Source organism: Notamacropus eugenii, chromosome 4 (assembly GCF_028372415.1).
Source record: "Notamacropus eugenii isolate mMacEug1 chromosome 4, mMacEug1.pri_v2, whole genome shotgun sequence".
Taxonomy (NCBI): domain Eukaryota; kingdom Metazoa; phylum Chordata; class Mammalia; order Diprotodontia; family Macropodidae; genus Notamacropus; species Notamacropus eugenii.
Window position 1 is genome coordinate 86,894,728 of NC_092875.1, and position 144,179 is coordinate 87,038,906.

General features: G+C 41.4%; 4 protein-coding genes, 2 long non-coding RNA genes and 1 pseudogene across 10 annotated transcripts; 3 read left to right on the forward strand and 4 right to left on the reverse strand.

Moving 5' to 3' along the window:
• Nucleotides 1–5,766: 5,766 nt before the first annotated feature.
• Nucleotides 5,767–52,320, reverse strand: ZFTRAF1 (zinc finger TRAF-type containing 1). Of its 5 annotated transcripts, XM_072602737.1 has the most exons (5): nt 51,675–52,319; nt 19,147–19,385; nt 15,445–15,656; nt 14,891–14,973; nt 13,175–14,228 (listed from the first exon to the last, which is right to left on the reverse strand). In XM_072602737.1, exons 1-5 carry the CDS (start codon nt 52,044–52,046, stop codon nt 14,190–14,192), a joined length of 945 nt encoding a protein of 314 aa, XP_072458838.1. In that variant the 5' UTR covers nt 52,047–52,319; the 3' UTR covers nt 13,175–14,189. The 5 variants fall into 5 exon arrangements, with proteins under 5 accessions (XP_072458836.1, XP_072458841.1, XP_072458838.1 ...); XM_072602735.1 differs by lacking the exons at nt 13,175–14,228; nt 14,891–14,973 and adding an exon at nt 5,767–12,517 and having other exon boundaries at nt 51,675–52,320; XM_072602740.1 differs by lacking the exons at nt 13,175–14,228; nt 14,891–14,973; nt 51,675–52,319 and adding exons at nt 5,767–12,517; nt 28,395–34,192.
• LOC140500294 (nucleoporin Nup37 pseudogene) lies at nt 35,138–36,133 on the forward strand (annotated as a pseudogene).
• Nucleotides 52,321–52,373: 53 nt separating the features above from the next.
• LOC140500296 (uncharacterized) lies at nt 52,374–53,736 on the forward strand. The gene is made up of 2 exons (XR_011965687.1): nt 52,374–52,777; nt 53,469–53,736. It is a non-coding gene; the product is annotated as an uncharacterized lncRNA (long non-coding RNA).
• A 1,822-nt stretch (nt 53,737–55,558) lies between these two features.
• Nucleotides 55,559–60,901, reverse strand: TMEM276 (transmembrane protein 276). The gene is made up of 3 exons (XM_072602742.1): nt 57,720–60,901; nt 57,223–57,356; nt 55,559–56,821 (listed from the first exon to the last, which is right to left on the reverse strand). The coding sequence occupies exons 2-3, from the start codon at nt 57,310–57,312 to the stop codon at nt 56,333–56,335; spliced, it is 579 nt and encodes a 192-aa protein (XP_072458843.1). The 5' UTR covers nt 57,313–57,356; nt 57,720–60,901; the 3' UTR covers nt 55,559–56,332.
• A 4,660-nt stretch (nt 60,902–65,561) lies between these two features.
• Nucleotides 65,562–67,701, reverse strand: LOC140500297 (uncharacterized). The gene is made up of 2 exons (XR_011965688.1): nt 67,583–67,701; nt 65,562–66,371 (listed from the first exon to the last, which is right to left on the reverse strand). It is a non-coding gene; the product is annotated as an uncharacterized lncRNA (long non-coding RNA).
• A 12,867-nt stretch (nt 67,702–80,568) lies between these two features.
• On the forward strand, nt 80,569–91,581 carry KIFC2 (kinesin family member C2). The gene is made up of 18 exons (XM_072602734.1): nt 80,569–80,754; nt 81,346–81,442; nt 81,620–81,798; nt 82,449–82,647; nt 82,920–83,020; nt 83,623–83,688; nt 83,913–84,050; nt 85,086–85,163; nt 85,470–85,599; nt 85,726–85,835; nt 87,408–87,516; nt 87,791–87,948; nt 88,755–88,859; nt 89,042–89,172; nt 89,297–89,420; nt 89,639–89,768; nt 89,901–90,157; nt 90,375–91,581. Exons 1-18 carry the CDS (start codon nt 80,653–80,655, stop codon nt 90,609–90,611), a joined length of 2,451 nt encoding a protein of 816 aa, XP_072458835.1. The 5' UTR covers nt 80,569–80,652; the 3' UTR covers nt 90,612–91,581.
• Nucleotides 91,579–95,443, reverse strand: FOXH1 (forkhead box H1). The gene is made up of 3 exons (XM_072602741.1): nt 95,228–95,443; nt 92,916–93,020; nt 91,579–92,747 (listed from the first exon to the last, which is right to left on the reverse strand). The coding sequence occupies exons 1-3, from the start codon at nt 95,441–95,443 to the stop codon at nt 91,845–91,847; spliced, it is 1,224 nt and encodes a 407-aa protein (XP_072458842.1). The 3' UTR covers nt 91,579–91,844.
• Nucleotides 95,444–144,179: the final 48,736 nt, after the last annotated feature.

Below are 144,179 nucleotides of genomic sequence, written 5' to 3' on the forward strand. Positions count from 1 at the left end.
TCAGACTGGAATACAGGGGGATAAGTCTTCCTGACTCCAGGCCTGGCACTCTATGAACTGTGCCACCTCGCTATCCTCTGGCACATAGGAAGTGCAAAATAAATGTTAGCTATTATTGTTAAGGCGACTGACTCATCCTAGACTTGGAATCAGGACATGAGTTTAAATCGTATCTCAGACACTATCTGTATGACCTTGGGCAAGTCACTGAACCCCTTTCAGCTTCAGTTTCTCCAACCATAAAATTGAGATAACAGCACTTATTTCAACAGGAGGGTTGTAAGGATCAAATGAGAAAAGTAACAGCTATAAAACACTTTGCAAGCCTTAAAACACTATATAAATGCTGGCTAGCTATTGAAGCTGCCCTCCCGCTCTGAAAAAAAAGAACTAAGCTCCCTATTCCTCTCCTGTTTTTTGTTGAAAGATAAAGGGAGATGAAGGGATACTCTTTCCATTGGGAGAGCAAGGAGTAGGCAGGGGTTGGAAGCAGCTTACTTCTCAGGGAGCCTGCTTTGCTTCTTAAGCTTCTAAAACTCTACTCTGAAGAATCCTTTCCATCAGACTCAGAGCTTCCGTTAGGGCCACAAATGGGAAGTTACTCTGCAAATATTCAGGTCTTCTTTGGACCTGTTATGTAACGGAGTCCCCTAAAAGTAGAAACTAGCCATCTACACTATTTGATTGATTGATTCCCTCTTTAGACTTCCCTTACAGCTAATGGATATACTAACTGGATTACCTTGGGCAAGCCTTTGGGCTTTTCTCACCTCATTTTCCTCAGTAAAATGGAAATTTAAAAAAGGCTTTTTTGACTTAAAGGTCTGAAATGGGATAGAAGTAGGATAAGAGTACAGGTACTGACCCCCTTTCTTTACTTTCCAGAGCAGAGTTGGTAGCTTGGAAGAGTAAGGGACCCTTATAATTCTCTTTGTCCTCTCCTCCGGCCTCCAACTTTTCACCAATTAGAAATTAACTTGAGTTAACCAGCTTTTCTTTCAAAATACTAATGAGAGGAATGAATCCATTAGTTATTTCGCTTTGCTACTACCTAGATTCAACTGATGCCAAAATTGAGACTGCAAAATTTACAACTGAAGTCACTAAAACTCAAGTCCCTTTCAAAGCCTGCTTACACTTTCTTTATATGCAGTTCTAACTGATTTGGTATTTTAGAAGTGAAGTCAAGTGCTGTTAGAGCCAAGATGCTCTTCACAGATAGCACACAGAAAAGCAGGTGGACAGAAAAGAGAAAAAAACTAAATACACAAACAAAAAAAATTTACAAAGCCCAAACTTTCAGGACCAATTATCGTCCAAGCTTCAAAGACCTCAATCTCTGTGAGCACTTGATAATATCCAGCCCAGAAAAAAACCCCCAAAAAACTCAGCGATAACCTTTGATCAAATGAGAGTTAAATTATATTTGGTGTGTTCTGAGGCAGGAAGGGGAGGAAACTATAAAGGGAGGGATGAAGGCTGGGAGAAGTGGGGCACTAATAGTACTGAGTTCAAATTCCACCTTAGACACTAACTGGAGGCGAATATAGTGAAGAGAATTTTGGGTTTGGAGTAAGAGGTCCTGTGTTCAAATCACAGTTCTCCTGTATATTACCTATGTGACCTCAGCTAAGTCATTTCCTTTATCTAGAGGGGCCTCAGTTTTCTCATATGCAAAATGAAGGAGTAGGAGACTAGATGACCTTACCAGAGCCAAAATCATGTAATCCCCTATCAGTGTTTAAAAACCTACTACATGCTAAGCCCTGGATATATATAATGACAAAAATTAAAGTAGCTATCCTCAAACAGCTTACATTCTGTCGATCAACTAACGTTTATAATCCCTTACCATGTGCCAAGCACAGTGTTAACTGTTGGGGAGACAAAAAACAGGGGAAATAGAGCATGTCTTTGATGAGTATATTCTACTGGGGAAGACAACATATTTTTACTTATATGTGTCCAGACAGAAGGTAAGCTCTTTGGGGCAGGAAGGTACTTAATAAATGCTTGACTATTCTACACATACCAGTAATGTGTAGTATAGTGTATTCGTCCTTTGTTGCTGAAGAAGACCATGCTATCAGAGAAATGATGACATGACTTGCACTTGACTTGGTTTTGAGTGATGGAGGGCTGTGCAGGTCACCAGCCTCACTTCTCCTCCACAGCCATTTGAATCCAGTGACCAGATATTCATCAGGATGACTGGAGATGACCCAGGATGAGGCAATTGGGGTTAATTGACTTGCCCAAGGTCACACAGCTAGAGTGTCAAGTGTCTGAGGTGAGATTTGAATCAGGTCCTCCTGACTCCTGCACTGGTGCTCTATCCACTGCACCACCTGCTGTACTTACATGTGTATACACACACATGCACATATATGTATGTACAGAAAATAAAGCCAAGGGAATTTCTTGGAAGAAGTATTAGCAGCTGTTCAATTAGGAAACCTCTCCTGCAGGAAGGCACTTATCATTCTGGATTGATGGAAACTCACAGTTGTACCTTCTTAGCCACTGTAATACTGAACGTAACCTTTTCTTTAATGATTCTCACTGTTTCAAACAGGGAGTGATGCTATGACATAGTGAGGTTTTTTTGTCTCTACTGAAATTAATTGGCTAGGCTTCATGAGTTTCTGGTCTGATTTGTAAGGTTCTTCTCTCTCCTTAATACTCCTTGGAGGTAGGAACCCGCCAAATAAGTTTATTAAACAGGCCAAGATAAAATGTTAAAATTCTCAAACATTCTTCAAGGGACAATTTAGGATCATTTAGAAAGGGAGGACATGATTGCTACGAGCCAGCAAAGGCTCATCATAGCATTACAGACTTAGAAATGACCTTACAAGTCACCTAAGTCAACTTGGTGATTAATCAAGAAAAAGTTAGCATAGTCCAAAGAACAGTGGCTCTGGAACTGGAGGCTGAGTTCCAATACTGCCCCTGAAACCTGTATAACCTTGGGAACACCACCTATCCTTGAGTTTTCTCATCTGTAAAATAAAGAGGCTGGACTAGATAGCTTCTATGATCCTATGGCTAGGTCAAGCTAGAAAAACTTGATTTTTTTTAAAAAATGTATTTATTATTAGATCACAAGAATGTTGTAGATATTCCTGAATGTTAGGAAGCCATTTGACTCCCAGTATGCATTTGGACAAGAGAAGTGGGCTAGACAAAGGATGCTAATGGCAAGTTGGTTGCATTTAATTAGCATTCTTATGTCTATAAAACTAGACCATGAGATAGATGGTGATAAAATATTGTCAGGTTAGATACAGAACTGGTTGGCCAACAGGATTCAAAGAATGTTTGTTGATGGGTTGATATGAAGACATAAGCTGGCATGAGTGCTTTATGGTACTTTACATTTATCTAAATTGAGGCTTCCTCTGTTGGAGTTTCAGCATTCCATTCTTGTCTCTGTTCTACATGTAAATTTAAGAAGACAGGCTGTAAGGAGGGTCTCCGAAATGGAGGAAAGGGCATAGGCTCCATTTCATAACTGTTGCTACAAGTGCCACTCTCAAGTTTACAATTCACAGCTATTCTCTGAGGGTAATTGCCAGAAGTCTGATATTTGTATAAAGGTGTCACTAACTCATACGTATAAGGGGTTAGAACAATAGGAGTGGATATAGATACAAAGTGTAACACGGCACAGTCTCCTATGGAGCAGAGACTTACTTTTGGTCTCTAGGGCTTGATATGGATTACTATTTCCTTTGGATTTGGGAAAGAAAAGGGATGTCTCTCACCCATAAATTTTCCATCCTTTATGATTTTTCAGTCAACTGTGGTCATGGTTAGGGACAACTATCTTGGATGATACACTGTATAGACTTCTTAGTTAGGGTTCAATCATAGTGAGGTAGTTATTTATAATAACTAGACTATTCAAAATGAATACCACTATTTGCTTTTATATGCCTGTAGCTGTAGACCCACTGAGCTCCATGTCTACACTGTTCACTGAGAGCTACATTATTTCTGTTACTGAGCAAAACTGTACTGGAGAGCGATGAGCCAACGTAGAGAAAAATGGATAAGCCTTTTACCTAAGTTAGGTCTCTAACGGAAGGTCCAGGGTTCAGTTCTCATTTTTTCTCTTGTTCAGTATTTTTTTTTTATCACTGACTTAAGTCACTGAAATGCTTTAATCAAAATTATGGATGACCTGAAGCTGAGAAATGTGATGATCTAGAACTGGCACAGGTTTTCATGCGTATTTCAAATTCATACACATTTACAAATGGGCCTACTTCCCTAGCTCTCTAGTTCCCATTATATATATATATACATATGTACGTATGAAGTATGTGTATGTAAGTATAGGCTGTTCCACAGGCTTAGAATATCTCTCAAAAGCTTTAGCTCTGGTACCAACTTGTATAGGAAGCCCTCTTTGACCACCCTATTTCTTAGTGTTCTCTTCCTCTTCAAATTATATTTTACCTATCTGTTTAGAGAGCCAGCCCTGGTGTAGTGGATAGAGATTTGAGTCACACTGAACTTGGTACAAAAGCCACTTACCCTTTTCATGCTCCCTAGCAACTGATGGCTGTTAAGTTACAGAAGAAATGCATATTTGTATCAGTGGGGCTTTCTTCAGCAGGGAGTTCTTCACATTAATAAAATCACAGGTCCTTCCCAGCCCCTTCTTCCCCCGAAATTCCCCCAGCACTTCGGAATGTAGGCTGATGTCCAGGACTTTTTTTTGTCTTTATATCCCCAGTCCCTAGCATATAGTAGGTACATAATGTTACTGAATGTAATTGAGTAATATGTTGGACAGTAAAACTGGAATCTGAAAAAGGTCTTTAACTGGCTAAGTAGAATCGAAAGTATGAGGATTTCACTTTGGTTAAGAAATAAAATGATCAAATACAAGATTGGGAAGGTTTTAAGGAGTTGGAAGTTCAATATGAGCAAATTGTGTTAAGGTGGCTGATAATATGATAGGAAGCTGAAATTGCTAGAAGCCCAATGGGAAGTAAGGAAGTTAATATATTATGCTCTGCCCTGTTTAAACCAATCACCTCTAAGGATTTTAGTGTTTAAATTCTAGGATCCAGAATTTAGAAAGATCACTGGCAAGGTGGAGCATATACATCAAGGCATCTATGATGGAGCAGAGACTCATTTAAGAAACATTTAAGGAAAGTGGAACTTTTTAATCTGGAGGGGAAAGAAAAGAGAAGCAAACTGATAAGTTTCATCTAAGTTACTCCAGAAGACAAAATGGTCAGTTCAATATAAGAATTTCCTGACTGGTGTATCCAAAAAACAGAATCAGGTGGTTGAGAAGATTCTCCCATTATCAGGTACTCAAACAGTGTAGAAGACTACTGTGAGGGATATTGTAGATGTGGTTCCTTTAGGGAGTGGGTGATTAAAGGTCCCTTTTTAAGGTCTTTTCCAACTGAGATTTTAAAATTTTGATTTGGGTTCTAGTCCTAACTCCATTAACCTGAATTAATCTGACTACAGCCAATTTACTTAACCTTTGTAGGCTTGTTTTCTTATTTGCAAAATATATATTATATCTGTCCTATCTCAAAATTGGTACATTCTCAGCTTCTGTGGGATCCCAACCAAAATGAGAGTATCAAATTGATACACACATAGGCAAATGGAACAATTCCCCAGTGAAGTGAAGATACTGTCAAGAACAAGCAGAGACCCAGTTCCAGGAGGGCAATCTCTTCCCAACCCCATTCCCACCCTCACCCCCTTTAAGGAAACACAGACAAAGCATAGTTTGGCAATTTTTTTTTAAACTACAGTTACATACAGAAAATATCCAAACAGAACGCAGACCACAAAAGTAACATAATGAATCATTCCCAATAGCGTTAAAAACACTTTTCTCTTGCTTTTGTTTAAAAATTATTTTTGTAAATTTCTCATTTTAAGTGAATCAAAGGATGTAGTGCTTGTGGAAGGGGAAGACGGGAGAAGGGGGGAAGAAAGGAGAGAGGAGGGGAAGGGAGAGAGATGGATGGCTGAGCCCCTAATAAAACCTCAGCCCCAGCCTCCTCCCCCACCTCTGGAGTCACTGGAGTCCAGTACTAAGTACTTGCCTCCTAAAGATCCACCCTGCCCTTCCATCTGGATTTAAGGCCTCCAGAGTTTGCTCAGTCAGTTCTTATTCCCCTGCATCCACTCTGCCAACACTATCCCTGATCCCCGCCCCCCCCCCCCCCCATACCAATGGCTCTCTACTAGGCCCTCAGAAGAGAGCCACAAAAGACGACAAATGAAAAATCAGGTTAGGATACAAGGAGGACACATGATCCCGCAGACAAAGCATTAGTTTCTCTTCGTTTTAATTACTTTAATCTACATTCACTAGTTAAATAAATTACCCACAGTGAATACTGCAAGGAGGTTTGTGATCTGCCCGTCTCCCAACGGGGCACGAGACACTTGCTACAATCTTTCAAGATGCCCAGTTCAGAACCAGGCAGTAAGGCTCAGCTGCTGTGTATGAACATTATAGGGGCCATGGGGGCCTAGGGAAAGCAGAGGAAATAATGGGGAGTGAAAAAGGGGAGGGGTGGGAGCAGGGACTGTTTGGTGACTATGGGAGAAAGGCTATGTAAAAACATCATGATTTATTTACAATTCTCTTTTGGACCATCATCAACGGACAGGTGCGCGCACACACACACACACACACACACACACACACACACACACTCACACACATACCTTCCAATAGAAGGGGTCTTGGCTGTCTGGAGAGTAGAAAAATACTTCCTGTCACCAGTACCAGTTTGGCAAAGCATTTAAAAAACAAAACCAACAAGACAAATCTCCTGGAAATCACCAACTTTCCTACTAAGGTGACATCTTCCTGACTTTCTCACCCTGAGCTCACTCCCAACCTCAGTCCTCATCCTTTCCCCTCCTCCAGTTCAACCAAATCTAGGATCCTGCCAGCATCCTCAGGATGGTTCTAGGCAACATACTCAGAGTTCTCTGTGGAAAGGAAGGTTGTTCATGCGGGGGTGGGGGGGATGGAGGAGGGGGTGCAGCAAAGAACAAGGAACACTGGTCCCCCTCTTTATCACACACAGCAGGGCCTTCTGGAAGCTAAAACGCAGACACACACATACATACACAGAGATATTACACAAGGATACACACACACATACACACAGACCTATAGCTGTTCCCATGACAGGATATTACCAGACACCACAAAGCCCACCCTATTGAAGGTGGCAGGAGATAGTGATGCCCTTCATTATGCTATTGGGGATACCACCCTGTCCAGTCTAACTGGCCATCTCCCTTGCCCACTTGCTAGAATTCTGGTGGACTGTCAAGGCACATGGTAAGAAATACCTACAATGTAGAAGGTCAGGGATGGGGGCACCATTTATCACTTGGTTCATGTGATAAGATTCATTGGAACAGAATGGTAGTATAACATTTCTTAGTTCAATGAAGGGACCAAGTGAAGAGAACAACTTCACTCTCCCTCCATGAGAGCCACCCACATGACCCCTCTGACCACCTTCCCTTGACCCACTTTATCAGCTCCTGGTGCTGACAATGAAGATGTTGGGGTCCCCAGTTGGTTTCACCATCATTGTCCCACCTGTTACTCCCATGCACACACACATTAACAATACCGACAACAGCACTGAAGATCTGTCTAGTTATTACAAGAAAATCTGTTGTGTGTCCCCATTTTTTCTGAGACAGAGCTTCTTAATCCTCAAAAAACAGAGGACATAACAGCTCTCAAGAGAATCTGCCAAAATACCAAGAGAACAGATCTTTCTCCCATCAGGTATTTTGAAATACATTTAACAGTCAGAAAATATATGCCATTATGAGAGGCCAGTGCCTCATTCCTAGAGAGATACTATAGTGAGGCTATTCCTTTCCCTAGTCCCATCCATTACTAGTTCCCTACCCATTCACTACTCTCTTTCTGCCCCTCAGAAGATTTAGCCAAAAAGATGACCTAGTATAAAGTCTGACAAGAGTCAACCGTGAAAAGTCAACAAGAATTCACTAACATCCAGTGATGTGTATCTGTACTACACAGGAACTGAGTCAGTTATACCTGAAGAAGTCAGGGTAAAAGGAGGGGTAGAGACAACAATGAAGAACAGTGAAAGGACTATATGGCTGCTCCTCAACAAAGGATGGCTGCTCTCCATCTGGAAACCTGAACCAAGGATTGCCCTCCCCACTCTCTTTTAAGGTAAAACAGGTGGTCAATAGTCAACGGATAGCACTTCTCAGGATGTCAGCTTGTGAGAATGGCCTCCCCATCATTGACAACACACACACACACCCTCATCACGTATCCAAACACACCCACATACCCACCTTTATGCCACCTGAAATTAGCCCATTCGAATTAGCAGCTGGGTTAACACTGGATTTTACCTGAGTATCTGATGGTATAGGAGGACAATGCTAAAGGTTTAGGGAATTCCTTCTTTGTAGAAGGAAGGGAGGAGTGTGGTGGGGTGGGGGAGAGAGAGAGGTGTTATTGGCAAAATGAGAAACTTGCCTAAACAGAATTTTATACTTTAAAAGCTAAAAGCCCAGGCTTTCATGTACCCAGTGCATGTACCCTGGCCTTTAAGGAAGTGTTTTTAAAAATTCACTTGCAAATCTCTTCCCCTCAGCCTCAATTCCTCTGATATTTCTTAAGGGTAAGAAGTTGAGGTAGGGAGCACAGCCCCAGAAAAATTGTCTTCTCTCTGCCTTTCCTCAGCCCCATAGGATAAGCTCTGTCTAACCGACCTCTTCTGATTTTGTCCTGTATTTACAGTGGAAAGTCTATCACTTAGATGTCAATCATTCTTTCACAGCTAGTAGAAGCTCCTTTCACCTACCTATGCTTCCTCCTGGAGATGCTTGGAACTCAATGAAACCTTAATATTCATTATTACAAGTCCTATGGGGGACTGAGGATGCAGAAACAAGAGATCAAATTTCTTTCTTAATAGCAAAAGGGGGATGGGGAGAAGAGTAGGGAGAAGGGGCAGTTCAGGCGATTCTGGGGTGCTCAGGGTAGATTATTTTCCTTAGACAGGGCCCTAGAAAAGCCCTAACCCAGTTGGCAGCAAATACTGATCAATTTCATCATAGATGACCCAGGCACATTGCAGTAATTAAAGACGAATCTGAGCTAAAACATAATTAAGCCTGACAGTATTTGGAGTGTTTCACACAAGATTTCCATTAGCAAGAAGGGGGAAGGAAATTATATCTATGTTTGGGGGAAGGAGAGAAGGACCTTGGTGCTTAGTATAGCCTGACCATCATTCTTTGAGAAAGTCTGGGCTCTTGCTATGCAGCCTCCTAGCTTCATCATCTTCAAATCTAAGAAAGACCTGCTGCTTTTCCTCCATAGCCTCTGAACAGAATAAATGATCCTCAAGGTCAGCAGTTCTCAAGTGGCACCCCATAAGTTGGTGAAGTCCTATATCTAACTCTGTCTAATCCTTGGAAGGACTCAGACCAAAAGCAGAAAGCTGACTACAAGACCCCAATCTACAAAGATAGTACCACATCGCTCCAAAGGATCCATGCTCTGGTTAATTTGGTACCACCTTGGTCACTCCTCCTTACCAAATGGGTAAGTGGGATGGAATCTGGCTTACTTCTAAAAAGTACATGATGATGAAAGAGTAGGACTAGTTTAAAGTAGGATTTGAGAAGAGAGGAAAGAAGAAGAGGACTGAAGGAAATGTGGTTCTTTGGTATTTGATTAACAAAAAAGCTATAATGGGTAACATTCTTTCAGAGCAAGGGGTAGGGGGCAGGGGGAAGGAGAAAAAGTTGTTGGTATGCAGTCTCCAGGCAGCTTTCAGGGGGCACTGAGAGCAGGGACTGGGATCAGGAGAGTAGAAAGCAAAAAGAGGCTCTCCCCATACTTGCCCTTTCAACCTTCCACTTTACCATAGACCACAAAAAAGCTTTGTCAGGAAAATAATGTACCTCTCTCCTTTTATACCACCCCCTCCCCATACACCCATACACACACACACACACACACACACACACACACACACACACATACTCACTCACTCACTCACACCCATCTCTAGTAATAGCTAAAACCCACCTATGGGTCAACAAGACAATTTTTGGAAACCACTTATAAATCACCCTAGGGCTCACTCTAAAAGACTATGTTGCCTTTACCTCCTGAGGGTCACTGAGTCACTGACACACAAGCTTCACCAGTTTACCACTAGTCACAACGGGAGAAAATGTAACCATGCCAGACTGGGAAGAGATGACCTATATCCAGGAAAAACCCAAAGCAGAGAAGCCACAAGTATCGCAGTCTCATAGTGGATTTTACATGATGTATAATTGCATTGATCCAGTTATTCCATAGACACAGTACAGAACTATGTCCCAAAGTGGCCAATGTGATAGGGGTAAGCTGACCTTAGACACCCATCTACTAGTCACAATTCCATAGGACAGTTTCCCTCCACAACTAAGTCACATACTTCACTTTGCTAAACAGTGTTGAGCAAATATCCCTGTAGAACTCTTCACAGTTTGGTGAACGGCTATCCTGGGCCTGTCCACAAACATGCCAGAGACGTAATATATAAAATATATATATTCTTTCTCACACTGGAAAACTGTATAATTGCTAGAAGAGCCTGTAAAGAAGTTAATTTCTTTATTTTCTGGGAAGAGACAGAATTTCACCCTGCATTCCGAAAATGTCTGTTGAGCCCCAAAGGCATTGTCCTGTTTCAGTGAGAACTGCAGCCTGGGCTATATTTGGCAAGTGGGTAGGGACCAGAGTGGGAAGCAGGGTACGGAACATGAAAATACATTGTGGCCCATGGTATTCCTTTTTTTCATGATTTAACATAATAATACAAAAACGAATGAGAACTTCACTATTTTGAGTGTAGGTTTCTGGGGACCCTGAAAGAGCCGGAGTGAGGCTGGGAGAGGAGAGAAAGAGAGAAGCAAACAGCTTATTCCCATGTGCCATAAATATTAACCTGAAGATAATGCCCTGGGAACCCAGTCATCAAAAGCATGAGGATTCTGTGCTAGAAATTAGCAAAAACTCACCCCAGGGATCTAGGTTTAGAAGTCACATCATACTCCCATCAATCCTCAGTCTGAAATTAGCTCCCTTGACCCTTAAGCTGGTCTCTCCCAAAGGCCTCAGGATACCTTGGAGGGGGTGGGGGTAAGGGGAAGGGGAGAAGATGAGGAGGGCCCAGCTTCACACATCAGACAGCTTAAAACAGCCCTTCCATCTCTGTCTACTTCCCAGATACCTGAGAGGTGGATGGCATGGGATGGTGTATTCCTTACAGGAGGATTTTTCTCATTCCCCATCATCCAGCCCCTATCCCCAGAAACTTAGGGCTTCACCTTGTTAGGTTTTTCAAAGATACTGTAACATTCCCATTGGTCTTTCCTGTGGATAAGTAGATTAAAAAAAGGGAAAGGAAATTGGATAGCTTTCTTCCTTTTCCAATTCCCCATTTGACTGCATAAAATCAAAGAATATAGTATTCTCAAATGTTAAACCAGAGCTAGACTTCTCCACCCAAACAAAAGAAAAAAATAGGAAACAATGTTGCCTTTTTAATTTCAATCAAATATGCTGTCTAAAGTCAGCCAGGATCCCCTGAGCCCCCATGCATCAGGAAATTGTGCACTCAACCATGAACAAGCCAATGCTGCTCTGCCACAATGTAACAGAGTAACAGAGGATGACTCGCTGTTTTCCCACATGCTCCCTGGCAGATGAGGGTGATGCTGCAGAGGTCTCCACTGCTGTCTAGCTCCCCACTGACCTGGCCTTCGGGGGCAGCAGGGCAGGCTGTTGTTTGGGGAAGGCCCCAGCCCAGGGTATCTAGGAGAGGGGAAGAGAGAAGGCAGGCTGTGGCTGCTTACACTGTTGCATACGCATGCAGACTTTGTTCCAATTGGTTTGGGTTTTTTTTTTGTTTTTGTTTCCTCCCTCCTTTTTCTAAAATGATCCGATTATATTGTGAAATCACAACTGGTGCAGGCTGCCCAGACGAGGTAAGTACGGTTCAGTGGTGCTTTCTTTCTCCTTGAGCTTGCCAGCATGACCCCAGCCCTGCCTATTTCTGTATCTGGAATATAAAGAGCCGTAGGTTGATGTTCTTGGCGGCCAGCAGTTTGTTACACTCCACAGAGTCTATAATAGGGAGTGGCACATAGTCGGTCTCGTTGTTCTCATTGGTAAAGACAAAGTGATAGATGACAGGGTTGATTTTCACATCGTCATAGGGCCCCTTGAGGAGGAGGAAGGAGCACTCCATGGGGGAACTGATCTTGCTCTTCAGGATGAGCTGAAAGGAGAGGGTGCGCTTACAGGACAAGTTTGGGTTCCTCTCAGAGTCGTTCACCCGTGCCTTCAGGACCCAAGTCTGGCTCAGCACGATGAACCTTGGTGTCTCGTAGTAGAGGCGTGTGATGAAGTCATCAGTACGATATGGGCGGAACTGAACTTCTGCAATGGCACAGAGAGGGATGGGGAAGAAAGACCAGAAAGTTATTGAGGGCCATCAGCAGGGTGGACAACCAGCTCACATTACCTGGGGCTACCGTGTGGAGCCTTCCTCAGAACGGATGAAGACCGAAGGGGTCCAACCGCTCGAAGCTGGGTTAGTCTCAGGAAGAATGTGACTTACCGAGAAGAAACTCAATGCACTTTAATTTTTAAATGACAAGTTAACTACAGGAAGATTTTCAGATGCATAAGCTTTGGGGGGGAAATAAGATAAAATACAAACATGGTTAATTAAAATCAACTGAAGAGAGACAATAGGTTGCAAGAGGTAAACAGCAAACCACTCTGTGATATATACCAGGAGCTAAACAATGACATATCACATACCCCAAATAGTCATTTCTTAGCAGGTCCAATATATCCTATTAATTTTTATACTTTACTTGGGCTGCCATCTAGAAGTGTCCTGCAATTATAAAGTTTTGAGCAAAAATTCTTCTGATCTACAGGGCCCTGATAGACACTGGGTAGGTGGGTGGGGAGCTCCTAGAATTGGCAACTGGCACCAAATTATAACTTTGGGAGACTACCTCATGGTGTGTGTGCCCACACTGGAGTAGGGGCGGAGAACAAGCAGAACACACAGACAGGATACAGTTCTGAGAACAATGTGCATTTTATTTGGATTTGGATACACAGCCGTCAACAAGGTAAGGCACAGACTTGGCATCGCCGCAGAGCAAACCAGAGGGCAGGGCAAGGGAAATACAGACTGTCCGTTTTGAGGAGGGTACAGAGAATGCCAGATGAGATACATGTATAGGTTATGTATAAAGAAAACAATACATTGGGCTGAGCTGCTCTGGGCTCAGATTTGCAAAGAGGCTAGTAAATCAAATACAACTAACCAAACCTTTCCAGACATAGTCCTCTTGGCTCAGTCCAGGAAACCCTTGGCCGGCCAGGTCCACCAGAGGGCATAGCCAATGTTCTCAAGCTATCACTCTGGATCAAGCAGATAGTTTCCATGTGTTGTCTTTACTTTACAAACCAAGAAATCTCAAAGCACAGCTACATATACAGCCTTATTGTGCAATTCATACAGAGATACATATTTTCCAACATTTTCTATGAGAGAATTGAGCAAGCACAACATATCTGTGTAGTAAGGTTGACCAGTTATTTCAAGCTACACACAATTTATGGTATTAGCCTAGGACCAACATCATCATTTTCCTGGAATCAATCATAACCCAAATGCTTCTCTGGCATCTGTCTCGTCACAAAGTGTATACCGCCAAAGGGGGCAGGAGAGCGGTCCTAATCTGGCCTCCAGTCCCACAGACTGCATAGGATATGGTCAACAGTCCTGGCTCATTTCCACCCCTCAATTCCCAAAAGATGGCTAGTGATGGAGAACATGGTCCTTAACTGGAGATTCCACCACAGAGCACAGCCCAAGTCAGCCCCCAGCATCTTGGGAAACAAGTCTCTTCTCTCAAGTGCATCCCTGCACTTGGTGCCAAGACAAGGACTCCTGTGTGAGGCCAGAGCTCTTGGGATTCCCACAATGACCCCAGCATGTTCAAACCCCGTGTAGTATGTGGCATTGTTGCCTGTTAAAAGTCCCACACTTAAGCCAAAGATCCAACGAGATCCAGCCAGCTAGCATTTAACAGCTCTGTCTGTTACCGTTCTGTCTCAGCAGCACCTAGGACAGATGAACTGTGTTTTCACAGCTAAGTTTGGTGTTTGAATCTTCTAAAAGGGAGACATTCTTTGACAGCTTTATACAATGCATTGCTGATTAATTGCCCGAGAACAAGGATGCCCTGCTGTTCTTCTCCGGAGGGCAAGAGACTTCAGGGGCCCCAAGGAACTTCTCATCTCAGCCCCAAGGGTCAGTCATTTCTGAGTAACAAAAAATTAGGTGCCCTATCCCATCTCAACTCAGACCCACCCACACATTTTTTAGTTCAGATCCACATTATCTAACCTAATACACTGACCAGAGAGATCTACAGGAGTTGTTAAAGATTATCAATGAGACAGGCAACAGCCAACTTACCTGGGTCAACAACATATCCTTGTCTGTCCAGGATAAGGCATGTGGGATAATGATTTCTGCCAATTCCTTTTAATCACTCTTCCCCAATCCTCCCATCACCCCACACCCCAAGGCTTTTGCCCCTTAATTCTCTTCCCTTGGGGTTAATCAAAACTTAAGCCAGAGTTCCTAGGTACCTAAGGAAGGAGAAAAAAGGCCTGTGGTTGGGCTACCTGAAGATGAACCTTGCTATGGTTCCTCCCTAACTTTTCAACATCAGGGAGAAAACTCACATGAGATGAATTTAGAAGAGACCTATCACATACTTCCCCCTCCCCGGGCCAGGCTGCAGCAAGGAGAGGACTTGTACACCCACTTATGTCAGGGGATTCTCTTGAAGCACAGGATCCTAGCCAGGAAGGCAGACAAGGAGTGTCTGTCAGTAAGCACACTGTCAGATGTCACTTTGACTCTCAAGAAGACCACAGCACACCACAGGTAAGCCCAGCCCAGCACACATAAATCCTGCTCTCCGAGGAACCTGAGCAGTTCTAGCATTTCTCTGTCACCCTGGAATACACATGTCTCTATTCACCCCTCCTCCCCTACATGCCATTCTATCCAATGCTTCTAGACTATCCCTCTATATACACTTTAAGTTCCCATTCTTCATTGAGAAGAGAGGAAATACATACAGCTGAACTACATTCCTGTGTCAGAATGGACTACACATGTACACATAGTACAATGACTGGAGAGTCATTGTGCAGCTTTTTATGAAAAGAAGGGCCATGGGTTAAATATATGACAAAATATACTTAAGGAAATGTTCGGAGGAAAAGGAGTTCCCAGGGCCCTTCACAGCCTCTCAGATGATTACCTGTGTAGCCGATCTTCTCAAAGCTGAGCAGGCTGAAGATGCTGTTATATAGCTGCATCTCTTTCTTGTGGGTTTGGTCCATCTCATCCAAAATCTCCATTAGCTCATTGCCAGTCTTGGTGGGATGTGTGCACTCTGCTTCATGCACAGTCAGCTCGTGGAAGGGGCCCTGCCACGGGCAACCGATGCGTTTGTATTTGCACTGCGTGACCCTGCCAGAAAGATGACACACATGCACATGTGCATCACTGGAGACTCTGGACATAAAAACATGCACATAGAGGGCATAACCAAAGACCTTGCAGGCCCTAGGTCAGAGCGCAGGACCCTGCCCTACCTCAGCAGTGCCACCTGGGACCCATGGGCATGTACCATGAAGAATCCTGAATTTGTGTTGCCCTAGGCAAGTCAGCACCAGCCTCACACCCTGTAGTCTTGGTACTACAGTTTAGTCAAGGTAGAACCCTAGATTCATAACACACACAAATGATGCCCTGTTTTTCCTATATCTTTCTATCTTCATGTACTACTACAGCATCACACAAACATACTATGCCAGTATTACTTCACTTTTGTACTCCAGATGGTAATGAAGGTTCTTCTGATTTAGACAAACTATCTACCACTATCTGAAACCTCAAATTCTATTCAATTCAACAAGTGATTTAAGTCATAATACGTGCACAGCCCTATGCCTCCCAATCACTGTTCCCAGTAAAACAGTCCTTGAAGGCAATGAGGAATTTTGCTGCTAATGAACTAGGCCAAGAGGTGCCAGAAGCCTTGTAACTCGGGGAATAAGTGTCCCATCTAGGAAACTCCTGGTATAATACAAGCCCAAGCCCTAAATGATCTCTAACCCTGGCTAGGACTGGGCCCTCTTTTCTACAGGAAAATTGACAGACCACACCATACTAACAGGTTTAAAACTAAGGGCCTGGAACTGTTAAATTAGATCAGGGAAGGGGGAAGAAGGAAACATGAGGAGAAGTCAAACCAGATCATCAGGACCATGAACCCAATACAATGAAATTGGGCTTCTCTCCAAGGTGCTTTAGGCTGAGAAAGACCCTGGCCTGGATGTACTGGTCAGAACTGCCCCAGGAAAGACCCACATCCCTAAGATCAAACAGGAATCAAACTGGTTTGGAGAAGGGATAAGGATGAGTAGGGTAGCAAAAGAGGAGCATTTTCATTCAGCCAGTAGGGCACTCATGATTTCCCAAATTCTATTTGTCAGTTATATTGTTGAAAAGAGACCAAGCGAGGCCATCAAAAAGGGCATATGAGTTGGCCTTGAAAACAGGCTTTTTTTTACATGTGACTTGCAAGAACACTTCAGCTAAAGCCCATAAGTGTTTTCTTAACTTCTGATCAACAAAAGGTAATAACAGATTTTGTGACAAGCTAGCTAACTGTCTAATCAGTGTACAGTCAGTCACAATTTGACTTCTGCTTTGCAGAAGGGGATCAGCAACAGCCACCCCAGAATCATAATCTCATATAATCAGAGAAGCCTCGATTTCTTGCCAGTTTCAGGATGCCCTAGATCCTGGGAAACTCTCCTTTCCTAGCCCACCACAAGGCTAGGTTTGATTCACAAGTGGAGCCTTTGGGCCACTTCTCTATTGGGAGTCTTCTTCCTCCAAGGGAAAGATAAGACAGGAGACTCGAGCAGGAAGTATCAAGAATACAAAAGGACACCCAGAGGATAATTCAATAACTGAAAACTAAAGCTTAGTCTAATGATCAAGGGCTTGCTTAGCAGAGGTCAGACATAGCAGGATAAAGAAAATGGGGAGATGAAATAAAACTTATTTCAGCTACGACACAAGAAAGGGCTGGGACAAGTATAGCTATAAGACTGTTCTACCAATTTCTGATTTGGGTTACTTTCAAAACCTTCACTTTGAAGGTAGGATTTACGATTTCCAGGCAGCCACCCTCAGAAGGTTCACTGAATCATTAAGCTTCTTCTGGAGTTCCTAAATTTCTCTGGGAAGCTCAAACTGCAACAATTTTTATTCTGCTTCTAGGACTTAAATTTTGATTAAAGAATTAAGATTTAGCTACAGATCCCAGGCCTATCTCGTCCCCAGAGCAGGATCCAAAGATGCTGGCTCCTATCTGTTTCCTCAAAAACCTTGCTCCTTTCAGAAATGTCATTCTGAGACCATTAAGTCAAAAGGCCATGGGGAGAGCAAGGAATTAAAATCATTCACATTTTTCATCAACTGGAAGATAACCAAGCTTTCCCTACCTTTCTCTTTTTACCTAATGCTAACCATGGCACAATGGCTCCAGGGAGGCCAGGCTGATTTCCAGCGGAGAAGATCTATGTTGAGACCAAAACCCAGACAAGGGGACCTGATCAGGTTCTGTCCATTCATATAACCCTCTCAGGAGACCTCAAATTCCTCCCTCACCTGGGGAAAAAAAACCATACACACAAAAAATACCAATGTAATCAAGTAACTGGGGGAACTGAAGCCAAATATCTCAAAGCAGTCAGAACTCAAGAAGGATGAATGTCAGCAGGAATCCAGCAAGATTTGTGTCATGCCATTTGGGTGAAGTGCAGTAGCCTCTTCTCCAGTCTGAGACTGGCTCGGCTAATAATGGATGAGCAGCACATGATCTTAAATCTCTCTTTCTACTCAATCTCTAGCATCATATCTTAAGGAGCACTACAGGAAATTAAGCCAGCCCTGGATACTAAGCCAATGGCACTTAATCCAAGATACATGGACTCCATTTTTTCCTGACAAGACAAGAATTTGGTGCCATTACACAAAGGTTCCCCAACTAGCACCCACTCAGAAAAAGTGCCCTCATGAGTGCAAGAATGAATGTAGGAAGATCAGGGTTCATGTTTCCCAAAGGACTATATCAATCACTGGGAAGAATTTTGGGCAGATCTAGGCCTTTTGGGAATGCTTTGCTTGGTTAAATCAGGTCTGGTCTATTACTCCAGGAAGACAATGCTAATGAGGGGTCTTATGTGAAGAAGTCTCTCTTCAATTCCAGGTAGAAAAGGCAATTCTCATTATCTCAAACTCACTGCCAACCCTCCCACCTGGGAAGGCAAGTTGACCAATGGCTGGACTCCTAAAGTGACTTAATTAATGGACTCTTGGCTTTCAGGGCCCAGGACTCTAGTTCCCTCACCACTGCTATAAGACCAACTACCAGACTTCAGAGCCACGCTTGTCCAAATAGCATCACCTATCTTAAATAAAAACCAAGAAAACCTAGCAACATTAAGCAGAGATCAAGTTAGACTCCCTAGGAGAACAACAGGGCCTAAGCCCAAGGGTGAGAAGCCTGCCCTATGAGGCTCTTTCCTGGAGATATGGAGGAAAAGAAATAAAGGCCTGCATCCTAGCTTTCACAGGGTGCTCAGTCAACATTGCCAGAGTTCACCACTGCAGAGGAACAACAAAAATAATTCTAACACCTTAAGGTTACAAAGTCTTTCTTAGAATAGCTCTAGGAAGTGGAGAGTGTGAGTTCATCTCCATTTTATAGGTAAAAAGACTGATGATCTGAAGTAGAGTGACTTTCCCAAGGTCAGACAGCTAATAAGTGGCAAAGTCAGGGAACTAAGTGAGAGAGCCCCTCTCCAACAGGGCTGTAACTTCCTGAGAAGGGGAAGGAAGGTAGGTAGGTAGGGGCGGAGAGCAGCCACTGGGGGCGCTTTACCTGTCCTGGCACTCCTCTTTCTGATGCCTCTCCAGGAGGGAGCGGGGGAACTGGCGCATGCAGAAGCCGCACTCTGACGGCAGCTCACTCACTGCTTTTTCCACAGCCAGGTTTCGGCAGCAGAGGCTCTTACTGATCTCACAACGACAATTGGGGCATGTGGCCTGTTCCTCCTTCAGCCGGGCATCTGCTAGTAGGTGGATAAAACAGCCAGCGCACATCAAGTGACCATTAGTACACTGTGAAGAAGGAAAGGGAAATGGAGCTTCATAGACCTGGTGGGTATCCATACACAAATGCATGCGCGCACGCGCTTCCTCCAACTCCTCCCGCGAAGCCCCAATGTGTGCACAAGAACCAACACAGTACAAAACCAGCATCATGGCCTGCTTCAGGCTGGTGTGGGCTCAGGGGGCACTATTGTGAATAGGGCAGTCTTCAAAGACAGGTACAAAATGATTGTCTTCACTCAGTAAAGGAACTCCAGAGGATGTTTACTTCCTCTTAGGCTATCGGCCAGCAATTAAGGAAGCAGCCATCAGGGAAGAGGCCTTGGTTCCCAGGAATAAATGGGCAGGCTTCAGGAGATTGACATGGCTTCTTTATTAACTTTCTCCAAAACAAAAATAGTATTATTCTTTAGTAAAGCAGAGATTCCTTTTAACCATTAGGTACGTCTCAACTTGATTCCCTTGTTAGAATGTAAACTCCTTGATAGGGATTGTTTCAGTCTTACTATTTGTATTTGTGTCTGCTGTATGTCAGGCAGCTAGCACAGTTCCTGACATAGAGTAGGCACTTACGTACTGGCTAAGCTTTACACAAAAGGCAGACCATCTCCCCACAAGAAGCCCCTTTCTTTAGCCATTTGATCCCTCAAAAGAGGTTCTAACCATACCATTCTCAAGGAAGATTCCCTCAACAAGGTCAACAAACTCTGCTAACCCACCTTGGGTCAAATGACACAATTTGAGATGCAGAAAAGACTTAGTCTAACTCATAACTGAAAAAATATCCTCTTTACAATATAACCAACAAATAGTCATCATCCAGTCTTTGCTTTAGGGTAAGGAGGAACCTATCATCCCCTGAACTAGCCTCTTCTACTTCGAGAAAGTTCTAAACATTAGGAAGCTTTTCCCTATGTCAAAAGCCAAAGTCTGCTTCTTTGTAATTTCTATCTATTGCTACTGCTTTTGTCCTCTGGAGTTCTGTAATAGAAATATAACCCTTCTTCCCCACAAGAGGCCTTTGAAGACTTAAAGACAATTACCATGTCACCTGAGTCTATTCTTCTTCAAATTAAGCATCTCCAGTTTCTTCAACTGATCCTCATATAATACTCACTAGCTGTTAGGCCATAGGCAAGTAACTTAGTCTCTCAGTGTCTCAATTTCCTTATCTATAAAATGGAGATAATCATGCCCACACAACACCCAGCTTATAAGGCTGTTGTGAGGAAAATTCTTTGGAAACTTAAGAATTACTAAATTAATGTGAGTTACTATTATTAAACAACAGAGTATAATATCCCTGAAGATAAACAGCTTCAGAAGGAAACTGATTAGCAGTGTTAAGTACTTCAGTGGTAAGTCTTAAGAACTCTTAAAAAAAAAGTCTCATATTTGGTGGTCATGGCCTTAGTGATTTCTAAGAAAGTAATTCCAAAAGAGCAACTGGGATAGAAATATGTTGCTAAGTTGTGGAGTATATGATATTCTATTCCTGAGCTAGATTATTCTAAAAGTACTGTATAGGGCTTTTTACTACTCAAAGGGCATTTTGTGATAGTTTTATAAAAAGACAACTCATAACACATGAAAGGCATTTCACTAGACCTCAGTCTAATGTACACATGAGCTAAACAACGAAGACTAAAAAGTAAACCACAAGTTGGCTACCAAGCCTGCATTTTTAGGTGCAATTCACATAGAAGAAATTTAGTTTTTTTCTCCAACAATGTTTCCACCCCCACTCCTCCTTTCCTTTTGTTTCCCCAATAACAGGCATCATATGGAAGGAAGGATCTCCACAACATCCCTTCAACTCAACAGAACAGCTTGGCTCACTGGGATCTGTAACTAATCTAAAGGTTCCAGTTTCCTCAGCAGGAAAAGCTGACTGGTTGATAACTTCTCTCCTGAGCAACTTTCTACTGTCTTACTATTAGCCAGAAAACTTGTTAGGCAGCTGAGGAAACCTGAAATGGTTCAGTGACAGCCAACAGATGGGAAATAGCAAAAGCCAGCTAAGGTGCAGTTACAGTCCAAATTAACCTGACTTTTAAAGCCCAAATGACTATAGAGGTTTTATTTTGTTTTCACTTATGTAGTATAATGCTCCCTTTAAGTGTGATAGGTTCACTCACATCCCCCCCCCCCCCAAAACCCCCAAACAAATAAAAACCAAAAAACCAGTCCTACTTTGTGAACAACCAAAAACAAATTCCTTCTAATATCTGGTTCCTTCTAGAGCAGGCCTGCATAGAGAAGTATTACTGGGCCAGAGAATGTCAGTAAAAGAACTCCCCATCCATTTCCAAAGGACTCATGATGCAAAATGTCATCTACATCCAGAAAAAGAACTACAGAGTCAGAATGCAGAATGAAACAAACTATTTTCGCTTTTGTTAAGTTTTGGTTTTTTTCCTCATGGTTTCTCCCATTCATTTTAATTCTTCTATGTAACATAGTTATGAAAATGTGTTTAATTAAGAATGTATGCATAGAACCCATATGAGATTGCCCTCTTGGGGAAGAAGGGGGACAAAATTTAAAACTTATGAGAATGACTGTTGAAAAGGGAAAACAAATTAATTATTAAAAAAAAAGAACTCCCCATCAAGAGTTACATAGTCCTAATAAAACACACAACTAAACACCTTAGAAAGTGAGAGGTCCCTGGCTGGAGAACAGAAAGGTACCTGAGATCTGGCCCAGGTAAAGTAGGCTATCAATTCTTTCACTTTTCTTTTTGCACTTGGACACTTGGACACTGACACTTGGACAGACCCACCTAAACTATACAGGTTTCCACTTCTCTTGCAGAAAACTCCTCCTAGGTCCTAGGACATTCTTTTTGCTTCCATCTTGAATTATGGGGATATATACCATCCCATTCCTTCCATGTCCTCATTTCTTAAAAGAGCCTTTTGCTAGCTCACAATACACACTAGGAAACACATCTGTCAGTGGAAAATGCTTCGGTTACCTTATATTATTTAACTGTGCAACAGAGGTATAGTGTTAGTGGTAGATGAGAAGAAATGTAGAGGGGTAGGGGTCCCCACACAAGATTCAGAGACCATGTAGTTAAGGCCAAAAAGGGCTGAGAGGTGCCTAAAAGTTACAAGTCAAGGTAGATGGCATAGTGTGTCCTCTGGTGTAAATCTCCACCCACTAAATTGGAGGACAATGGTATTATTCCCTTATGCACTACTAGCTGTAAGAATGATAGAACAGGAACCCATTATGGGAAAGGAGGTAGTAAAAACATTAGTACATAGGTAAAGGACTTCCATTCCAAGATTTTTGCTTGACTTGAAAATCTTTCTTATCAACTTGAGCTGATTTGAAAATACTATCACAAAATATCTCCAAAGTATTTTTGAATTCCAGGAAGAATCACTACCTTTGGACCTTCCAATGGGATAGTAGTATATATTTGCTTTCCATGAAGATTTGCTACTAATATTAACCACACAACAAAAATTACTGGCTGCTAGTTTTTATATAGAAGGGTATGAAAACAAATGAAATTACAGGACACACAGGGAGTAGTAAAGCTCATGCAAATGTGCAAACATTCTTCATACCTGCCAAACTGATATTCCTAAAGCACAGTTTGGGCCAAACCACTGCTGCTCAAGAAGCTGCAGTGACTCCCAAGTGCTTTTAGAATAAAATACAAACCCCTCTATTTGAAATTTAAAGCCCTTCACTATCTGGTTTCAGTCCATCTTTCTAAACTGATTATTATGTTAACACCCTTAGTTATGCTAAGTTCCAGAAAAAATGGCCCACTTGTTCCCTATAACTAACATTCCATCTTTCATGTGAGATATTCTCTGTTCTTATCTCCACCAACTGAAGAGCCACTTCCTTCAAAAGACCTTTACTGATTCCATTTATTAGTTTCCCTCCCTCCTACACCGAGTCACAAGTTAATTCTTGTATAAAAATCTACATTTACTTATTTATGCTGCAACAGCCTTATAGAAAGTAAGCTCCTTGAGGACAGGATCTGTATTTTTACACACAATGCTTTTCACACCGTAGACAATGAATGCATGTTATTATAGATGTCATCAAAGACTCTTACTTTTCATAAAGGAAGGGTGTTTAATTACTAGACCTGATTCTCCTTGAATGTTTGAGGTTCATATCTATAAGTACTTAAAAGGATGGGGCACTACCTTTCATGGATTTGGACAGTCTGTGCTTTCTGGAGTCTGAATTCCACTCCCAAACTTGGTAACAATATCTGCACTTCCTCAGACTGGCTCATCTTTGATCTGTAAAGGAGCTTGGTGAAGAAATGAATTGCTCTGGCCCCTTTTAATAAGTTTTCTTGATTTTCATTTGTGTAGCTCTCATCACCTCCCAGCTCTGCCGAAAGCTGGGCCATTCTTGGATCTGTTGCTCTCTGGCACTCTGACCAGCTACAGGCCAAGAAGCTCCTGAAATCTTAGCTGGAAAAGAACTTACAATTCATCTAGATTCTTATTCCTCAACTGGCAATTGTGGCTTCAATTCAAATACTACCTACCAGGTACTGTACTGGACAGCAGGGAAAAAAAAACAAAAATGAAACCAACCCTGACCACAAGAAAGTTTTCGAGACTGTTTGGACTACATGTGACCCTGGGCTAGTCAGTCACTTATATTCTCAGTGAGGGCTCAGGACAGCTGCACATCTGTACTGGCAGATGGAGTACCTCACCAGCAACTCTCCCCAAGATTATATCACAGGTCAGCTTTTCCATGCCTTGCTTCAACCCCATATATAAGGCGAGGGCAAAGTGATCCTTATGCTGAACAAGCTTACTTTTTATTGGAGAAGTGACTAAATGTGGTGGGGAGGGGTGCTGGAAAGAAGAGCTGATATTGACTCCAAGGTTCTGAATCTAGGGAACTGGAAAAATGGTGGTGCCCTCGACAGAAATAGAGAAGTTGGGGAGAAGGTAAGAAGTTGCTTTGGACATTTTGAATTTGAGATGCCTATGGGACAATCCAAATAGAGATCAATCAATCAATCAATAAACATTTATTAAGCAGAATAGCTATCCAGGAAGCCATTGGAGTTATAGTACAGGAGCTTAGGATAAAGTTAAGGGCTGGGATTTGGGAGTCATTAGTATAGAGATGATAGCAAAATTCATAAAAACTGATGACCAAGTGATAGCTGAATCTAGAGGAGTTGATGAGATCACCCAGCGGGTTTCAAATACAGCCATAGAGTACATCACACATGGGAGCAGGACAAGGTTGATGAGCCCAAAAAGGAGATGCTGAAGTTCTGACAAGTAGGAAGAGAAACAAGGATGAAAACAAGCATTTATTAGGCACCTATTATGTATCAGGCATTGAACTAGAGCTTTGCAAATATCTCATTTGACCCTCACAGCCATCCTGGAAGGCAGATTCTGTTATGATCCCTATTTTACAGTTGACTTGCCCAGGGTAACATGGCTAGTGTCTATTGCCATACTGAAACTCAGATCTACCTTACTCTAGTCACTAGCTGCTTAAGTGAGAACCACAGCGGAACAGTGTAAAAAAACAAAAACAAAAACAAACCTGGGGAAGAGAGAGTCTCCAGAAAGTGGGTATGGTCAACAATGCTAAAAGCTTCAGAGAAGTCAAGAGGTATGAGAGCTGAGAAAGTGGTGGATTTAACAATAATAAAGAGCTCATTAGTAACCTGGAAGAGAGTGGTTAAGTGGTGGTGATCATAAGTCAAATTACAAGTAGGTAAGAAATTGAAGGCAAATGAATACTGACAGCTTTTTCTAGAAACTTGGCTGTGAAAGGAGGAGAGATACAGGAAGGACAGTAAGGTCAAATAAAAGTTGATTTATTTTAAGGATAGGGAAGATTTGAAAATATCTATAGGTAGCAAGTAATGTAGTACAAAAGAAGAGAATGGAAATTAGGAAGAAAGAAGCAAGTAGGGGATAGCAACAAAATGGCAAGTACAGGACACTGCCAGGAAATTAGGACACCTTATCTTCTGAGTCTGGAGCAAAGGAAAACACTGGGGATGTTGCTAAGATTGTTTCAAGTATGAAATTGTGGAAGAAAAAAAGCTCTTGGCAGAAGGTCTTGATTTTTTCCTGTAAAGTATGAGATAAGGTGCTCTGTTTGGGATGGGGTGGGGGTGAGGGAAACATGGAGGCTTAAAAGAAGGTTTGGAACAGCCCCAGAAATACAGTCCATTAGGGTGTAACTATGAAGATCCAGTTAAGATTGGATAACAAATCTGTAGCAGATCTAGTCAGTACAGTTGTGTGATTTCTCCCAGAAGTAGAAAAGGTAAAAAAATGGTAGCAGTAATCTAAGGTTAGAGTCTAGAAAAGGATGAAATGGTCCATGAGGCAAAAATGCAAGGATTGGGCAATGTGAAGTTGAACTGGTTAAGTAAAGGGTTGAGATTTTAAAGGGAAGTGATGCCAAAGTAAGGGTGGTAGCCTGGGAATGCAGGAGGGGAAGACTGACAGGAAATTGCCACAGAATGAGCACAGATAGTCTGAAGAACAAGGGGTTTGGGGTCTGATAATAAGCATTTTAGAGCTGTGGACTGTGGAGGATGAATGCCTGCCTGTAAGTGATAGGATCAAGGATATGGTCATACCTTGGGTTGGCAAGAGTGAAAATACAAATCACCAGAAACTGAGGAGGGATAAACTGGTTTAAGGAAGCAAGAACATTTGAGGGGACCACAACATGGAAGTTAAAGTCACCAAGCATAAAGGTGGGGTTTGAGGTATAAGAGAAAATCCTGACATAAATACCAAACTCTGAGAAAGAAGGGGAAGAGAGAAGAAAACAAGAATTTAAGTGCTTACCATGTGCCAGGCATTATGCCAAGCACTTTACAAGTAGCTCATTTGGGAAAGATGGGACAATGATATGGGAACCAACAGATAAGAACCACTAGGATCTGGAGAGGTAACATTTAGATCAAATGGACCTCAAAGGAGAGGTAGATGAATAAAAGTGGTAGGGAGAGATCCTAAAGGGCTTAGAAGTGTGTAAAAAGCAAAAAACATGCCTAATCTCCTAGCCTCATATGTGTACAATGAGAATACGCTATGTCCAAGAGGAATGCCAGACTTCTGTGACTGTAAGGAGACAGAAGAGATAAGAGAGTAAGGATTCTCATGAGGGGTGGTTTAGTAATAATATGAAAAGAAAATCACTTATGCTCTAGTCACCTCCAATAAAACTAAAGTTTTAAAAAAAATTTATGACTGCTTTTATTGAGAGTAATGCATAGCTTATTTTTATTCAAGCACTGAATTATGCTTTTGCTTAAAAGTTCTGTTCCCAAAGTGTACAGGAGAGGGTAAAAACATCCCTTCTCTGCCTTTCTGTGACACATGAAAGCAAAGTACAACGTTCATCTACTGTGCTCCAATGGCATTCTCCACAAAACCATCTCCAATGTGTGGAACAATAAAAAAAAAAAAGTCTCAGGTGAAAAAGAAAGATATCTGTAAGTAAGGTGTATTTTAGTGTGTGTAGAGCGAATTTTTGTTATTATTTCTTAAAGCTTAGCTGCCAATACGCCTTCTTTATCTGTTGCCCTGTTAAGCAGGTGGGCACTAGTCAGTGAATGGGGAACCTTCGGGGTTGAATGCACAAGCTGGAATGCTGTGTGTGCCTAGAGCAGCTCCCATCAAGGCATTGAGGCTTGAGGGGATTTAGGGGAATACACAAGCTGTGCCTGTCTTGATTGACCCCACTGAGATCTAGGGGGAGTTGCTCCCCCTTTTTGCCAGTCCCTGCAAGAAGGGTGGTTAGGGAATGCTGCATGAGTTCCATCTCCCATTATCAGCAACCTCTTTGAGAAGATCAGAATAAAGTAAGATTATTAACTCCTTAGTGTCTTTCTTGTCTGACCAGATCAAGAATAAACTTGTGCTAACAGCCCTCCTGCGTGCTATGTTTATCTCTCTTATGATATCAAAGATAAAGTAATATGTTAATGTCTATAAACCATGACACAGTTGATCAACCTGCAAGCAGTGTTGAAGACAGCTTATACAGAGAGAGTATCAGCTAAATACTACCAGGTCCTCCCAAGATGCCAAATTACTAAGCCCTTGCACAAATCTACACTCTTGAAATCTAAGGAAATTTACTTCTACTGTAGGCAAACACATGCCTCATGTGGGTCTGCCTTTCCTGACCTAGATTTTAAATTATCTTCCCTGGTAAACCCAGTATCCTGGTTGCACCTGTTCCACAGCACTGAAGGATGTACAAACACCAAGCCCATTATACAAGATGAGCTCAGTGGCATATATCTCTTTGCAGTTCAAACACCATGCTCTAGATCTGAGCATCCCAACCTGTACATTCTGTGATTCCCAGCTAACTACACTAACTGCACACTTTCATAATTCCTTCCTTTCCCACAAAAAGAAATGAATGTTTCAGCATTCTCCCTTCTAGCCCATTTTCAGATCTGATGCAATGAAGTCTGGAAGGGGTTCAGGGAAAAAACACATGGAGAAGCTTAGTTTTCCCCAATTCTATGGAGCACAACACCCATTTTATAATTAACCTATTCAGGGTTTGGAGATCTGATTTATAAGAACTCTACCAGAAGAAAAAAATGCTCAAAATCAAAGCAAAGACAAACTACTCACAGATGGATAGACATGAAACATTCAAGGTTGTAACTGGAAAGGATCCAAGAAAAGGTGCCATGCATTTTGGAGGTCACACCAGACCAATGCCCACTTAAATGTGAAGTCAAGAAGACATCCTCACCTTCTTAGGAAGCTCATAACAGACATGGAAATAACACTAAACAGCTTGGGTCTCTTCTGCCTTAGAGTCAGTTTCCCCAGCAGAAGGCAAAAAGATTTGAGGGATAGGTTATTCAACAACACAACCCTTGCCAAATTTTTCGCTTTCCTTGTGTCTCAATTCATAAGATATATAGTAAAAATGTCTTAGACCAGACTTTCTGGGAGTCAAATACCCTTTGGAAAAATAAAATGTAAATAAGCAATGAACCTTTATGGATAAGACTCCAAAACTTTATATTCATGCAGCCAACCTTAATGGTGTGCCTGTGTGCCCAGTGTGTGCCAAGGGAAACATGAAAGGTCTCCTGCCCTCAAGGAGCTGGGTGTTTGTGATGAGTCCAGACACACATTAAGTCATAATGCAGAACTCAGCAGGTCCTCTAACAGGGCTTCCCAGACTTCTCCAGCTGGTAATGCTAAAAGCACTTTGTATTTATTTTGCATTATTTTTGTAGTTCCTAATCCATGTATCTGCTGTCATCTACTACCAGCCATCCTCCTACCCCAAACAGAATGTAAACTCCTTGAGGGCAAGGGGCTACTTTCATTTTTGTCTTTTGTATCACCAGCATCCAGCACAGTGACTAGGATATGGCAAGTACTTAATGCTTATTAAGTTGAATTTTTATTCTATTCAGAAAAGCGGCTTCACAACGGAGAAAAATGACAATCTGGCAGTCCCCTGTAACAGCTAGCATTTATACAGTGCTTTAACATGTGCAAAGAGCTTTATAAATACCATCTCTTTTTATCCTCATAATAACCTCTTGGGGATAGATTCCATATATCCTTTACGAGGACACTGAGAATGGTATATTGGAATACATCCTTCTTATCTCCTCTGCTGTAGACTCATCAACTTATGCCTAGACTATGTGGGTCTGCCTACCCCAATACAATCCCATCCTCCATTTATCTACCAAAATGATTTTCTTAAAGAGCAGGAAAAACTGTCTCCTTAATAAACTCCAGTGGCTCCCTATTACCCCCTGGATCAAGTGCAAAATCCTGTTTGATATTCAAAGCCCTTTATTATCTAGCACCACCCTATCTTTCCAGTCTCCTTATACCCTACTCTCCAACATGTGATTTACTGATATTGGTCTCCTTGTTCCACAAACAAAACATTCTGTCTCTTGACTCCGGGGCATTTTCTCTGGCTGTCTCCCATCCCAGAATGCTCTCCCTTCCTTATTTAAGTCCCAAATAAAATCTCATGTTACAAGAAGCTTTTTGTCAACCCCTCTTAATTCTAGTGCCTTCCCTCTGCTAATTACTTCCTATTTATAGTGAATGTACCTTTTTTATATGTTTGCATGCCATATCCCCATTAGATTGTGAACCCCTTAAGGACAAGGATGGTCTTTGTATCCCTGGCTCTTAGTACAGTGCCTGACACATAGCAGATGGTTTTTATTGACTGAGGTAGAGATTAAGTGGGTTGCTCAAGATCACACTGTTAGTAAGTATGGATTTCATTTGGATATGTGATATGTCCATTCCCCTAATATGGATTTTAAATTAGGTCTGATTCTAGGTCTAGAGTTCTATCCACTGTGCCACCATTTCTACTGGGAATTTAGCTATGAAACAGCTTCCCTTATCCAGGATGCAGCAGGACATGAGAAACTAAAAGGAAAAGAACTCTAAATAGCCCCCCCTTCCCAAATGGAAACAAATATTCCAAACTCTTAAAAGTCCACCTGGAGAACATGAACTGCACTAAGAGTCAGCCAACTGAGATTCTATAGTTTGGGTCCTGGCACCATCAGTATGACCCTGAGCAAATCACAGAAACGATAAGAAGGGAAATTGGATATCATCTAGTTTGAAGAATCCCATCTGAAGAATCCCACACTAACATCTCCAACAAGTAGTTACCTACTTCTACTTAAAGAAACTGAATGTGAGCCCTCAATCCTCAAAGGCACCCATAATCTCAAATCTACCAATCTCTGCAACTTCTACCTAATGCCCCTAACTGTGCCCTATCTGGGGCAAAGGAGAATCAAGCACAGGAAATACATAGGTTAAGTGCAAAGCAGGTGAGTCTTAATTCCAGATGTTCCACTTAGTTGGTAGAGATCTAGGGTAGCTAGCATTACATCCTGAGGTCACTTTACTTCTGAGCTTCAGTTTCCTTAGGTGTAAAATAAACAGATTAAACTACACTACCTCCTAAGACAGTTGCCCAGGCCCTCAATCAGGAGACACAGGTTTTACACATAATCCTAACAAGCTTGTTTAGGCAGATTAAAAGCAACTAATTAGGAAAGGAAGGAGACAGGTATACTAATAGTAGGAAGAAGCCAGAAGGCGGAAGAAGCTGGTGACTAAAACCAAAAAACTCCAACAAGTAGGGGAAGTATGTAATGTGTTTGAGAAAGGCCTAAACACAATAATAGTGGCTAGCCATAAGAGAACCTGATTTTCCCTAGATGCTGAAGGCACTCATAGTGCTTTGGAAACAGAGTTCGGCCTGGGGTACTCTGACTGACAAAAGGCTCACAAACTAGGCAGGACTCTGAAATGCCAGAAAAGCCTCGGAACAAAACCACACCATTGTCACCTGGCTTCTTCTATAGTTCCTGAAAAAAATTCTTGCTGCTTCTCACACCTACCACTAAAATACCTAAAGTATATTTGCCAAGAGATCAGCAGCTCCAAAAACATGGATCTCAAGCCAGAATGAAGGTGTCCTCTGGGCACTTTAAAACACACATACCTATGTTCTTTCCTTCCCTCCCCACAAACAACCAATCTGCTTTAAAGATCACTATAGCCAAACATGACAGCTTATGGCTCATGTGATTCTATCTCCATGAATGGAGTCTGAGTGTAAAACAAGTGACCTCACTACTCTAATACTCTGGGAATCTTACTAGGCAGCCTACAGAGTAGGAATAGAAAACAGCAGAGCCCTCTCTCCCAGCTCACCTTACATTAGCTCCCCACAGTAGCACTGAAGTTCATTGTCTAGACTTGAGCTCAGCACTTAAAGGACTCCCACCTCCAAGAAAAATTTCACAGGGCTTTTGGGCACGTTAGCCATCACTACTACAACCATGTTTCTGCCATGCACTACACCATAAGCATAGCCCAGGTTCTGGAAGAGCTGAGCCATTTGACTTTTGAACTTTTCGAGCCAATGCCTCATCAGTCCAATTTCTACCTCCAGTTCAGGGAGCAATAATCAAATCAATTCCACCACCACTTTCGGAAAAGGCTAGTAGATATTCTCATTTCACATACCATCCCAGTGCTTTCAGATACCAAAACATCTTTCCCAATTCACCACTCCCCAATATAAAATTAATCTGGAGGGCAGGGATGGTCTTTCTTTGTATTTGCATTCCTAGCGCTCAGCAAAATGCTCTTAACAAATGTTTTTTAAAAGTATTTAAATGCTTTTCACTCATCCTCCTAGGAATGGTATCTTTCTCATCAGAACCTGGAGGTTCCTCCCTCAGTTACTTCCACAGTGTCAAAGATATCCTTATCCTCTCTAAGGGGCACAAATTCACTTTGCTACTTTCCTCAGGACCTAAACAATTTCTAGATCTTAAGGACCATAAGTAACCCATTAGGGGTGGAGGAGGAGTGGGAAGGAGAAGTAGAGGAAAGAGAGAGGAAGACAAAACTGAGGGCCAGGGAAGCAGGCTGCATTATTTAGGGGTGATCTAGGTGGTGTATATATTCTTCCTTCAGCCTTTAATGAGTGCCTACCATGTAGAGGAAGGCTCTGTACTTTAAGGCTCATTATACATGATCCTTGTGCTGCGGACATCGACTAAACATGAGGGAAAGCTTGTTCTGGAAACATCTATGTGTAGGGCTCTGTGATCAGAGTACTCATGTGTAAAAGAAGCTTTGTGTGCTAACCATCTCCCAAATGTGGGGAGACCCTATATTCTAAGCACTTGTTATGTATAGCTCTTAGTATCCCAGATAGAACTCTAGTAGGCCAATGAAAAGGGCTCTGAGATTATTTCTGTTATTCCACTCACTCAGAGAATCTTATAAGACAGTGGTAATATCTTTTCAAGACAGGAACAATTCATTCAATGTTAAATAATAAGAGCTAACACTTCTATAATACTTTGCAAAGTCCTTACATGCTATTTCAGTCCTCATAATCACCCTCTGAAATTGGTAAAATTATTGTTTCCATTAGTCAGGAGGAAACTGAAGCTCAGAGATTAAACATGTCTGATGACAAAAAACCTGAATAAAAATCACAGCATCACTTACCTAATTTGTGTGTTTGAGTGAGTGTGTGTAAAAGAGAGACAGAGAGACACAGAAAGAGAGAACTGGGAATGGGGAAAGAGCATCAAAGGCAGGTAGATGAATTATCTTCATGTACTGAACTGCTATCTAACATGTGACTCAGATTCATTTGCTTAGCTTCAGAGAAAAGAACGAGCAGTTCTAGATACAAAGTTATAGGGAGATTCAGGCTTATTATTGCTATTGCCTCCAGAAAGAAAGATGTTCAAGTCCCAGCTCTGATATATACTGGCTGTATGATCTGAGCACGTCACTTAATTTCTCAGTACCTAAGGTAACTTCCTTCAAAAAAATAAAATTTTACGATTATCTATTGTTTTTATATAGCCTAAATTTTTTCTTGTATTTCTCCTTACCCCTGTCCCTGAGAGTCCATATAAAGATTTTTTAAAAGAGGGAAAAAAAAAATCAGAAAAACCAATCAATACACTGAAAAACCTAGGTAATTTTCTAATACTTTGCAGAACAGTTGCTGATATGGGTTGATAGAGTTTCCCTCCTGGAAAGTTCCCTGTCGCAATAGGGTATTTATGTTGGGGCATAAGGACTGCAAAGTATCTTATGTATAGGATTTTCTCCTCAACAGTTCTTACAAATAGATCTTACTCCCATTTAAAAGGTGAGGAAACACATTAAAGGCTATTAAGTGACTTGCCCATAGTCATATCTACTAAGTGGAAGGTGGTATTTGAACCCAGATCTGTCCTGACTCCAAATTCAACGTTCTTTCCAATATACTATGTTCTCTAAAGCTACATTTACCTAACAATTAGGGCTGCACAGAAATTACGTAGTCTGCTTCAAAAGACAATTTCTGGTTTGGATTTCCATTAGTTTAGGAGAATGTAGAGGGTTCCTGTTCAGTTTTAGATTAGGATAGAGATAAACCATCTCTACAATCCCTTTCAGCTATGAAATTCTGGGATTTTAATCGAGATAACAAAGACTGTCTAACTAGGAAGGATCAGGAAAGGCTTCACGTAGAAGCTGGTGCTTGAGCTACATCTTAAAGGAAAAGAGGGATTCTGAGGCAAAAGTGAGATAATGTACTCAAGGTATAAAGGTATAAGGGCCAGCCAGCACAAAGACATGGAGATGGGAATGATATGAGTAAGGAAAAGAGAAGGCTAGTTTGGCTTGGGTATGGAGGGAAAGTTATCTCTAATGAGTCTGGAAAGACAAACTGGACCTAGTTGTATAGGGCTTTTCAAGTCAAACAGAGGAGTTTATGATAAATCCTGGAGGCCATAAAGTATTTGAATTAACTGATGGTCAGATCTACACTTAAAAATCACTTTGGCAGTTATATGTAGGATGGATTTAAGGCAGAAAGATCACTTAGGGGGCTGTTGCAATAATCTAGGTGACAGCTAAATTGGTAGCTATGTGAGTGGAGAGAAGGGGTTTGATAGGAGTAATATAAGGGTAAAAATGGCAAGATCTGGCAACTAACTGAATATGCAAAGTAAAGAGGAATGAGAAATCCAGTATAATATCCAGGTTATGGTCTCGGGGGACTGAAAAGATGGTGGTGCCTTAGGAAGAATTAGGAAAGTCTGGAAGACGGGTGGTCTGAGGAGTGAGAAGATAATGAAGTTTTAGATATAGTGAGTTAAGAGATTATCTCCAGGATATCCAATATGAAATGAACAATAGGTAACTGGTGATGTGAAATGGAAGCTCAGAAAATAGATAGGGGCTGCACATACAGATCTGTGAGTCACCCACATAAATAAACTTATTTGCCAGGCACTGTTCTAAACAGTAGAGATATAAAGAGGGGAAAAAAATGGTCTCTGTGTACAAACAGCTCACAATAGGGAGACAACATGTAAATAAGTACGTAAACAGTAGATCAATCAATCAACATTTATTATTTACTAGGTGCCAGGAAGTGGGCTAAGTATTGCAAAAATCAGTCCTTGCCCACAGGGACATTACAATCTAATGGCAGAGACAACAAGCAAAGACAAAGACAAAGACAGAAACAGAGAGAGAGAGAGTGAGAGAAGAGAGAAGAGAGAGAGAAGAGAGAGCAAGCCCTATACTGCATAGATAGGAAATAATCAACAGAGAGAAGGCACTGGAATTAAGAGGGGTTAGGGTAAACTTCCTGTTGAAGAAGACTTAAAAGAGAAAATGCCCCGTGTTAAGAGATGGAGTATCTTGTTCCCACAGTAGCCAGGAGGCCAGTGTCACTGGTTCAAAAAAGTACTTTTCAAGGAAGTAAGGTGTAAGAAGATTGGAAAGGTAGCAGAGGGTCAGATTATGAAGGGCTTTAAATGGGAGTATTTTGTATTTGATCCTGGAGGCAATAGGAAACCACTGGTGTTTACTGGGGATAGGCGTATCCTAGATGTGATCCTGAGCTTTAGGAATGGATGAATGGAGAATAGACTGGAGTGGGGAGGGACTTGAGGCAGACAGACCCACCAGCAGACTATTGTAATTATCAAGGTGTGAGGGTGTAGGATTGTCTCATGATTCTCCCAGGTGAGGTGTCTGGCGGGTCAGGAAACCAGAGGAACTGAATTTTCCTCTCCTCTTCTTCCTCTTGCTCTCTATCTCCTCCTCACTGATAACAGTCTAGCCACCTTCTCACTGAAGCTTCCCCACCACTGCAGGAAAACAGGTACCCTTATCAACCCCATTTCCCAGGAGATGAAGTAAGACTCCTCTCCAAATGCTGCCTACATCATGGACTGTGAGGATTATTATATTCACACAGAGGAATTTAATTCCTTTGACAATGGTGATGCAAGAACCTTCACTGCATATGGTGGCAAAAGTTATGTGGTTGTTAGCACTTCTACATTTCAGGAGGAGGCAGAAGTGGATGGGATTCAATATAGAACACTGAGAACGTATCACCATGGACCTAGAAATGATGTCATCTCTTAAAAGTCCAGAGACCAGGCTTAATACTTTACTTTGAGAGATCAGATTTCATACTGCAGCTGCTGATAGGAAGTTGAGACTATTCACTTCAGATCGTCAGGATAAAAATGAATGCAAGGTTTTAGCAAATCAGTCAGATTACATAAATGATTTGGTGTTTGCCCCCAAAGAAGTCCAAGAAATTGCAAGTCTGAGTGATGATCATACATGCAAGCTCTGGGACTTAGAAAGGAATCAGGAAGCTCATTTTGTTCTCCATTCCTCTGGAAAGAGTGCCTGCTGGCATCCTGAGCAAGTATGGAAACTGATGGTTGCAGAGAAGAACAGAACAATCAGGTTCTATGATCTCATTACCCAGCAGGCTCTCCTGTCTCCTGAATCTGAACAGATGCCATTAAGGTCAGCACATAGGTATTTACGAAACACCAGTTTAAGTTGGAGCTGTTGCAGGAAATGATTGGTTAATCTGGAATATTACTCGGTCTACTTAACCATAAGATAAGAGATCTGTCCATATGGATTGAGCCCATTTATTCAGGTGGTCAACAGTTAATGAAAACCTGCTTGCCACCACCAGCTACCCTGGCAAAAAAAGACCACTCAACTAATTCATCATTTGGTTCTGCAGCTGTGGGATCTGGTCTGTCCTAGCACAGGACTCTCCCTCTTTATGTAATGGGAGGTGACCACAAGTTATTGTCTGGGGTGACTGAGATGTAAAACAAATATCTTCCTTGTACACTAAGTTCTCAAACTATATTTTTAATAAATATTTTAGTCAGATCCTTATTTTTTGCATTTCAAACGTACCTTAAACAGTCAAATATTTTTAATGTGAATGTCTAAGTGTTTAATCTTATTATTAAATGATATTTTCTTAAAAAAAATCAAGGTGTGAGGAGATGAAGGTCTGCACCACAGTGGTGGCAGTATCAGAGGAGAGAAGGGGGACATATTTGAGAATGTTGCAAAGGAGAAAGAGAAAGTCCTTGGTAACAGTGTGGATATATAGATGAGTAAGGAACCCCATTTGACTCCTAGGTTCCAAGTCTGAGGAAATGGGAGGATGGTTTTGCCTTCTGCAACAATAGGGAAGGCAGGAAGGGGGCAAGGTTTAAGGAGAAAGATAAGTAGTACTGTTTTGGTCACAATGAATTTAGGATATCTACTAGACAGCCAGTTTGAGCAATTGGAAATGTGACAGCGGAGGTCAGAAGAGATCAGGGAAGATAAAATAGATCTGAGAATCATCGATATAAACATAAAACAGGTAGGAAGTTCTTCAGAAGGAAGGAGAGGAAGGGAAGAGGGTGGAAAAACAGTGGAAGGTAAAATTTGCATATTGGCTAACATGACAAAATAGGAAAATGATAATTGTTGGAGATGTGGGAAAATTGGAACACTAATGCACTGTTGGCGGAGTTGTGAACTGATCCAACTATTCTGGATAACAATTTGGGACTATGGCCATAAGACTACAAAACTGTACATTCCCTTTGATCTAGCAATAACACTATTAGGTCTGTCTCCCAAAGAGATCATAAAAAAGGGAAAAGGACCCATGCACAAATATTTACAGAAACTCTTTTTGTGGTGGCAAAGAACTGGAAACTGGGGAATGGCTGAACAAAAGGAATACTACTGTTCTATAAGAAATGATGAGCAAATGGATTTCTGAAAAACTTACATGAACTGATGCTGAGTGAAGTGAGCAGAACCAGAACATTTTACACAGCAATAGCAACATTGTGTGATGATTAACTATGACAGACCAATACAATGATCCAAGATAATTCCAAAAGATCTGGGATGGAAAATGCTAACCATATCCAGGGAAAGAACTATGGAGTCTGAATACGGATTGAAGCATACTATTTTAACTTGTTTTTTCTTTCTCATGGTTTTTCCTTTTGTTCTGATTCTTCTTTCACAACATGACTAATGTGAAAATACGTTTAACATGACTGTACAGGTATAACTTAGATCAGATTGCTTGCTGTCTTGGGAAGAGGGGAGGGAAGGGAGGGAGAGAAAAATCTGGAACTCTAAAGTTTATAAAAATGAATGTTGAAAACTATCTTTACATGTAATTGGAATAAAAATAAAATACTATTAAGGGAGGAAAAAAAAGGTAAGATTTGGGCTGTCTTGAGAGAAGCCAAGGAAGCTAAAAGGTAGATACAAAAAGAAGGAACATTTCAAACATGGGAGCAGCCAGTGCTGACACACAAAATTAGTAGATGGAATGCTGTGTCCCAAGAATAGCAAATAAGCCAGTAAAGCTAGATTTTACAGTTTGTGGAGGGATATAAAGCATACACAGATTGGAGAGAGAGGAAGGGAGAAATGTTGCCCAAGGTCATACATAAGTAGCAAAATTGATGGAGCTGGGACCAGAATCCAGATCTTTCAACTGAACTTAAGTATTCCTTCCACTATACCACCTTCAATACTTTTAAAAATTAATAATTTCATTAGTGTATATACAAGTTCTAGTTTCTCAACAAACAGCTCCAATTCCCCTTCCTCTTCCCCTCCCAAAAGAAATTAGCTCAAATTACAGGCAACAATGGCCAGCATGTTTGTTTAGTCTAAATTCTCCTCACTCTACACAGGGCACCTGCTCACACAAGCTAGTTGCTTGGAATAAGTACTTATTCACTCACTCATAGTATATACATATATGATATATACACAATGGCTTAGGTGCCCTTGGAAAACCTCAAAATCAGGATGCTCCAGGACAGCTCAGACAGTCAAATACACTTACCTAGGCATCTAATCACCTTCCCATTTCCCCTTTCTTAGGTAGAAATAAAGGGTTCTATAGAAGTCTTTGGAGCTCTGGGAGATCTAAACTGGAAGAAAAGAGTACCACACCTACTCCAAGAATCTACTAAAGGCAACAGCCAACAGAAGTGGTGAAACTCGGTCCACTAGGGAGATTATGTAGGTCTCAGGAGTACACCAGATGGGGCTAGGCTTCTAGACTTCCCTATTCTGATTCAGAGAGAGTACTAATAAGCGTTCTTTTTGTATTCAAGATCTCATAACATGGAAAAGGGGCAATATATCTCAGATAAACCAGTCATGTTCTTTGAACCAAAGATCCAGGTGCAACCCAGCCTGTCTCAGCAGCTACACAAAGACTAAAGAAACAATTTAGCCAACCCAAGAACAACTAGGACACCAAGGCCAGTTGAATGTCAATGAAAAACTGACCGGTAAGTGGCAACAAGGGTGCCAGGTTTCTTCCCCACATTGAGTGCATCAGGTTGGGTTGTTACCCAGGGAACTGCAACAAACATTCGCTCCTAAAAATAGCCCATTTCTTCCTGGCAATGAACTGCCAAAGACAACGACTTTCTTTTTGCCTGGGAACATAAAGCAGAAAAAAGATTTCTCTGTTCCTTGTTTGGCCTTCCTGGACAGAGGACTTGGGAACAGGATGAATGAATGGTAGGAAGACAGACACTTCAGAACATCAGCAGGAGGAGATTAGCAGTGCACAAACCCAGTCTGATTACTGCCTTTCTCTTGTCACTGTCAAAAGGTAAACACCCCAGAGGTCCATGGTTTGCCTCATCAAGACTATGGAAGGATGCCCTCAAAGCTGATCCAGCACACAAACTTTCTGCATTTCTGCAAAAGATAGAGCCAAGAGTTAGAATTCAGGGCCCCCAAACAGGATCTGGTTTAATTCCAGGGTTTAGAGCTGAAAGGACATCTTGTAACACCCAGCTTGCCAATTCACCAACCCAACACCAGCACAGCAACCTGTCAGGTCTAGATCATCAGCCATATGAAAAGCTTTGAAAGAAAAAGGAACAGGTGGCTATGTAGGACAGAGACTGCACTGGTACTCCCTTACAACTTGATAGCTAAATTCTGCTGCTATAAGGAGTCAGTTTCAACCTGCCATGTTCTGCTTCCTATGCCAAGACACTGTGCGTTGTGCTGGAACTAACTGTACCCTAATGTGGAGTCAACAGTAGCCTATGGGTCAAGCAGGGCTTGAAGATATATAATGTCACAGCCCACTCCTCCCCCCAACACAACTCTCTTCCCAAACTCCAAGTAAATGTTTATCTCAGTCCAAAACAACAAAGCTCTTCCTGCCCAGTATTTTTTTTTTAATTGTGAATTTAACACCAGACAAAATGAACATTTTCATATATACAGCATATGGAAGGGCAGGCTTGTATACGAAACTACAAGTATCTATTAGTTTGCTTTTCAAGTACATAATACATTTAATATGTAATTTTCAAAGCTGTCATGCTTGTCTGTGATTGTTTCTTTGTTAAAAATATTTCCCAGGAGATGAATCACAATAAAGTGGAAGATGACTGGCTCTGGCATCAGAGGACCTGGGCTTAAATCTTGCCTCAGTTAATTTGTCCCTGAGTTAACTGTGAGCTAGCCATTGACCAGACCGTCTTTATGGTTTCTTCCAGCTCTCATCAAACTATCATCAAAAGCCCAAGTGTATGGGCCTATTGTGGAAAGTAATTTGGAACTATTATACTATCCCAGCCCACCAAATCAAAAAACTATGCCTATTCTTTGACTCAATGGTGCCACCACTAGGTGCAGTTCCCAAAAGAGATAAAAGAACAAAGAAACATCAGTTCTTTTTGTAGTGGCAAAGAACTAGAAATAGGGTCTGCCCATTAAGTAGGCAATGGCTGAACTAATAGTTCATAGTTCATAGTATATTAATGTAACAGAGTACTGTTGTGCAGTAAGAAATGATGAAATGAATAGTTCAGACAAACCTGAAATGACATAAAAATTGAAGCAAAGTAAAGTAAGCAGAACCACAAGAGTATTTTATAGAATAACAATACAAGACTAGAAACTGACCAATGCAATGATCAAAATCAATTCCATAGGGTCAGTGAGGAAACATGGTCCCCACTTTCTGACAGAGAGATGATGAAAGGTGCAGAACGATACATACATTTTTTGGACCTAGTCAATAGAGGAATGTTGACAATGCATATCTGATACAAGGATTTTATATTTCTTTCAGTGTTGGGAGAGGGATGTGTGTGTATAAACAATGGGGTTACCAAAATGAAAGGAAAAAAATAAGGTAACATTAAAAATTTGATATATGTTTGGAGGGAAGGGCAAAATTGTACATGGTGGAGATTATTACCTTCATGTTTGAACCCTCTTTATGTTTTACGTTATATAGATACTTATTTTGGTGTTTAATTTTGAATTTAAAAATTTACTTTATTTACTTTCCTAAGCAGTTTCTGGGAATTACCTGGAGAACGTAAGTATTGTTGAAAAATAGGTGCAAAAGATACATTATCTCACAGTAGGTGACCCTTGGGGAAGACTGAGAGGGAGGAGTATCTTGAAGAACTGTTGAATTGGTAGTTGGGGGGGGGGGGGGGGGGGAACGGACAATAGCAGTTGAGAAAGCCTATTAATTTTACTATGCCAAACCCAGCCCTGAGTGCTTTAGGACTGGAATTCATTGGCTCCTATCAACAAAAACATTGTGTTAAATATGTGTGTGTATACACATGTATATGTGTAGATAGATGTGTGTATGTACATATATGCATACACAAAATTTATTGGGATTTTTAAAAAATGCTAACAAAAAAATTCCTGTTCTTTCATCAGAAATTCAAAAAACTTCTACCCTTCTTGTCTTGGAGTTTTAAATGCTGGGATAAATATTTACAAAACGAGATCTTTGGGACTTTTTTTATATGAAAAAGAATCCCTACTGCACACATTTCACAATGGTCTTATTTATTAAAATGTATCTTTTCCCAAAGACCCCTTTTGTTCATGTTTCTGAATCCTCTCTAAAAATGGCAATTCAAACTATCTCCATGAGAGCAGCTCAGCTTCCAGCTCCACTGCCCAAAAGTCTGGCTGCCTGAATGCAAAGCAAAGGTTCCCAAAGGATCTGTAATATGCTATTTGCTCAGTTATATGCAGCAAAATTAAACCTATGCAGGGAAACAAGGTGCAGTTGCCATAGTAACCAGAACTGAATTCCTTGAACATTATGATTAAAACTTTAAGCACAACATTAACAGGAGAAAAACCAGGGGGCCAGCTGTCTGATGGCCTTCTACACCCTTCACCCCCACACATAAAGGAGCTTTCCTACAGAGCCACAGCATAGGCCTTACAAAGCCAAATACAGGTTTTGATGACTTCCATTAATATCGTGAAGTTAGGGGCTGTTTTAGGGAGAGAAAATGGTATGACCCTTAATGTGTTTGTTCCTGGTCTTCTCCAGGTAGCTCCCCAGAGAGCCTCACTGAGAACTCTTACTACAACACAGGTGATAGGGTACTAGGAACCCCAAATGCAAGGGTACAGGGTGGATCTTCTTCAGGAAGAATTAAACCACCCAAGTCTTCTTTCAGAGTAGTGAAGTTTTATTATGCACCAAATGGATGGGCAAGATTTGGTATTTGTGATGCCAGTACTAAGCAGGTCAGATTCTAAGAATCTGTGCAATTTAATGGGGGAAAGATTGATACTTTTAAACACAAAGACTGTGGGAAAATTCTGATGGGATCTAAGAGTGGCAAGTAGCCTGAGGTGGGCCAGGTGCAGACAATGGAAGGAGTTCAGTGGTAAGGCCCACAACAAAAGGACAGTTAAAAGAAATATATACTGGGATAGGCAGGATGCCACGGCTGAAATGTGTGAGAAAGTTCTGGGATTGAGGGTCTTTTCCTTTTAGGGGTTCAGGTTTCTTAACCCCATCAAGGTCACAGTGACCCTTGGAGTTAGCAGCAGACCTGGCCAACTGAGCTGAGAGAGAATGACCTAGTATAGTGTTTCTAGAAACTATGAAAAAAGTGCCTCAAAGGCCAACCGGAAAATCTGTCAAAATTTAGAAACTTAAAATATTGACGGTCTTTGGAGTTTTTCTTAAAAGTCATCTGTGTATAGTAAACAGAACTAAGATGCACACTGGCTCATCGAGCCTAGGTACAACTCCTTTCAAAGCCCAAACTAAATTTTGAAGAGCAAATTTTACCTGTAGAGAACATACACATACTGCTCACACTACTTTAGCACCCTGATGTTTTAGGAAAATTGTTAAGTATAAAGAGCTATCTCACTTCCCCCAAACACAGGCCCAGCCCATTTAGATACCTGTAGCTGCCTCAGAAGGGCAGAGTCCAAGTATTCTATGCCCATCTCTGGCCAGAACAGCGCCCTAGATAGAATGTGCTTTCAAAGTCTAGGGACTCATAGTATGGTATATTCTATAACCTTGCCAGCATCTCCCACATGATGAGTATGTAAACAGGTACTGAATGAGGTAGGTTTATCAAAGGTCTGAGCACTGGATTCAAATTTAGGTTCTGTTACTTACTGTGTGATCTTGGGCAATCTCTTTACCTCCACAGAGATAAAGAGGCCTTAGTTCTCATCCACAAAATGAAAGAATTAAGACTACATAACCTTACAAGTCCTTTACAACTGTAGATTCTATGGATGACTTCTCAAGAGGAGAGGCTATCAAATCATCAGCCATAGATTGGACCAAGCAGATATCATTCTACTTTTCTGCAAATGGTGGGAAAGGTTACAGTTCCATTCAGGGAGTTAAGGGGAAGGAAGGGGAGAGAATGAGAATAACTGTGTCTTACAATAATAACAATGCAAGGTCACCATGGTACAGAAAGTGGCATTCACTTACAGAGGGAGGTTTGCCTAGGTATCTCCAGTTAGTATAATTTCTCTACAGTAACTCAGGATGGGATCCTAACAAAGTGTTACAATGAATACATCTTCAGACTTCCTTATTTTCAGTAAAAAAAAAAACAACTCATTTTCAACCTTTGTCTCCTATGATTAAACCAAAAAAGCTAGTCAATTTGCACTGTTTATCTCTTATCTCCAAAAAGATACCATATTTAACTTTAACATTCCAGATGTCACATCATTGCGTATAAACAGAAATATGGATCAACTAGAAGGTCGACAGGAGTACTGTAAAAAATGCCCACATGTCATGAACTGATGCTGAGAGAAGTGAGCAGAACCAGGAGAACATTGCACATAGTAACAGCAACATTGTTCGATGACTAACTTTGACAGACTTAGTTCATAGCAATGCAAAGATCTAAGACAACTCCAAAAGACTCATGATGGAAAATGTTATCCACATCCAGAGAAAGAACTGTGGAGTCTGAATGTAGACTATTTGTGCTCTCTCTCCTTTTTTTGTTTCTTCTTTCTTATAGTATCTCCCATTGGTTCTAACTCTTCTTTACAACATGACTAATGTGAAAATAGTTTAATGTGAATGTGTATGTATAGCCTATATCAGACTACATACCATCTTGGAGAGGGGAGAAAATTGAGAACTCAAAATCTTATAGAAGTGAATGTTGAAAACTAAAACTTTTTAAAAAAAACAAAAATAAATAAAAATTTAAAAAAAAAAATTCAAACCAAGATCAAGAGACATCAAAAAACCCCAAAACACCCACATGGAAACCATTAAGAATACCCTCAGTCTTCCACTATTTCTGACAATGACTTAATAGAACCAAATATGATTAAAGAGGATGCTTTGTGGCAATTACCAGATTGAAGTTTTAATTTCTTTATGTGAAATTTTACGTGAATAAATTTTATATTAATTTACATGAAATCATGTGGACATATGCATTTGGGAAGTGGACCAAACAGACAAAAGAAGGCAAGCTTGTAAACCCTCAGTAAGGAACCTCTTTTTTTCCTGGGAAGAAGATGCAATCGGACTATTTCCATCTTGCAAGGCAGAATGGCAGTTTTGCATATGCCTAATCTTGCACTTGATTTTTTTAAAAAATTAATTTGTCAATAATCCTTAATTCAACTCCATTTAAAGCTCCCCTTGAAGAGTGTGGAGAGGGATTCCAAATGACTAGCATAATAATGGCTAGCATTCTAAATGGTTTATTCAGTTTGTAGTGTATCGAACAATCCCATTCTTAATTCCCTAGATAAGGTGAGGTCTATGGCAACAATGACTAAACATAAAGGATTGGGTATACCCAAATACCCAAGCTTGCATTGCCAGGGATGGGCACATCATCTCAGGTGTGGTAGGACTAGTCTTTTAGTGGAAAGGTATGTAGGCCTGTGGTTTTGGGGAAATTTTGCTTCCATTCTCCCCTCTTCTGGTCCTACCTTTCACATGCTGCCAAACTAATCCTCCTTATGCATATCTGTTCATGCCAGTCCTTGCCCAAAACCTTTCAACAGTTTTTTACTGCCTACATAGTAAAATTTTACAAGTCTCAGCCTGGTATTCAAGGCCCTCCACAACATGGCAACGCACTGTCTTTCTAGTCTTTCTACTATGTACTCTGTGCTCTAGTCAACTTAGACTACTAGCTGGTCCCTATGCATGCACTACACGTTTCTGCCTCCAAGCCTTTGCTGACACTGTTCCTATGCCTGGAATTTCATCCCTTCACATGTTGAAATCTTACCTATCCTTTAAGTCCAGGTCAAATGCTATCTACTTTGTGAAGTCTTCCCCAGCTAAGTAATGACATTCCCATTTTTGTAAGATACATTTACCTCTCTTATATTACTGGGTTTTATAGTTATATCTATCATGTGTCATATAAAAAATGACAAATTCCATGAGGATCAAGTATGTAGTCTTTATCATCTCCTCTAGCACCTTAATAAATGTTTGTTGAAGGAGTTTTGTTTTTCCTTTTTCCTCCCAATGGCAGCTAGGTGGTACAGTAGACAGAGCACTGGATCTCGAATAAGAAAGATATGAGTTTAAACCCAGCCTCAGATACTTACTAGCTGTATGACCTTAGGTAAGTCACTTAACTTGTCTGCCTCAGTTTCCTCATTGGTAAAATGGGAACAGATAATAGCACCTACTTCACAGGATTGTTGTGATAAAGAGATATTTGTAAAGTGCTTTGCAAATTCTAAAGCACCACAGCTATTACTGGGTTAGCTATTATTATTTTATTATACTAATTATAACTATTATTTTCCTCAATGGGAGGAATTGGTAAATGGGGAGAAGGAATGAATACCAATAGGGCTGCAAAACACAACAGAAAGAAGGATCACTGAAGCACTTCTTAAGAATGCAGAGGAAAAAAAGAAAGGCCAGAAGGAAACAAAAAGGACAGCTTTGAATGCTCCATTTTGAATTTATTATATGATTAAAAAGAAAAGCAAACTGTATACAATATTCACAGTAGTATTAAACAATCCTCCTCTTATCTACCTTGTATATGGAAATGCTCATTTTATTAGGCATTAAGTTCAAAATAATTTTTTTAAATGTTTGTTCAACTGAGATGGAACAGATCATAGAAAGACCCCTAGAAAAACCTCTCAAACTTGGGTAAGTCACAGCCTCTTTCAGGTAAAATGAATTAATATTACTGAGCATCATGAAGCTTTCTCATCTGTAAAATGAGGACAATGACACCTGTCACAAACCACTTTCACAGAGCATTTGTGAGAATGAAATAACATACAGGACAGCGCCTTAAAGAGTTAAAACAGAGAGCAGAAATGATTCAAAATGTGTAGGCGTCTCCTACTACAAGAAACATGGAAGCTACCCGAATAGCTGGGGTGTGACCACCCCTACCATCCAGTTGCTGAAGCTCTACCAAGACACAGCACTGTGTCCAGGCTCTGCCTGGCCTTCCTGAAAAGTGCAGCACCTGACTCCAAGTAAATCAGCTACTTTCATAAAGTGACTGTCTTCCCAGACAAATACTTTATACAATTTGTTTAGTCATTTTTCACTTGTGTCCAACTATTCACTGACCCCATCCGGTGGCAAAATGATTTGCCGGTGGCAAAATGATTTGCCGTTGCCTTCTCCAGCTCATTTTACAGATGAGGAAACTGAGGCAAACAGAGTCAAGAGAATTGCCCAGGATCACACAGTTAGTAAAAGTGTCTGAGGCCAGATTTGAACTCAGGAATATGAAGCCTAGCACTCTATCTACTGTGCCACCTAGCTGCCCTTACTTTGTACAAAATGGTCTCCTTACCATCTGGACTGACTATTTGAAAAGCTGAGGTTAAGACTTAGAGAAGGGCTGAGAACTGAAGAAAGAAAAATTTATCATTAGACATATCTTAAGTTATAAGACTTGGAGATGGAAGGGATCTTGGAAGTCATTTAGTATAACCTCCTCATTTTAAACATGAGGAAATTGTGGACTTAAAGAAGTTATATTATTGGTCCCAGGTCAAACAGGTAGTGAGAGAAGTAGGAATTGAACCTAAATCCTCTATTCGAAATCCATTGTTTTTTTCTACTTTTTCACTGCTTACTTAGGGAATACTTACTGAGAGAAAAATACACATGGTCCCCAGAAAGTCTTACACTTAGTCTGCCACTGTAGGCAGAGTCTCAGAGTGGCCCCAATCAATCTATCACCAGATTCATTAAAGGACTACTAAAACTGATGCCTAAGTGTCCAAAACACAGGCCCAGAGCAACAGTCAGTTGAGTTGGTCTTTGCCTCTGATGCTCCCTGATCCACATGATGCCCCTTGATTAATTAAGACCTGTTTCCCTCCACTCCTAACAGATCATCTGAATTTGCTAACTAATATTAGCGTCTTTCCTTCACTCACCAAGTGCTTGACACCTATGGTGTCCTGAATAAGACTGTTCACTTCGGACCGTAGGCAAATAGAAGTCACATCAATCTGGTTTTGTAGGTCTAACGAACAGCATATATTAGCCCAAATCACTGGCTCTCCTGTCAGCTGAAGATATGGACCCAGTAAACCGCTCCCTCCAACAAATCCTCCACCAACCACCCAGAGGAAACTCATGCCAATCCAGTGCCATCATCCAACCAGTTAACAATTCATGCTTCTCACCATCCTGAGCTCTGGCAGAACTTGCTGCCTTCCAGGGGAGGCCCAATTCATGAGGCCCTGCTCTTCACAGGATTTATTTAACACCTGATTTGCAACTGCACAACATTTCTGTGTACAAATAGAATATATGCAAACTAAGGTGAACCACAATATCTTAAAATTAAACAGAAGTCTCATTTCTGGCTCATTCCCAAAGCTCTAAGAGACTTCTGAAGGCAATCTTTCTTATGAGTAAATGAGTTTTCCAAAATTTGGCACATTCAATAATGGGCTTCTAGTCAATCCTAAACCTCTAAGTGGCACAAATACAGAAAGGATAGCTTTGGATAGCTCACTTCATGCTGAAGTGGCCTCAACACTAAGAAACAGAAGAAATGATCAAGATCAACCTCATAAATTCATCTTAAGAAACCTTAAAAACCAAAATTCACCTTACAACAAGAATATACATAGCTTTGGAAATTTACAAGGCAGGGGACTACCATACATCATGGGTAAAATGATATCAATGTTTATGGAGGCACAAAAAAAGCAAATGGCAGTACCTCAACTCTGTCATATGTCTCTAGAGAAGAACCTTACTGGATTTAGGCTGGCATAGTCCAGACTTTTTTATTTTCCTAACTAGACTCGCCAGTAAAGTGTTTACTAATAAGAGGGAATACCACAATTACAGAAAACAAGCCAGACTGGTTTTAACCAGTCTGACCAAGAGGGCCCAACCACCTGCTCAATCTGCCTCCTTGTCAAGGACCCAGCCTGAGGTCAATAAGGAGAGACCATTGCCTTGTTGCTCTAAGGATGCCCCCTTAGCCTTAAAAGCAACAAGCTGGCCACATGATTGCTACAGGACTCTTCTTCCCATTTTACCTTCTTAAGGTCAATGCTGCCAAGTCTAAGCTAGAGAACTCTCAGTCTGGAAGCATCAGACCATTTTGTCAGTGAACAGGCTTATACTTGGTGAGTTACAGGCCATGTTTAGGTCTTGTACAAACTTGACAGTCTCCCTGCAAATTCTATACAATGTCTTTTGCAGAAGAGTATTCCAGAACTACTTATAGCTCCAGTTCCACTTTATGGGCTGAGAGTGGACTTCATGGAGAAGGAAGTATCAGTAAGAAAAGGCTGGTAGAACTTATTTTCAGAATCAGTAGCCATTTTAAGAGCAGTCACAACTTGTCTACATAAATTATGCTTTTCCCCATGAAGGCTGCTGTGAAAAGCTAGCATGGCCTTTCCTCCTAGGGAAAAAGGAAGCTGCCCAGACTTGCTCTCACCCCAAACAGGGCAATCACAGAAGGATCCTCTTAAAACACCAGGTGGATATTTTTAGGGCCAGCTCAGCAAAGTATAACGTCACTGCAGCAATGACCTTTGCATTTTGATGACCGTCTCAGCCCCACAGAGGTGATCCCCAAAGCATTTCTTTGGAATTCTCCTTATTTCTGCCATACCATCTCAAAACGACCCTCCCAAATCACCCCCACAACTTGAAACACAGTATTTTTTAAATAAGGTTCTGCTTCAAATTCTAATGTTAGCCTCTGATGTTGGGGGGTGGGGGTGGGGAAGAGGAGGAACACTGCTGGCACAATGAAGGCCTGTAACATTCAGAAAGAATCACACACAGGTTTATTTATATCAAAGACTGGATGGGAGAAGTAATATGTTGATAATCACAGAAAGACTCAAGGATTATCTCAAACCCCACAAACTCTCAGCATGATCCTAGAACTAAGACTGAAGAAATGCTTGCCTTAGCCTCCTGTCTCCAAGATGAAACTTCAATTTCTCAAAACACAAGCCCTCTACCCCACTGTCACAAAAGGAAAAACAGCCAAGACTTAACTAGGTATGTGGTGACTCTGGACAATCCCACACACTATTTATAGTATCTGCCCACCAAGCTCTGGAGACCTGCTAAGACATCCCCACCTATCTCAGTCTCCTATCAGGTAGAAAGGCAAAGGAGGAAGGGGGAGAAGAGAAAAGGAGTTGTTCCCTGCTTCCTTCAATTGCCAATCTCACTTTCACCAGCCTCATAGACTCCAAAGTCAAAATACTGTTCACTGTTCCCAGATTATAATCCTGATTCCTACAGCTCTAACCAAAGCTTTTCAGATGTGGGGGAAAGAGAATTAGAAAAGGGGGATAGAGTGGAGAATGAATGCTGTATTCCCTAAGGTCTCAGGAGAGCCAAATCAACAGTCTATTTCTTAAGGAACTAAAGAATAGACATAAACACATGGATATCCTTCCATCCAGAAAAGATGTGTTCAAATTTCCCTAACTTCCACCAAAAGTCCTTTTATTGACAGAAGAGGCTCAAGGTTTGACAGCACTATCTCCCCCAAATGGGGGTGGGTAAATTGGCCCTAAGGGTGGGAGGGCATGGAGCTTAGTCTATGTATGAGAGGGAAAAGAATAGGTATAGAAAAGACATATTTATCCAAGTCATTCTTAAATCTAGATGGTTTTGTTTTGTTCAAGATAGAGAATGAAGCCAAATTAGAAGAATGTACAATAGAAGGGAGAAAGGAGAGGGGAAAAGTTATCCTTCCTCAATTCAGGGGAAAGGAAGCAGAAGGCTTGGGGTTGGAAGAGAAAAGAAGAGAAAGTACAGATTTTGGGAAGGGATAGGCCTCAGATAGGGTTGGGTTTGGCTAGAAGAGAAAAGAGGCCTATAAACTCAAGAAATAATCAGGTGTCATGAAGGAGCTTTTGACTTTGTGACATGGGGTAAGAAGTCTGGAAGGTAAAATGTGGTCAAAAGAATGTTTAACAAATTCTGAGTGAAAGGATTCTGAAGCCACACTGAGAGGTGGAAAAATTAAGCAGGCAAAAACATGGAGGGAAAAGACATGCCTGTCCCCATGGGCGGAGATCGGGGTGAATGAGCTGCATTATTTATCCCTTCAGGGTCACATAAGGATGTTTGGCACAACAGGGAGATCAATCCTACAGATGACACTGGATAAAGAGAAAGGCATAGTCTCACCTGTCCTAAGGGGAAGAGGGACCCTAGTAGATGCTTTTCTGTCCTGCTTTCTCTCCAGCAAGGAATGAAACATTCACAGAGCCCCACCCCACCACCAAGAGATTGGGGGGAGGGTTCCCAGAGCATCAACCAGGTGTGAAGGAGGGAGCACCTCCCCCATCTGAAAAGAGATTAAGATTAAGGGGAGTGATATTAAAGAACAAGTGGGGAAGAATAAGGAAAGGAAGGCTGGATTACACAGTAGTGGAATAAGGAGAGAGTCAAATGGGAGAGTTAGGAAAAAAGCCTTGATATGAGTAGGAATCAGGAATGTTTGGAGGGAGGAAGGGATGCTGCTTTACTGAGGAAGTAGCTACAAAGAGAAAATAAGGAATGGACTAGAGAGGAAGTGTTTAAAACCAGGGAGGTTGGAGTAGGAATTGTAGTATCAGGCTAGACTCAGGGAACGAACTGATCTTGGGGGTGGCATCAGGTGACCAAAATTGATAAAGTGGACATTGCTGAAATTACTTTACATCTACCAATCTTTATTTACATTCTTTCCTTACCCTGTTTTTCTTTATATCAAAAGGAATGTTTGTTGTGGTGAATGAAAGGCAAAAAAGTGATAAGGATCAGGGAAAGAAGGAATAGGTCAATGGATTGTAGGAAATCAGCTCACAGGGTAGAAGGGAATCAGAGTCTCAAAGGGTGGAGGTAGGGCAAAATAAGGATATTATAAGATTCCTAAAGATATGATGAGATAGGGTTGTCAAAAATGGTAGGTCAGGTGGTAGAAGCCTGTAAAGAGACAACAGAAGGAAGACTGTTGAGACTGTAAGAAAAGGGGAGGAATTAGGGGGTGGAGGGTCAGAATGGAAAAAAGAATAAAAAAGCGGGGGAGAGAATGGGAAAAATCATAAAAATCCAGGCTGAAGGAGGTCCCCTCAGGAATAATGGGGGGAAAGGAGGGCGAAAAGAAAAAGAGAAAATGAAGTTGCCTAAGGTGAAATGGGGATATGTGTAAGGGGGGAGGGGAGGACCCTAGGGAAGAGAATACGGGGGAGGATGGTATAGCCAAACATGATGGCGAAGGTGGGGATCAACCGGGGAAAGCTAAGTAAGGAGATAAAGAAAAGCTAGATTGGGGGAGAAAGGGGAGGAGGGGAAGCGATGGGGTTCCCAAAGACAATGCCTGAAGGTGGGGATGGCAAGTACGTGGGTGGTACTGGTATTTCCAGGCAGGAACGAGGATACAGGAATCCCACAAAGTAGTGGGGGCTGGAAGGCAGGCTAAGATTGTCGCGGAAACAATAAGGGGGGGCAGGGGCCGGTGTCAGGGTTCTGGTATGTGCGTGTGGTCGGATTCCCGAGGGAAGCAGGGTTGGGGGAGAGGGAGGGGGCGGGGGCTGAGGGCCCTGCGAAGGACCCCGGCCGTACCTGGTAGACTGAGGCCTTGGGCAGGTCCAGGCAGACTGTACAGCAGAGCACGGAGTAGAGACGCTCCTCCAGCTTCCCGCTCCCCGCAGACGCCGAAGCCGTCGCTGCCGAGGCCGCCGCCGCCGCCGCCGCCTCCGCCTCGGCCGCCCGCAACCGCTTCTTGGGCGGCGCATCTGGGTCGCCGCCGGCCTCGGGTAGAGGCAGCGGGCGGCCCGCGGGCAGGCCCGCCTCATCTGGGAGTCCGGGCCCCGCCGCCTCCCCCAATACGGACACCGACACGGCCATGGCGGAGGCGCCCGGGGGCCCGGCCCCGGAGCCCGCGGGTCCCCCCGCCGCCGCCGCCGGGCCCCCGGCCTCCTCAGCCCCGGACATCCCGCCGCGGCCGCCGGGAAGAGCCGGGCGCGCTCCCGCCGCTGCTGCCGCCGCCGCCCGAGGGGGAGGGGGTTAGGAGCACCGCGCGCTCCTGCCGCTGCCGCCGCTCCCGCCGCTGCGCCGCCGCCGCTTCAGAAGGCCCGACCGCCCGCGCGTCTCCTCGAAACTACTGCCGCCGTCGCTGTCGCCGCCGCCGCCTCGGTCGCTGCCTTAGACTCAGATGCAGATACCAAACCCGGCGGCGCCGCCATCTTTGTTTTCACTGCTCGCTCCCTCGCCCGCCCCCCCCCGCCCCCCGCGGAGGCGGTGGCGGCGACGCCCATCACGTGATCCCCGTAACCTCGACCAATCAGCGTGCCACTTGGGAGGGGGAGGGGAGAGGGCAGGGAATCTAGGCCTAGAGCAGGAGCTTTAGTAGTGGCCAATCGCCGCGAGGAGGAGGGAACCTCATAGACCCCGCCCTCCCCTCGCCTTTCTCCCGGGGTCCCCGCCCCGCCCTACCTCAGAGGACAGGAAGAGGCAGGGCTCCAGGGGGTGGGGCCAACCAAGAGCAGAGGGCGAGACTAGAAGACACTGAGAAAGGGCTGGAAGGCCGAGGACTGCAAAGTTGTCCCTCCCCTAGTCTGAACTCCCAAGGGTAAGGAGTCGTTGGCTTCCCACAGTTTTCTACTCCCCGCCCCTCAGGCCTGTTTAAGAAAGAAGGGATTGTGCCGACTTTCCAGACGCTGGAGGTGAGGCTTCCAGTCAGCCCGGGCCCTTTCCTCGGCGATGTCCCAGGCCGGTAGCGTAGCATGCTTCTCCCTCACTCGAGGGAGGTCAGAGTGTCCGCACGTTTAGGTTTCCCCCAAGCCTTGCGGGTGGGCGGGGGGCTGGCCCGCCTTTGATCTTACCGGATAACGAGTGTATGCCTCTTCCTCCCTTCCTTTCTCCCCAAACTTATGGCCCCAGGGGAAACCTTCCCAGACCACCTGGGGAAAAAAGGCCACGCTAGGGCCTACCAGGCTCAGAGTGAAAGACGGAAGCCTAGAATTCCGGCGCAAATTTGAAGGGCCTCCTAAGCTATCCAGCCTGAGCCACGCCTTCTCTAGAGCTCACGCCTCTCCTGCTGATTCCCATTGGTGGACTGTTAGTGTTTGGGGCGGGGACGTCCTTTATCCACCCAATGACAGGTAGGGGGCGGGGCCTGAGCGCTTTCCTCCGGAAATAATGTTCCCGCATCCCAAACCTACCTACTTAAAGCCTCTTTAGAGGAGCTCACTTCATTCCGGAGCCCTTTTTTGTGAGCTCGTGACCGGGCGCCTCCTGCGAGATGCAGCTTCCTGATCTCTCGGGGCAGCAGAGCGCCAGAGTGGGGTTAGCAGATGAGACTGAGGGCCTGCATTAAACCCTTTGGAGGGAGATAAATTAAGTTTCCTTTTAAAGTTTTAGGTACCACCATGCCTGGAGTTGGGGAGAAGCGCAGTAACTTCAGAGGGGAGTGCCACCCCAGGAAAGGGTTGTGCCTTTGACTAACACTGATTGTATGAACACTACGGAAAACGTCTGAACATCGAAAATCTTTTCCCCTCCCCCAACTTGGCTGGCCAGTAAAGATATGAGAGTTCCCAGGGCATAACGATCTCAAATTTGATGGATGGAGACGAGGCCGAAGTAGCTTCTTTTCTTCCAATTCAATAAATATATGCCTATATTTTGGGCACTGTGATGGGGGAGAGGGGAAGATACAAAATATAGATAAGGTTCCTCTCCTTATGAAGCTCAGTTTTATAGGAGGTAAAGATGTAACTGGGAATAAGGAAAGAATTTGTGATTTCATTTCAATTCTAGTGAAATGCTTAGAACACTAAGAGGTTGAGTGACTTGGCAACCATGTGTCAGAAGTAGGATGTTGACCCAAGTCTTCCTGGTCCTGAGACTGGCTGCCTATCCACCATCCCACATTGACCCCACAATCATACTTACAATTGTAATATATAGTATTACAGAAGTACATTGAAAAGGTGAAAGATAAAATGCTCTGTGAACTCTAATGGGATAAGAAGCCAGGTGTAGAAAGTGGTGAGGGCCTACTTCCTCATTAAGGTCTCTGGATCCTGATCAGGACTTAGATCCTGCCTGAGCTATTTCAAAGCCCACCACAATCTCATTCCAGTTACCAGTCATCCCAATCTACCTTCCAGCCAAACTGGCTCACAGATCACTCCTCAAACCCTTACTTAGGCTTTCCTGGTTTCCTTGTCTTTTCTCATTGCCATTCCTGTCTGGAATCATCTAGTGAAATCACCAGCTAGTGAAATCCTGTCCATTCGTCAAGGCCCAGGTCAAATGCCTACTTCTCCATGTAGCTTTATCTAGATACTTCAACCAATAAGAATCTCTCCCTTCTCTGTATTCCTGTGGAATTTACTGTCTACTCCACTCCTCCAGCCCCTAATTTTATTTTTTAAAAATGTATTAAGTGCCTGTTCATACTTGGAACTGCGGGTACAAAGATGAATATGAAAAAGAAAGCTTACCCTCAAAAAGGTTAAGATCTACTAGGGAGAACGTGGCATGTACACAAAATAAGGTAGAATTTGAAAGAGGAAAAAAAAGGTTCAGATAAAGTGTTCAACAAAGTTTGAGGTGCAAGACTTCACAGGGGAGGTGGTATAGGACCTAGGCCTCAACAGGGAGATATGAGGAGATGTTTCTGCCATGAGATATACTTTATAGGAATGCAACAAAAATGAGAATTGGGCTCTAATTGGGCTGGAATGTAGAATCCATGAAGGGATATAGTGTGAAATAAGGCCTGAAATGTAGGTTGCAGGCAGACTAAGGAGTTTGTGTTTTATCCCATAGTCTATCGTTACCCATTAAGCATTCCCAAGCAGATGAATGATATGGTTAGGCCTTAATTACAAGCCAGCATCTATGAGCAAAGTACCTTCAGAGGGGAGTGCCAACTCAGGAAGGTGTTGTGTCTTTGATTAAGACTGCTTGTTCTTATATCCACTTCTAAACTATAAGCTGGAGGTGGGGGAACTTGGGGGAAGGAATAGAGCAAGGAGGTAGAACCACTGTCTCCAATATATCTCTCACTCTGCCTCCCCCATCTCCTTCTAAAAGAGGTCCTTTTCACAGAGTAGGTACCTAGTAGGTCTATTGAATAAATGAATACATGAATCCTGCCCCATAAGCTGGAATGGGGAGAAAGAGGGACAAAACATAGATCCCAATACTGGGAACTTGGAATATGGTATTTATTTAACTTCAAGTGGTTAGATGGTGACTTCTGGGAAAGTGGGGCCTCAGGCCACCTAAGGAAAGATTTCTTCATTAAAGGAGATTGGGCACTCTAAATCCAATGTTCCTCCTTTTCCCTCACCCTAGGGCCAACCCTGCTGAATAGTTTGAGACTAGAACCTATTCTGCCCCTGAGCTCAGGTCTGGAGTTAGCCTTGGCCATACAGAGATTGAGTACATGGAACAGAAAGATGAAGTTACCTTCAGGAACAATCAGATTGACATTTCCCTAATAATCCACAATATTTATTAAAATGTCACTGAAAGACAGAAGGCAGATTCTTCTCCTGCCCCATATACAAGTTCAGGAAAAAACAGTGCCCTTTGGACAAAACTCTTATGTCCCTCGATGTTCCATCCTTCGTAAGAGGAAAATGAGAAGATAGGTCCCAGGGGTTGCAACATTCCCTCCTCACTCCAACCCCCAACCAATCCGGGGCACTAATCCCTAGGTATAGGGAAGTACTAAGGTTTTGGTGTCCTAGGAAGGGACTGTGAGGGAAATGGTTCTAGAAAACCCACTCTGGGCAGAGCCCCTCACTAGCAGGACACCTACTCCATCTCCACAGGCTCCTTCCTTGTCCTGGGTGTGCCAATCTCCTTGCCACATTCCAGCAATCATAAGGGTTGTATTTCTTCAGCAAAGAAAAAACCTCGGCAGCTAACCCCATAGGAAGGTGCTAGCCAATGAGGGATGGAGCAGGAAAGTACAGGAGGAAGGAGGCAGCCAGAAGGTGATGACAACATTTGAAGGGAGAAATCTCTGTTACATCCCTGACTTAGCCAAGAGTTTCTGATCATACAAGCCCCCAGAGCTGTGGATGAGAGCACAGTACAAGAAAGTTAACCATAACAAGTAGACCCCACCACACACACTTGCCTTGCCTTCTCCCCCAGCACAAGTCCCACAGGATGCAGCACCTGCCCAGGTATCCTCACTGGTATCTTCAGAATCGAGTTGGTACCCATAGGAATCATCTGCCCCAGGCAGTGAGCAGTCAGTCCAACTCCAAGTGCTGAGTGTGGAGAGCCCAACGATAAGCCCAGCTCCCCACAGCCAGGGCCCATCTGCATGCATCTTCCTTTTGAAGGAATAACAGTAGAGTCTCCTCCTCCAGCCGGTTCATGAGGCTGGCTGCACCCAGTGCTAGACCACCACCCATTCCATAAGTGTTGACAGTGAAGACAGACACGATAAGGATAGTTACTGCAGCCACCAGGGCCACAGCCTGACCAGCCACAGCCCGAGTCTCTGTGCCCAGATAGTCCCCAGCCATGGCCAGGACCATACCACCTCCCAGAAGCAGATTGGCTGTAGAGCGGTCTCCATTCACCCAGTGGAAATCAAAGGCCAAGAGAGGTAGGCCGATGACTGTGGCCACCCAGGTTCCCATCTGGTTACTGGTATCTGACTGGGGACCTGGAACCAATGCAGCAAATGCAGCTAGGGCTTGAAGTAGGAAGCCTGCTGCAGCCCCTCTGTTCACCTGGCAACATGGGGAAATGAGAAATGAGGTCACTAGGAAAGAAAGGACCATATACCACCCTCTGAGCAGCCCAGAGCTAGAAGTCGATCCTCTAACTTTATACTTGACTTCTTGTCCATTCCCATCCACCAACATTTACAATAATTTTCTCCATTTGAATCTACATTGCATCACATACCCTCTTCACACTCTTAAACTGACTAAACTAAAATGGAGCTGATTAACCTATATGTGGTCCAAAAACAATCTCTGTAGCCTGGAAGGTCAAGAGAAACCATGTTTGGCCTCCCACCCCCCAGCCTATAGTATCCAAAGACTCCCATTGAGGTATTCTATGACCTCTGATGATGTAAAAGAATATAACTTCTCAAACTCCATCCCCCAGATACTGAGCCACTCACCCTGGCAGTGTGCACAGCAGAATGTAGAGAGATTACTCCTAGAACAAAGTAGGAGAGTTGGGTGCTCCATTCTTCAGGCTTGTCTGCCATGGAATCAGAGAAAGGGAAGGGGAGGAAAGGGCCTTCTGCCCAACCTTCAAAGGAAAGGAAGGAAACAAGTTCCTCAGCAGCTATCTTATCCCTCTCAAGACTGAGGACCTTCCTGGTACCACAGCAGTCTGGGGGGGGGATTCTGTTATCTGATCAAGGTATATGGTTAAAAAAAAAAAAAAAAGTGAGCGTGAGCTAAATTGAGGGAAGCCACAGCTGGGCAGGAACTGGGTTTTACACTAATAAAGAATAGGTAAAACTAGGGGAGTGCAGAGTGTAGTTGCCCGAAGGAACCAGAAAGCAGGGTGGGGATAGTTGATGGCAAGCAAAAAGCTTAGCTTTGTTACATGGGGAGCAGGTGGGTAGGACCCGAGTTTGGAAAAGATGGAGCAAGAGCCCAGAATTACCTTTGCTGAAGCTCAAGGGAGAAAGATGGATGGGCAGGTAGTGGGACTTGGAGGGTGCTGGACACGACGTCAGCTCGAGCTGTGGGGAGAGAGGAAGGGAGCCAAGAGGACCCGGGGTGGGGAAGGGGGTGGCTTTTGCAAGGGTCACCCGCAAGGGCCTGGGGGCGGGTGGTGGGAAAAGCCAGGCCCAGGCTGAAGCAAGCTGCCTAGGAGGCAAAGGACGGGCGCTGTCCAAATGCTGGGGTAGGCGGTCCAGGCGGGCTGTCGGGGTGGTGTAGCTGCCTTGGGACAGAGCCTGGAGGAATAGGAAATGGGGGCTGAGCACAGGGAGGAGCTCGGGCCGCCGGAAGAGAGGCAGGAGCTCGGGAATCCGGCCCAGCTAGGAGCATCTGGAGGCCTTGGCCCTGTCCAAAGGACAACGGGGGCGGGGACGACGACAGCGCAGCTCCTCCTCCTGAGCAGGCCCCGCCCCTCCGTTACCATAGCAGCGTCTGGAAGCCGGGGTATCGGCCAGGAAAAGAGGGCTAAAAGGAGCTATAGACTCAGCTCCGATTCATCAGCGCCCTCCCGCGTCTGGAGGGGGAGGAGTCTTTGAAGACAGGCAGGGCTATTTGCGGGGGGAGGAGCTGAAAGGTGGAATGCAGGAGAGAACTCATCCAAGAATTCAAGATTGCCCTGAGGTGGGAAAAGCTAGTTCAGGTGCAAGACTGAAGCTTGCATGCCAGACATTAGAATTTCTCTCAGCTCTCTTCCATTTTTCAAAATTTTCCAGCAAAATAACCTTTCTACTTTCCATTAATTGTCCTCCCCTATTATAACAGACCCACCCCCACCACATCTCTGTCTACTGAAATCACTGAAAATTCAGCATGTCCAATATATAAGTTAAACTAAACCCATCCTTTCTCCAGACACCCCTATTTCTGTTGAGGACACTACAATGCTCTTTCAGTGTCTCAGCTTCCCAACTCTGGATTCATCCTTTCCCCTTCCCTCAAACCCTTTACCCTACTAGTATTTGCAAAGTTATCTCCTTCTAATTACCTGACCAGTCCTAGTTTAGGACTTCATCTCTCACTGGCACTATGATATCTCTTCATAATTGACCTCTCATGATCTTTCTAATCTTCGCAGGCTCCATTGTCATCCTTCTCAATCTATCTTCACATGGTATGCAAACTGATATTCTTAAAATATCTCTAACCAGATCACTATTTTTAAAAAATCACAAGTGATAAAGTATGGAGTGGGACAGAACCAAGAAGGTGCTGCCTCTAGCAGCAACCCACCTGAACTCTCAACATTCCACTCCAAACAACTTTAAGATAACAAATCAAAATTTGGAGTGGCAGAACCAACAAAAAGTTGAGGTGAGGCTTTTTTTTAGAGCAATACATGTTGATAGGAGAGGACTGTGACACTGGAGGGAAAGTCTATCCAGAGCCCATGAAAAGAACTGCCACACCAGCAGTAGGCTTTGGAGGTGGTAGCAGCAGCAGCTGCTTCAGGAACTTTCAACTTGGAGATGGTAAGGGAGTCAGAGAACCAATCAGAAAGAGATTACAAAAGTCCCTTTGCTGGCACTGGGTGCAAGAGTTGCTAATTGGCAACCCTATTGCCAATAAGCAGTTCTGGATCATAGTTCCAGGGCAGAGAGGAGTGCTTCTGATCAGTCACAATGGAGCAGTGGCCCTGGTTGCAGTTCCAAGGTACAGAAGACCACTAGCAATTGTGGCCACAGGGGAACAGGGAGACCTGGTTACAGTTCTAGAACCAAGAAGATCACTAGCACTTGCCACTGCAAAGCAGCAGGGACCCTTCCTGTGTAATGATCAAAGTACAGACTAGGAAAACCATGACTACACCTCTTAACACATCACACCACCTTGGAAGTGCCAAAAACTTTCAGACCCTCAAAACTAGCTCTGAAAGCAGCAGCATGAAAAAGCCTAAAGCTTGACACAGGACCTCCCCACTCCAGGTGAGCAGAGCCTAACTTTTACATAATGTTCAAAGTCAGGAAATAGGTTGGAAAAATGGGAAAATAGCAAAAAAGATGATGATAAAAAACTATGGTGGAAGGGAAGACCAAGACACAAACTCAGAAGACAACAACATGAAAACAGCTACAACTAAAGCCTCAGAGAAAACTGTTAATTGGACCCAAGCTCAACAAGAATTTCTGGAAGAATTAAAGAGCTGAGAGTGGTAGAGGAAAAATTGGGAAAAGAAATGAGATACTTGCAGGGGCAGAGTCAAGATGGTGGAGTAGAGACAGTATTTAACTGAACTCTTCCAAAATTCCCCTTGAAACAACATTAAATAATGCTTCAAATTGAATTCTGGAGTGGCAGGGCCAACAAAAGGTCAAAGTGAGACATCCCTCCAGGCCAAGACAACATAGGAAATCAGAAAGATTTGTAAAATACAGGTGAAAGCTGGCTGGAACCCATGTGGATGAAACACTAGTGATGGGAATAGGACTCAGATTCCCTACCCTTGGACTAGGTGGTAATGACAGGAGCAGCAGCAGCTATAGGAGCTCTCCAGCCAAGGATTGTAAGAAGACCTAGTAATTAATCAGAAAGAGATTATAGGGAAAATTTGTGCTAGCACTAGATACAGGTTTGGGCAATGTTTGGCGACTCCTTTGCCTATACCTACTTCTAAGTCAGAGTTTAAGGGCAGAGAGGAGCACTTTCAGTCAAGAAAGAGTGGAAGCACTGAGAAGCAGTATTACTTCTGGCCCTAAGAGATCAGAGACTCTGAAGAAAAGTATTATTTCTGGATCCAAAGGAAGAGGAACCCTGAGGATCAGTATCAATTGCAATGCCAAGGGATCAGGGGACCCTTCCTGGGTGAAAACAAGAATGTGGAATGAGAAAACAGTGACCACATCTCTTTCCAGATCACACCATTCTAGAAGGACTAAAAAATTCTCAAACCTCAGAACTGTCTCTGAAAAGAGCACTGTGAAAAAGCCTGAAACTTGAGACAGTACCCAACATTAACATGGAGTTCCAAATCAAGAAATAGAATGGAAAATGAGTAAACAACAACAAAGAATCTGACCATAAAAAGTTACTGTTCTGACAGGGAAGCTCAAGACAAACTCAGAAGAAGAAATCAAAACAACTACAAGCAAAGTCTCAAAAAAAAAAAAATGAGTGGGAAACAAGCCCAACAAGAATTCCTGGAAAAGGAAAAAATTATTTTCAAAATCAAATAAAAGGAGTAGAGGAAATGTTAGATAAAGAAATGAGAACAAAAAAAGAAAATTATGAAAAGTCAACTACCAGTTTGGTAAAAGAGGAGCAAAAGTATTCTAAAAAAAATAACACTTTAAAAAGTAGAATTGGTCAAATGGAAAAAGAAGTACAAAAGTTCACTAAGAAAATAATTTCTTAAACATTAGAATTGGGCAAAGGAAGTTAATGACTCCATAAGACATCAAGAACCAATAAAACAAAATCAAAAGAATGTAAAAAATAGAAATGTGAAATATCTCCTAGAAAAAAAAATGATCTGGGAAATAGATCAAGGACATATAATCTGATAATTATTGGATTACCTGAAAGCAATGATCAAAGAAACTAGACATCATATTTCAAAAAAATTACCAAGGAAAATATCCTAGAATCAAAGGGTAAAATGGAAACTGGAAGAATCCACTGATCACTACCTAGGGGATTCCAAAATGAAATATTCCAAGGAATATTATAGTCAAATTCCAGATAGTGCAGGATCACACAAGGTTTAGCAGGCACCATATTAAAGGAGCAGAAGGATTGAAATATGATGTCCTGGAAGACAAAAGAACTGGGATTACAACCAAGGACAACCTACCCAGCAACACTGAGTATAATCCTTTGGGCAGGGTGGGGGGAGGGAAGGGAGGGCAGAGAATATATATTAAATGAAATAGAAGACATTCAAACATTCCTGATGAAAAGAGCTGAATAGGAAATATGACTTTCAAATACAAAACTTAAGAGAAGCATAAAACGTAAACAGGAAAGAAAAATCATAAGGGACTCAATAAGGTTAAACAATATGCCTTTCTATATGTGAAGATGATATATGTCTCTTCTAAGATGTTTATGATTAGTGCAGTTAGAAGGATTCTATAAAAAGGTATGGGACTGAGTTGATTATGTTGAGATGATTTTTTTTTTAATGGAGAGGTGAAAAAGAGGGATCCCTAGGAGAAAGGGAAGGAAGATGACAAATGGGGGAAATTATCTCACAAAAAGGAGGTGTGCAAAGAAGAGCTTTTACAGTAGAAGGGAAAATGGAAAAGGGCAAGGCAATACTTGAATCTCATTTATATCTAAATTGGTCCAAAGAGATAAAATATATATGCATAATCATTTGGTAATAAGAACTTATCAAGAGGAAAGTAAGGGTCAAGGGATAAGAGAAAGGGAGGGCAGATAAAAGAAGGCAGTGGTCAGAAGCAAACAGAATTTAGAGGAGGGACAGAATGGAGAGAGAGAAAGAGAGAGAGAAAGAAATATAAGAAAATAAGATGGAGCAGCAGCTAGGTGACACAGTGAACAAAGCACTGGCCCTGGAGTCAGAAGAACCTGAGTTCAAAGCTGGCTTTAGACATTTACATGCTGTGTGACCCTGGACAAGTCAACCTCAGTTGCCTCCAAGAAAAAAAAAAGATAAGGGAAATGCACAATTAGTAATCATAACTGTGAATGTAAATTGTATAAACTCACCCATAAAATGAAAGTGGATAGCAGAATGGAGCAGAAAATTAAAAACCAGAATCCAACAATATGTTATTTACAAGAAACACACTTGAAACAGAGACACACAGAGTTAAAATGAGGGGCTAGAGCAGAATCTATAATGCTTCAGCTTATGTAAAACAGGGAGGGATAGCAATCATGATCTCAGACAAAGAAAAGCAAAAATAGATCCAAGTAGTAATCAGGGAAACTACATCTTGCTAAAAGGAATCATAGACTATGAAGTAATATCAATATTAAACATACATGCACCAAATGGCAGAGCATATACTAGTGGGGGACCTCAACTTTCTTCTCTCAGCATTAGATAAATCTAACCATAAATTTAATAAAGAAGTCAAGGAGATGAACAGTCTTAGAAAAGTTAGATATGGTAGATTTCTGGAGAAACTGAATGAGAAGAGAAGGGAGGTTTTCCCCTCCCAGATCTATTTTTCTTAAAGAGACCATTCTTTGCCTCATTTTTTATTAAACCTTAATCACTGAATGGGCACTGCCTCAGGCAAACTGAGACCTGTTAAACACCTTAGCTTGAAAAGGCCAAAGTCCTAGTTCATCTCCAGTTGTCCAGATCCATATCTGGCCACTGGACTCAGATGGCTAAGGAGAATAAAGTAAGGCTGATGACTTTGCACAGCCCTCTCTCACTTAAATCCAATTCACTTGCATGTTGTGGTATCGCCTCCCTGATGTTATGGTCTTCTTCAAGAACAAAGGACAAACAGTTGCAGCAGTTCATGTAAATCTTTCCAGGTTTTTCTGAAATCATCCTACTTATCATTTCTTAGAACACAATAATGCTCCATCACAATCATATACAACAACTTGTTTAGCCTTTCTCAATTGATGGGCATCCCTCAGTTTTCCATTCTTTTCCACCACAAACAGAACCGCTATAAGTATTTTTATACAAGTAGGTCCTTTTTCCTTTTTTAAAAATCTCTTTAAGATATATACCTAGAAATGGTATTGCTAAATTAAAGGGTGTTCACAGTTTTATAGACCGTTGGGCATAGTGGAACTCAAGTCTCTAAAAAATATAATGTTAAACATTATATATAATATATAAAATTGGGAGATATTTAATAAAAATTTTTTTAAGAAATTGGACTAAAAAACAAACAAATGAAAAGAAATGAGAGTGATGCCAGAAAATTATGAAAAGAGAATTAACAGGGAATGCAGCCAAGATGGCAGAGAAAAGTCAGGGACTCACCTGAGCCCTCTGAATAACTTTAAATAATGCCTCAGGACAAATTCTGGAGCAGCAGAATCCACAGAGGGGCAGGGTAAGGAATTTTTCAGCCCAAGACAATTCAGAGGGTCAGAAAGAAAGGTCTCTCACACTGGACTGAGAGTGGAGCACAGTTTAATGTAGGCTGTTCGAGTGCCAACCAGGCCTCAACAAACCAGGAATAGGCCTTGGGAGCACCTAAATCAGCATCAGCAGTAGCTGCCTCCACAACCCTCAAGCAACAGACAGTAAGGAGGTCAAACAACTGGTCTGAAGGAGATGATTGCTTTCTCTTTGCTAGCACTGGGGGCAGGACTCTGTTGCTTTACCCATACTTTGATGTCAGGTCACAGTCCTGGGGGGCAATCCCAGGTGTGAGGAGGAGCAGTAGCACACAAGACCTTGCAGTCACTGTGGAGCAGGGACCTTTGTCACAGTTCCAGGGCAGAAAAGAGTATTTGTGGTCACTCACAGACCAGAGCACAGGCTAGGAGAGTAGTAAACACACCTTTCCTTAGATCATATCACTTTGGAAGAACTAAAAATGTACAAGTCCCTAGAAGTATCTCTGAAAATAGCTGCACAAAACCCCAAAAGCTTTTGCCCTCCACCCTGGAAGCAGAGCCTCACTTTAACAAAGAATTAAAAATCAAGAAATAGACTGGGAAAATGAGTGAACAGAAAAAATCTGACTATGGAAAGTTCTATGATGACAAAAAAGATCAAAACAAAAACTCAGGAGACAACAAAGTCAAAGCTGATATATCCAAAGCCTCAAAGAAAAATGTGAATTGGTCATAGGCCATAAAAAAGCTCAAAAAAGATTTTTAAAATCAAGTAAGAGAGGTAGAAGAAAAACTGGGAAGAGAAATGATAGTGAAGCAAGAAAATCACACGCACTAAAAAAAGGCCAACATTTTGGCAAAAGAGGATCAAAAAACACTGAAAAAACATAACACTTTAAAAAACAAAATAGACAAAATGGTAAAAAAAAACAAAAATCCAATGAGGAGAATAATGCCTTAAAAAGCAGAATTGGCCAAATGGGAAAAAAGGCACAAAAATTAACTAAAGAAAAGAAATCCTTAAAAAAGTAGAATTGGCCAAATGGAAAAAGAGATATAAAAGCTCACTGAAGAAAATCATTCTTTAAAAATTAGAACTGAGCAAGTGGAAGCTAATGACTTTATGAGAAATCAAGAAATAATAAAAAGAATGAAAAGGATGAAAAATAGAAGAAAATGTGAAATATCTCATTAGAAAACCAACTGATCTAGAAACTATATTGATGAGTGATAATTTGAGAATTACTGGACTACTGGAAAGCTTAAAGGATCAAAAGAAGATGCTGGCATCATAGTTCAAGAAATTATCAAGGAAAAATTCCCCAATATCTTAGACCCAAAAGGTAAAATAGAAATGAAAAGAATCAACCGATCACTACCTGAATGAGATCCCAAAACCAAAACTCTAGGAAAATTATAGCCAAATTCCAGAGCTTTCAGGTCAAAGAGAAAATATTTCAAGCAACCAAAAAGAAACCATCAAATATTGTGGAATGACATCTAGGATCACACAAGATTTATCAGCTATCAAGTTAAAGGAGTAGAAGGCTTGGAGTACGATTTTCTCGAAGACAAAGGAGCTAAAATTACAATCAAGAATACTATATCCAGCAAGACAGTATAATCCTTAGGGGAGACATTTGATGGACATTTAATGAAATAGAGGGCTTTCAAGTATTCCTGATGAAAAAAACAGAGCTGAATAGGAAATTTGATTTTCAAATACAAGAGTCAAGAGAAGCACAGAAAGGTAAAGATGAAAGAGAAATCACAATGGACTTAATATATTTAAACTGTTTATATTCCTATATGGGAAAATGATACATTTAACTCTTAAGAACTTTAGCATTATTAAAGGTTTGAAGACAGAAAGCATGAATGTGAGTTGATGACGAATGAATGTGTTGGGATGATCCCCCTCCCACATAAAAAAATGAAAGAATGAGAAAGAGGGGTGCATGGGGACAAGGAAGAAGGGAGAGGTAAAATAGGGAAATTTTCTCACATAATAGAGGAATGCAAGGAAGAACTTTTACAGTAAAGGGGAAAATGGGGAGGGGGACAATGCTCAACATCACTCTCATTGGAATTATTTTAAAAAGGGAAGATTACATATCACACTCAGGTATAAAAATCTATCTGACTCAATAGGGAAATAGTTGGGGTAAGGAGTGTATTCAAGGAAGACCAGGACCTCTGATGTGAGGGCTTCTAAATACTTTTCAGGGCTGTGTTCCACCTTTGGTATCCACCTGATTCACTCTCACTTGTGGCTCCAAGAAGCCATGTGTAGCATGTGCAGCAGCCACACTCCAATAAACCATTTTGGCAGATGGGCTAAACCAAGTTGAGGGTAACTGAGGGGTCTCAAACCCTTTGGTAAGTTAGGGAGGTATCTATTCCAAGAATATAAAGACTTCCCCTGGCTCAATGAGAAGAGAATAATTTGTTCCAAGGGCCAAGAAGGCAAATGAAAGTGGCACTGTGGAGTGCTTAGAGCTTGGTTAGACTTTGAAGATGCTAAGATCATTCACTGCATCCTGAGCCATCACCAGTCATCTTGACTTTGTCTTGCTTCTGGACTCCAATGATTCTGAAAGACAGAATGAGGCTGATGACTTTGTGCAACTCTGCCTCACTTACATCCAATTCTTCCATGAGCAAAAGACATTGCCCATACCATTTAACATTTTTGCCTGACTCAGAGTCCTGTGGCAAGAGATTAATGACAAAGCAGCAGGTGTGGATACACTGGGAACAATAGTCACAACCCTGCACACATGTGGCCCAGGCCACAGAGTCATCTTCTCACTGGACTGAAGCAGCAGTGACATTCAGCAGTCCTGCGCTGATTCTATTCCAGCTGAGATTTACAAGGCATGGGGTCCCACTGATCATACAAAAAAAAAATAGTTGAAAGTTATATGGGTTATATGGCAAGAGGAGGTTATTTCCCCCAGGAATTCAAGAATGCCCCCATTGCCCCTCTCTAAAAGAAAAGGAATTAAGACACAGCCGTGTGTGTGTGTGTGTGTGTGTGTGTGTGTGTGTGTGTGTGTGTGTGTGTGTGTGTGTGTGTGTGTGTGTGTGTGTGTGTGCTAGTCACTGCTGGCAAGATTCTTGCTCAGGCCCTTCTTAATAAGCTGATTCTTCACCTGGAAGATGGTCATCTACCCAAGAGCCAGCTTCAGGAAGGGCTGAGAAATGGTGAATAAGGAAATATACTAGGAACAGAATAGAGGTTTGTACACAACATTCATTGATCTGACCAAGGTCTTTGCTATTGTCCATCATGAGGGCTTGTGGAAAATTATGGCAAAATTTGGTTGCCTGGAGAAATTTATCAGTATTATACATCACTTTCATGATGGCATGCTTGCACAGATTCTGGATAATAGATAATGCTCTTGCACTGAGTGAAGCAGGATTATGTGCTTGCTCCCATGCTTTTTAGCATAATGTTTTCACTAATGTTGTCAGATACTTTCAAAGAGGATGAAAATGACATCAAGGTCAACTACCACACTGATAGTAATTATTTAACTTGAAAAGTCTATAAGGCAGGACTAAAGTAGGGGGTGAGTTGGTGCATGACTTTTTGTTCCCAGATAATTGTGTACTCAATAAGCCTCTGAGGCCTAGATGCAACAAAGTATGGATCAGTTCTCTGCTGCTTGTGCTCATTTTGTCCTACCAACACCAAGAAAACATTTTTGCCACCAGACAACACCACACCATCCATCCATGGAAGCACTGGTTACAGCAAATTGAGAAATATTGAATGCTGTGGATAAATTCACTTACCTTGGCAGTATACTTTGCAGGATTGTACACATAGATGATGAGGTTGATGCACACATGGCCAGAGCTAGCTTGTGTTTGGAAGGCTGCAAAGGAAAAGTGTGGGAGAGAAGAGGTATTAGTCTGACTACCAAACTGATGGTCTACAGAGCCACTGTACTGACCTCATTGTTGTATGTCTGTGAAATCTGGACAATGTACCAGTGCCATGCCAGGAAACTGAATCACTCCCATTTGAATTGTCTTAAGAAGGTTCTGAAGATCACCTGGCAGGATAAGGACTGAGGTCCTTTGTGTAGCTGAACTGCCAAGCATTCAAACTCTACTTTAGAGAGCACAACACTGATGGGCTGGCCACCTTGTTCAAATGCCAAATGTACCCTTGCCAAAAAGACTTTTTTATGGAGAACAAGGCAAGCGTTCACATGAAAGTTGAAAGAGATTCAAGGACACTCTCAAGATCTCTCTGAAGAACTTTGGAATTGATTGTGTGTCATGGGAGACACTAGCATAGGACTGCCCAGCATGGAATGTCCATATCAAAGAAGGCACTGTTCTCTATGAGTGAAGCAGAATTGCAGTAGCTAAAAAGAAACATGACAAGCACAAATTTAAGGTCATCTCCACTTCAAAAGTTCATGTGGACAATTTTGTGCCAGACCTGCAGTAGAGCCTTCTGAGATCATATTTCTCTGATCAGCCACAGTAGGACATGCTATACCTTGATTCCAACATAGTGATGTCATTTTGATCCTCTTTGAGAAGGAAGGACAACAACCAACCAATCAGGAGTGGAAAAGAATAAGATAGGGAGGGGGTGATAAAAGAGAGGGCTATTAAGGGAGTCAATAATGAAAAGTAAAACAAATTCTTGAGGAGGGATAGTATAAAAAGAGAGATGAATAAGCATAAGGAAATAAGATGGAGAGAAATACCCAGTAATCATTACTGTGAATGCAAATACAATGAGCTCACACATAAAACTGAAGCAGCTAGCAGAACAGATTAAAAATCAGAATCCGATATTATGTTGTTTACAAGGGACACACTTGAAATAGAAAGAGACATAATCCAAATAAAGAGCTATTATGCTTCAGTCGAAATGAAATGGGTAGTAATCATGATCTCAGACTAAGAAAAACCAAAAATATACCTAATTAAAAGATATAATCAGGAAAACTGTTTTGCTACAACCTACCATAGACAGTGAAGTAATATCCAAAATTTTTTCAACCAATTTCTCTGATAAAGGCTTCATTTCTCAAATATCTAGGGAACTGAGTCAAATTTATAAAAATAAGTGCCATGCCCCAGTTGATAAGTGGTCAGAGGATATGAACAGACAGTTTCCAGAAGAAGAAATCAAAGCTATTTATAGTCATATGAAAAAAAAATGCTCTAAATCACTACTGATAAGTATTAAAACAACTCTGAGGTACCACTTCAAAATGACAAATGCTGGAGGCATTGAGGGAAAATAGATATACTAATAAACTGTTAGTTGAGTTATGAACTAGTCCAGTCATTCTGGACGACAATTTGGAAATATGCCCAAAGGATTATAAAACTGTGCATGCCCTTTGACACAGTATTGCCATTAGTAGGTCTATACCCCAAAGAGATCAGAGAAAAAGGAAAAGGACTTATATGTTCAAAAATTTTTATAGCAGCTCTCTTTGTGGTGGTAAAGAATTGGAAATTGGGCTGCTGTCTCTCTTAAGAAGAATCCGCCAGGTACATCACCCTGAATAAATGTCCTTGCTTGATTTAGAGACCGTCTAAGTCAAATTCTTTGTAGACGATGAAACCATGACACACACCTTGCACCTCAACAAGGTGATATCCCTGTGTTTGATGAAATGAGGTGAGGTTATTAGAATTTGTTTTGTTCAAATCAATTTACTAAAGATGTTCAAGGAGAGCTATGTTTCTATTAAAATATCTCAATTACTTAACACTCATTTATCTTAAAACTCAAGCTTATGAACGTGTGTGTGTTTGTATGCACATAAGCACATGTGCATGCAAAATAATCACTAGAGTTCACTTGTTCATTTGATTTTTTTAAATTTGGGCTATTATATTGTTTCTGTTTATTTACGTATGGCTGAAGATTAAATCTCATCGGTTCAAAATCCTAGGGCAAATCAAAATTATTTAGAAGAACACAAATTGTTCTATTCAATATGTAATCCTGTTTTGAAACAGATAAAATTTATAAACAGTTAGCACCCACCACTGCTAACAGGGATTTGCCACTTCAATGGGGGTTGGGGTGAGAAGGGAGGAAGGGAGAGAATTTGGATCTCAGAGTTTTTTTTAATGAATGTTAAAAGTGTTTTTACATGTAACTGGGGAAAAATAAAATATTAAATACATTTTTAAAAATACATCAAATTCAACAATGACAAAAGTGAGAACTGGGGGTGGGGTGGGTGGGATGCACATCAAGACAGAGGATGATACCAAGGACAGAACAGTCACTGGGAAAACAGATTTCTTGATCCCGAAGGGAAGAATAAAAGGAAAGGGGGAAAAAAACTAGAATCAAAGGAGGTGCCCATTAATTAGGGAATAGCTAAATAAATGAATGTAGTAAAAATTATTATGCTGTAAAAAATGATGAAAGAGATGATTTCAGAGTAGTATAAATGGATAAAGAGTGAAGTCTGCAAAAACAGAACAGTTTTATATAAGGATGACACTATGAAGGAAAAAAACTTTGAAAAACTGCTCTAAAACTATGCAAAATAAGAGGTCCTCAGTCATATCAAGCTTATATATTAAATTATAACCAAGCTTATAGTAACTATTATTATATATTATATATAAATATACTATTATATATTATCTATGTAAATATATAATATATAATTGTATATTATTATCTGTATTAATGGATGCAGATGAGGACTAAAATAATACTATATATAATTTTCAATATTAGAAATATTTGTTGAATTTTACCACATATTCCCATTCATTATCCTTACATCAAAAGCTATGATGTTTATGATGAGAGAACTCAATTTCTAATCTCCCACTACTCTGAACTCTTGTAGCACAGAGAAAATGCTGTAAGATATTTTTACTTAAGACTTTTTCAGTAGAATAATAAAAAATTAATGTTGAAAAAGGACTCTGATCAGAGCAATGACTAACCATGTCTCCAGAGGACCTGTGATGAAGCTGTTACTCACCAGCTGACAGAGAGGTGATGGACTGAAAGTTCCAAGACATACATTTTTGGACATTGCCACTGTGGGCATTTGCTTTGCCTGACCAAGAGCATTTGTTAAAACAGGTTTCTTTTTCTTTTATCTAGAGTTTTTTTATAGGAGTGAAAAGTAAGGAGGGAGTGTGAGAGAGGTGGGGTTATCAATAAAGATGTCCCATAAGAAAAAGAGAGCAGTTGAAACATTTTTTTCAATGAAAACAAAGCAGAATAATTTTGAAAGCAAAGTATGCAATTTGCTAAAAAAAAAAATTTTTTTAAAGCAAATGGAGTGAAATGGAGACTCTGTCATATAGAATCCACTTTTGGAGTTCTGCTGTACATATGAAAATACTTGTTTTGGGGTGTTTAAGTTCAAAATAAAAATAATTTTGAAAATAAAGCACCCTATTCAGCATGACATTTTGTATCTCCTGCCTTAGTTTTAGTTCTGGGAACTTCCCAGATCTCCCCCCCTCCCCCTCCCCGCCCCCTCCAGTGGAGCTCAAAGTTCTGGATAAAATCAGAAAAAAATGCAAAAGGGAGGTTCCACCTATCTACATGGTTGCTGTAATCTATGTACATAGTATATTTTCCATCTACCCATCCATAGAATGTAAGCTCCTTGAGGGGAGGGACAATTTCATGATTTTTTTAAAATTTCTATATTCCCAATACATAACATAAATCATGGTGGGCACTGTGTGTGTGTGTGTGTGTGTGTGTGTGTGTGTGTGTGTGTGTGTATACATTATACATACATATATATATATATATATTAAAATTTGATTTCATTGTAGTTTTCTTCCTCCAAGAGCAAATTCAGATTTTTGTACCTGATAACTCCCCTTACCAGTGACCACTCTTCTTTTGCAATCTGGCTCCCACCCTCCGTCTATTGAACTCTAAGAAGTGCTTTCACTGGGTGACTTTTGGGTCACCAATAAACTCCTAATCACTAAATCTAATATCCTTTTTCAGCTTCATTTTCCTTGATTTCTCTGTAGCTCACTCTGAATATCCTCTCCTCCCTAGACTTTCAATTCACCACAAAACTGTGGTTTTCCTTCAATGTTTATAACTGCTCCTTCCAGGGTTCTTTACTCTCTTCTCAACCCCCTAATTGTGGATGTTCGCTTGGGCTTGTCCTTACTGCTTTTCAATCTTCCTTTCCAAAGCTTCAATTACCAAATCTTTGCATTTACTTATCCTCTTTCCTGAGCTCCAGATTGGACCTCTACCTGGTTGTTCCATTGGCATCTCAGTCCAAGATGAAGTTTTTTGTTTTATCTATCTTTTCCCCTAAATTTACTCCTTCTTCTGACATTTCTGTCACCACCATTCACCTAGTATCCCATATTTAACAACTTGGTTGATTCTTCCCTCACCTGTCATATCCAATTAGTTAACAAGTCCTATTGATTTCACCTCCACTCCAATTCTTCAATTCCCTTCTCTCTTTCCCCAAACACCACCCTTGAGTGACAAGGGTGCTGAGATCTGAATTGCTTAGTCTCCTTTAGATATCTGAGGAGACAACTACACATAATTAAAATCCAGTCAAAGACTTTGGAGTAACTCAGCATGCAGAATCTGAGCCACCAGTGAAGGCCTCCTCTCTTCCTGTGCTTTCCACATGGACTATACATATGATATGAGATAATGCTTATGGCCCATAGAGCACAATCAAAGCCTGAGAAAGCTTGAACTTTTCCACTAAGAGTGACAACTACTTTTCATTTTCTTCTCCCATATGAAGGCATGAGGCATCAATTTTTTTTTTCAAACTCCCTGCTATAACTGTAGGAAGCAGCTGGTGTCACAGTATACAGAGTACTGGGCCTACAGATAGGAAGACCTCAGTTCAAATCCAGCCTCAAATACTTACTAACTGTGTGACCCTGGGCAAGTCATTTAACCTCCATTTGTCAATTTCCTCAACTGTAAAACGGAGGAGGGGATGTCAAGGAAAGTTCCTCTGTAGAAGAAGGCATTTGAACTGAGTCCTGAAGGAAGTCAGGGATTATTTTTATAAAACAATATTATTTCCCCAATTACATGTAAAAACAATTTTAACATTCAGGGTTTTTTTTTAAGTTTTGAGTTCCAAATTTTATTTCTCCCTCCCCCCTCCCTGAGACATTAAGCAATCTGATATAAGTTACATATGTGCAAACATATAAAACATATTTCCATATTAATTATTTTGTGGAAGAAAACTTGAATGCCAAAAGAAAGGAAGAAAGGAAGGAAGAAAGAAAAAGAAAGAAAGAAAGAAGGGAGGGAGGGAGGGAGGCAGGAAGGAGAAAATAGCATGCTTTCATCTGTATTCAGATGCCATCAGTTCTTTCTCTGGAGATGGATAGCATTTTTCATCATGCGTCCTTTGGGATCCTCTTGAATCACTGTATGGCTAAGAGTAGCTAAGTCATTCACAGTTGTTCATCAGATAATATTGCTGTTACTGTTGCAATGTTAATTTTGTAATATTGTAACGTACAATGTTCTGGTTCTGCTCACTTCACTTTGCATCAGTTCATGTAAGTCTTTGCAGGTTTTCCTGAAGTCATCCTGCTTGTCACTTATGAAAGAACAATAATATGTAGTATACCACATATTATTTAGTGGTATATACCACTAAATATACCATATTTATATACCACAACTTATTTAGTTATTCCCCAGTTGATGAGTATCCCTGCCATCACAAAAAGAGCTGCTATAAATATTTCTGTACAAATAAGTCCCTCCTCCTTTTTTTTTTTAATTTCTTTGGGATACAGACTTAGTAGTGGTATTGCCAGATCAAAGGGTATGCACGGCTTTATAACCCTTTGGGCATCGTTCCAAATTGGAAGCCAGGGTTTCTAAGATGCAGAAGTGAGGAATAAGAGCGTTCACCATGGGGTCAGGCAATGTAAGGCCAGAAACTGGAGATGGAGTGTGATGTTTTAGGAACAGCAAGTAGGCCAGTATAGCTGGATTGCAGAGAGTATGAAGGGGAATATTGTATAAGAAGGCTAAAAAGGTAGAAAGAGGCCAGGCTGTCACAAATTTTTGATGTCATACAAAGGTATTTATATTTAATCCTGGTTGTTATCCTTCCTACTTGAAAAGGACCCAAATGACATCACTATCTTGGAGTCACTGTATAGTATGTTCAACTGTGACTGATCAGAGCACTACAAGCTCAGAAGGCTCTATCACAAGTCTGGCACAAGTAGCCTGTATCTTCTTTTGGGAGTGAGATGTCTCCAAATTTGTAAATTCCATGCTTCTTTTCAGCTACCACCCCTTCTTTGATGGGGGGCATGCCATGCTGGATGGTCCTGTGCCAGTGTCTCCCATGTCTCACAATCCATTCCAAAGTTCTTCAGAGGACCTAGAGAGTGTCTTGTATCATTTCTTCTGACAATCCTGTGAGTGCTTGTCTTGTGTGAGTTCTCCATAAAATAGTCTTTTAGGCAAAGGTACATCTGACATTTGGACAACGTGACCTGCCCCTCAGAATTGTGCTCTCTGCAATACAGTTTGCATGCTTGCAGTTCAGCTAGAGAAAAGACCTCAGTGTCTGATACTTTATCTTGCCAGGTGATCTTAAGAATTTTCCTAAAATAATTCAAATGGAAATGATTTGGTTTCCTGACATAGTACTGATAGACTCTCCAGGTGTCATAGGTATGCAACAATGAGGTGAGCACAGTGGCTTTGTAGATCTTCAGTTTGATAGGCAGCCTAATACTTCTGCTTTCCCACACTTCCTTTCAGAGCCTCACAAACACTGAGTTAGCTCTGGCAATGTGTGCATCAACCTCATTGTCTACATGTGCATCCCTGGAAAGCTGCTCTCGAACTATCCCTGTCACCAATGGGATGAAGCAAGGCTATGTGCTTGCTCCCATGCTTTTTAGCATGATGTTTTCAGCAATACTGTCAGACCCCTTCAGTGAGGACAAAAACAGCATCAAGGTCAGCTACCACAGTGATTAAATTATTTAACTTGAAAAGGCTACAAACCGAGACTAAAGTAGAAGGAGAGCTGGTGCATGACTTTTTGTTCACAGATGATTGTGTATTCAATGCAGCCTCGAGTCTGAGATGCAACAGAACATGAATCAATTCTTTGCCACTTGTGCTAATTTTGGTTTGAAAATTAACACCAAGAAAACAAGAGTTCTCCACCAGCTAAAAATATACCTTTTATACCTGAAACCATTGGTTAAAGTAAATGGAGAAATATTTAATACTAGAGAAAACAGGGATCCACTGCAGTTTGTTGAAGGGAAAGAAGGGACTTAAAGTTTAAGAAAATCACTTTGGTAGCTAAACAGAAGATGGATTGGACTTGAGGCAGAGAGACCAATTCAATAACTAAATAGTCCAATAACTAAATAACTAAATAGCCTGAGTTAAAGAGGTGGCTATTTGAATGAAAAGAAGAGAATGTATACAAGAGATGTAGAGAAAGAAATTACCAGATTTGCAACTTGATCAGATATGTGGAGGGAGCAAGAGAAGTCAAGACATTAAAATGTCAAGCCCACATAATCTGACAGATAGTGGTGCCATCAACACTAATAGAAAAATTTACTGTTGTAAGTGGAATAGAGAACTGATCAGGTAAGAATGGAAAGATTGCTTTGCAGCTGTGAAGGCCCAGTTGACATTAGGTAACAGATTTGCAGTGAGCTCAGAATAGTTTTATGACTCCCTCCAGCCCCAATCTAGAGCAGATAATAAATTGCAGCCATTTTTATCTTGTCATCTGTCACAGAGGAATTAGCATGACTCTGGGGCAGTCCCATTTATGGTAAAATGGTCCCCATCCTCTCCCAAAATCTTAAACCTACTGCACTCTGAAACTGGGACAGCGGTGGGCCCCTGCCTAAGGGCTCCTCTTGACCCTCCTAACTTTAGAGTGATCATCGATAATAAATGTTGCTGTTTCCCACCCAGCCTGATGTCTTTCTTTTTCTTGGTATTATTAAAGGGGCCACATAGCCCTGGCTACTTCTTAAACAGGCCTATTCAATGAATGGGCCTTGCCTCACCCTGAGTGAGTACCTGCAAAGACCTTGGCCTAAAGGGCCTAAGGTCTCCCAGTGCATCCTGGGTCATCTCCAGTCATCCTGATGAATATCTGGTCACTGGATTCAGATGGCTCAGGAGGAGAAGTGAGGCTGGTGACCTGCACAGTCCTCCCTCACTCAAAACAAAATCAAGTGCAAGTTGTGTCATCATTTCTCTGATGTCATGGTCTTCTTTGGCAACAAAGGACAAACCCAAGAATGGTCCTAGAATATTTCCCATCCTGTTTGGGGCTTAAAGGAGATCCAAAAGGCAATGTCAAGGAAAAAAAAATCCTCCTCCTTACTCACTTGATTTTAAATTACATTAAATCAGGCCCTTATTACTATCTGCTTGAACTACTGTAATACTGATATTTTATCTAGTATTCAAGACCCTCCATAACCTGGTGCCACCCTACCTTTTCTAGTCTCATAATACTTTTACTCATGTACTTTATACTTTGGCTAAACTGGACAATTTACCTTACACCACGGAGCACACCCTGAACTTTCTTGCCTCCATGCCTTTTTGCTCATGCAGTTCCCTGTTTCTATAATGTTCTCCCTCCCCATCTTTTAAAGCTCAAATCAAATACCACCTCCTCCAAGAAGCCCTCTGGGATGCCCCCTGGTGATCATAGTGTTCTGCCTCTCACCGCACTAAAACTTGTACCTCCCTGTAACTCTCTAATATAGCTATGTAATATTTTGTTTAGTTTCTTTTTTTTTTGAAGCCCAGACCTGTCATTATACTTACATAGAGAAATCCTAGAATGGAAAGTCCCTCCCTCTAGTGCAGATCAATAACTCTTGAAATTTATGCTATTAAAGAGTTACTAGGTGACAATTGCTTAGCATGGTATCTGACACATTGTAAGCATTTAAATTCTTTTTCTTTGTTTCTGTCTATCGCAATCAAAAGTTAAGTGATTTGCCCACAACTATTGACTGGGAGCCGTAGGGAATTTTATTTTGAGAGGAAGAATTTGAACTCAAGCCTTCCTCGACACTGCAGGCCCTCCATTTACTATCCCATGCGGCCCTTCGGTATCATGTATTACATGGCTCTTGGCAAAGGTATTTTTTGTGATCTGTAAGATTTGTTGAGAGGGACTGTCTTTTACCTCTTTTTGGATCTCCAGCACTAAACACTGTTCCTGGTAGGTGTTTAATAAGTATTGATTGATTTGTATATGAGGGGATTTCTGGGTGGATGGAGAGGTTTGTGCAATCTGTGTAAAGGGGGCCGGGATTGGAACAGGGGTCTTCTGATTGGTCAGTATATGAGAAAGCAGGCATCAGATACAAAGAACCTCAAATTTAGAGCCGAAGAACTGGCTCTACAGTTTACCACCTGTGTGACTGGCCAAGTGCCCACTTCTCTGGGCCTCAATTTCCTATGTGTTAAAGAATGACACGCTATTAGATCAGTGGTTCTTAAACTGGGGTCTGTGAGCTTTTCAAAAACACATTTCGATAAATGCTTTTCAGCATGCTTGATTTCCTTTGTAATCCCAGGGATCTTATTTTATGCACTTAAAAGCATTATTTTGTGTAGGGTCAGCCCTACAGGGCATCACCAGCCCAACAAACAGGTTCAGGACATAAAAAGGATAAAGATCCCTTTACTAGATGATTACTGGTTCCTTCCAGAATTAAATTCTGTGATGCAATAAGAGGTTTGTTTGTTCTCATCTCAGAGGATAAGGTTGTCCTTTCTCCAGATCACCTCCTTCTACTTGTGTCCTTAATCCCAGCTCTCTGATTAGTCTATTTAATCCATTTAATCATCCCCATCCACTCTAATTTTCTGCTTCTTCTTAACTGGTTCCCCAGCTGCCTACCTACAAACATGTCCAGATCTACCCATCCTTAAAAAATTTTCACTGGTACAAAAATGTGCATATCCTTTGACACAGCAATATCACTTCTGGGACTCTATCCCAAAGAGATCATAGAAATGGGAAAGGGTCCCACATGTACAAAAATATTTCTAGCAGCTCTCTTTGTGGTGGCCAAAAACTGGAAATCAAGGGGATGCCCATTAATTAGGGAATGGCTGAACAAGTTGTGGTATATGACTGTAATGGAATACTATTGTGCTACAAGAAACAATGAACTATGGAATTGAATCGCAGATAGAAACAGACCATTTTGTTTTGTTTTATGCTTTCTCCCATTCATTTTCATTCTTCTAGGCAACATGTATTTAATAGGAATGTACATGTAGAACCTATATAAGATTGTATGCCATCTCAGGGAGGGAGTGGGAAGGGGGGGAAATGAGGGGAAGGGAGTGGAATAAAATCTAAGATATATGGAACTGATTGTGAAACACTGAAAACAAATAAAATAATTCAATTTAAAAAAATGAATGGGAATAAAGAAAAAAATATTCATTTGACTCTACCATCCCCCAAGGCTATCCTCCTCTATCTCCCTTTCCTTTCTCAGCCAAACTCCTAGAGAAAGCGATCTATACTCATTATCTTTTTTTCTCTCCTCCCATTCACTTCTTAGCCCCACAAACTCCAGGTGAAACTGTTCTCTCCTGTGTAGATTATACATATAAGTCACCACTTTTCTTCTAATCACTCAGGTTTTAAACCTCCATTGGTTTTTCAGTCAGTCAGAGGCATTTAATAAGCATCTATTATGTGTTAATTCAGACTATACTAGGTGGCTGAGGATACAAGGACAAAACTGAAACTGAAGCAATCCCTGACCTCAAGTTTACTTTCTTTCACGAGAGCCAACATATATGTATATGTGTATGTTGTTCCTTCGTTCTCGAAGAGGACCAATGATATCTTGGGTGAATTGGATTTAAGTGAGGCAGAGCTGCACAAAGTCATCAGCTTCACTCTTGCTTCCAGAGTCACTGAAGTCCACTGGCAAGACAAAAATTGGGACAACAGGCAGTGCCCTGGGCTACAGCAGATGACTTTGTGGTCTTCAATGTCTGATTACAGCACTTGTTTTAGCCACTTTTACTGCCACTGGAACAAACTGTTCTCATCCACCCATTCCATCCAAAGAAATCTTTATATGTTTGGGGCAGACATCCCCCTAACTCTCTTAAGGGTTGGTTACCATTGATTACCCTCAACCTGCTTTAGCCCATCTGCCCAGGTTTACCCGGGTGGGGCCAATATACATACTACAGTTTCTTGTAGCCACAGATGAGAATTGAGTGTCAGGTGGACACCAAAGGTGGATGAGCAGTCCTGAAGGGCTCGGCAAACACACCGGAGGTGCTAATCCTCCTTGAATCCCCATGTAGAGTCAAGCCTGGAGTCAGGATAGACCTGAGTTCAAATCCAGCCACAGACTAGCTGGATTTACCAGCTACAGTCTGTGCACAAGTCACTTAACTTGTGCTTGCCTGTTTCCTCATCCATTAAATGAAAACAATAATAGCACCCACCTCCCCAAGATCTTGTAAGGATCAAATGAGATAACCATTGTAAAACACTTTGTATAGTGCCTGTCACATAGGTCTCTGGGCCTTCAAACAGAGGGTGTTTGCACGGTGCCATGTCTGGAGCCAACTCACTCTGTACAATCCTTGGAGTCGGTTTTGTTAACTGCTATCTCTGGGTGGGACTGGTGTACTTCATTGGAAGTATGCACTAGACGATCTGCTCCAACATGTCTTCCACACCATAGCCAAACTGGTATTCCTAAACCACAGGTCTAACCATGTTACTTATCTGCTCAAGAAATTGCAGTCCCCAAAAAATTTATATTAAAACATACAATCTGTCTTTGGTTTATTTTTCCAGACTTGATTGCACTTTATCTTCTCTACTCCATTCTGTGCTCCAGACAAACTGACCTTGTCTTTACCTATAAACAACACTGTCTCCCATTGCCATGCCTTTGAACAGTACATTCCTGGGATATGCTCTCCCCTCACCTTCCCTTCTTTGAAACCCCCAGCTACCTTTACAACTCAGCTCAAGTGCCACCTTTTCCAAAAGGCCTCTCCTGATCCGCTCAATTGTTAGGGTCCTCCCATCCTCAGTTACTCAGTATGTGACTTTTGGGTGTGTATCCTTCATTTACTTACCTGTTAATGGATTGTATCTATGTAATATAATGTAAGATCCTTCAGGGCAGGCAGTAACTTATTTTTGTAATTGCATCTCCAGAGCCTTGCATATTGCCAGGCACATATAGAGGAGACGCTTAATAAATGTGAGGGGATCGGTGACTGATTATGGAAGAGGAGAGGAGAATGAAGGTTGGCACAGGAGGCAGACTCCGTGAGAAGAGGGGTCAATGTGTGTGGGGGTGTCGGTGTAAGGAGGAGGAGTCTGCATGATGCATGGAATGGCAGGGGAGGGTCTGTGGAGTTAGAAGGACGGTATTACAGGGTATTAGAAGAAAAGGAGGGAGGAGGAAATGTGTGGGAGGGAGGAGAAGCGGGTGAGTGGTGCAGAGGGTGGATCCAGGCGAGGAAGGGAGCTGGGGTCTTCAAATTCAGGGGGCGTGCCCCATCTATTGCCCGCCCCAGGTCCCCTTTTCCTTAGCTCTTTCTCCCGCTTCTTACCTCTCTCTACCCTAATGCTTCTCTTGCCCAGGGATGGGGCAGAGGGAGCGCTCCCCTCCGCTGCCGCGAAGCTGGGGCGGCTACAGTAGCAGTAGCAGTAGCTCTAGCTGTAGCAGCAGGGGCAGCAGCAGCGGGGGTGGCCTGTCTTGGGCATGCGCACCAGCACTGCGGCTGCGGGCCGGGAGGCGGTGGTGGGCCGGGGGCAGACCTCGGAAGACCCCCCACCCCCTCCTCTATGTATGCCTTCTACTCGCTCCTGGTCTACATCTTTTACACCCTCTTTCGAAGGGATGGGGAGGGAGCGACTGCAGCAGCTCACGCCCGGGACCCCTCGCAGGTGAGCGACAGGTCAGAGTGGGAAAGGGGAAGGATGGGACGGTGAGTAAGGGTTTGCCTGAGCAGTTCTGCCCTTGGGAGGAGTCCACTTGACCTCATACCAATCTTCGTCCCCAAACCCACTTGCCTAAATCTGAGCTTCTGTACCTAGATTTGGGGGAGGGTTTTTTTGCTGGAGCCTGTACCTACCTGTACCCCTTCTCCGGGGGATGGGTCTCTCTGGTTGGGCCCACCCTAACCAGTGCTTGGCGCCTCAGTCTACCACTTGTGGTGAAAGCAGTGCAGTTGAAAGCTCCCCCATCCTATTTGAGGAAGCGTACAGCATCACTGCCTGGCTCAGGTTTGCACAGCCCCATTTCCCAGCACCAGCCTGAGAGGTTGGCATGACTTACAACTAAAAGCTCAGATGACAGAGGAATGGTTCCTGAAGCCCCTTTCCCATCTCTGTTCTGGCCTAACTATAAAATAACTTTTCACTTCCTCTCCCTTTCCCTGGGAGAAGAGGACCTAAGGTATCTATCACATCCACCTCAGGAAGGGAGTGGTGACCCCACTTTGCCTTTAGGCTCCCATTCCTTTTTTTCTTTCTTAGGGTGCTGGCTGCCTCCCCAGAAATAGCCGCCGCTGCCACCGCCGCTGCCACCACCAACCACAGCAAGATCTCTGGACTGAGCTCAATGGCCTAGACAGTATGTGATCCACTAAGTCAGGGCTGTGGGAAAACTGGGCAGTTCAGAAAAAGGAGGGCAGCCTTCCCTCTCTGCCACCACTGATTCCTCTGTGAGCTCAGCATGGCCATTTTGTAATTCCCTGTGTAACCATGGCCTTCCTCTTCTTTGCCTTCTCACTTTTCTAATACCCTGTAGGCTCCTCAGACCCAGACTGTGAGAATGACAGGGATGGAAAACAAGAGGCACCAGCTGAGGGAGCTGCAGGCAGTTCCCCAGAGGTCTCTCTCGAAGAAGCCATCACCCACTTGGCTGAATTCCTGTCTCTCCAGCTGGGGACAGGTGAAGGCTGGACAAGATCTGTGGACCCAGACAAGGTAAGCCTGGTTCTTCCCTTATCCTTCTTTCACTCCCTTTAGACTCCTATACTGTCAGAGTTGAAAAAACCTCCTTCAAAGATCTAGTCCAACCACCTCCCTTTACACAGGGAGAAACTGAGGACTTTACTAGGGTGAGGATCAGGACTGATACTAGAAGGCAGGTCTCCTGATTCCTAAGTTAGTGGGTCTTCCTTGCAGCCGATGATTCAGTCTGACAGAGGAGAGGTCTCAAGATACTTTTTCCTTCTTTAGTCTTATCCCTTATCCCTAGGTCTCTTTTCCTAACTTTCTACCAGTCAGCATATCTCTGCCTTCTTTGAGGAACCTGAAATATAGTGGAAAGAGTCAGAGAATCTGAGTTTGAATCTTGAGTTTTCTTTTTTAGCTAAGACTTCAGGCCTCAGTTTCCTCATATGTAAAATGGGGAAGAGAATGACTAGCTACTCCCTAAGATAGCTTCCAGTTCTAAATCCTATGAACCAGCTCCAGAACTGCATCTGCCTATATAGCTTTAGAACCTATGACCCTGTATGTTGTGACCGTTATCCCTTCTCTCTGACCATCCCTGTTTCCTCACAACCATCACAGCCCTCTGCTCTAATCCTTCCCCAAATTCCCTACTGACCCCTGACCCCCCAAACTCCCAGGCTTCCCTGCTGCTGACACTGACTGGGCAGCTCCTGGCAGTGGTAGCCTGGCTGCAAGGACCAGGTGAGAATCGACCCCCAAGGGTCCAGCATGGCTCCAGCCTCCAGCCTCAGCTTTCTGGATCCCAGCAGACTGGGGCCCCAGCCCCTGCTACAACTTCAACTTCATCTTCAGGAGGGCCGCCCTTACCCCCAGATGGTACATGGGGTATAATGGAGTGGGGGAAGATGGTATTTGATCCTGGAGGGAGGTGAAAATCCTACTGCTTCAGGATCCCTGGGGAAACCAGGGTTTGGAGAGTAGATACAGGGCTGGTGGCCAAGATTCCAAGACATTCTTTCCAGCTCTTTTCCCTTGGGCAGTCCCTGTTTAGAGTTAAGAGTGCTTCTTAGCCCTGATAGAGTCCCACCTTCTGTTCCAAGGTAATAGTTCTCTATTCTCCTTGCACCCCTCCTCATCTCCCCACACAGGCCTAAGGGTAGCCATGAGAGGTGAGCCTAAGGGACAACCCCAGCAGAGAGAAGAGGAACATAGAGACTGGCAGTGGCTCGAGGGGACCACCCTGGGGCAGGTAAAAGAACCGGGAAGCATCTGGAGAATCAGCCCTGGAGTTGAGGAAGAGGCTACCCTAGGGCAGAAAATGATGCTATGAGGATGGATAGAGAAGAAGGGGAGCTAAGCAAGGTTTTATGGGGAAGACTTGGGTGGCAGAGAATGAGGCCATAGGATAAGCAAAAAGAGGGGATCCCAGACAGGTAAAGAGATGGGGGGGGGGGAGAGGAGGAGAAGAGTCCTGGAGCCAAGGAGATGACTGCCTTATGTCCAAGCAAGAGGTCATGGGAGGTGGGGGAGCAGGAGGCTTGTTTTCTGTGGAGAGATGGAGGGAGGGGGAAGAGCACTGTCCACCCCAGGACTCAAGGGGGATACTATGGGATAGGTGAATAGAAGTGTTTTGTGAGTATAGGCAGAAGAGGTTGGGGGAATAAGGAGCTGACAGACTGGGAGGAGGTTACTGAGGGGACAAGAGCAACATGGACCACCTGATGATGTCAATGGATAGGAAGAAGATGGATGGGGTGGGGGGAGACAACAGTTTTTGGGACAGGGTGGGGTCTAGAGATCATGCCCCTCAGCCCCACCACATCCAGGGCTCCCCCAAACCATTTACTCCAGATAGAGGAACTGAAGCAACAGCTGGAACACCAGGAGGCAGAACTGAGCCGCCTTCGGCTGGGAGTGGTGAGGCCTCTATTCCTGGGTCCCTGGAAGGTGGAGACATTGTGAAATGAGGGGAGGACGTGGGATACTTGGCACCTGAATGGATCTCTTTTGGGGAAGGAGGGAAAGCAATCCCACCTGACACATGAACCTGGGGAGGAAAAGAATTCCTGCTTCTGGGCTCTTGTAAGGTAGTGGAAGGGCTTGGGGATTCCTGGATTCCAAGGGGACACATTACCTTCCAGGGGGTAACAGATTCTGAGAAGCGGATTCAACACCTGACGCTGGAGAATGAGGCCCTGAAACAGAGCCTGAGCCTTACCAGGGACTTGCTGCTCCAGTGGGGGCCTGGGCCCCTTGTCCAGACTCCTTCCCCTGCTCAGGTAACACCTTTCTCCAATGACTCCCTTCTGAAGGTACCTCTTCTTCTAGGTGACCTCATATCACTTCCTCTTGAGAGAAATGGCAATCTAGAAAGACTGATGAAAAGAGTTTGGAAGGACCTCCCTAGGTTCAGATCTTTGCTCCATGACTGCATGATATGGCACAATTTATTTCACTGCTCTGGGTCTTGGTTTCCTTATTGTTAAAATGAAAGAGTTAGACCCACCTAAAGTCCTTTCTAGCCCTAATCTATGAGCCTATGACCCCTGCCCCACCAGCCACTCATTCTACCCTGCCAATCCAGGTATGCCATCCTGGATCTTGTCCATTTTCCCAGCCTGGTCACTTAGGTTTTGTTTTGTTTGTTGATTAGTCATGTCTGACTCTCAGTGACCCCATTTGGGGTTTTCTTGGCAAAGATATTGGAGTGGTTTGCCATTTCCTTCTCCCATTCATTTGAGAGATGAGGATATAGGCAAACAGGGTTAAGTGACTTGCCCAGGGTCACACAACTAGGAAGCATTTAAGGCTGGATTTGAACTCAGGTTCTCCTGACTCCACAGTCCAATACCTAGATATACCACTTCACCACCTAGTTGCCCATGTGTGGGCTGGGGGTGGGGATAAGCCCTCTCCCCCAACTCTTCATTTCCCATATTGCCAGGAAAGTTGGCTTCTGTAGGTGTTCTGCCTTCTGATCTCATTCACCCAAGACCTAGTCCTCCTATGTACTGGGTATATAAATGGGCTGCTGAGTGTTTTTTGCAGGGGAATGGGGCACAGAGAGATAGAATTTGATGATCTCTAAGGTCTCTTCTAGTTCTGACACTCTGTGAGTCAGTCTCCCCAAACCTACCACTGCCACTTTACCCTCTGCCCCTCCATAGGTCTGCTTCCATGCCTCTATAGCATCCCTACCCCCCAACTAGAGGGACCACAGGCCTCAGGGCCCAGGCAGCCCTCCAGAGAGTTGGTGCCACCCCATCCTCTGCCCCCATCAACTCCCGATTCTCAAGTCTCCCTCCAACCAACAGGAGGAGGCAGAGGTCCTGGTGGAGCTTAGGAGTCGGCTGAGAGAGAACGAAGAGACAACAGAGACCCTCAGGGCCCAGGTGAGGACCTGATCAGACTGGGGAAGGGGAAGGAAAAGGGAATAAGCATTTATATAGCACCTACTGTGTGCCAGATGCTTTTGATCCTCACGGCAACCCTGGGAGGTAGGTGCTGTTACTATCCCCCCATTTTACAGTTGAGGAAACTGAGTCCAACAGAGGTGAAATGACTTGTCCAGGGTCATATAGTAGCCCTGACTAGGGGTTATGGGGTAAGTTACAAGAACAGCTGGAGAGGACAGGAGCCCAGTCTCCCCCCCAACCCTGCCCACCCCATGACAGGCTGTCTTGGGGGGGGCGGGGAAGCTAGGAGTACAGGAAGGGCAACTGTGGGAGCTTCAGGGGGCCCTTCAAGAGCTTCAGCTCGAGGCAGCTGTCCAGGAGTCTGAACGAAGGAACAAGAGGGAGCTGAGGCAGATCCTAAGCCAACTGGCAGGTATGGTGAAATTAGGGATTCAGACCAGGGGCAGAAGCCCCCGATGGGGGAGGGAGCTGAGTCTGGGTTGGCACCCCAGGCTCCTCTCTCATTATCAATCTTTCCTTCCCCCTTCACCCCATCCAGGACTTCGGGGGCACATAGTTGCCTTGCGCCAGGGCTGCGGGGACCTTCGTGGGCTGGTCATTGCCTTCACCCAGAACTATCAGGGGGCTCTGAAGGAGGCCCAAGGACAGGTCAGTAGCTGCCCCTCCCAAGCTGCCTTTCCCCCTCCCCACTGCCACCTCTACTAAAGTACTTCCCACATGCTGTTCTAGGGACAGGGCACTGTGCTGAAAAAGAGGTAAAATATGCCACACCAGGTAGCTATATTATATCACCCAATATCACATGATAAAGGTAGTTGAGAGGTACAAAACAAAGTCCTGTGTAAGGTCAGGGGAAAAGGCTGTTACCAAAAGAGGAAATCAAGGAAGGCTTCCTACAAGTATCATTTGAGATTGGCTTTGAAGGATAGATAGGAATTTAAACACAGATAGGAAGGACTAGCACCCCAGACACAGGGAAAGCAGAAGGCATGGAGACTTCCAAGCATAATATATGTTTGATATGTTTTTGGTGGGCAGCTAAAAAGGATAGCAAATAGAGCTCTAGACTTGGAGTCAGACAGATCAGAGTTCAAATCCAACTCAGAGTTCTTTCCTCCCTTCTTTCTGGTGCTTAATGAGTGTTTAATTAATATTAATAAGTGCCTTATTAAGAATTAAGCCTGAAGGCAGGGTCATCCTTTAGTATTTCTATACCTAGCACCTAGCATAATGCCTAGCACATAGTAGGTACCGCATAAATGCTTATAGATTGTTGGTAGTACCAATTTGTAGAGAGCTTTCAGTGCCGAACAAAGCAATCTAAACTTTTATCTGAAGTCAGTAGGGAGCTACTGAAGATTTTTGAGTCAGGGAGTGACATTCATGGATCTATGTTTAAGAAAGATTATTCTTAGGACAGCTAGGTGGCGCAGTGTATAGAGCACCAGCCCTGGAGTCAGGAGGACCTGAGTTCAAATATGGCCTCAGACACTTACTAGCTATGTGACTCTGGGCAAATCACTTAACCCTGATTGCCTCTCCTCCAAAAAAGATTATTCTTACACAACACTTGGGAGGGAAGACAGTAGGGGTAGTAAGGCTACTTAGGAGGCTGTTGTACTAGCTGAAGATTAAAGGTGGTGGCAGTAGGAATGGATGGATGCTACAGAATATGTAGAAAATCAACAGATAGTCAAGTCAGAAGGCGAAGCAGAGTTTTGGGTGGAAAAAATAATAAGCTTGGTTTTGGACTTGTTGAATTTAAGATATTTGTCCAGGTGGAAATCCCTGTAGATAGCTGGAGATGTAGGGCAGGTCTGACCCCGAGGCTGATTCTATTTCTAGTCTTTCACCAAGTGTCCCTGAGATTAATCCAGACCCAGTCCCAACCTCAAAATCCTCATTTTCTGCTCCAGTTTCCCAACCCTGTCTCTTATAGAGTCTTAGAGGCCCCTAAAAACCTTAGAGGGCATTGGAATGTAGCAAAAAGAACACTAGGTTTGAAGTCATGGCGGGTACCTGGGTTTGACTCTGGACTAAAATTTTTCTACTTCTGTGACTTTAGGAAAGTAATTTTCTTTCTGACCTTCAGTGTCCTCTTCTGTAAAATAAGTGATTGGATTAGCTGAGTCTAAGGGCCCTTTCAGATCCCAGTCTGGGATCCTAATCCAAAGGTCACCTGAACGTGAATTCCCACATCCTACTGTGTCTGTCTCCCAGGTGTGCTGGGCTTTGGGGGAGCTGTCAGGCAGTCATTGGGGAAAGAGAGTTCCTGAAGAACGTAAGAAACCCAGAAGAACTTATCAGGGCCGACTGCTGGAGCTCAGAGGTATGAATGGGTTGGGGAGAGTTTTCCTCACTCTGTAAATGAAAATATACTGAGCTTCAACTCCTTTGCCTAGTTTTTCTATTTTGATGGCATTGACGGTGGGAAACAAGTAGAGTAGGATTGCTGCATAGATATAGGATAGAATGGATGACTTCTGAGTTCTCTTCCAAGTCTAAGATTCTGTGGCAGAAGGGACTGTAAAGAGGCTGAAATATAGGGCAGTGTTTAAAGGGTGACCAGTGGCACTCAGTCCCATGGTCCTGTCTTCCCACAGGGAACATCAGAGTGCTGTGTAGGCTGAAGCCAGGGAGCCCTGGGAACCAGCTGAATGTGAACCCAGGTCCTGGGGGCACGATCACTGCTAACTACCGAGGGCGCCAGCGTCATTTCCGCCTAGACCGTGTATTCCCACCTGATGCCACCCAAGAGGAGGTGATCATTTGATCTCTCTCTCTCTCCCTCTTTCTCAACATAGAGATAGAGAATATATTTATATGTAATATGAAGGTATATATTCATGTGTAATATGAATATGTGTATATATTCATATTATTATATCCCTCTTCCATAGAGATGAGGCAACTAGTGGCACAGTAGGGTGTCAGACTTTTAATCAGGAAGACTCATCTTCCAAGTTCTAATCTTGTCCTTAGACATTACTTACTAGCTTTGTGACCCTGAGCAAGTCACTTAATCCTGTTTGCCTCAGCTTGCTCATCTGTAAAATGAGTTGGAGAAGGAAATGGCAGATTACTTCAGCATCTTTGCAAGAAAACCCCAGATGGGGGTCATAAAGAGTCTGACTCCACTGAAATGACTGAATGACAACAACTTCAATGCAGAGAAAGCTTTCCAGATCTTAGATATTAAATCTGACATTGTAGTCCCCCACACCCTCACCCCATTGCTCAGATGGAGAAGCTGAGGCCTAAAGAGGGGAAGGTGATTGTGCCCAAGGTTACTTAAATTAGCCTGGTGCAGTCAGGAATCAAATATAGATCTCACAAGGCCCAGACTAGGGCTTTCTCTACTCCATCAAGGAATTCCCCAGCTTCCTAGGTACCTAGAGGAGGTGACCTGCTTCTCCCCACCCCCCACCAAGCACCCATCCACTTTTATCTAGAACTTCCCTCTTCCCCCAAGAGTTCCTACATTTAGATAGGTGGAGGCCCAGACACTGCGTGATTCATACAAAAACTCACACTTCCTTCATCCAGTGTCTTTATATCATCCCCCAGGTGTTTAGGGAGCTAGAACCTGCTGTGCTGTCCTGTCTCCAAGGTTATAGCGTCTGCATTTTCACCTATGGCCAAACTGGGACTGGCAAGACCTACAGCATGGAGGTTTGGACAGGAATCCCACAGCTGGGGAATGAGGAGGGGAGGGGAGCCCTATCTTTAGTATGGGGGACTAAGGAGGTAAGGGGGGGGGGCACGCCTAAGGGTAAATGGAACAGGAAGCCCCAGGAGCCAAGGGCTGAGATCTGAGCCTGAATCTTTCCCATTCCCATCCCTTGTCCCCTCAGGGTCCTCCGGAGGACCCAGGCATTGCCCCAAGAGCCCTGCAGTCACTGTTCCGGGAGATGGGAGCACAGGGAGGGCCAAGACAGCACCGTGTGACGGTCAGCATGGTAGAAATCTACAATGAGGCTGTGAGGTCAGTGTCCAAACATGCTCCCTCATTCTCATCCACCCCACCCCCAATCTCCTTGCCCAACCCCTCTAAAAGCATCATCCTTCACTCCCCATTCAGGCTGGACTCCTATTTTGTCTTCCCTCAGGGATCTCCTGGCCTCGGGACCCCCTGAGCGCCTTACAGTGCGTCAGGGACCAGAGGGCTGTGGGGGAATCCATGTGCCTGGCCTCACCTGCTGGGATGTGTCTGATCTAAGGGCTCTGCACAAGGTAACCCCTAACCCTTGATGCTCAACATCAGGTAACCTCTTGACCTCACTGCCTTGACCTGCTGTGTAATGTTAACTATGACCTCCCAGATCTAATCCCTCCACTTGAGGGAGCTGCCCAAGGTAACCTTTGACCTCACCCCCTTTTCCCCATGCAAAGAACCACCTCTGTCCCTTAGTGCTGTCAGCACCTAAAGAACAGATTATTGTGCCACTTAGATGCTGAATCTGGGGAGGCGAAACCGAGCCACAGCTGCCACCCACATGAATGAGCACAGCTCTCGTTCCCATGCCCTGGTCACCCTGACGCTGACCACTGCCCCGCCTCCTCATGGTCCAGGAACTGCAGGTACCAGCCCCAGCCCCGGCAATGCCTGTACCCCGAGCCCAGGACTCCTCAACTGCACAATCACTACCGATCTCTACATCCCATCTCATAAGATGGCACGGTGACCCCAACATTGACCCTCCCCTCCCATAGGGACGCTACACTTGGTGGACCTGGCAGGCTCTGAGCGGGTGTGGAAAGCGGTGATGACGGAGTCCAGTGGCAGGGTTGGGGTCCGGGGCCGGAGACTGCGGGAAGCGCAGACCATCAACCGCTCTCTGCTGGCCCTGGGGGGTGTGATGGCGGCCCTGAGGGCACGTCAGCCCCATGTCCCTTTTCGAGACTCCCAGCTCACCCGGCTGCTGCAACCTGCGCTGGGCCCGGGAGCCACAGCTGTAATGCTGGTGCAGGTGAGCAAACTGGGGACTGGGGGCGGGGGCGGAGCATTCTCTGAAGGTCGGAGCCACGCTTCATTAGCATATTCAGTTTCTCAGCCAATCGATTGGCTCTAGCGCTGATGACGAGAATCATTTGCATACTATGTCTCACCTTGGTTGAGGACTGAGCAGTGGAAAGCCACCTTGCCCCACCCTCCACCTCCCCTCAAGCTTCTTTCCCCCCTCCTAGATCTCATCACGCTCCGAGGATGTGGGGGAGACTGTGTGCTCGCTTAAGTTCGCTGAACGTGTGAGCCAAGTGGAGCTGGGGCCCGCCCGGCGCCACCGGACTCCAACCTCGGGGACCCCAACGACACCTAGCACCGAGGACACTCCTTCCTTGGGGACCCCTACCACACCTGCCCCTAAGGGGATCTCCCCACAAGCAGAGCAGCCCTCTCACTCTGTGGGACTCCCTTCTCTGTAACCCCATCCTATGTCCTGACAGTCCATCCTCAGGATTAGGGGAGGTCCTTGGCGGGCTGGGACTGAGGGTTGTACGTTTCCCAAGATTCTGAAATTAAAAAAGGTCTGCCCTCAAATGTAGAGGTAGATTTGGCCCCTCCCTGGAGACTAGGGACTCCCCAACTCTAAGCTCTTAACCATTCTCTTTGGATGGGGATGAACCTCCCCTAGATCCCAACCCTGCCATCTCACATCTTGCTTTCCCTCCCCACTCCTTATCAAACCCTAGCTCTTATCAGCCGCGCCCAGCAGGGTGCCCAGACCCCACAGGAAGGGGGGAGGGGAGACCTCAGCTGTGATCACCCACCCCCAATCACAGACTTTGCGTTTTAAAGTGTCTCAGTCCTTTATTGCCTCTATCCCTGTGTGCCCTGACCCCCGACAAGCCCTGAGGCTCTGGAGCAACCAGCTCACATCTCTTTTCTCTACCCCTGCCCCCCCACAACAAAGGTGCTAGTTCCTCCCCTCCCCAAGCCCAAGGGAGGGGCCATAGGCAGCGTCCCAGCCTCTTCTTTCAGCCCAGAGATAGTATAAACTGGAGGACAGGAGCTGATGGATGGAGAGGGGAAACGTGATAGGAAAGAGTATAATGGAGATATTGGGGGGTGGGGATAGTGGAAAGAATTCTAGGTCCTGTTAGGAAAATTGGGTTGAGGGTCTCAATTTTGACTCTAACTCATTGGATGACTTTGAGTAATTCCTTCCCCTCAGTGAACTTGTTTTTTTTCCTCTGCAAAATTAGGGGGTTAAACTCTTGTGATCTCAAAGGTCCTTCCCAGTTCTAAGATTCTGTGACAAATGGACTGTCCCCAGGGCTCCAACCAGGATCCAACTACAAAGTGAGTCTCTTTCTCACTGTCTCTCTCCCTCTGGGAAGCCATGGCAGTTTCATTCCATAAAGGGAAGTGGTTCTAATAAAATTTTCAAAAGACTCAGTTTGATCTGTTTTTTCTTCTGGTTTTAAATCCTGTGATTGATTAGAAAAGTGATAATAGGGTGACATGTGATTGGGTAGTCCTCAAGAATGGGAACTACTGGTTTGTAATTGTGGACCTGGGACTTGGGTCTGAGGATGTTTGGGAACACCCAAGGTGAAGTCTTATCTCCTTTGCTTTCCTTATGTGGACTCAAGTTGGGGTGGAGTTTGGGGAAGAAGGCAAGGAATGAATGGGAAAGAGATCTTGGTCCAACTTCTTCACACATTGTACCAGGTGAATAGCGCACCTGGAGTAGACCCCCTAGGGTTAGGAGATACCAGGTCTGAGGGATGAGTGACCAACACATCATAGATGCTCTTGTTAGGTGGTACCACTTGGAAGAGTGCATCCAAGTCCCCTACAGAGCCAGAGGGACCTGTGGCCTTAGGTGCTAGCCCCCAGTAGGAAGGGCCTGGTGACGGCAGACACTGAGGGCAAGGTGGGGGTGCTAGGGGCATCACCACATTTGGGGTGTATATGGGAGAGTATGATGTGGGCAGCTGTCCCCAAAGGGGAACCCTGGTACCTCCTGATAGCTGCACCTGACTTGAGGTACCTTGAATTACAGGGAGGGGCAAAAGAGGCCAGGAGCCTTGCTCAGATGAGAGAGAAGAAGGGAGCTGAGACCCTGCTGTGGTTCCCAACAGCCCTGCCTGGGTTGAGGTACCCTGCAGGAGAGGGATGGGCCGGAGGGGCCAGAGTCCCCCCTCTGAAGGAGAGGAGGAAGAGGACAGGGGAGAAATAGGTGCCCCATAGCTCCTCAAACACCCCTCTTGTGACTTGGAGAAGGGTCCCAGGGGCCAGGACACTGGCTCTGAAGTAGAAGAGGAGGAAGAAGAGGAGGAGGAAGGCCGTGGGGGTTGGGGCCCTTCTGGAATATCCCCAAGCAAGGAATCAATACTGAAGGAGTCGCTGGCTAGGTTGGGGCTAGGGGGCCGGTAGGGCCAGCCATGGAGAACATAGGGGGTCAGGTCCTTGGCAAAGGCTTTGCTCTGGCCACCCCTCTCCCCTCGACGGGCCACAGCTGTGTTTTGCAACCGAAGGGCCTCAGCAGGAATCTGGCTCACATCCACTGCCCAAAAATTCCCCTTGGCCTGTGGCTTTTCTGGGTCCTTGGGCACCTAGAGAGAGAGCCAAGGGGATTGGGAGAACTTCTGGTACTTGTGATCCGGCCCAGCCCTAGCCAGAGGACTGGCCCCTTACCCTCCTCCCCTTAAGTTCTCCAAATAGCAGGCTTCCCCCCTCAGCAAGGCACCCCACCCCCAGGCTTTCCCAACAGCTGTTCTAACCTTGTGGAAGCATCGGTTGGAGGAGAGGTTGTGCCTGATGGAATCCTTCCACCCTTCATAGTCATCTTTGAAGAAGGGGAACAGGGCTTGAACCTGGTGAATGATCTGAAACCAGATCCAGAGGTATGAGGTGAGACCTCTGGGACTCAATCTGGGTCTGAGAGGAAGACAAGACCCCTGACCTCAGAGAGCTCCTAGTCTGAGGGAGGGAACTGAGAGTGAGATGGATTTAATGGACACATGTTCGAATAAGTTGAATGGGATCCTTGGGGGGAAATAGGGACCAGCAGGATATGGTAGAAAGAATATAAGATTTGGATTCAATGGTTTAAGACTTGGACAAGTTATTTGGTTTCCTCTTCTGGCAAATGAGTTTGGGATTATACTTCATTCTGGTTCTAAATCTTATGATTGACAATAATGCAGAGCTAAAGAGCTCTTGTCCTGAGGCTTTGGGGAAAATGATATCACCCAATCCCTTCAGGGACCTCCATCTAGTCACTTATTGGGAGAGAATCCTAACTTAATCCTAACCTGTAGTCATCAGACTGTCCCAAGGTCAGTCTTCCTTTCTTCATTTCCATTTCCTAGAATTCTACTATTATTGATTCACCTTGGGGATGAGCTGTTACTAATCTCTATCTCTATCTACAGGGATTGGGGACAAAATTCTGCATTATTATAAAACTTAATTTCAAAATATAGGGCCACTAGAAGAATACGGTTACCCAAAATGCACACAATTCACTTAAGAGTGTGGAGTAGCCAGTGGTAATCTTGGATCCAGCTGCTGAGGACAGCCTGAGCATTGGGGGCTAGTAAACACATGCCAGGGATGGAGTGTGACACAACACAGGGGCAGGCGATGTGTCTGAGGCTGGAAAGGGAGTGACAGATCAGTCAAGAGTGGAGGATGAAGAGCTATCTGTCATGTTTAAAAGGGACCGTCTGGAGAAAGACACTCAGCTTGTTCTGCTACTTGGTCCCAGGGGATAAAACTAGGACTCACCCAAAGGGTAAAATTGTGGCCACAGATTGAGATTCAATGTAAAGGAAAACTTGCTAAAAACTCTTCATAGAGGGAGGGCATCAAGTGAAGGGTTATAAAATCACTTGACATGGATATTGTAAGAAAAGAATCCTGACAGAGTATATATGTTGACCTAATGTCCAGAGGCTCCTTCTACATTCTTTCCATTTTGTGCTCATGAGAGTAGAGTCTGGGGAGGAAGCCTGGGAATGGAAGGTGTAGAAAGGACAGAACGGTTAGGGAAGTTGAATTAAACTCAGGGAATCAATGTGCCAGGCACTATCTTAGAAATTATATTGGATGCTTAGTCTGTGAGTGAGGTCTTCTGGTAGAAGAGGTGTCTAGATAGATCTAAGGACAGGGTCAGAGCCGAGTAAAGTATCCAGGATAGGAAAGCAGAGTGTTTGAGAGAGGGAAGGCTTGGGGAATGTGTAGGGAGGGTAGGTCTGTCAGCTAGGATTAGGGATAGGTTTGGGGGAGGGGATTGTCTTAAGTTTTTCTGAGTTTTGGGAGTGAGGTGGGGAGAGCTGAATATGGAATCCACTTAGTATTAAAAGGAGATTTTGGAATTAAGAAATCAAGGGACAGTTGAGTAGGGTGTCTAGAGTTGGTTGAGTCTAGGAATAGGAGGGTCTGGGAAGTGAGACTGGGAGCTGGGGATACAACATTAGGGAATGATCCTGGGGGTGTTGGGACTAGAGTATCTAGGGATCAAGGCAGAGGATAGGTAATAGGGACTGGACAAATCTGGGGGTGAGGGCAGCAAAGTTGGGTGGTCTGGGAAATGGAGTCAGGCTCATGGAACCAGCCAAGAGTCAGAGTAAGGGAGGTAAGAACTATGGGCCCACACAGGGGAGTCTGGGAGTGGAGGATGGGGGGGGGGGTAGACAGGGGGGATAGTAAGATTATGGTTGACCCGAAGATTGGACATAGAGCTCAATGGAGAATGTCCAGGATAGACGGGAATGAGGCTCTCAGGAAGTGAGCCAGAGTTAGTCAGGGGAGAAGAGAGGGGGGAAATTCTAAGTTGGCATGAAGGGTCTGGATTTGGGGGGGCTAAGGAGGGAGGAAGGGACTATGAATTCAGATTTAGATAGATTAGAAGCTAAAGGAAGAGTGCGGAGCCCAGGCAGGGGAATATTCATAGTAGAAGAGAGATCAGGTCAGGTGAGGAAGGAAGGGTCTTAGAGTGGGCACAATTGATGAGAGGGAAGGAGTGAAGGATGAAGGGGGCAGGAAGGACTTATTTGGGGAAAGGGGGGTCTTTACCTCTGCCTCTCACCTGGGCCAGTTTGAGCCTCCGGGCCGGAGCAGCCTGGATCACCAGGGCTATCATAGCCAGGTAGGTGTAGGGAGGCTTGTCATGCCGAAGATATTTCTTCTTCCTTTTCTTCTTGGGGGGCTCTGGCTCCGGTTCTGGTTCCGGTTCTGGCTGTGGGGGGCCAGGGCTTGAGCCCCCTCGGGGCACCGTGGTAGGGAAGGACCCAGCACTGGGCATGGAGTTCCTTAGGCCGTGTTGATCTAGGAAATTGGGACCTAGGATCAGGGGATTGGGGCCTGGGTGTATGGCAGCAGGCAGGCGGGGCCCTGGGCCCTTTATCATTCGGATGGAGGGGGGAGGGAGAGAAGGGAGGAGGGAGCCTAGGGTGGGGGAGGGGGCAGCCACAATTAGCAGGTTTCTGTTAATCTCTGAGGAAAAGGGAGGTTTGGGGGAGGGGATAGAACTCCTTCCCAGGGATTGGGGTGCTGAGAGCCTAAAGGCTGGGGGGAGGTTAGCCTTGTCCCCTTGTACAGTTAGACCACAGCAGCCCCCCCTACTTCCCCCCACTCCAGGTAGTCCCCTGGATCCCTAGAAAAAGGCTCCACCCAGGTCCTCCCCAGACCTTGCCCTCCCCCCATCTGAGGTCCTTTGCCGTCCCCTTAGGGCCTGGCTCTGGATTGATTAGTTGAATTTAATCACTCTTCTATCTAGAAGAAGCTTCCAATTCGTCCGTGCCCTGCCCCCAAACTTTCCTAGACTCCCCATAGAACTGGGGCAGTTATTTCTCATTCTGGGATTTAAAACCATTCCACAACTTTCCCCTTCTAGTCATTTTAAAGCACCCTTCTAGCTCTAAATCAATTAATAAGCCCTTATTAAGTGCCTATCATGTGGCCCCTAGCACTCTGATAGACCCTGTATATACAAAGACAAAACCAAAGAGGCTCCTGCCCTCAGGGAACTTACCTTCTAGCTGGGGAAACTATGGTAAAGGACTGAGTAGTTTATAATATACACAAAGTCAATACTGTACAATTGGGGCAGTGAAGGGGATAAGGAAAGGTCTCCTAAGGGAGGTGGCCCTTGAGCCTAGCTTTGTAGGAGGCTTGGGTTTCTGGACCAGAGGAAAGAAGTGAGGAAAGAATCCATACCACTGCTGGTGTGAAGGCAGCAGCCAATCAATAAACACTTATTAAGCACCTACTGTGTGCCTATTTAGCAAGCCAAGTGCTAAACCCAGGGGATACACAGAAAGGCAAAAGACAATCCCTTCCCTCCAGGGGACAGAATGTGGTATTAGTGAGAGTCGGCTGAGAGGCCAGTTTGTTGGGAATGTCAGGTATGTGCCTGGAATTAATTCTTAATAAATCAGGGAAAAGTAGGCTAGAGTCTGTTTGAAAAAGGCTATAATGCCAGAGGAATTTCTATTTTATCCTAGAGGTAATAGGGAGTCACTGGAGATTCTTGAGTAGGGGAGTGACATGATCAAACTTGTTGATCTCACAGGATCATAGATTTAGATCTGAAAGGGTCCCTAGAAACCATCTAGTCTAATCCCTTCATTTTACAAATTAGGAATGAAGATCAAGAGAGGCTAAGAGATTTGTGCAATGTCACACAGATACTAAGAGAGTTAGGTCCTCTAACTGCTGTACTATCCTGCTTCATTTATATATTACATTCTTATCCTTATGATAAATACGAAGTCTTAAGATTCCTATAAGGCTTCCATCTTTATCCTCCTGACCAATAAAATGCCTTCTTACTGGGTGTTCAGAAAAGGGATTGATAATAGGCTACTTAGTGGTTGGTTGGTAAAGGTTTCAAGGAAAGGGTCTTAGAAGATGGGTAGAATTTGAGAGGAGGAAGAAAATCTAGGGAAAGAGGAAGTGGGGGAAGGGAAACAAGCGTTTTTAAGCACCTACTATGAGTCAGGTACCGTCCTAAGTGATTTACAATACTATCTCATTTAAGCAGGAGGATGTGGGTGGAGATCATCTCGAGATCCTTCGAATCTGGCTCGATCCATTTACTTTACAGATGAGAAAACTGAGAGGGGAAGAAACTTTCTCAAGGTCATAAGAGGTCATAAGGGACTGCTCTAATTAAGAGTTTTTATTTCAAGTTCCCTGGCAGATGACCATCTAACTTTGGCATTAATACTTGCAATGATAATAGAAATGGACACTCATCAGTTCTTTGTGGTAAAATGGAAAAAGCCCCTGCCGTATGAGTGAACAAAATCTGAGTCTGGCTCCTGGAGCCAAATTAAATCAGAAATTTACTAGTTGTTTGACCACACCCAAACTCCCTGCCTAAGATTCCTCATTCGTAGAACAGGGATAAACATACCTCTACTATGTAACAGCCAAATTTTTAAAAAATATTTTTAGAGTTTTTTAAAATCATTCCAATTTCCCCCAGCTAGTTGGGCAGTTAATTGGCACAGTGGATAGAGTGCCAGACCTAGAGTCAGGAATACTTCAGTTCAAATCTGGCATCGGATGCTTATTAACTGGGTGGCCCTGGAGCAAGTCACTTAATCCTGTTTGCCTCAGTTTCCTTATCTGTAAAATGAGCTGGAGAAGGAAATGGCAAATCCTTCCAATATCTTTGCCAAAAAAACCACTAATGGGATCATGGATAGTTGGACATGACTGAACAAAACAATTTCCTTCAGTAACTTTCTCCTTCCACTTCACAGAAAAATAATCGAATATAACAATTTTTTAAGACAAAAAAATCCCCAAGGAAACAAAGAGGGAAAAAATCCATACCATTTAAGTGATCAACATATCCAATAATGTCTGCAAATATATGCAGTGTACAACATCTGTAGACCTCCCTCCTCAGCATAGGGTTTGGTGTGTTCTTAAATTTCTTTTTTTCAAGAGTTGCTTGTTTGATTTTGTGGCAGTCTTTTTTTTCTTGTTTAACAATTCTTTCGATTTACATCATTGTATTCATTGTGTATATTGCTCTCTTGACTTTAATTACTTCATTCTGCATCACTTCATGTAGATTTTTCCAGCTTCTCTATATTCATCATATTTTTCTTTTCCTAGAGAACAGTAATATTCCATTTCATTTGTGTATTGTAATTTGTTTAGCTACTCCTTTCAGCTATGGGCATCTACTTTGTTTCCAATTCTTTGTTCTCACAAAAAGTGCCTCTATAAATATTTTGGTGTATATGGAGATTTTTTTCTTAATAGTGGCCTCCTTGGGATGTAAGCCTAGCAGTGGATTTTTTGGGTTAAAGGGTATGAACATTTTAGTCACCCCATTTGCATAGTTCCAAACTGCTTTCCAAAATATTTGTACTGATTCACAGCTCCACCAACAATGTACTAGTGTGCCTATCTTCCCACAACCCTTACAACATTGACTATTCTCATCTTTTGTCAATTTTGCCAATTTGCTGAGTGTGAAGTAAAACCTCAGGGTTTGTAAAACTTGTATTTCTATTGTTATTAGTGACTTGGATCATTCTTTCGTATGATTATTAATAGTTTGAAATTCATCGTTTGAGACTTATTTTTTTTATATCCAACCATTTGTCTATTGAGGAATGATTTTTTGGCATATATTTTTGTTGTATATCTTGGATTCCAAATTCTTATCAGAAAAATTTGATGGAAAGATTTTTTTTTTCCATTTGACCTCTTCCCTTCTTATCTTAGGTTTATTAATTTTGTTTGTACAGAAGCTTTTCAGTTTCCTATAATCAGTTATTTATTACTTTATTGTCTGTGATTGCCTCTGTCCCTTATTTGGTCAACAATATGTCTTCTACCCCTAGCTATGAGAGGGATGGGTTCTGTTTCTTTTCTAATGTTTTAGTACTACAAGCTTTAATATTTAAAGTCATGTATCTACTTGGACTGCATTGTGGAATATGTTGTAAGGTGTTAGTTTAAGACTAATTTCTTCCAGATTGCTTCCCAGTTTTCCCAGAAGTTTTTACCAAATAGCGAATTTTTTCCTAAGTAATTTACATTTTCTGGTGTATTAAATACTGTGTTATTTGGATTCCATTGTTTCAGATTCTCCCTTGTTTAACCTGTTTCATTGATCTAACTCTGTTTTTTAACCAGTACCAGATAGTTCTGATAATTGTTGCTCTATAATATAGTTTGAGGTTTAGAAGTGCTACCTCTTTTCATTTCCCTTGAGGTTCTAAAAGCTTTTATTTTCCCCAATGAATTTTGTTGTTTTATGGAGTTCTATAAAGTTATTCCCAGCGTTAAAAAATATAACTTAACTTTGGTAGTACTGCCATTTCTATTCTATTGGCACAATTTAGCAACCAACATTGAATATTCCTCCAACTATTTATATAATTCTTTATTTCTTCTCCTCTTCCTTCTCCTCTTCCTCCTTTTTTTTCATGGTAGGAAAGCAAATACTTTGAAATATTTTATTTCTTTCCAATTGCATGTAAAAGCAATTTTCAACATTCACTTTTTAAAATGTTGAGGTCTAGGAGAACATTGCATACGGTATCAGCAATATTATGCAATGTTCAGCTATGACTTAGCTCTCCTCAGAAATACAATGATCCAAGACAAGTCCAAAAGATTCACGGTAGGAAATGCTATCCACATCCAGAGAAAGCAAAACATACAATTTTTCTTTTCTTTGGTTGTTTTTTTTCTTTTCTGTTTTTTTTTTTTTACAACATGACTAATATGGATATAGGGGCAGCTAGGTGGTGCGGTGGGTAGAGCACCAGTGCAGGAGTCAGGAGGACCTGAGTTCAAATCTCACCTCAGACACTTGACACTCACTAGCTGTGTGACCTTGGGCAAGTCACTTAACCCCAATTGTCTCATCCTGGGTCATCTCCAGTTATTCTGATGAATATCTGGTCACTGGATTCAGATGGCTCTGGAGGAGAAGTGAGCCTGGTGACCTGCACACAGCCCTCCCTCACTCAAAACAAAGTCAAGTGCAAGTCATGTCATTTTTTCTCTGATGGCATGATCTTCTTCGGCAAAAGAAGGATGAGCACACACAATATGGATATATGTTTCACATGGTTGCATATATATAACCTATATCAAATTTCTTACTGTCCTAGGGAAGGGCAGGGGAAGGGAGGAAGGGAGGAATGAATCTTAAAAATTGTCTTTATATGCAATTGGGAAAAAATACTATCTACTAAATAATATATTAAAATAAAATTTTGAGATTCAAATTCTCTCCTTCCCTCCCTCTCTTCCCCCCTCATTGAGAAGGCAAGCAATTTGATACAGGCTATACATGTAGAGTCATGTAAAACATATTTTCGTATTAGCCATGTTGTAGAAGAAAACACAAACCAAAAAAAAAACAACCCAGAAAGATAAAGTAATGGAAAAGTCTGTTTCAATCAGCATTCAGACTTCATCAGTTCTTTTTCTGGAGATTTTTCATCATAAGTCCTTCAGAATTGTTTTAGATCATTATATTGCTGAGAATAGCTAAGTTATTCATGGATGATCATCCTACAATACTGCTGTTAATGTGCACAGTGTTCTCCTGGTTCTGCTTACTTCATTATGCATTAATTCATGTAAGTCTTTTCAGGTTTTTCTGAAGTCATCCTTCTCATTATTTCTTATAGCACAATAGTATTCTATCACATATCACATATACAACAAATTGTTCAGTCATTCCCCGATTGATGGACATCCCTTCAATTTCCAATTTTTTGCCACCACTAAAAGAACTGCCATAAAATATATTTGTACATATAGATCCTTTTCCTTTCTGTTTTTTATCTCTTTGGGATACAGACACTTTTTCATATGACTATAGATAGCTTCATACCACCTCACAGTTTTCGGATTGGCTAATAGGATGAAAGGGAAAATTAAAAATGTTATTATTATATTATATTATTATTATATTATGAATGTTATTGTTGTCAAGGGTCCAACTCTATGACCACATGTACCATAGCTGTCCATGGGGTTTTCTTGGCAAAGACACTGGAGTGGTTTGTCATTTCCTTCTCTAGTGGATCCTTTTGTCAGACAATCAGAAGTTAAGTGACTTGCCCTTGTCACACAGCTAGGAAGAGTCTGAGGTTGGATTTGAAGTCAGGTTTTCCTGACTCTAGGTCCAGTGCTCCAACCACTGAGCCACTAGCTGTCTCTCATATCCTTTGATCATTTATCAATTGGGGAATTGCTTGTATTCTTATATATTTGACTTACTTCTCTATTTATCTGAGGAATGAGACCTTTATCAGAGAAATTCACTATGAAATTTTTCCATAGTTATAATTATTAACTGTGTATTTCACTCCATCCTATTTTTTTCTGTTTATCCCTCTCCTCTCATCTCGTTCCTCCTCAAAAGTGTTTTGCTTCTGACCACTACCTCCTCCAATCCTCCCTATCAGTCCCACCCCCACTTGTCTTATCACATTCTCCTCCAACTTCTCTGTAGAGTAAGATAGATTTCTGTACCCAAATGACTATGTATGTTACTCTCTTTTTGACTTACTCTCTCTCATCATCCCCTCTACTATAAAAACTCTTTCTCATCTCTTTTACATGATATTTACCCCATTCTATCTCTCCTTTCCCTCTATTCCAGTAGATCCCTCTTTCTTAACCTTTAATTTTGTTTTGTGGATATCATCTCATCATAGTCATCTCATATCCTTGCACTCTGTCTATGTATAGTTCTTCTAACTACTCTAATAATGATAAAATGCTTAGGAGTTACAAGTATCATCTTCCCAAGTAGGAATTTTGTAAACAGTTTAACCTAATTGAATCCCTTCTGATTTCTCTCTCCTGTTTTTACTTCTCTGGAGACTTGTATTTGCATGTCATATTTTCTATTCAGCTCTGGTCTTTTCATCAAGAATGCTTGAAAGTCCTATATGTCATTAAGTATACATTCTCCCATCAATGGATTATACTTAGTTTTGCTGGGTAGGTGATTCTTGGTTACAATCTTAGCCTCTTTGCCTACTGAAATTTTCTATTCCAAGACCTTCTGATCCTTTAATGTAGAAGCTTCCAGGTCTGGTCTTTTTTTCCTGACTGTGGCTCCTGATATTTGAATTATTTCTTTCTGACTGCTTGTACTATTTTCTCCTTGGTCTGGGAACTCTAGAATTTGACTATAATATTCCTGGGAGTTTTCATTTTGTAATCAGTGGATTCTTTTAATTTCTATTTTATCCTCTGATTTTAAGATACTAGAGTTTTCCTTAATATTTCTTGAAAGATGATATTTAGGCTCTTTTTTTTTGACCATGGCTTTCAGATACTGCAACAATTCTTAAATTATCTCTCCTCAATCTATTTTCTAAGTCAATTGTTTTTCCAATGAGATATTTCACATTATCTTCTATTTTTTCATTCTTTTGATTTGATTTAATTGTTTCTTGATATCTCATGGACTCATTAACTTCTATTTGCCGAATTCTATTTTTTAATGAGTTATTTTCTTCAGTGAATTTTTGTATGTCTTTTTTCCATTTATCCACTTCTATGTGTTATTGAATTCTTCTCTTCTGTGAATTTTTTTACATCTTTTATATTTGACCAATTCTGTTTTTTAAGGAGTTCTCTTCATTAAATTTTTGTGCCTCTTTTAATATTTGACCTATTCTATTTTTTAAGGTATCATTTCCTTCAGTATCTTTTTGTGTCTCCTTTACCAAGCTCTTGGCTCTTTTTTCATGGTTTTCTTGCATCACTCTCATTTTATTTTCCCAATATTTCCTCTACCTCTCTTATTTAATTTTTAAAATCCTTCTTGAACTCTTCCAGGAATTCTTTTCTGGAATTCTTCCAGGAAATGTTTTGGATCTGAAAAATTCACGTTTTTCTTTGTGGTTTTGGATGTAGCTGTTTTGACTCTGTTTTGCTCTGTGTCTATGTTTTGGTCTCCCCTGTCATCATAGTAACTTTCTATGATTAGGTTCTTTTTGTTGTTGTTTACTCATTTTTCCAGCCTATTTCTTGACTTTGAGATTTATGTTACAGCAGAGCTCTGCTGGAATGAGGAGGTAAGGACTATCCCAAGTTTCAGGTTTTTCATGCTGCTTTTTTAAACAAGTATTTCCAGAGTCTGTAAGTTTTCAATTCTTCCAAGGTGGTATGATCTAAGGAGATGTGTATTTACTACTCTCCTGGCCTGTGTGCTGGATTGTGAAAGACCACAGGCACTTTTCTCTGCCTTGGAACTGTGACCATGTCCCCTGTACCCCTGCAACTACACACTCAATGTGCTAGCGTTCCTCCTCTTCACCTTGGGACTGGAACCTGGAACCATGTATGGGCAATGTAACAGAATCCCGCACCCAGTGCCAGCAGAGGGTTTCCTGTAATCTCCTTCTGATCATTTGTCTAATCTCCTTACCATTTGTGGGCTGAGGACTACCAAAGCTGCTCCTGTCAATTCAGTTGCCCCCCAAGGCCTGCTACTGTCTTGCTGGGGTATACTCTGTATTGTACTGTGTCTATTCTCACCCTTGTGAGACAGAGCTTTCTGGCCAACCTCCTAAGTTGCCTTGGGCTAGAAAATGGTTTCACTGTGTCCTTTTGTTGGTTCTTCCACTCCAGAATTCATTCCAAGGTATTATTTTAATTTTGTTTGGAGGGGAATTTTGCAGGGATCAGGTGAGTTCTTGCCTTTACTCCATCATCTTGACTCTGTCCTAAATGGTTTTTTTCTTTAAGAAATATTTTATAATTATATCATACACACACACACACACACACACACACACACACACACACACACACACACATATATATATATATATATATATATATAGACACACATACACATACACACACACTTTGGTAGATTGATCCCCAGATATTTTATAATTTGTAATTATTTGGAATGAGATTTCCCATTTTCATTACTGCTTCTTGGATTTTATGATTATTATTTAGAAATGCTATTAATTTTTGAGTGCTTATTTTGTAATCTATAACTTTGCTGAAGCTATTAAATAGTATCTTTGTTGATTCTCTAGGATTTTCCAAAAAACTATAATATTATCAGCAGATAGCAACATTTTTTTCCTACTGTCTTTATGTCTTTAATTTCTTTTTCTAGTCTTATTGCTATTACTAGCTTTTCCAATAGTTATTGGAAAAGATTCTAGTGTATTTCCCCTATATATGATATCTTCTCTGATTTCAGATAGTTTTTTATGAGTTTTTAAAAGGCTCCCTATGTCTCTATTAATAATTTTTAGTATAAATGAATGCTGTACTTTGTCAAAAAAATTTTTTTCTGCGTCTATTGAGATAACTGTGTAGCCTTGGATTTTTAAAAATATAATTAATTGTATTATTTGTTTTTCCTAATGTTGAACTATCCTTATATCCCTGGTATAAATCCAATTTGGTCATGGTAAATAATATCTTGGATGAATCCTTGTAGTTTGTTTGGCAAAACTATTTAAAATTTTTGAATTGATATTCATTAATGCTATTAATTAATAATCTATAGTTGTCCTACTGTACTTTATTAGTTCTTCCCTGGCTTAGGGATTGGAATTATATTTGTCTCATAAAGGGAAACTGGTAAAGTATTTCCTTTATTAATTTCTGAGAGCAATTTGTGTTGTACAAATAATAATTGCTCTCAAATATTTGATAGAATTCTCTTGGACCAGTAATTGCTTTCTTTGGTAATTCATTTATATCTAGTCCTTTTCTATTTTTCATCTTTTATTGGTTTGCTTCTTTTTTACTTTGAAGGTATTCTACTATTTCTCTTGTTGTTTTAATTCTGTTAGCATATATTGTGGATTATAAGATCTGATAATTCTCTTTATTTGTTCCAATTTCATTGTGATTTTAATTTGTTCAGTTATTTTATTGATTTTATTTTCTACCCTCTTCTTTTTAATTAGATTGACTAAAGGGTTATCGATTTATTAGTTCTTTCCAAGAACTAGATTTTAGTTTATCATTTCTATAGTTTTTTGGTTTCCAGTTTATCGATTTTTCCTATAATTTTTAATATCTCTTTTGTGCTTATTTTAGATGTTTGTTGGCTTTCTAATTTTTCAAAATGTGTATTAAGTTTATCACTCCTCTCTTTTCCTATTTTGTTAATGTATATTCATAGGGATATGATTTTTCTTGAGGATTGCTTTAGCTACATTCCAGAAATTTTGGTATGTTGTTTCATCATTAGAGTTTTCTTTCACATAGTTATCATTTCTATGATTTGTTCTTTGGCCTACTGATTATTTAGGATTTTATTGCTAATTCTCCATTTAGGTCTGTGTCTTGTTTGTGCTCCCTGAATTGACTACTATTTTTATTATGTCGTGATGTTTATTATCTGTGGTTTTTTATAGTAGTTTGCAGTATATCTGTGCCCTAATACATGGTCAGTTTTTATTAAAATTCTATGTGATGCTCATAAATATTCTTCAGTAATCCCACTTAAAAGATACCACATGTCTTTTAGCTCTAGTTTCTCCAGCAATCATTCAGTCAATAAACATTTTAAAAGTGCCTATCACATGTCAGGCATTGCGCTAAAACCTGAGCATATAAAGGTCAAAAGACTGTCCCTGCTCTCCAGGAGCTCACACTCTAATGGGGAGACAACACACAAATGACAACGTACAAAAAAAGCTATATGCTTGGTAAATAGGAAAAATAATCAAGAGAAGGAAAGCATTAGAATTAAGAGAAATTGGGGAAAGCTTCCTGTAGAATGTGGCATTTTAATAGGGACTTGAAGGAAGCCTGGTATGCCTGGGAGGTGGAGATGAGAAGGAAGCTATTCCAGGTACTAGGGAAAGCCGAGAGATGGAGTGTCTTATGGAAGGAATAGCAAGGCTAGCATCACTGGTTTGCAGAGTACATGATAGGATACAAGGTATAAAAAGACTGGAAAGGTAAGGGGGGAACAAGTTATGAAGGACTCTGAAGGTCAAATTATATTTAATCCTGTAGGTAATTAGAGTTTATTAAGAAGGAAGGGAAGATGAGATGGTCAGAATTAAGCTTTGGGAAGATCACTGTGACATTAGAGTGGAGAATGGATTGGGGGGAAGAGACTTAAAGCAGATAGACCCACCAACAGGTTATTGCAATAGTTCAGACTTGAGATGAAGAGGGCCTGCCTCAGGGTAATGGTAGTGTGAGTACAGAGAAAGGAACTTGTGCAAGAGATGTCATGAAGGTAAAATTGGCAGACTTTGACAACATATTGGTTATGGAGGGGTAAGAGAGAGAGAGTCAAGGATGATACTAAGGATGCCAGCATGGGTGATTGGGAGGATGGTGATTAGTTAAGTTAGGAAAAAGGGAGAGCTTTAAAGGGAAAGAGAATAAGTTCGGTTTTGAACATAATGAGTTTAAGATGGTTATAGGATATTCAGTTTGAGATGTCCAATAAGGCAGTTGGAAATTGAGAATGTAGTTCAGCAGAGACTAGAACTGGGTAAGTAGATTTGAGAATCATCAATATAGAGATGATAACTGAATCCATGAAGAGTTGATGAAATCACCAAGTGAAATAGTATAGAGGGAGAAGAGAGGCGGGACCAAGACACAGCCCTATGAGGCATCCTCCATTAGTAGTTATGAGTTGGATGAAAATCCAGCAAAGGAGAGTGAGAAAGACCAGTCAGGTAAGTGGGAGGAGAACCGGGAGAGAGTAGTATCCTGAAAACTCAGAATATCAAGCAGAAGAGGTGATTAATAACATTGAAGACTGCAGAGAGGTCAAGAAGGACAAAGATTGATAAAAAGCTTTTCGATTTGGCAATTAATAAATCATCACCAATTTCAACAGTGAGGTCAGCAGTGTCTCTGTAAACCTTCAGTTTGGTAGGCAGCATAATACTTCCTATCTCTCACACTTTCCTTTGGAGCCTCCTAAACAGTGAGCTAGTTCTGGCAATCTGTGTTTCAACCTGATCACCTATGTGTACATCCTTGTAAAGTATACTGCCAAGGTAATTGAACTTCTCCACAATATTCAGAACTTTTCCATTTGCTGTAATTGATGGTTCCACATATGGATGTTGTGGTGTTCACTGGTGGATGTCCTCTGTTTTGTTGGTGTTTATTGTCAGTTCACAATTAGTACAAACGAGGGAGGATCAATCCATACTTTGTTGCATCTCAGCCTCAGAGGTTGCATTGAGTGTATAATTATCTGGGAACACAAAGTTACACACCATCTCTTCCTTCACTTTGGTCTTGGGTGCCTGCCCAAGCTCCACTCAATGGCTAGCTTAGAGTAATTATCACTAGTAACAGTGTCTGTTGATTTAGTTATTTTTTTCCTTTGTTCATTAAAAGGCCCATTCCCTGACTACTTCTTAAAGAGGCCTATTCACTCAATGGGCATTGTCCCTCTAAGTGAGTACTTGAAAAGGCCAGCCTAAAAAGGCCAAGGTCTCGCATTGCATACTGGGCCATCTCCAGTCATTCTGATGAATATCTGGTCACTGGACCCAGATGGCTCAGGAGGAGAAAGTGAGGTTGGTGACCTTGTACAGCCCTCCCTCCCTCAAAACAAAGTCAAGTGTATGTCATATCATTTCTCTGATGTCATGGTATTCTTCGAAAATGAAGGATAAACATACACACACACACACACACACACACACACACACACACACACTGATTTAGAAGAGAGCAATTGCTGTTCAATGAGGTTGGAAGCCAGACTAGAGTGAGAGGAATAAAAAAAAAAAATGTTGTAGATGACCTTTTCAAGGATTGTAGCCATAAAATCAAGAAGAGATATGAGATGAAAGCTAGCAAGGATAGATACATCAAGTAGGGTTTTTTGAGAATTGGGGAGACATGGGCATATTTGTAGGCAGTAGGTAAGCAGCCAGTGGATACAGAGAGAGAGAGAAGATAAGTGAGAGAGTGGGGATGATAGAGGGGGCAATCTGCTGGAGAAGATGGGATGGAATAGGATCACTTGTGCAATGAAGAAGGATTCGCCTTGGCAAGGTGAAGAGCTACTTCTTCACCTGAGTCAGGGGTGAAGGAGGAAATAGTGGCAGAAGGCATCAGAGTGAGATAAGGAGGAGAGAGGAAGGAGCTCTCAGCAAATGACCCCAGTCTTTTCAGTAAAGTATGAGGTGAGGTTCTTAGCTAAGGGGAGAGGGGAAGGGGGAAATAGAAGTTGTTCAATTTTATGTTTTTCCTTCTGCTTACTTTTCTTTCAGACATTTCAAAACTGAAAGAGCGACATTGAAATCTCCTGTCACTGCTGTATTACTGTTTATGTCTTCTTGTAGTTCACTTAATTTTTCCTTTATGAAATTAAAGGCTAAGGCATTTAAAGCACATTTAGTTTAGTATTGACATTGGTTTGTTTTCAGTATAATGTAGTTTCCTTGTTATCCCTTTTTAGGTTGTGAATGTTAGTTTTTACTTTGTCTGATAGCATGATTACAACTCCTGCTTTATTGTAATAAAATTTTCCCCTAACCCCTCATTTTTATTCTCTGTCTTTGCTTTTTAGGTGTGTTTGTTATAAGCAACAGCTTTTGTGGTTTTGTTTTGTTATACAACCTGTCACTTATTTTCATCCATTCACATTTAAATTTTTGAATTTGGTTTATATTTTCCTCTCTCTAATATTGTTCACTTTTCTGTGAATAAGGATTTCCTCCTCTTTTTCTGTAGATATGGTACTTTGTCTCCAGTTACTTTAACTTAGGCAATTCTATTCCCACAATTCTCTTCCTTACCCTCAACCCTGACCCACTTCCCACTTGTTACTCTTTTCCTTAGTTTTGAGTTTTGCTTAAGTTGATCGTTTCTTTTTACTTCTTAATGAGTTATCTAGTTGTTTAATTCTTCCCCTTTTTTCTCCTCTCAGTTAAGCAGTGAAGTGAAATTTCCTTTTCTCTTCTTCTCTTTAAATTATTTTGTTTAGTTTTTAAAAATTTCATTTTCTTCATCTTTTTTGAAAAAAGCCTTTCTTCCCTTCATTCCCTTCATTATTCCAATTCCTTTTCTATCTATTCTAGAGTTTTAGTCTTTGATTTATAATGCTGTACTTTATTAGTTTTTCTTTAGTCCCAGTATTCCAAGTGGAATTAAAGCATCTAACATACTTATTTTGGGTTCCCTTTCTAAACATTTTATATGTATTGCCCTTTAGATCTTACTCCCAACCCCAATACCAATTCCTGCAAGAGATAGAGATAATCTCACCCCAAGATAGGCATTCTATGCAGTTCATTATTAACTTTTGCCCTCCTTATGGTCATCTTTTTCCCCATTTGCCATGCAATTTCCTCTCTACATCCCTTCCACTCTCATGGCTGCCATTTGCCCCCAGGAGCTCTGATTCTCCTTCTCCTGAGACAGGATGAGTGATATCTCTAAACACCAAATTCCTGGTGATTATATTGACTGTAAGGTCCCCATCTCTTTTTATAGAGCATCTATATTCCTATGGGCATTTTCTTCAATTGTACCTCCTCCCACCATGGAAACAAGTTTCCTCCTTTTTTTCCCTTCAATCCCTTCCTTTGCATTTTCAGTCATTCTCCTATAAGGCTCCCTTCCTATGAAGAGATTACAAAAATTATTTTCCCTTCATTGTTAATATTTGATTTGATTAAGGTGTATTGAACATTCCCTTCTATCTTCTTCTTCTCCTTTTTTCTTTTAAATGCCCTTCCCTTCTGATATTTAGTTTCATAAAAACATTGATTCACCAGTAGGCAGATGTTGTAATGTTTAGTCCATGATGTTTCAGGCCTATCTCTTCTGTTTACCTTCCTCTTTCATTCTTGTCCCCTTATATATTTTTTGAAAGATGTCCCTCTGTTGTTATTTTGTTGTCTTTGGTCTATGTATTTGTTTACTTTTCTTGTATTTCTCTTGTCTTTGGTATTTGAGAAGCAAATAATTTGTTTGAATTGGGTTTTCTTGTTAGGAATATTTTGAATGTTTCTTTTTTATTGAATGTCCATCTTTTATCATTGATAATTAGGCTCAGGATGTCAGAGTATGTTCGTTTGAATTGTATCTTGATCTCCTTTGCACTTGGAACACATTTCATTCATTCTTACATCCATTTGTAGAAAATAGTCTTGCCTTATTCACATTACCTTTTCTTTATATTTGAAAGTTTTTTCCTGGTCACTTACAGAATTTATTGTTTGTTTAATTGGATTCATTCAATTTAATCACTGTGTCTTGTGATTTTTTTTTCTGAAGGCGATTTGTTTATTTTACCTCTTGTGACTTTCTTTTTTGTGTTCTGAAGTTCTGGGTACTTTTCTTCTGTTATTTCTTGCATTGTGGTGTTCAGATTTTTTACCTTTTGAGTAAATGTCATTCTGAGAGACCTATATCCTTTAAGTTTTCTCCACCCATTCTGTCTTCAAAATCAGTATGTTTTGTTTATGTGGAGATCATGTTTTCTTTTAACATTCTTTCTTTTTGGGAAATGAGCCTTAGGAGGCTCCAAAGGAAAGTGTGAGAGATAGGAATGTGAATGTTAGTTAGTTAGTTAGTTAGAATGACCGCTTCTCTTCACTTCTGAGCATTTGAATTTCCAATCACTTATCCTTCTGTTTGTTTCTTTGGTGAGAACTGCTCCTACAGACTCAAGTTTTCTATTCTGCCAACTATTTCTACTGTGCAGGCAATGTTTCCTGTTTTTACAATTCTTATTTCTCTTTTAAACCATTCAGGAACATCTTGTTGCAGTTTACTACTCTCTTGGAAATCCATAGAACATCTTCTATCTCATCAAGTGTTGATTTTCCTTTGTCTTCTGTATTTATTCCTAGATGCCTGGACTTACTTATCTGATGTGGAGGCAATGTTTCCTTCTGTTGTTAATATCTTCCCAGCTGGTTTATATGCTTACATTCAAGGTCCTTAATTGAATTTTCCTTCTTCGGAAATCTTTAGTAATTTCAGTCTTTTTTTTCCCTTTATGGTCCCCTATTATTCACTTTCTAACTGTTTGTTTGACGATTTCCTTTGGGGCTAGACCTTAAAGCTCTCTCAGTCTCCTGCTATACTGGACAGTTCACTTTTCACTGGCCTCGTTCTCTGTCCCAAGTGACTTCTGAGAGGACAGACCTGGACCTAGCTGGATGCTGGACTCTTTTCCTCATGAATGACATGTCATAAAGCCACACATGGTGGCATTCTGCCCCAGTTTCCTATATCGCTCAGTTACCTGGCTAGACTATTACTGTTTCTGCCTTTTGGTTTTCTGCAGCCCTGATGGGGAGAAGGGAAGAGTGTAGTTCTATTGCAAGCCCGTGGATTAGCTCTACTGGGCAGTTCTAGGTAGTAGGGGAGAGAGTGCTAAGTGAGCTCCTCTGCCTCTTTAGGTTTCTTGGTATCCCAAGATTGTTTTGATAATCAAATGAGAAAACACATGTAAAGGTACTTTACCCCTTTAAAGCATTATATAAATGTTAGTTATTAGAATTATGATTTCACTAGTTGTGTGACAAAGAGATATTCATTATAGAAGAATCAGTGGGATATTGTGAAAGGAACACTGGCTCTGGAGTCAGGACCAGAGTTCAAATCCTACCCCTGAAACTTACAACCTGTGTGGCCCTGTGCAAATTACTTCTTTCTTGGACTCAGTTTCCCAATCTGTAAAACGAGGGGATTAGACTCAATGTCATGGAGGTCCCTTCCAGATTCAGAGCTATGTATCTATGGTCATTTGCCCTTTTTACCTCAGTTTCTCTAGCTGTAAAACAGGGGTAATATTACGTATACAAGTTATCTCAGGGTAATTGTGGGTAAAGTGCTTTGTAAACTTTACAGCACCATAGAAATGTGAATTGTTCTTTTCGCTATAAGACAGAAGTTCTGCAATAAGAGAGAAAAAACCCTGTTCTGGTAGTCAAGAGAGCTGGGTTTGAATGCTATCCGTGTTCCCTACCTACTTGCTCCATGGCTTCCTTGAGCCCAAGGTTCTTCATCTGCAAAACAGTGTTCATAGCCTTTGCCCTACCCTTGACTGTGTGTGTCATAGAGACATTGCCCTCTTAGCTATGTGATTGGGTTCATGGATGCAAACTGCATGTGCCCTTGGTGGGTTTTCCAGGGGACATGTGAGGTATTGGTAGAAGAAGCATTCCATTAGGTTGTAAGTTCTTTGAGGGCAAGGACTGTCTTTTGCATCACTATGCTTAGCACAGTGCCTGGCACATAGTAGGCACTTAATGAAAGTTGATTGATCGACTGATTGAAGCATCAGAAACCTTTTCCCATATTGTCTTCCTGCTTTCTGTAAGAATACAGAAAAATTGTCACTTCAAGTAAGGAGAGAGTTCTTTATGCTCATGCATTAGCCACTTCAAACCTGCTGGAAAGGGGCTAGGCAAGATGGAGGCCTTTAATGGCCTGTGTTTTGAATTCTAGAGACATGAAAATGGAAGTCTGCCCCAAACCATTGAATAACTCTAAAACAATCTCTATGATGACATTCTGCTCTCCCTATTTCTTAAGAGACTGAGATTTCACAACAGCTGCCAAGCCAGCCTTGGTCTGGCTCTATCATCCACTGTGCTGCTCTTGTCTCTGGCCTCAGGTCCCCTGGTCACTGGTCATAGTCAATCAAGAAACATTTATCCAGTGTCTTCTATGTGCTGGGCATGTGCTAAGTATTGCAGATTAAATGTCTATAAATATGTTACATGCACTCAAAAGGATAATTATGATTTGGTTTAAAAGAAATGAAGGAACATCAATGGAAAAATAAATGATATCGTAAGAGATCCTTGAGTGTTTTCAAAATCTTAGACAAAAGACAAAGTTTTGAGGTAAAACTTTACAGGGAATACTGATGAAATTTGACAAATGCTCCCAAATTAAGAAGAAATTACAAAGTGATATGAATGAAAGCCTAATATGACTAGCAATCTGCTTAGTATAGAAGAAGCTGCTACTTTAAAGCAATAATCTAAGACTGTGGAAACTTGGTTTGTTTCCAAGTCAGCAAAGAGAACCACATATATATCTAGTATAACATATAATAATATATATGTATATATGCATGTGTGTATGTGCATTGTATATGTATATGCAAATGTATGTATATGTGTATTGTAAAAATACACATGCATGTATATGTATGTGTGTTCATTCATTCATTCATTCATTCATTCATTCATTCATTTATTTATTTATTCATTGTTTTGAGAAATCTAAAACCTGTGGGTGGAACTAAGGAAGTATTCCATTTAGATGATGATGAAGTAATAACATATTGACACTCCTAGAAGAGGACAGCTAGGTAGCACAGTGGATAGAGCACCAAGTTTAGAGCTAGGAAAACCTGAGGTCAACTCTGGCCTCAGACACTTACTAGCTGGGTAACCTTAGACAAGTCACTTAACCCTGTTTGCCTCAGTTTGCTCATCTCTCAAAAGAGGTGGAGAAGGAAACAGCAAACCTCTCCAGTACCTTTGCCAATGAAGAGGTGGCCACGACTGAAACAACTGAACAACAACAGCCTCTGCAAGATTATAGAACTCAAATAACTATGTTGCAGTCACAAGGAATACCCATTCAGATGATAGAGGATATTAAACCCAGAGGCAACCCCATTTTACCCTAATACCTTGTTCTAGGGGAGGGAACGGAGTGCACTCATAAGGGTCTATAGACAGCTCACCAGAAGTGTCAACTAGCTCAGACTGACTATTTCATGATATTAGTAATCAATCATTTTGAAATTTAGGAAGTCAGGATAAGAATGGCAGAAGTAATAAGTTAGGAATTAGACTTAATTAACAATGTACCAGGAAAAACAGAAGGGATTACTCATATCACCAAACAATTCTTTAATATATGAGTGCTTTATACAACTCTATTTTCCTCTTTATTTTTGCTGTTTGTTGATCAGTTGTTTCAGTCATGTCCAGTTCTCAATGACCCCATTTGGGGTTTTCTTGGCAAAGATACCAGAGTGCTTTGCCATTTCCTCCTCTGGTTCATTTGACAGATGGGGAAACTGAGGCAAACAGGGTTAAGTGACTTGCCCAGGTTCACACAGCTAGTAAGTGTCTGTGGCCCCAGATTTGAAGTCAGGAAGATGAGTCTGAGTCCTGACTCCAGGCCTGGTGCTCTGTGTACTATGTTGCCACTTGTTACTCTGTATATGTTGTTTATATATATACATATATATGTATATATATTTTTTTCTTGGTAATGTTTATCATTGCTGGTTTTGCACATGCAAGATTGTTGCATGTGAATTACTCATGTGAGTCCTCTTGGTTACATAATTGTATATATGTCTGTTTGTATGTGTGTGTATATATGCAAACACACGCAACTATATAGGTACAGATTGTCATGAATGAGAAAAGTTTAACTTATATTGAACCAGTATAACACATGTTGATAATGTAAAATGACACAAAAGACACACAAATATGCATCAGAGAATACCTAAAACACAAAGCAACAGCTCTTCCCCCCCATTATATGCTTTTTGAAAAGTAAAAGCACTTTGTGGGACTGCTAAGCAGACACTTGACATTCACCATTGTGTATAATCACTGCTGATAATTTTCTTGATTTCTTTTTGTTCTTATTATGATTTTGACTGAAGTCGGAGAGCATAAGTTCCAATTCAGTGGCTGCTGCTGACTACTATTGACCTGTCTCTGAGCTTCAGGTAGGGTGGTCCAGTGGATAGAATGCTGGCTCTGGAATCAGTTCAAATCTAGCCTCAAACATCTCCTAGCTGTGTGACCCTGGACAAGTCACTTTAACCCTGTTTGCCTCAGTTTCCTCATCTGTCAAATGAACTGGAAAAAGAAATGGTAAATCACTCCTATGTCTTTGCCAATAAAACCCCAGATGGGGTTATGAAGAGTCATACATGATTGAACACCAATGAGAGCTTCAATTTCCTTGTCTGTAAAATGAAAATGTTGGACTAATAGTTTCTGGGGTCTCTTTTAGCTCTAAATCTATGATCCTATGATCCACAGACTTGAACTGTTAGAGCAGCTCATAATAATCTCCTGGCCAGCCAGACATGACTCCTTCGGTGTAGGATGATTCCATCAAATAGGTACATTCTCAGATAAGTAATTTAGCTTTGGGAATCACCTTCTAATAGACAACAAACACTATCTTGGGAACTCTTAAACTGATGAAGTAGGTACCAAGGTTTGAAACCTAGAAACCAGAATAACTGATTACTACTTACAGACCTGTGCTCAAGTTAAATACACACACACACACACACACACACACACACACACACACACACACACACACACACACATAGAATAAAGAGCTAGCATTTCAGATTCACCAAGGCAAACACATCTTCCCACTGCCTTGTGCTTGAGAGGTGGAACCTTCATTTGGGCAAATGCCCAAGCAAACCATACTTACTTGTCCTGTTAATTTTCTAACTCTCAAGACTTCACCTTGCACCCTTCTTCCTTTACAGCTCTGTTTCTTCAAATATTCTTTACCTTGGCTTTTGGTTTTATCTTTTATTTCTGGTCATTGATTCCAGTCTCAAAGTGGGGACTCCTTGTGTGAAAAAACTTATCTCTACCTTAAAGTGAGAAACCAAAAATTCATACTTCTATCACATACACCATACATAGGCAATATACAACTGTCCCATAATTACCCCAAAGTTCTAGTTGTTATAGTGTTCTAGCCATCACCCTCAAAGTCTGCACGTGTTATACGTAAATGATACAATCTTTTGTCTTCAGAAATCTCTTTTTTGTTTCCTGAGAGACTACTTTTTCTTTTTTAAAAAAATTTTATTTTTAATTTTCAACATTCGCTTCCACAAGATTTTGAGTTTTAAATTTTCTCCCCTTTCTCTCCTTCCCTCTCCCCAAGATGGCGTGCAATCTGATATAAGCTCTACTTATACATTCATATGAAACATATTTTCACGTTAGTCACATTATAAAAAGAATTAGAACTAATGGGATGAACTATAGGAAAGAAGAAATAAAACAAAATAACAAAAGAAAAGGAGAGCAAATAGTATGCTTCCATCTGCATCCAGACTCCAAAGTTCTCTGGATGTGGACAGCATTTTCCATCATGAGTCTTTTGGAGTTATCTTAGATACTTGCATTGCTGAGAAGAGCTTAATTCTGTCAAAGTCAGTCATCACACAGTGTGGCTGTTACTGTGTACAATGTTTTCGTGGTTCTGCTCACTTCACTCAGCATCAGTTCATATAAGTCTTTCCAGATTTTTCTGAAGTTCACCTACTCATCCTTTCTTAAAGCACAATAATATTCCATTACATTCATATACCACAACTTGTTCAGCCATTCCCCAATTGATGAGCATCCCCTCAATTTCCAGTTCTTTGCCACCACAAAAAGAGCTGCCATAAATATTTTTGTACGTGTGAGTCCTTTCCCCATTTTTATGATCTCTTTGGGATACACACCTAGTAGTAGTATTGCTAGGTCCAAGGGTATGCAGAGTTTTGTAGCTCTTTGTGCATAGTTTCAATTTGCTCTCCAGAATGGTTGGATCAATTCACAACTCCACCAGCAATGCATTAGCGTTCCAACTTTCCCACATCTTCTCTGGCATTTATAATTTTCCTGCTTTGTTACGTTAGCCAATCTGATATGTGCAATGTGCTACCTCAGAGTTATTTTGGTTTACATTTCTCTTATCAGTAGTGATTTAGACCATTTTTTCATTTGACTATAGATAGCTTTAATTTCTTCCTCTAAAAACTGGAGAAGCTGCTTTTTCTTGTGCCTTCACAAAGCTGAGGAGCTATTTCTGTCTCTTTTTTAAAAAAAATTTTATTTATTTTATTCTGAACTTAAGAAATAAAACAAGCATTTTCATAGTATAGTATAATAGAAAAAAAGAAAATTGTACATTAAACTGCAAATCTATTACATACAAGTTGCTATTCTTTTAAAATATATAATAAAGTTATTACATAACTTTCTTTATTCTCCTTTTTTTCTTTCCTCTTCCTCCCTCCCTGCCAAAATGGCTACTTTTAGGCACAAATATGTGTATGTATGTGAAACCATTCTATATATTCTTCTATTTATCAGTTCTTTCTCTGGATGTAAATAACACCTTCCTTCATATGTCCTTTGTAGTTAATTTGGGTATTTATAATAGCCAAAATGACTTATTCTCTCAAAGTTGTTCTTAAGACAATATTGTTGTTACCGTGCACAAGATTCTCTTGGTTCAGCTCATTTTCCTCTTCATTATTTCATGTAAGTCTATCCATGTTTTTCTAAGATCATCAAGCTCATCATTTCTTATAGCACAGTAACATTCCGTCACAATCATATACCATAACTTGTTCAACCATTCCCCAATTGAAGGGCATTTGACCTCTTCAATAAAAAAAATGTTCAAATAAGAATAGGGTACCATAATATTTAAGCGTTCCTTTTGTAGTAAAGGGAATAGATCTGTCCTGTATTTGATAACTATTTTGTACAATGTACAATGTACGTTGCGTTCTTTTCTTGAAGCAAAGACATGAACCTTACCTAAGCTTTGTTTAGAAAATTTCCCAGGAGTCCATCTTCAAGGTTGGGGCATAATAATAATAGTTTGTATATAATATAAATATTTATATGTACTATAATATGTACATGCAGCATAACATATTTATATAATATAATAGTTTGTATATAACATAAATGTATAAAATATATTTTAATTACATATCATCATATTATAAAGTATTTCCTAATATATCATATAATGTATAACACAAATTATACATTTAGGAAGTGCTTTAAGATTGGCAATGTACTTTATGCATATTATCTCTCATTTGTTCCTAACCCTGTGAAGTGCATAATGAAAGAGTCAGAAAAACTTGATCCCTTCTTTTTGAAGTTAGTCTGCCTCCAGGACAAATCTAGGTTCGTGTGACTTCAGAGCAGGAGTTGTTTATGAAGAGGGTCTCCCTGGCCTGCAGGTCATAGCTGTATACCCAGTGACTGAATTCTCTGTCCCCATTCTCTTGCAAGTTCCATTACCCACAATGAGTTCATACTCAGATCTCAGTGCTTCTTTCCACGGCATCTTGCATTACTCTCATGAGAGCAAATGGAAAGACTAGTGGGTGATGGGACTCCTTATGATGGAGAGACGGCCAATCCTCAAGACTCACATCACCACTTGTGCTCTTCGTCTCATCGCTTTTTTCTTTCATTCCCAGGAGCAAAAAGCAATAACCTGACTAAGAGACAACTTGTGGGTCCCTGCTACCCATATTTAAATTATTTTTTTTTCTGGGCTTGGGGGATAGTGATAATGATATAGTTTTCCCTTCCACATCACCAGGGTTAGGGACATGGTGCCCCTGCGATCTGGAAAATCTGTGTAAAGTCTTTTGGCCCTCCCTTTGTACCAGAGAACTCTGAATTATTATGGTATTAAAAGATAAAACATGTTGATATTATATAATACTATACAAATACTTTATGCATTTCTGAGTTTCTAAACTTTTTCTGTATCTTCTATTGGCCTTCACATGTCATCTGTGGCTTCCGCAAAACTCCCTTCCTCCTGCATTCCCATTTAACTTCTTATGTTGACCCATGATATATTGAAACCATGATGGGGAAAGTCATGATGTGGAAAGGATAACTGTAATTCAGAATGAGAAAGAATGATGTCTGATGACCACCCTTTCGTCTTTTCTTGGTGGTCTCCATTTTCTCCTTTGTGGGAGTCTGGAAGAGCCCTCACTCACAAAGTTGTATGAAAAGATAAGGAAGGCCAGGATCTGCAAGCAGATGCACACAAGACTTAGGTTCCCTATTTCCTTGTTCTTTTCCCTTGATTGAAGCTTTCTGCTAATCATACATCATGCAGGGAACAGAGGCCCACTGTGGTCAGGATGAGCTCTCTCTACTATGTGTTCCAGCAGCCATTGACTTCAGGAGTCAGACTCTTGGATTCCAGTAAGAGAGCCACTTCTGGTCAGCCACCATGTGATCCCAGGAAGCCAAGGGACAGTGGGACTGAGACCTGTCTGATCCATGGTATTAACAGTAATGGACCTTGGGGGTCATCTCCCTCTGTTGCCTTCAGCTATAATCTATGCTTCTATATGTTGTCAGTAGGATCTCCAGTAGGAAAGCTAAAAGTAGACCAGGATATCTACTAAAATTGACACAGAAAAGTGAGAGAGACCTTTGGAAAGGAGATAATTAGAGATCAGTGCTGCATGGTAGTTGTAGAAAATCCTATTTTCAGTAAACCAGGGATGAGTAAGGTTTCTTATGCCTTTCTTTTGAGCTATAGATCTTTTTTTCTCCTCCCCTCCCAACCCTGATGTGAATTCCCAAAATACAGACCCTTTCATTGATCTTTCCCATCTCTGTGGAGAACTGATGACATCAATATTGCTCATTGGGAACTCCAGAAAATAAAAAACTAGGAAGGAAAGGTGAAGGAGCTTTCTGAAAGGCATTTGAATAGAGGCCCCTCAAATGGGGAATATTTAGCAATTTTCTTTTCATCTTTGATATGTCAGATATAATAGTAACGATAGCATTTATATAGTGCTTACTATGTGTCAGATGCTGTGCTAATCCCTTTATAAATATTATCTTATTTGATCATATGCTGTATATCTTGGGGTACACAGGGTATTCAGGAGGACTAGCACCTCTGGCATGAGGGCTTGCCAAGCCCATTTCAGGGCTGCTCATCCACTTTTAGTGTCTACTTGATTCCCCCAACTCTCACCTGTGGCTCCAAAACGCTGTGCATGCGCACAAGGCCACACCAGGTAAAACTGTCTTGGCAGAAGGGCTAAACCAAATTGAGGGTAACCCCTGACAGGCCTCAAACTGGACAGTAAGTTAGGGGGATGCCTACTCCAAGCATGAGAAGACTTCCCCCAGAATGGGCAGGTGAGAACAGTTTGTTCCAATGCCCATAAAGGCAGCTGAAGCAGGAGCTTAGAGTGGTCAGAAATCGAAGACACCACTGGACTTCGATGATTCAGGAAGAAAGAGTGAGGCCACTCTGCCTCACTTAAATCCAGTTCTCAAGCAAGTCAAGACATCACCCTATGATATCATATATCAAGAGTCTGCATAAAAAATTAAATGAGAATTTTTTGGGGAAGTCTTTTGGAAGCCACAGATGACACAGAAAGGCCAGCAGACCATAGAGAAAAAGTTTAGAAATTCAGAAATGCACAAAATATGTATATAGTATTGTATAATATCAACATATTTTATCTTTTAATACCATAATAATTCAGACTTCTTTCCTGGTACAAAGGAAGGGCTGAAAAATTCTACTTGGATTTTCCAGATCATGGGGGCGTGGTGCCCCTGACCCCCTTGATGCGAAAGGCATAACTGTATCTAGTCATGATGAGCTGAATGACTGTATCCTATAAGTTTGTGGAATCTTAGATTAAAATGGAAATGCATAGATGTAGGGTGGGGGTATATAGTTATATGCTTTCCTATATTTTGATAACCCAGAGTAATGTTTAATGTTATTCTCTAGATTAGATTAAGAATTTGGCTAGCCTGGTTTTTCACTTGCCACCTAGTGCCTAGAAGCTTGTGAGATACCAGAGTGGAAGCATTCACCTAAGTCAGAAAAGACTCATAAGATCTTTTGACAAGTCGCTTAGGTATAGCACCACCTAGTGGACAAATCAAATTTTATACCCCATTGTGTGATGTGGCACCATATCTTTCTCTAGGCTTATGGAAAGCACCATGTAAGCTTCATGTTGATTGTCGTCCTTCACTCTCAGAGAGGACCAAAATAACATCACTATGCTATAGTCAAGTTTCAGTGTGTCCAGCTATGGCTGATCAGACCAATATCAACTCAGAATGCTCTGCCACAGATGGGGCACAAATAGTCCATGTGAACATGTGGGCCCTTACTGTAGTACCCCAAGTACCCATCAATCACAAATGCAGCCTATACCTCTGAAACAGATGTGACTAGGGATTTCTGTTTTGGGATTAGAGAAGGGACGAGATATGAGATTTCTGTATTGCTGAAGGACTGACCCGTTCTGAGGAGGTGGAAGGTGAGGGGGAAGGAAACAAAGGCCAGGTCTGTGGCCACATTTCTGTACTTCTAGTTTTATGTGACTTTTTTTCAGTCTCCTTAATCCACTCTAACTGACTATAGCTTTAGTTTTCCTTCAGGATCAGTTGTAATCGTCAACTGGGGAAATATCACTATAGTCTTTCAAAAATAATAGGGATCCTTACCTTAAAACTAAGAGAAGACTTCATGGGCTTGTTGCTTTGGGATCTTGACTCAAAGGCTGCTTATGACTTAGATAAGGAGTAAACTTTGGCCTCAGTAATTCTTAGTACAGGGCTGGGTCTTATGGCAAGAAAACTCACCTTGACTTATAAAAACGACTATCTAGTCAGTATATTACCTGAATCTTCCCCTCTATAAGCAAAGGTGTTTGCCAAATAATTACCAAACAGTTATGGGGTTCAGGTTCCCTTTTTTATTTTTTTTGTTTGTTTGTTTGGATTTGGTTCCTCCCATGAAAATGGAGTGGGACAAATGTTCAAAGACCATCTAAGCCGTAGGGCAAGTTCATTGTTTCTGCTGGATGCTCAACTGCTTTCCTGGCCTTTTCTGTATGCAAATTAGTTATTTATATAGTCTTTATAAGGTGCAAATGAGCCTACTCAAAGTTTTATAACATTTTCTGGGTAAAAAGTGATCTACTCAAATCTGGAAAGGAGTCACCCTTAACCTTTATATTTTGAAAATGCTTCTTGACTGACTAACTCAGATTCTCTCCTTAGTTAAACATTTGCTGTCCCCAGTAAATAATGAAGGTGCTTTGGGGCCAAGTGACTACTGGTCTAGAGTATATGCCACGTGTGTTACTAAATGATCTCATAATTTCCAGATCTGATGGTCTTTTCTCAGTGCTGATCTTCCTCCACCTATTTATTCCATTTGCCACTGAGGATCACACTCTCCTGAATTCTCTCTAGAATTTTCTGATATGACTCTTTCCTGGTTTTCTTACTACTTGTCTTACTGGGTTTTTCTTTTTCAGTCTCTTTTTTCTGGCTATTCAATCACATTATAGCCTCTAACTGTGGATATTCCTCAACTTTCTGGCTTTTATCTGTTCTCTCTGACATTATTTCTCTTGGTAAACCTATTAATTCCCATGGGTTTAACTACCTTGATACCAATGACTCCCAGGCCTAAATATCCATTTCCAGACTCTCCCCTGAGCTTCAGACTCATATTAACAGCTGCTTCATGGACATTTCAAACCTGACATGCTAGAGGCAAGCCTAAAATGAGGACCTGGAAAGAATTCACCAATGGCAGAAGGGAACTAGCATGAGGAAAGGATGTTAGGGGAGGGGGAGGAGAGAAGTTCCACCTTGAAAATGCAGTTAAGTCATGGTGGTGGAGTCCACAGACAACCAGAAGCACAGCAGAGAGGGGAATGCCAGAGACATCCCTGACTCTACAGGTCCAAAACTGAAAACATTATCCTTTCCCTAAAATCCTCCTTACTTTTAAACTTCCTTAGGTCAGAAGAAGTGATACCAGAACAATCTCAAGGTCTCTCTGAAGAACTTTGGAATCCATTGTGAGATATGAGAGACACTGGCACAGGACCACCCAGCATGGAGTGCCCGCATCAAAGAAAGTGCTGTGCTCTACGGGCAGAGCAGAATTGTAGTAGCTCAAAACAAATGTGAGATGTATAAATTTAGTGATATCTCCATTTCAAATGTTCACACAGATTATTTGTCCCAACCTATGGTAGAGCACCGAGAGCTCTTATTGGTCTGATTGGCCAGTTTGACAACAGCAGATGTTGACCTGATGTAGTGATGTTACTTTGGTCCTCTTTGATTACTAAGGACAACAACCAACAACCAAATATTTAAATCTCAGGTTTGGCTCATGTCCAAGGTATCATCAGAGTGTGGAATAGAAAAAGTACTCAATATATTATATGAAGCAAGTATGAGCCAGATATTTATTTCCTATACACAAAAGAATTACTTAACCTAAAAAGCTCTTACAGGTATATATTGGCAAAAACTTAAGGAAGTAGCAATAATAATCATTGTTGGACTCTGCTGGGATGTTGAGAACTAAATCTTTGATGAAACCATTTGCAAGATTGCTAACTAGGCATTTTGAATTTTACCTCAGCTTTGCAATGTGCAAACAATTCTCTCCAAGGTAGTGTCTTCTGCCAAGGCAGGCTGGTGCTTGGGGCTCCACCATCCTGTGGTCATCTTTTCTAAGAAGCACTGAAGTACTTGCCAGGGACTCCTCCCAAGTTATAACCAAGACCAGCGAAGAACCCAGGATCTCCAGACCTCTCAGATACACAAGATTTAGATATGTCCAAGCCCAGATGTGTCTGTCTCAAGATCAATGTTCAGACACCTACGATCAGGCAAAGCAACCATATTTAAGAGGTTAAGCTCAAACTCATCAAAATGAACCTCCTTGTTCTAGCTGCCACATGGAAGGAGTCACCATGCTGCCAAAATGAAGAGTCAATCTTTCCACACCCCTCATGGGAAGTCCCCACGTTATATCATACCACATGGAATGATAAAGGAAGAGGACAGACAAGGATGAAATCACTCCCTTTTAGTTTTTTAAAATTTTATTTTATATAAAAAGTTTTATTTATTTTTTAACACTAATTTTTTAAAAAATAGAGTTCCAAATTCTCTTCCTCCCTTCTACTTCTTCCCCACCCAGTGAGAAGTCAAGGAACATAATATCAATTATATACATGAAGTCATGTAAAACATATTTCATATTTCATATTCATGTTGCAAAAAAAATAAAAAGCAAGAAACATAAAGAGAGTGAAAAAAGAAAGTATGCTTCAATCTGGAAGTGGATAGCATTTTTCATTGTGTGCCCTTTGGAATTGTCTTGGAAAATTGTATTGATCAGAGTAGCTAAGTCTTTCACGGTTGATCATCCTTACAATATTGATGTTATTACGTACAATGTTCTCTGGTTCTGTGCTCACTTCACTTTGCATCAGTTCATACAAGTCTTCACAGATTTTTCAAAACTTTCCTGTTACATCATTTCTTCTAGTACAATATTCTATCACAATCATAAATCACAACTTGTTCGGCCATTTCCCAATTGATGAGCATTTCTTCAACTTCTAGTTCTTTGCCACTACAAAAAAAGAGATGCTATAAATATTTTTGTACATATAGGACCTTTTCCCTTTTCTTTGATCTCTTTGGGATACAGACCTAGTGGTGTTGCTGCATCAAAGGGTATGTACAGTTTTATAGCTCTTTGGGCATAATTCCAGTTGTTCTCCAGAATGCTTAGATAAGTTCACAATTTTACCAATAGTGCATTAGTGTATCTATTTTCCCACATTCCTTCCAGTATTTATCATTTTCCTTTTCTGTCATGTTAGCCAGTCTGATAGGTGTAAGGTCATACCACTCTGATAGGTGAGTTGTTTTAATTTGCATTTCTCTAATCAATAGTAATTTAGAGCATTTTTTCATGTGACTATTAATAGCTTTGATTTCTTATTCTGAAAGCTGTCCAGATCATTTCATCATTTATCAATGATCCTTTATCAATTGCGGAATGGCTTTTTTATTAGAAATTTGTCTCAATTTCATATATATTTGAGAAATGAGGCCTTTATCAGAGAAATTTGCTGTAATCTGCCCCCCCCTCCGCAATTTCCTATTTTCCTTCTAATTTTGGCTACATTGATTCTGTTTGTGTAAAACTTTTTTTAAGGTTGTGTAATCAAAATAATCCATTTCACATCCCATAATGCTCTGTCTTTTGTTTGTTCATAAACTCTTTCTCTTATCCATAGATCTGCCAGATACATTTTTTAATGCTTCCCTAATTTACTTGTGATATCATCCTTTATATTTAAATCATTTACTCATTTTGACCTCATTTTGGTATACAGTGTGAGGTGTCGGTTTATGCCTAGTTTTTTCCAAATTGCTTTCCTATTTTTCCAACAATTTTTGTCAAATGAATCACTGCCTTTTTAAAAGTCTACTAAGTCACTGGTTCTTCCTGCTCATTTGACAATAAGTGAATTGCTTCACTCTCCCCAAAGCATCCAAATGCTGAGCTAGAGCACATAGTTTGAATTAGGTAGATTGCACATGCTTTTTTCCATGAATACTTTGGAAAGGGATAAAAGAGTCATATAAACCTGCTTTTTCACTTTGTATATGGATCAAAACCCCACTTATCTCTGTTATCTGCTCCTTACTGTCTGTAATTATATAAAGTAGGCTGGGGGAATTTAATTCCCCCTTAAGAAACTGAATTTTTTTTAATGTAAAGGGAGGGCATAGACAAGAAGTGCACAGGATAGACACACATGGCACGGTTGCAAATTGAAATTATTGTAGGTAACACCTAAATGGATGAGATCACAGATCCATTTGAATATTTGAACATTTGAGTACATGCACACACACATACACAAACACACATATACACATAGGTATATCTACATATGCTTACATATCTCTATCTACACATGTAAGTAGGGAAGCTAGGTAGTGCAGTAGATAGAGTACTAGGCTTGGAAGCAGGAAGACTCTTCTTCCTGAGTTCAAATCCAGCCTCAGACACTAGCTGTTTGACTCTGGGCAAGTCACTGTTTGCCTCAGTTTTCTTATCTGTAAAATGAACTGGAGAAGAAAATGGTAAACCACTATAGTATCTTTGCCAAGAAAACTGCATGGGTCACGTATAGACAACCAATACTGAAAAGCAACTCAGCTGAACCCAGATGAGTGTGGGGTGGGGACTGGGAAAGACCTCTTGCAGAAGATGAGATTTAAGTTGTTTTGAAGGAAGTCTGGGAAGTTAGTAGGCAGAATTGCAGAGTTTGAGCATTCCAAGGTTGGTGGATAGCCAGTGAAAAGGTAAAAACACAGAGTAGAAAGATAAGAATGTTGTTTTCAGTGTCACTGAATCATAGAGTATATGGAAGGGAGTAAAGAAGAGGGATCACATTGTGAAAGGCTTTAACCAAAGAGAGAATTTTATGTTTGATTCTAGAGATAATAGGGAACCACAGATCTTATTGAGTAGGGTTTAGGGTGAATAGGGGATAATATGGTCAAATCTGAGCTTTAGATAAATTACTTTGGTGTCTAAGTAGAGCATAGATTGTAGTGGGGAGAGACTTGAGGCAGGGATACCAATCAGAAAGCTATTGCAATAATCCAGAAGCCTCCATTCCCTGACTACTTTTTAAAGAGGCCTGTTCACTGAATGGGCATTACCTCACTTTAAGTGAGTACCTGGAAAGGCCTTAGCCTAAAAGGCCAAGGTCTCCCATTGCATCCTGGGCTGCCTCCAGTCATCCTGGTCACTGGATCCAGACGGCTCAGGAGGAGAAAGCGAGGCTGGTGACCTTGCACAGCCCTCTCTCACTCAAAACAAAGTCAACAGCAAGTCATGTCATCATTTTTCTGATGTTATAGTCCTCTTCGAAAACAAAGTACAAACACAACAACCAGCAATAATCCAGGAAAGAGGTGGTAAGGGCTTATGTTAGTGCTGCAGTTGTGTGAGTGAAGAGGAGATGTCTACAAGAGCCGTAGTGAAGACAGAAACAGTAAGATTTAGCAACAGATTGGATATATGGAGTAAATGTGACAGAGGAGCTGAGCATGACACCTAAGTAATGAACCAGGGTGACTGAAAGGATTGTGATGTCCTTGACAATAATAAGAAATTTTGGAAGAGAAGGTTTAGATGAAAGGATAATGAGGTCCGTTTTGGACATTTTGGATTTGAGATGTCTGTGGGACATCTAATTAAATTAATAGAATTAAATTCTATTAAATTAAATTAAATTTAAATTTAAATTCTTTAAATTAATTAATTTCTAAATTAAATTTTGATTAATTATTTAAATTTATTAATTTAAATTAATCATTAATTAATTTAAATTAGTCATTAAATTCTAGAGATTAGAACTCAGGAGAGAGATTAGGCTAGATACATAGATCCAGAATTATCTGCATAGGGATGAAAGGTGAATCTATGGGAGCTGATGAGATCACTAAGCAAGATAATATAAAAGTACAAGAGAAGAGGAACCAGGACAGTTATGTTTATAGGGTGTGGCCTAGATGAAGATACAGCAAGGGGAACTAAGAAGGAGTTGTTAGACAGGTAGGAAGAAAACCAGAAAAGGACAGTACCACAAAAACCTAGAGAGAAGAAATTACATAAGAGAAGAATAGGATCAAAAATGTCAAAGGCTGGGTCAAAGAGTATGTATAATTCAGTGGCTTTGGTAGCATATTTTTAAATTGTTTTCCAGAGTTATTGACTTGTGTCATATTTCACCAACAATGCATTAGTATGTCTGTTTTCCCATTTTCTCTACAACAAAAATTTTCCTTTTTTGTCGTCCTTGCTAATCTGATGAGTATGAGGTGGAACTCAGTTGTTTTAATTTCCATTTTCTTTACTGTTAGTGATTTGGAACATTCTTTCATGAAATTTTTTAAAAATTTAATTTAGTTTAATTCTGTATTTAAGAAATAAAAACAGACATTTCATGACAAAGTAGAATAGAAAAAAAGAGAATTGCATGTTAAACTGAAAATCTATTATAAGTGACTTGCTTTTCCTTTCAAATATATAATAGTTATGTAACTTCCCCTATGTCTATCATTAGATATAAATATGAATATATATGTACATACACACACGTGTGTGTGTGCAAAATTATTCTATATATACTTCTATTTATCAGTTCTTTCTCTGCATGCAGATAGCATCTTCTTTCATAGGTCCTTTATAGTTAATTTGGGTATTTATAATAGTCAAAATGACTTAGTCATTTGAGGTTGTTCTTAAAACAATATTGTTTTTTACTGTATGTAATATTCTCTAGATTTTGCTATTCATTATTTCATGCAAGTCTATCTATGTTTTTCTAAAATCATCAAGCTCATCATTTCTTATAGCACAGTAGTATTCCATCATTATCATATACAATAACTTATTTAGCCATTCCCCATTTAGACATCCTCACGATTCCCAGTTCTTTGCCACCACAAAGAGAGTTGCTAGAAACATTTTATCTGCATTATAAATAATACTTGCTGATAATTTTAGGTAAATGCTTCTTGTAAATTTTAGAAAAAATCCATTTAATACCTGTTTTCAGGTGTTTTTTAATAAAAATGTGTTATAATTTGTCAAGAGCCTTTTCTGCATCTATTAATATAATTATGATTTTTGTTACTTTTATTATTGATAAAACAAAGCATATTAATAGTTTTACTTATATTAAGCCATCCCTGCATTCCTGTATATTGTCACATTGGTCACAATGTGCAATCTTTGTAATATATTGTTTTTATCTCGTATCTGAAATTTTATTCAAGATTTTTGCATCTACATTCATTAAAGAAATTGGTCTGTAATTTTCTTTCTCTCTTTCTACTCTTCCTGATTTAGTTTTTAATATCATATTTGTTTCATAAAAGGAATTTGGTAGGACTTCTTCTTTACCTATTATTCCAAATAATTTATTTAATGTTGGAATTAGTTGGTCTTTAAATGTTTGATAGACTTCACTTGTAAATCCATCTGGTCCTCATTTTTTTCTTAGGAAGTTCATTTATGGCCTATTCAATTTCTTTCTCTAAAATAGATCTATTTAGATACTCTATTTTCTCTTCTGCTAAGCTAGGCAGTTAAAATTTTTGCAAATATTCTTTCATTTCACTTAAATTGTTAAAATTATTGGCCTATAGTTGGGCAAAATAACTCCTTACAATTGCTTTGATTTCATCTTTGTTAGTGGTATATTCACTATATTAATTTTTAATGTTTTCTTCTCTTCTTTAAGGTTTTTCTTCACTCTTTTGAAATCACATTAACCAGTGATTTACCTATTTTATTTTTTTAAAACCAACTCCTAGTTTTATTTATTAATTCAGTGATTTTCTTAGATTCAATTTTATTAATCTCACCTTTAATTTTTAGAATTTCCAATTTAATGTTTAATTGGGAAGTTTTAGTTTTTCTTTCTCTAGTTTTTTTAAAGTGCATACCCAATTCATTGGTTTGCTCTTTCTCTATTTTATTGATGTAAGTATTTAGAAAAATAAAATTTTCTGATTACTGCTTTTGCTGTGTACCATAGGTTTTGATATGTTGTCTCATTATCACCATTCTCTTTAATGAAATTATTGCTTCTATGATTTGTTCTTTAACCCACTCATTCTATAAAATTAGGTTGTTTAATCTCCAATTAGTTTTTATCTTACATTTCCATAGTTCCATGTTAAATACAACTTTATGGTATTGTGATTTGAAAAAGATGCATTTAAAATTTCTGCTCTTAACTATAAAATTTTAATGCCCTAATATATGGTTAGTTTTTCTAAAGGTACCATGTACCACTGAGAAAAAGGTGTATTCCTTTATATTCCCATTCATTTCTCTCCAGATATCAATCATATCTGGTTTATTTAAAATTCTATTCAGTTCCTTGACTTCTTTCTTATTTATTTTTTTGTTTAATTTATCTAGTTCTGTAAGAAGATTAAAATCTCCTACTATTATAGTACTACTGTCTATTTCCACCTGTAATGCATTTAACTTTCCTTTTAAAAATTTGGTTGCTATAGTATTTGGTACATATAGATTCAGTATTGATATTACTTCATTGTCTATGGTACATTTTATCATAATGTAGTTTCCCTGTTTATCTCTTTTAATTAGATCTATTTTAGTTTTAACTTTGCTTGACATCATGATTGCTACTTCTTGCTTTTTTATCTCTCATTTTTAAATGTGTTTCTTGTAAACAACATATTGGCAGATTCTGATTTTTAATCAATTCCACTATCAGCTTCCTTTGGGAGTTCATCCCATTCACATTCAAAGTTATAATTACTATTTATGTATTTCCCTCCATCCAGTTTTTCCTCACTATTGTCCTCTGCCCACCCCATTGCACCTAATTTACTTTTAACCAAAACCTCCTCAATCCATACCCTTTTAAAGAATCCCTTCCTTATCCTCTTCCCTTTACCCTCCTATTCCTCATTCTACCCACCCCTCTGTATTCCTCCTTAATCTTCTCCCCCACCCTCCTAAATCTTAATCCACACACCCTTCTAAAAATCCCTCCATTGTCTTGTCTCCTTGCCCTCATTTCTTTATAAATTTAATACCCTTCTAGGTGTGTAGGCTGTTTCCTCTTTAAACCAGATAAGATGAAAGTAAGGTTCCAGCACTACCAACCCTCCACCCCCATCTGCTTCCTCTGTATCAGTTCTTCCTTTCCACACCTCATTTGTACAAGATAATTATTCCTTTTTACCTTTTTCTACCCAGTTTTGTTTTTTAGAATCACGCCATCATACTCAGCTCAGCCCCAACTGATAACATTGTTACAAAAAAGAAGTTAACAATTTGACCTTATTGACTCTCTTATAATATAGGTCATTAATGTTTACCTTATATTTCTGCTGGATATTTATATGTCGTTTTCCACTGAATTCTGGTCTTTTTGTTACAAATACTTGAAATTCTTTCAGTTCTTTAAATGTCCATTTTTATTGGTTGTTGTTCAAGATTATACTCAACTTTGCTGGGTAAGTTATTTTTGGTTACAATCTCAGCACTTTTTCTCCTAGAAATATAATGTTCCAATTGCTAGGTTTTGTGTAATCCTGATTGTAGCTCTGAAATATTTAAGTTGTTTTTTTTTTCTTGTTGCTTGTAATATTTTCCCATTAATCTGGGAAACTTGGCTATGATAATCCTAAAAGTTTTCATTTTGTGATCTATTTCAGGTAGCGATCAGTGGATTTTTTCTATTTCTACTTTCCACTCGTTCTAGAACTTCAGGACAATTTTCCTTAATAATTTCTTGTAATATTGTATCAAGATTTTTTTTTGATTGTAACTTTCAAATAGTCGAACAATTTTTATATTGTCTCTTTTCAACCTGATCAATTATTTTTCTAATGAGATATTTCATATTCTCTTCTGTTTTTATTATTCTTTTGATTTTGTTTAATTATTTTGTGGTATCTTATAAAGTCATTGCTTCCCCTTGCCCAATTCTAGTTTTTAAGGAGTTATTTTCTCCTTAAGTTCTTGGATTTCTTTTTCTAATTGATTGACTCTCTTTTCATAATTTTCTTAGATTGCTCTTTTTTTCCCCCTAATTTTTCCTCAATTTCTCTTATTTGATTTTTGAAGTCTTTTTTAAGTTCTTCCAAGAATTCTTTTTGGACTTCTGATCATTTGACATTTTTCTTTGGAGTAGGAGTGACTTTTTTTCCTTTGCTTCTCTATCTTCCTGTGAATATGAACTTAGATCTTCTCTATCCCCATAGTAGCTCTCTATGATCAGTTTCTTTCTCCTTTGCTTACTCATTTTAATTTTTTTGTTTTATTTTTTTTAAATTTTATTTTATTATTATTATTTTTTAATGTTTTACAATCACTGCCATAAAATTAAGATTTTATCCCCCACACATCTACCCCCCAGTACCCCCCTCCCTCCCCACAACTGCATACAATTCTGTATAGGTTCTACATATACTTTCCTACTGAGTACATTTTCACTATAGCCATGCTATGTGGTTGAACTAAAATAAATGGAAGAAATCATATAACAAATCAAAACATGATACACAAACACACACACACACACAAACATGATCTGCTACATTCTGTGAATGACTTCCATATTTCTTTCTCTGAGTGTGGAAGGCATTTTGCCTTAGAAAACCACCACTGGGATTTTTTTTTTAAATATGTTCTTGCGTTATTATGAAATTCCAAGTCTGCCAGAAAAAACTCTCACACACTGTGGTCGTTGCTGTGCACAAAGTTCTCCTGGTTCTGCTCCTTTCACTCAGCATCAGATCATATAAGTCCTTCCAGGCCTCTCTGAAGTCTTCTTGTTCATCATTTCTTATGGCACAATAGTACTCCATTACATTCATACACCATAATTTATTCAGCCATTCCCCAATTGATGGGCATCCCCTTGACTTCCAGTTTTTGGCAACTACAAAGAGTGCTGCTATAAATATTTTTGTACATGTGGGACCCTTTCCCATTTTTATGATCTCTTGGGGATACAGTCCTAGTAGCGATATTGCTGGGTCAAAGGGTATGCACATTTTTGTAGCCCTTTGGGCATAGTTCCAAATTGCTCTCCAGAATGGTTGGATGAGCTTGCAGCTCCACCAACAATGAATTAGTGTTCCAACTCTCCCACATCCTCTCCAGCATTTATCATTTTCTTGTTCTGTCATGTTTGCCAATCTTATAGGTGTGATGTGGTACCTCAGAGTTGTTTTGATTTGCATCTCTCTAATCAAAAGTGATTTAGAGCATTTTTTCATATGATTATAGATATCTTTAATTTCTTCTTCTGAAAATTGCCTGTTCATATCCTTTGACCATTTATCAATTGGGGAATTGTTTTGTTTTATTTTTAACAGTTTATTACTATAATCAGGTTCTAGTTCCAGGGTGTAGGGAATGGTACCCCAGACCTCAGGTCCTTCTTACAGTTATTTTCTGAACTCTGTCCAGGAGCCCAACCTCCAACACTCCTTTCTGCCCCCAAGTCATAGTCAGGGCCTCCAGCCATGCTGTCCTGCAAATGCTCTTGCTCCCTGCCATCCTCCTTCTTCTGCAGTTCTCCCCTCTGCCCTGGAACCAAAATCAGAGACTCTGCTCTTCAGCAAGTGCCCACAACTCACAGAGTCCCCACCTTGCTGCTACCACACTCACCAGATGTGTGCTCACTCCTTGTCACTTCTGGCTGCAGCCAGGACCGTCTGATCAGCACAGCTGTACCTAGCATGACATCCTGAGACAGAAAGACTTTCAATCTTCACTACTCAGCCATAGGACTCCAATATTGTCCATGAAGTGAAAGTTCCTGAGAAGGAGGCTGCCTCTAGGGCTTGCTGTTTGTTGATTCAGCAGATTTTGCCTGCAGGTGTGTGCACTTCAATCAGGCCAAACCTCTACCTCTGGAGGTTATCTTTCCTGAGGTCCTCTCAAGCTGTCTTAGGACAATTGCTTTACCCATTTGTGTTTATTTTTGCCTCCACTTTAAGACATTATTTAGTCTTATTTGCAGAGGACATTTGGAGAGTCTGGAACTTTCTAACCTACTCTGCCATCTTCCTAAAATCCTCTCTCAGCTTCTTTTCATAAGTCTTTTCATGTAGTTATTAATGATGGGGAGCTTGGGTACGGGTGCTTGGGTACATGTGCTTGGGCCTCAATTCTAAAATCACATTTCTCTTTAAAAATCACATTTCTCCCTAACCTCAAAACACTATCCCAGTTTCTTCCCAGCCCAAGGAAACAGTATACCACAACAATTGTTATCTCCCTTCCTGATATAGCAGCTTGCTATAGAACTTATTAGTCTGAACTAGCTGCATACTGGCTGATCTGGCTGTGCACTGGACCATAACAACATTTACTACTCACTGACCAATCATATGTATCCTAGACTTGGAAATACATGTACTCCCTTACATTTATCTTGTCTAACAAGGCACTGATGAGAGCAACCTGGTATTTCTGAGCCAGCCCTGACTTGGTTGACTTAGTGACGTTTCAGGCCTAAAGCCACACCTCCAGGTAGCCCCCTCTTGGGTTATTACCTGCTGAATTCTGGGTAAAATGGTCGATTGTTGTCCTTCATCTTCGAAGAGGACCAAAATGACATCACCATGATAAAGTGAAATTCCAATGTGTCCAGCTGTGACTGATCAGACCAATATGAACTCAGAATGCTCTACCACAGGTTGGGCACAGATATTCTGTGTGAATATTTGGGGTGGATATCCCAGATTTGCACATTCTGTGTTTACTTTGTGCTGTCTCAATTCTGCTTTGCTCAAAGGGCATAACACCCTTTCTGATATGGGCACACCATGCTGAGTGGTCCTGTGCCAGCGTCTCCCATGTTGCAAGGTCAAATCCAAAGTTCTTGAGAGAGACCTTAAGAGTGTCCTTGTATCACTTCTTCTAGCCACCATGTGATCATCTGCCCCATGTCAGTTCTCCATAAAATAGTCTTTTTGGCAAGCATACATTTTGCATGCAAACAATGTAGTCAGCCCATCGGAATTGCACTCTTTGAAGCATATTTTGAATACTTGGCAGTTCAGCTCAAGCAAGGACTTCAGTGTCTGGTACCTTATCCTGCCAAGTGATCCTCAGAATCTTCCTAAGACAGTTCAAATGGAAGTGATTCAGTTTCCTGGCATGGTGCTGGTAGACTGTCCATGTTTCATGAGCATATAACAGTGAGGTCAGCACAACAGCTCTGTAGACTTTCAGTTTGGTATTCAGTCTAATACCTCTTCTCTCCCAAACTTTTCTTTGGAGCCTCCCAAACACTGAGCTGGCTCTGGCAATGAGTGCATCAACCTCATTGTTAATGTGTACATCCCTGGAAAGTACACTTCCAAGGTAAGTGAACTTACCCATAGCATTCAAAACTTCTCCATTTGTTGTAACTGATGGTTCCACATATGGATGGTGTGGTGGTGGTTGATGGAGCACTTGTGTTTTCTTGGTGTTAATTGTTAGGCCAAAATTAGTACAGGCAGCAGAGAATTGATACATACTTTGTTGCATCTCAGCTTGAGAGGCTGCATTGAATGCACAATCATCTGCAAACAGAAAATCATGCACCAACACTCCCTCTACTTTGTTCTTGGCTTGTAGCCTTTTCAAATTGAACCAAGACTTGTTTGGTGAAAATGATAGGGAAATTCAGAAGCTGCTAAATGAAAAATGAGAACTCCACAGGATTTAGCAGCAGGATAGTTCATCCACTTCTAAGAAGGAAGCATTTAATTCCATCAAAAGCAAAGTATAAGCAAAGCTTAGAGAGATGCAGGATTCCTGGCTCAGCACAAAGGTGGATAAAATTCAGTTTTATGCTGAAAATAACAATCCAAAGTACTTTTATGATTTCCTGAAAGTTATTTATGGCTCAAAAACTTATGGTGCATCACAGCTACTCAGTGCTGATGGAGCCACATTGATTAGTGATAAGGACACGATTCTAGAAAGATGGGCTTAGCACTTCCATAGTATTCTCAGTAGACCATCATTAATCAATGCTGATGCCATTGAGTGTTTACCTCAGGTTGAAGTTAATCCCTCCTTAGCTGAACTTCCAACTGAAGAAGAGGTTTTGAAGACCATTAGGCTCCTTTCATGTGGTGCTGATTCTATTCCAGTTGAGATTTACATGGTAGGGAGACCATTGCTCATACAAAAGCTGACTGAAATTTTCCAGGTTATCCTCCAGGAGTTCAAGGATGCCTCCATTGTCCATCTCTATAAGGGTAATGGGAATAGATTGTCCAGTGACAATCACAGGGGGATCTCTCTCTCTTAGTCATTGCTGGAAAACTTCTTGCTAGAGTCCTGCTTAATAGGCTCATCCTCCACCTGGAAGATGGACATATACCTGAGAGCCAGTGTGGCTTCAGACAGGGCTGAGGAACAGTTGTTATGGTGTTTACTGCCCAACTCCAGGAGAAATGCCAGGAGCAGAAGAGAAGGCTGTACACAATGTTTGTAGATCTGACCAAGGCCTTTGACACTGTTACTTATGAAGGCTTATGGAAAATTATGTCAAAATTTGGTTGCCCAGAGAAGTTCATCAATATTGTATGTCAATTTCATGATGGCATGTTTGTCTGGGTTCTGGATAATGGACACTGCTCTCATGCTTTCCCAGTCACCAGTGGAGTGAAATAGGGCTGTGTGCTTGCTCCCATGCTTTTAGCTTGATGTCTTCAGCCATGTTGACAAAAGCTTTCAAAGAGGATGAACATAGCATCGAGGTCAGCTACTGTGCTGATGGTAAATTCTTCATTCTGGGTAAATACCTGCGCAGTAGATACCAAAAATGCATGTTCCTTTAAGAACTGACCACTTCTTAACCCTAATCCCTAATCCCACCCCAAAAACACCTTGTTAGCATATTTGGTACATGCTTCACTGTAGAATATTCTATATAAACTTTACCTGTATCCCTCTAAAATTGCAGGTTCCCTAAGAGCTCTTGCCCCTGAAAAGCTTAGTAAATCTTTACCTAGACCTCAACAATGCCTGAGTCTGTGAATTCCTTCCAGGTGGCCTGCCGCAGGTACTCTGGTCTTTGTGGAGGTCTCATCCTCTCCCCTCTTCTAGTCCTCATTGCTAATACTTCCTCCTTCTTCATGTGAGTATTACATATCATATACTTTGACTATTCATCTATTACAGAATTGTTCTTTTTCTTATGTATTTGAATAAATTATTTATATTTTGTAGATATTCAACTTTTATCAGAGAAATTTGCTGTAAAGATTTTTTCCCCATTATTTCCTCTCTCATCTCAATTGCATTTATTTTGCTTGGACAAAATCTTCCCAATTTTGTCCAATCAAAATTGTTCGTTTTTATCTTCTATGATTACCTCTATTCTTTATTTAGTTAAGATGTCTCCTCTGGCCATAGGGTTTCTCCTCTAATAATAAAAAAAAAATAGCAACAATGTAGTAGTGTTTCAATTTTCCCACATCTTCTCCAGCGTTTTTCATTTTCCTGTTTTGTCATGTTAGTCAATCTGATAGGTGTGATGTGGTACCTCAGAGCTATTTTGATTTTTATTTCTCTAATTAATAGTGATTTAGAGCATTTTTTCATATGACTGTGGATAGCTTTAATTTATTCATCTGAAAGTTGTCTGTTCATATTCTTTGACCATTTATCAATTGGGGAATGACTTGTATTTTTATAAATTTGACTCAGTACTCTAGATAGTTTAGAAATGAGGCCTTTATTAGAGACACTCTTTGTAAAAATTCTTTCCCAGTTTTCTGCTTCCCTCCTAATCTTGATTGCATTGACTTTGCTTGTGAAAAATCTTTTCAATTTAATGTAATCAAAATGATCCACTTTGCATTTCATAATGTTCTCTATCTTGTTTGGTTATAAATTCTTCCATTCTCCATAAATCTGACAGGTAAACTATTCCTTGCTCTCCTAGTTTGCTTATAGTATCAGCCTTTATATCTAAAAATCATGTACCCATTTTCACTTTATTTTGATATACAGTGTAAGATGTTGGTCTATGCCTAGTTTCTGCCATACTATTTTTCAGTTTCCCCAGCAGTTCTTGTCAAACAGTGAGTTCTTATCCCAGAAGCTGGAGTCTTTGGGTTTATCAAACAATAGACTACTATAGTCATCGACTACTGTGTCTTGTATACCTAACCTATTCCACTGATCTACCACTGTATTTCTTAGTCCCTACCAAGTAGTTTTGATGCTTTTTGCTTTATAATACAATTTAAGATCTGGTGTGACTAGGCCACCGTCTCTAGCATTTCTTTTAATCAATTCCCTTGATTCTGGACCTCTTGTTCTTCCAGATGACTTTTGTTATTATTTTTTCTAGCTTTATAAAATAATGTTTTGGTAGTTTGATTGGTATGACACTGAATAAATAAATTAATTTGGGTAGAATTGTCATTTTTATTATATTAGCTCAGCCTACCCATGAGCAATTGATGTTTTTCCAATTGTTTAGATCTGACTTTATTTGTGTGAAAAGTGTTTTGTAATTGTGTTCATATAGTTCCTGGTTTTGTTTTGGCAGGTAGACTCCCACATATTTTATAATGTCTACAGTAACTTTAGATGGAATCTTTCTCTCTCTCTTGCTGTAGGGCTTTGTTAGTAATATATAGAAATGCCAATGATTTATGTGGGTTTATTTTATATCCTGGGACTTTGCTAAAGTTCATTATTTCAAGTAGTTTTTTACTTGATTCTCTAGGATTCTCTAAGCATATCATCATATCTGCAAAGAGTGCTAGCTTTGTTTCTTCTTTCCTTATTCTAATTTCTTCAATTTCCTTTTCTTCTTTTATTGGTAAAGCTAACATTTCTATTACCATATTGAATAACAGTAGTGATAATGGACATTCTTGTTTTACCCCCAATCTTATTGGAAATGCTTCTAGCTTATTCCCATTACATATAATACTTGCTAAAAGTTTTAGGTAGATGCTACTTATCATTTTAAGGATGACTCCATTTATTCCTATGTTCTCTAATGTTTTTAACAAGAATGGGTGTTGTATTTTATCAAAAGTTTTTTCTTCATCTATTGAGATAATCAAGGTTTCTGTTAGTTTTGTTGTTGATATGGACAATTATGCTGATAGTTTTCCTAATACTGAACCAGCCCTGCATTCCTGGTATAAATCCTACCTGGTCATAGTGTATTATTCTTGTAATATCAATAGGTTTTGAGTCAGGTGTTACATTCCTCCCCTAGGCTGAAAGTCTTTACAGTCCTTTGCAAATATCAGATAAGCCAAGTTCAAAACCTGTAAGTAAACAGTATAAATACAAATACTGGTGCTTTATAACAAGGATGATTTTCCTGGTATCCCAGATAACCAATCTTAAGTACTCATTGAAACTAAACTAAAACAAACACACATTAACAGTACATGCAGACTATAGAGGAGGCACTATACAGAGTATAATCATCTGTGAGGATACTACAGTAACAATGTGCCTAATTACACATGACAGAACATATGCACATTCAACAGTACATGTATGTTCATAATACTCAGCAATCAATTAAAAGCAATGAAAAGCAATAAGCATGGTTAACTAACAAAGCAAAACTAGCTAGCTGAAACAATATTAATAGGCCTATATATAATACCACTTAATAATAAGATGCAGCATCTACATATATTTAACAGACATCACTATAGTATAAACTGCTGGGGATGGAAGCTCAATTCCAGGTGGACAGTCTCGGGCGGGTAAAGTTGGGAACTTCTAAATCTTAGAGTTCTCACAAGACCCCCCAGGAAACGACTGGGAATCGAGGTGAACCGAGCTATCTCGTGTATTTCCGCCTCTTCCCGTGAGAAACGTGATGGGAGAGAGCTCTCCCCGCCCTCGAGATTGTCCCGGATCTGGGCACACTATTGTTATCTAACAGCACAGTATTCAGATGCAAACTATGCTGCTGGAGAGTTTAAGTAGGATCAGGAAAGCCTGAAAGCTCTCTTGGGCGGAGGGGCGTGGAGCGGACAGGACAACAAGGCTCCACTTTTCCTCTCTCCTCTCTCCCCTCCCCCTCTCTCCCCACTTATAATTCTACTTCCAATCTCTTATTGTAAGATCTTTGCCTCCTTGGGAGATTCTTCGCTCCCTCCTAAGGAAGAATTCCCCTGCACTTGTAACTAGACCCTGAAATAAAGCTCAACCCTTGTTCGACTCTGGAACGTCCTTTCTCTCATACGAGCATCCGGTTTGGCCAACCGAAGACCTCCGACAGAGGTAAGGGAAGACTCGGGTAGCCCTCAGGCCTCTAGGCCTGGCAGTAAACATAACATAAAACATAGTAAAATAAACAAACAGCAAAATTAAAAGAAGTATACTTATACATGCAGTAATTTACATGTAAAACATACAAATACAGGCAAGACAAATTTCACATCAGCAATCTCTAGCATTATCACCTAGAGACATGTATAACTACATCTTCAGGTTTACCTGTGACACCATCACTTAGCTTAGTGACTGGTCTAATAGGCCTCGTTCTCCTGCCACTGATTGATCTTTCTGCTTCTGTACTTGAGCTAGTAGTTGGTACGGGCTGACCATCAGCATCATTAATAGATTTGTGGGTCTACACTTGACAGTCATGCCAGGTTGACTATCAGCATTTTTTGCCTCTGTGAGTTGAATCTGTATCCTATAAGTCCCTGTAGTAGTTTTGGGCCAGAAAGGAATTGCCTCTAGGTTCAGTTCTCCTACCCTGTCATAATGCACACATTGTCCTTCACTGAATATAGCACTTTCAATCCCTTTTCTTAGTCTTTTTTAAGGCGAGTAGTCATCAGTTCGCTGTTCTTGTTTGTTAGAAAGTCCAATTAATTCTCCTATTAGCGGTGAGTAGATGCTGTGAATAGTCCTGATGGAGTTCCCACCCATTTTGAGGGATCATTTTGTAAACAGGCAAGTCACCCAGTCCCTCATTACTTTGCATGGGTTAGCTTTCCATTGGTCAGTGAGTCCTTTGAATGATGACAAGAGTCTTTTCCTTATCTTCTTCAGACATAGAAATCTGGTAGTATTCACTACACAAGTCTAGACTAAAAACGTCTGGCTGCCTAGCAAACATCTTGTACCTGTGGCATAGTGTACTGGTCCACTTTAGTCCTTTTGTTCTAAGTTAGGTAATCAACACATCTTTCCATTTTTCTTAGTTACTAGTACGTTAGGGCTGCTGGATTCTATGGTGATGTCATTAACCAATACTTATTTGAGATAATTTCTGAAGTCTTCCACCACAGACAAAGAAATCCTCTTACAACTTTCTCTGAATAATCAGAAATCAGTGACTAGACTCTGTGGATGAACCTCAATCATATTTCACATCCCACTCATGTAACGAGAATACATCTGTCCTTTTGTTGAATTCTAGCCTCAACCTTCCACTCTTGTGGTACTGGGGAGTTTCCAAAGTCAAATGCCTCAGGATCCAGTGCAGATGGTAAACAACTGGGGCTCCTGTGTGTGGTGTTCATTGGAACATCTTGCTTCTATACTTTTGTAAGCATAGTCTGCATGGGTGGCCAAAGTGTGTAGGTATTATATCTCAGCTTGTTGCTTTACATGCTGATCTTCTCAGGTTATATGACTGTAGCTCAGCACCAATGGTGCTATTATCTTGCTTTGCTCCTATAGCCCAAGAAGGCTTGGAACCTGTTGAGACTGAACCCTGTGGATCATATTGATACTTGAAGCTCAGGAGTACCTTTTGAAACTCAGACTTTGGGCATTTATTTTCCATCAATAAAGAAAGAGTCTCATACCAATGGATTTTGGGACAGGGGTTATGTAATATTTTGAACACTATTCTATTTCATTCCCTAACCTAGATCAGTCTGAACCAGTGAGGAGTTAATTCAAGCTATTTAGCAGTACAAAATTCTGGGTTGTCGAGGGAGAAGCACCATTAAAATTTCATGCAGGCTGAGCACCCTCTGACGAATAGTGGTGATAGCCTCTAAGGAAAGGGCTGCCTTGGACGTGTACAAGAGAAAGTACTTTTCAAGGTGTGTGAGCTCATGGCTCAAGTTAAGAGTGCCTCTTGGTGGGCCAATCAGATATGCAATATCCTTCATGGAGAATATTCTCATATTACATCTGACTCTTGGAAACGCTGGTTTCCTGCAACTCATACATAGCTCAAGCTTCACCTTCTGCAACTGACCTTTCTTCTTCTTTCCTCAGCTCTAGGTTCAAGTGCTAGGGTTGGAAGCTCAATTCCATGTGGACAGTCTCGGGCGGGTAAAGGTGGGAACTTCCAAATCTTAGAGTTCTCACGAGACCCCCCCAGGAAACGTCTGGGAATCGAGGTGAACCGAGCTATCTCGTGTATTTCCGCCTCTTCCCGTGAGAAACGTGATGGGAGAGAGCTCTCCCCGCCCTCGAGATTGTCCCGGATCTGGGCACACTATTGTTATCTAACAGCACGGTATTCAGATGCAAACTATGTTGCTGAAGAGTTTAAGTAGGATCAGGAAAGCCTGAAAGTTCTCTTGGGCGGAGGGGCGCGGAGCGGTGAGGACAACAAGGCTCTGCTTTTCCTCTCTCCTCTCTCCCCTCCCCCTCTCTCCCCGCTTATACTTCTACTTCCAATCTCTTATTGTAGATCTTTGCCTCCTTGGGAGATCTTTCTCTTTCCCTCCTAAGGAAGAATTCCCCTGCACTTGTAATTAGACCCTGAAATAAAGCTCAACCCTTGTTCGACTCTGGAACGTCCTTTATCTCATACGAGCATCCGGTTTGGCCAACCGAAGATCTCGAGAGGTGAGGTAAGAAGACTCGGGTAGCCCTCAGGCCTCTAGGCCTGGCAGTTGGCGCCCCGAACAGAGGACTGGGAGCGCAGATAATCCTGGGTGCTTTGGGAACACCCGGAAGGGGCTGTGAAAGACGCGAGTCCTGAATCCTAGATTTGGAAGGAGAGAAAGAGTGAGAGTAGCTTCCCACACCCATGGGAAAAGGGCAGGGATGGGGAATCAATTGCCAGTAATAAAGCCAGAGGAACAGGAGGTCTGGGCTGAGATACTTTACAGGGAATGCAGGGAGGCGGGGGTCACTATAGAGTTAAACGACCTCCGAGAATTTTGTAAAAGGATTTGGAAAGTTTCTCCTTGGCTCAAGCAGACAGGAATATCAAGAGAAAGATGGGGAGCGGTCGGAGAACAAATGACCGCTTATGAGCAACTATGCCCCGGGGAGCTGGAGGATTTAGATTTCCTGATATACGGTGTAATTAAGAGCCTTTTGGAAAGGCCGGAGAGGCCAGGGCGGGATTGGAATGAGAGTGGAAGCGGAGAGAGGGGAGGGGAGAACCCTGGTGAGCAGAAAGTTAAGGAGTGTAGAGAAAAAATAGATTCGGAGCTCCATCTAGCTGATGGGAAAGGCGAAGCAGGGGAGCATACGCCGTGTCTTCCCTCTGCGCCTCCTTATAGCATGCTCCATTGGTCAGACAGTCTAGGGCCACAGTCCAGTTTGGAAAAGGGAATACGAAAGGCTATAGAGAATGGAGAAGACGTAGGGACATTTCCTGTGCTAGAAATAGCGGACCCCGTCCCCGGTGGGGTTCGGAGGAGCCACATACCTATAGAGTGGAAGAGAGTAGCAACTCTCAAAGAGGCTTGTACCAAGCACAGCCCCAATTCATCCTTTGTCATAGCCATGCTTGAGACTCTCAGTGGTCAGTTCGTTCTGACTCCTAATGACTGGAAGAGCTTAGCTAGAGCCTGCCTTACCCCTGGGCAGAATGTGATTTGGATATCAGAATTTTCTCAGAGGGTAAAGAGCACTACCAGTGGGCTAGGGGCTCAGGCCCTCCAGGCTTATCAGCGATTTACAGGAACAGGGCAGTTTGAGGCTACAGGAAATCAATTACAGTACTCGGCCGCCGATTATGTCTTGATTGCCAGAATGGCTATTGCCGCCTGGAAGGTTATAGCCTCTAAGAAAGAGAGAGAGTTTCCCATGACTAGGATTATGCAGGGAAACACTGAGCCATTTACTAATTTTGCGGCCAGGCTGCAGGAGGCAGTGGGTCGAGACATGGGAGAGGAGAATCAAGGGACAGAGATAGTGTTGAGGACATTGCTGCGGCAGAATTGTAATCATGACTGCAAAAAGGCAATGCTGGGACTGCCAAAGAATGCATCTGTTGAAGAAATGATACAAAGATGTGACAGGGTAGGAAGTCAGGTCTACTTGGCACAGGTGCAAGGGAAGTACCTGGCCACAGCCTTAAGTAATATCTCTTTGGAGAAAAAATGTTTTAATTGCGGAAAACCGGAACACCTTAAGAAAGAGTGTAGGAAAGAAATAAGTACAGGGAGGGGCCAGGACCCTTGTTTTTCATGTGGAAAGCCAGGTCACCTAGCTTGACAATGTAGGAAGTCGGGAAACGGGGTGAGGGGCCCCTCGAGGGCCCCGAAAGTGTACCCTTTGGCAGAGAATCGGGACAGCCCCTTGGAGGGAGAATACAGGAGATTATGGGGCCAGAGGAAGGAAAGCAACACCTTTACAGCTTAGAGAAGTGCCAGCTTGCAGCTCATCAGTTTACTATGATTCCCCTGAGAGACCCCATACAGGAGGAATCCCTGATATTACAGAACCCCTCTCATGCACCCGTAGTTATATATACAGGAGTTTATCCCACCGGCACCACAGCACTTCCATGCTCCAATGTGGTAGCCGAGCCAGCTCATATAGACAATCAGCTTCCCATAGCTATTGCCCTTCCCTTAAAGCACTCAGTTCAAATCCAGTTACTAAAGGAAATAGGACAGAATAGACCTGAGTGTACAATCTGG

Excerpts from the sequence above, each read along its gene's own strand:
- ZFTRAF1 (XM_072602735.1), bottom strand. The coding sequence starts at position 52,046 with ATGTCCGGGGCTGAGGAGGCCGGGGGCCCGGCGGCGGCGGCGGGGGGA. Across the intron at positions 19,386-51,674 it reads CCAAGGCCTCAGTCTACCAG|TGTACTAATGGTCACTTGAT; the intron begins GTACGGCCGGGG and ends CCTTCTTCACAG. Across the intron at positions 15,657-19,146 it reads AAAGAGGAGTGCCAGGACAG|GGTCACGCAGTGCAAATACA; the intron begins GTAAAGCGCCCC and ends TCTTTCTGGCAG.
- TMEM276 (XM_072602742.1), bottom strand. The coding sequence starts at position 57,312 with ATGGCAGACAAGCCTGAAGAATGGAGCACCCAACTCTCCTACTTTGTT. Across the intron at positions 56,822-57,222 it reads CTGCTGTGCACACTGCCAGG|GTGAACAGAGGGGCTGCAGC; the intron begins GTGAGTGGCTCA and ends CCATGTTGCCAG.
- KIFC2 (XM_072602734.1), top strand. The coding sequence starts at position 80,653 with ATGTATGCCTTCTACTCGCTCCTGGTCTACATCTTTTACACCCTCTTT. Across the intron at positions 85,164-85,469 it reads CAGAGACCCTCAGGGCCCAG|CTAGGAGTACAGGAAGGGCA; the intron begins GTGAGGACCTGA and ends GGGGCGGGGAAG. Across the intron at positions 85,600-85,725 it reads GATCCTAAGCCAACTGGCAG|GACTTCGGGGGCACATAGTT; the intron begins GTATGGTGAAAT and ends CACCCCATCCAG.
- FOXH1 (XM_072602741.1), bottom strand. The coding sequence starts at position 95,443 with ATGCCCAGTGCTGGGTCCTTCCCTACCACGGTGCCCCGAGGGGGCTCA. Across the intron at positions 93,021-95,227 it reads GGAGGCTCAAACTGGCCCAG|ATCATTCACCAGGTTCAAGC; the intron begins GTGAGAGGCAGA and ends ATCTGGTTTCAG. Across the intron at positions 92,748-92,915 it reads CCAACCGATGCTTCCACAAG|GTGCCCAAGGACCCAGAAAA; the intron begins GTTAGAACAGCT and ends CTCTCTCTCTAG.